This window comes from Monodon monoceros, unplaced genomic scaffold, assembly GCF_005190385.1.
Source record: "Monodon monoceros isolate NGI ecotype Baffin Bay Population unplaced genomic scaffold, NGI_Narwhal_1 Super_Scaffold_22, whole genome shotgun sequence".
NCBI lineage: Eukaryota > Metazoa > Chordata > Mammalia > Artiodactyla > Monodontidae > Monodon > Monodon monoceros.
In genome coordinates this window covers 29,831,193-29,975,371 of record NW_021703779.1, presented here as the reverse complement: position 1 = coordinate 29,975,371, position 144,179 = coordinate 29,831,193, and positions in this window count along the sequence as shown.

The window sequence follows — 144,179 nt, the reverse complement described above, 5'->3', positions numbered from 1 at the left end:
ATTATGGATTATCCTTATCTACAGACATCGTGCTTAAGAGCATTCTAGGTATTAGGGCTCTTTATCATAGCAAATTCCATTAGCCTTTTTAAAGTAGGCCTGGTTATCAGCAGATTTACAAGGAAAATAAACCATGTCACCTGCCTTCTTTTTCTAGAAGCATTCCCTTAGTAAAAGGAGGGGATGGGTAGTAGTCCAGCTGGTTTAGTTCCTTCTCTGGTAACTGAGCCTGCAAAATCACATGGTAGGTTATTTGTTGGTTTATTCAAGGGCTCATAAATACCATAAAGGGCCAAGATTTCACATTCTTTGTAATCCCTCCTCCCTCTCTTCCTCCTTCCTCTTCTTTCTGAAATCCTTTTAGTATTTTTTGTCTCTAGGCTTGTTTTCCATATTTACAAAATTGTTGCCTCAGATCCAAGCATCATATCCTCGCACAAGAGCGTAGAGGTCAGAATGCGAAGGAGACCATTCTCAGAAGTTCCCCCACGAGATAGCCTTTACTGTTTCATTTGTTGTAAGTGTATCCCATGCCTAAGTATATCCCATTTCCCTAAATTAATAACACAGAAGGGGAATGTAATTATCTTAATCAGAATGGAATAAAAGATTCACTCCTGATGTTAAGGAGAGGCATCGATTGTCCTTCATAATAAGTCGATGATACCTGAACAAATTCTGGTTCTCATTAAGGAAGAAATAGTGGTGGGGGGATGAATGTAGTTTCTGAGTAGTCTGCCAGGAATGTCTGTCATAGTCTTGTAACTTCCTGATACCTACAGATATGACAGTAGAATCTAGCTCTGAAACTATATCTGCAATGGCTAAAAAGCAGATTTTCTAAATGGTTGCTAAGAGTTTGAAGTTTGGCCTCTAATAGAGTGACTTTTTAATGTTACTGACATTTTTATTTCTGTCATCTCTACTATAAGAGGTTATTTAATGCAGAAATACATTTCTTTTAAACAGTGCTTCAAAAATCAAAATATGATAGTGTACTTTCTGACATAGCTTTTGCATATGACGGCCCTCTGTGATAGTAGTGGAGGAAGAGTTTATTTCTCTAATTTAGTGACTCTAATATTGGAATGCATAAAAATCGCCACAAATACTTGGTTAAGTAGTATTTTCTGGGCCCAACTTTAGAAACTGACAGTTTGGCCTACGAACCTGCATTTAGAAGGCACCAGTGACAATGTTGGAGCATACATGTTCTTTATACCACTTTTGAGAAACACTGTTAATATGCTTCGGGTGAGGAAATCAATCTTCCAGGCCTGAGTGCTGCTTGAAATATTGATTCCTCTTACCCAAGAGCCTTTGCTTCTGAAGTTGTTTTTCTTCCACTACAAATATTATCTTTGAACACATCAATCCCTAAGTCATTCCTCATCAACAGGATCATTGTAGGAGTACATTTATTTATTTATTTTAAATTTTATTTATTTATTTTTGGCTGCATTGGGTCTTCGTTGCTGCACGCCGGCTTTCTCTAGTTGTGAGCGGGGTCCACTCTTTGTTGCAGTGCACGGGCTTCTCATTGCAGTGGCTTCTCTTGTTGCGGAGCACGGGCTCTAGGCGCGCAGACTCAGTAGTTGTGGATCGTGGGCTCTAGAGTACAGGCTCAGTAGTTGTGGCGCACAGGCTTAGTTGCTCCGCGGCATGTGGCATCTTCGTGGATCAGGGATCAAACCTGTGTCCCCTGCATTGGCAGGCATATCCTTAACCACTGCTCCACCAGGGAAGTCCCTGTAGGAGTACATTTAAAATGAAATGTGCAATGCATGTGGGGTTCTACAGAGATAGTCACATGGACATTATAGTTATTTCCCAAGACTTTTAAATAAGGGAGGGGGGGGTCTCTCCCCTTCCTTATCATGCAGCTCACTTTTTAAAAACTTTATTGAAGTATAGTTGATTTACAGTGTTGTTAATTTCTTCTTTACAGCAAAGTGACTCAGTTATACATATATATATATTCAGTTATACATATATATTATATATATATATGTATTCTTTTTCATATTCTTTTCCATTACAGTTTGTCAAAGGATATGGAATGTAGTTCCCTGTGCTATATAGTAGGACCTTGTTGTTTATCCTTCATACATATAATAGCTTGCCTCTGCTAATCCCAAATTCCCATTCCTTCCCTCCCCTGCAGCTCACTTCTTGATTGAGGAAGAATATGATAAGGAAATAGTTGCTAGACATCCACCAAATTTTGTCTTCAGTATACTTCTTGGCTCTTCTTGTTAGACCATAACTAGAATCAAATGCAGTCACCCTTCATGTAGACAGAGTATGTGACTACCAATAACTTGATCTTACAGAGGCATCAGAATACTCTTGTCCATCTTCCTCATTTCTGAGCTCAAACCTTTAAAAAGTCAAGTCCCCTATGATCAATTTAGTAGATGCACACTCCCAGTACATGTTCTGTGATGTTCATTCTTCTCTTTCCCCACCATCTTCCTGACACACCCATATCTCTTATTATACTTAGTGAGTGTATCATTATTTTGACATCTATTAAATTAGAATTCTCCAGGAGGTAATATGTGTGTTTCTATACACTGTGCCTAAAACATTGCCTTAGAAAACATTTAAGTGAAATGAGAAATGAATATGACCATACCTACCTCCCTTACCTAACATGCATCACTAATGAAAAGCCTAATACGTTCCTGACATCAAGCCATACGTTACCTAGAAGAATCTAAAAAACTGAGAATCTCTATGCATACCAATGAGTTACATATCCACTGATTAAATTATACCTGAAATTTATAGTACATATTTATATATGTGTATATATTATAAATATAGTACGTGTATATATCAGTATACACATATATATACTATATGCACGCATACCATGTGATGTCACACATATTGTACATATGTGTATACATAACGTTTGACATGTATACATACATACACTATATTTTTAATGAAATATAGTTGATTTATAATGTTGTGTTAGTTTCTGGTGTACACCAGAGTGATTCATATATTCATATATATATATATATATATATATATCCTTATTCTTTCCCATTATGGTTTATTACAGGATATTGAATATTGAATATAGTTCCCTGTGCTATACAGTAGGACCTTGTTTATCTATTTTATGTATAGCAGTTTGTATCTGCTAATCCCAAACTCCTAATTTATCCCTCCCTCATCCCCTTTTCCCTTTGGCAACCATAAGTTTGTTTTCTATGTTTGTGAGTCAGTTTCTGTTTCATAAATAAGTTCATTTGTATCATATTTTAGATTCCACATATAAGTGATATCATAGTATTTGTCTTTGTCTGGCTTACTTAGTATGATTATCTCTAGGTCCATCCATGTTGCTGCAAATGGCATTATTTCATTCTTTTTTATGGCTGAGTAATATTCCATCGTGTACGTATAACCACTTCTTTATCTATTCTGCTGTCAGTGGATATTTAGGTTACTTCCATGCCTTGGCTATTGTAAATAATGCTACTATGAGCATAGGGGTGCATGTATCTTTTCGAATTATGGTTTTCTCAGGGTATATGCCCAGGATTGGGATTGCAGGATCATATGGTAGCTCTATTTTTAGTTTATTAAGGAAGCTCCCTACTGTTTTCCATAGTGGCTGCACCAACTTACATTCCCACCAACAGCGTAGGAGGGTTCCTTTTTCTCCGCACCCTCTCCAGCATTTATCATCTGTAGACTTTTTAATAATGGCCATTCTGACTGGTGTGAGGTGATACCTCATTGTAGTTTTGATTTGCATTTCTCTAATAATAAGCGAAGTTGAGCATCTTTTCAAGTGCCTATGGCCCATCTGTATGTCTTCTTTGCAGAAATGTCTATTTAGGTCTTCTGCCCTTTTTTTTTTTTAACATCTTTATTGGAGTATAATTGCTTTACAGTGGTGTGTTAGTTTCTGCTTTATAACAAAGTGAATCAGTTATACATATACATATGTTCCCATATCTCTTCCCTCTTGTGTCTCCCTCCCTCCCACCCTCCCTATCCCACCCCTCTAGGTGGTCACAAACCACCTAGCTGATCTCCCTGTGCTATGTGGCTGCTTCCCACTAGCTATCTATTTTACGTTTGGTAGTGTATATATGTCCATGCCACTCTCTCACTTTGTCACAGCTTACCCTTAAACCCTCCCCATATCCTCAAGTCCGTGCTCTAGTAGGTCTGTGTCTTTATTCCCATCTTACCCCTAAGTACTTCATGACCTTTTTTTTTTTTTTCTTAGATTCCATATATATGTGTTAGCATACGGTATTTGTTTTTCTCTTTCTGGCTTAACTTCACTCTCTATGACAGACTCTAGGTCCATCCACCTCACTACAGATAACTCAATTTCGTTTCTTTTTATGGCTGAGTAATATTGACTTGTTTGATTTTTTTTTTTGTTCTTTAGTTATATGAGCTGCTTGTATATTTTGGGAATTAAGCCCTTGTTATCACATTATTTGCAAATGTTTTCTCCCAGTCTGTAGGCATAAGGTAGGTTTTTATTTGAGGTTTTTCTTGCTTTTTGAGGAAGGCCTGTATCGTTATGAACTTCCCTCTAAGAAGTCCGTTTGTTCCTTCCCATAGAGTTTGTATGTATGGTTGTGTTTTCATTGTCATTTCTCTCAAGGTATTTTTAATTTTCTCTTGAATTTCATCATTGACCCATTGCTTTTTTAGTAACATGTTGTTTAGTCTCTATGTAGTCATTTTTTTCATGTTTCTTTTTCTGTGGCTGATGTCCAGTTTCATGCTGCTGTTGTCAGAAAAGATGGTTGAAATAATTTCTATCCTCGTAAACTTGTTGAGGCTTGTTTTTTGTCCTAGTATGTGGTCAAGCGTAGAGATTGTTCCATGTTCACTTGAAAAGAATGTGTATTCTGGGGATATTGGATATAATGTCCTGAAAATATCAATTAAGTCTAACTGTTCTATTATATCATTTAGGGTCTCTGTTGCCTTATTGATTTTCTGTGTGGAAGATCTGTCCATTGATGTCAGTGGAGGGTTAAAGTTGCCTTCTATAATTGTATTCCCATCGTTTTCTCCTGTTATGTCTGTTAGTATTTGTCTTATGTATTTGGGTACTTGTATATTGGGTGCATATATGGTAACGAGTATAATATCCTCTTCTTGTATTGATGCTTTTATCATTATATAGTGTTCTTTTTTATCTTTTTTTCATGGCCTTTGTTTTAAAGTCTGTTTTGTCAATATGAGTATTGCTACCCCTGCTTTCTTGTCATTTCTGTTTGCATGAAATATCTTTTTCCATCCCCTCACTTTCAATCTATGTGTGTCCTTAGCCCTAAAGTGGGTGTCTTGTAGGCAGCATATTGTAGGCTCTTGTTTTGTCCAGTCTGCCATTCTGTATTTTGACTGGACCATTTAGTCCATTGACAAGGTAATTATTGATATGTAATTTATTATTATTGCCATTTTAAGCCTTTTTTCCAGTCAGTTTTGTAGTAGTTCTTCATTTCTTTTTTTGTTTTTCCTTCTGTGGTTTCATGGTTTTATTTTGTATTTTGCTTGTGTTCTCTTCTTTTTGGCTGTTGTGAATCTATCGTATGCTTTTGATTTGTGGTTTTCCTGGTTTTCCAGTATGTTAACTCATTACTATATCTACTTGCTTTAGACTGGTAGTCATATAGGCTCAAACACATTCTAAAAAAAAAAATTAAACATTTTCTTACTCTCCTCCCCCCATATATTATTTTGATGTCTTCCTTTACATCTTCATGTTTATCTTTTTGCTGTCCATTGTAGTTACCATTGCTTTCACAAAATTTTTAATTTTTTAAAATCTGTGTATTGGCTTAAATGATTTACTTTCCAATTGATTTTTCTCTTTCCTGTAGATTCTTGTTTCTTTCTTATTTAGAGAAGACCTTTAAATATTTCTTTTAGGATAGGTTTAGTATTGTTGTATTAGTTTGTGCTTGTCTGAGAAATTCTTTCTCTACTTCTATTCTCAGTGTTAATCTTGCTGGGTAGAGTATTGCTGGGTAGAGTATCCTAAGTTGCAGGATTTTGCCCTTCAGGGCTTTGAATATATCTTGCCACTCCCTTCTGGCCTGCAACTTTTCTGTAGAGAAATCAACTGATAGCCTTATGGGGCTTCCCTTATAATTGACTCTTTGTTTTTTCTTGCTGCCTTTGGAATCCTCTCTTTAACTTATTCCATTTTAATTATAATGTCATGCTGTAGGTTTGTTTGGGTTCATCTTGATTGAGACCCTCTGTGCTTCCTGTACCCAAATATCTGTTTCCTTCTTTAGGTTTGGAAAGTTTTCAGCCATAATTTCTTCAAATACATTTTAAATCACCTTTTCTTTCTTCTCCTTCTGGGATCCCTATTAAGTATAGATTGGGATGCTTTATATTATCCCATAGGTCTCATATATTGCTTTCTTTTTTCTTTTCTTTTTCATTTTTCTTTCTGCTGTTCTGATTGGGTGATTCCCATTATTCTGTCTTCCAGTTCACTTATTCATTCTTCTGCATTATCCAGTTTGCTATTAATTGCCTTTAGCTCAGCTTTTGTCCCAGAAAATGAGTTTTCTAATTTTAATTGGCTCCTCTTTATAGTCTCCAGTTCCTTATTACAGTAATCTCCATTTCTTTCGATAGCCTTTCTTAATTCCTTCAGTATTTTCATTACGTCCTCTTTGAACTCGGGGTCTAGTAGACTGGAGAGGTCTGTTTCATTGTTTATTCTTTCAGGGGATTTCTCAGTCTTTTAGTTGGGAGTGTTTCTTGTGCTTCTTCGTTTTACCTATATTTCTCTGACTCTGAGTGTAGGAGAAACAGTTATCGACTGTGGTTCTGAAGGGCTGTTTTTGTTTGGCAGTGTCCCTATGTAGCCACCATGAGTCTGATATTTTTGGTGTGAGAGCTTTTTTTAATATGGATGCCTGCCTTGTCTTTCCTCAGTGTGTGCTGGCCATTATCACCTTGATAGGGGGTGTGACTGGTGTTGTGGTGACCAGAGCCTGTGCTCGATATTGAGTGGGAACTCCTCTTTGTTCTGGTGTTGTCACAACCCTGCTAGGGGCAGGGTCTGCTCCCCAGTTGTTGTAGATGCCCCCAGATCACTTTCTGAACTGCAGTATGAGGTAGGCAGGACTGGAGCGCTCCTGCTGGGAGAGGAGACACTGAGTATTTTGTCTGCAGGAGCTGTCCACTGGGAATTGCACTCTGTGGTGTAGCCTGTCACCCACTGTGTGGGCTCACAAAGTGCACTGTTTTTGTCACTGCCTTTGGCCCCGCCTCAGCTGTGGGAATTGAGGCAATCTGCCCGGGTATCCCTCAGGTGCTGTGCTCACAGAGCCACTAGTGGAGGTCCATTGGTGCAGAAGCACTGAAGTGAGGCATGGGAAGTGCCATAGTTGTGCACCTGGATCTGCCATGTGAGCTACTGGGTCAGCCCAGACCCTGGCTCTGCCTCTGTGTGCGTGGGCCCATGGAGCCTGCAGCCACTATCACTGGATCCACCTCAGCTAGGGGAGCATCAGTAATCCACTTGGATATTCCACAGTCTCTGAGTTTACAAAGCTGCAGGTGGTGCTGCTGGAACAGGGCTCAGATTTCAGCCCTGCTTCCTAAGTTGTGAGGCCCTTGGAGATTGGCTTGGATTTGAACCCCACCTCTGTATGTGGGCAACCTGTGAGTGCTTGCATGCTCCCCGAACTTGTAGAGGCAGAGCTGTGCCCAATGTGATCATTCAGAAAATGAGGCTGCTATGGCAGGCCCTGCCCCTCCCTTTGAGCGCTCATGTTAACAATGGGGCTTCAGTGGTGGACCCAAACTCCTTCGTGTGCACGCCCCTGGTTGCAGTTTGGAGCACACTCCAGCACCTTCAGGCTGTCTCCAAGCAGCCAACCCCAGCCCTCTTCCTGGGTCTGTTGGCTGCAGGCCAAGTTTCAGCACCCAACCTCCGCACACACCAACAGACACGTGTCTTGGTCTAGGAAGTGCAGGGAGGTGGCACCGACCCTCTCTGCTCTTCTCTCCCTGTTCTGCCTGCCGCAGGGCAGCTGCTGCACTCTTCTTTGATCCTCTGGAACTCGCTTTCTGTCTCAGGTGATCTCCCCACCTGTGAAGGATCTTCCCAGGGTAAGGGAACATTTCCTCTTTCGCAGGTCCCATCCCAATGCCTTTTTTTTTTCTCACCTCCTCCCATAGACATACCAAATCTACACCTACATATAGGATAGTTCCTCCTGAAGAAAACCTGGGGGCTGATGTAATGGCTACCACACATAGGAGGACCACATAGAGACAGATAAGAAAGAGAGACTTGATATTCATGGTGACCCCACCCCTGACAACTTGTAGTCAGGAGAAATATTGCTGAGGGGCCAAGTGCAGACTTGTCTGCCCTGGGTCACAGTGAAAAAACAGCATTATAAAGGGCACATAGACTATGTAGGAAGGAAATCCATTTATTAACCCTAGAGCTTCTGCCAAATGAGCAGGGAACTGCTGGAGTCCTCTCTGGGGTCAGTGGAAATAGCGAGTACCATGGTTGGAGTCCCCCTGGCCTGTACCCACTCTAGCTGCCCCACCAAGGTCCCCTAGGCCCAGAGACTGCCCCTGGCCTGGGCCCACTCCAGCCCCAGCCACCCTGCCAAAGCATCCTTGGGCACAGTGCTCCCCAGGGACTTCCCAAGGCCCGTGCCTGCTCCAGCCAGCCTGCCAAAACCACCAGGTGCAAGCAGTCTACAAAGGGGATGCTTCCACAGAAGGTCACTCCTTCAAGATCAGGTAGAGGTAGCTGTTGTACCTAATTCACAGAAACAAAAAAAACAAAAGTCAATGAAAATGAAAATGAAACAGAGGAATATGTTCTAAAATTGAACCCAAGAAAGAAAAAATATAATTCAAGGAAAAAGAAACCTTAATGAAATGGAGATAAGTAATTTACCTGATAAAGAAAGAAATGGTCATAAGGGTGCTTACTGATCTTAGGAGAAGAATGGAGGAACTCAGGGATAACTTCAGTGGAGACTTAGAAAATATAAGAAAGAACCAATCAGAACTGAGTAGTACAATAACTGAAATAAAAAAAACACTAGGGAGAATCAACAAAGATTAGATGATACAGAAGAACAAAAAAGTGATTGGGTGATTTCCACTATTCTGTCTTCCCAATAAGAACAGCAAAAAGAAGGAAAATAAAGGAGGACAGTTTAAGACACTTCTGGGACAACATCAAGCACAGTAATATTCACATTAAAGGGGTACCAGAAAGACAAGAGAGAGATAATGGGACAGAAAACATATTTGAAAAAATTGTGGCTGAAAACTGCCCTAAGTTGTTTTGCTTGGGAAGGACATCTAGGTACAGGAAGCACAGAGAGTCCCAAACAGGATGAACTCGAAGACATATCATAGTTAAAATGGCAGAAGTTAAAGAGAGAACCTTATAGGTAGCAGGAGAAAAACAGATAATCACATACAAGGGAAACCCCATGAAACCATAAGCTGATTCTTCAGAAACTTTACAGGCCAGAAGGGAGTTGGAGGGTATATTCAAAGTGTCAAAAGGAAAAAAAAAAAACAAACTTATAACCTAGAATGCTCTATCCTGCAAGGTTATCATTTAGAATTGAAAGAGAAATTTCTCCAACAAGCACAAACTAAAGGATTTCATCAATAACTCTTTTAAAAGAAATGTTAATGAGTCTTTTTGAAATGGAAAAGAAAAATCCACAGATAGAAATAAAATCCATGAAAGGAAAAATCTCACTGGTTAAGAGCAAGTATATGTTAAAGGCAGTGGATCAGCTATTTGAAAAGGTAGTATGAAGGTTAAAAGACAAGTAGTACAATCAACTATAATCACAGTAAGTAGATAAGGGTAAACAAAATTTTAAAATGTTAAATACGACATCAAAATGCAAAACCTTGAGGGGAGATGAAAAATGTAGTGCTTTTACAGTGCCTTTTAACTTAAATGACTATCAGCCTAAAATATATGTCTGTATATATGTAGGTTGATAAATATGAACCTCGTGTTAACTGCAAACTAAAAACCTACAAAGGGTACACAAAACATAAAGGGAAAGGAATCCAAACATAACACTAAAGGAATCTATCAAACCGCAAAATAAGAAACCAAGAGGAAAAAGAAGAGAGAAGAATTATGAAAACAACCAGAAAACGAGTAACAAAATAGCAATCATTATATACCTGTCTGTAATCACTTTAAATGTTGGTGGACTAAATTCTCCAGTCAAAAGACGTAGCGTGGCTGAATGAATTAAAAAAAAACAAACAAACCCATTTCTTTGCTGCCTGCAAGAGATTCACTTCAGGTTTAAAGACAGAGTAAAAGTGAAGGGATGGAAAAAGATACTCCATGAAAATGGAAATGAGAAGAAAGCTGAGGTAGCAGTACTCATGTCAATCAAAATAGATTTTAAAACAAAGACTGGGCTTCCCTGGTGATGCAGTGGTTGAGAGTCTGCCTGCCGATGCAGGGGACACGGGTTCGTGCCCCGGTCCTGGAAGATCCCACATGCCGCGGAGCGGCTAGGCCCATGAGCCGTGGCCGCTGAGCCTGCACGTCCGGAGCCTGTGCTCCGCAATGGGAGAGGCCAGTGAGAGGCCCGCGTACTGCAAAAAAACAAACAAACAAAAACCCCAAAGACTAACAAAAGACATGGAAGGACATTATGTAATGATAAAGAGGTCAATCCAAGAAGAGGATATAACATTTTTAAACATTTATGCACCCAAGATAAGAGCACCTAAATATGGAAAGCAAGTAGTTTAGACATAAAGGGAGAAATAGCAGTACAATGATATAAGTGGGTTATTTAAGTCTCCTACTATCAGTGGATAGATCATCCAGAGAAAATCAATAAGGAAACACTGACATTAAACAACACATTAGACCAGATGGACTTAATAGATACATAAGAGATCTTTATACCCCAAAGCATCAGAATAAACATTCTTTTCAAGAGCACATAGAACATTCTCCAGGATAGATCCTGTGCTAGGCCCCAAAACAAGTCTTTGTAAATTAAAGAAGATTGAAATCACATCAAGTATCTTTTCTGACCACAACAGCATGTAACTAGAAATCGACAACTAGAAGAAAATAGGAAATAGTACAAACACGTGAAGACTAAACAACATGCTACTGAATCAGTGGGTCACTGAAGAAACTATGCAACGAAACCAATGGGTCTTTGAAGAAATCAATGAGAAAATTAAAAAATGCCTTGTGCTTCAATTTTCATTTGTCTCAACTGTTCAAAATGTATAAGATAACAGCAAAAGTAGGTTTTTGAGGGAATTTCATAGCAAAAGTGCTATTACTAAGAAGTGTCAGTTCTTGTAAAACATCACTGAGTTAGTATCACTTTTTGTAATCATGCATATACTGTAATAAAGGGCTATTAAAAGTATAATTTATATTAGAGGTTTTAAAATATTAACATTAAAAAAATGTTGTGGTATTTTACAATAGAAACTACTGGTTCCTAGTATACATCATTGTCCCTGAAAATTTTTCATTAGATTCTATGTGTTATGTACTTCCGTTCTTTCTTCCTATATGTCATTATATACAGCTTAAATGGTGGATATTGCCTCTGAGAAAAGGGGTATGGGACACAAGGATTAAGAAGACAGAGTAGGAGTAGTGCAACAGTAGACATTCCTGTGGGCCAAAGAAGAAAAGGTTTCAGATAATGGATGGATGCCTGCATGCATGGATGCATGTATATGCATGTGTGTGTGTGTGTGTGTGTGTGTGTGTATGGTATGCATGTAGTTTTTTTTTCATCTTCCTTCTGCCTTAGTCTTTGCCTCCAGTTGGCCTATAGACACGTTTTGCTAGTTCTCAACATAAATTGTGTTACTTGCCAACATTTAAAAACTGTATGTGTTTTCATAAAACTTAGATTTCTGGCTCTCCTTGAAAAGTTGAAAGAGCTGGCAACATTGGGCCCACCTTCTCACACTGTTAGACTTTAATGGAGCTATTTCCCTGCAGCTCTTTTCAAAGCAGGGAAATGTGGCTTCATCCTTCACAGTTTCTACCACTCCCTGTATTCTCTACATGCTAAAATAGAATGTCCATCATTCACCATTGCCTTTGAGCTCTTCTCTGTGTTACACCTAAGCTGTTCCAATCTTTTTGTAACTTACACATATAGGTCCTAATTTCTGGATTGTGGGAAAGCAGATGTAGTGAGTTGCACATGGGCTATATTGCCTGAACAGTATATACTATTAACAACATGAGCTTTGGATGTATACTTGATTTAGCTTTAGGTTCCAGCTCTGCCACTTACTAGCACTGTGATCTATATCTTTAAAAGCTACATACAAAAATTGAGTTTGCAGCAGTAGTTAAGTTTATTAGTAGGTTTTCCCAATAGAGTGGATGGGTGTGTGGGTGTGAATATACAGAGAAGGCGAGGGGAGGGAGTGGAGGAGGGAGGGGAAGAAGGGAAGGGAGGGGAGGGAGAGAACATATGAGAATGTAAGGAATTGCCTTATAGGGTTATGTATACTGACAACTCCCAAGATCTGCAGTCAGCAGGCTAGAGACCCAGGAGAGCTGATGGTACAGTTCCAGTTTGAAAGCTGATAGGCTCCAGATCCCCCAAAAATCTGTGTCTCAGTTTGAGTCCAAAGACCAGGAAAGACCAAGGTCCAGTTCATCTAGTTAGGCAGGAGGAGTTTCCTCTTACTCAGCTTTTTGTTCTGTTCAGGTCTTCACTTGATTGGATGGGGCCCACCCACATTGAGGAGGCCAATCTTTTTTGCTCACTTTCCTGATTCAGGTGTTAATCTCATCCACAAAAACCCTCACAGACTCAACCAAAGTAAAGTTTGGTGAAATGTCTAGGTACCCTCGGCCCAGTCAAGTTTATAAACAAATTAACCATCATATTAACTTACGGTTTTTGAAAGGATAAATGAGATAATGCCTGCAAAGCACTTTAGTACAATGCCTAACTCATAGTATAATTTACGTAAATATTACTTAGGATTACTAATATCATACTTTTTCCTAGTATTTTAACTCTTTCTTGTCTGGATGTAGTTTCTGATTTCCTTATACAGTGGACCCCCCACCCAAGACACACACACACTAGAAAATCCATGGGTAACTTTACAGTCAGCCCTCCGTATTTGGGTTTCCACATCTGTGGATTCAACCAACCACGGATCGTGCGGTACTGTAGTATGTATTTATCCAAAAAATATGCATAAAAGTGAACCCTTGCAGTTCAAACCTGTGTTGTTCAACGGTACTTTGCTTGAAATTTCATCAAAGGAGAAGACAGACCTTTAGGTATGGGTGTGGATGAGAAAGGAAAGGGAAGAAAACTAGCCTGTGCTGAGCCCCTTCCTATTGTATTATGGGTAATATTTATCTGTTTGCACTCAACATTTTTCTGAAGTGAGCATCATTCCTCACATACATTTCACAAGTAAATATACTCAATCCCAAGTAACTTACCAATTCAAGCACCAAACTGGTGGATAAAATGGTTTTCCAACATAGGTATTTCCAACTCTAAAACCCCTATTTGTTCCCTTCTAGGGAAGTGCCTCTTGATTCTTTGCCACATATACTCTGGAATCTGAGCATATGTATAATAATATCTCAGAACCACCAAGGAGTTATCAAAGCTGAGATTCCCAGTTTATACTTACACAGATTTTGTATCAAGTATGCCACATGTACATTCTAAGAGGGAAATTATTTAGTTGAATTTTCTCTGAGCTAACCCTAAGTTTATTTGAAGAGCCAGGAGGATAGCTTTATTTCCAGAACTCAGTACTCGTCCCCAATCACAGGCAAACATAGAGCTACCACTATAGAGAATATTGAAACACAGGATGAGAGCAAAGAAAAGATTCCCAGGGATACCCACAACTTCACATTAAATGCTTCTCATAAACATTGCCTTAAATTTTTAATGAAAGCCAAATAAAATGATTCATTTGTTGTAAAGAGGGGTAGTTTATATATTCATTGGTAGTATTTCAGTCAACAATGCAGAACAATAGCAATGACAAAAAGAATGTTGTCTTTAAGGGTAAATATAAACTGTTTAACATGATTTGTAAATGTATGTTCATATTTTGATGGTGGTAGGAATCTAAGCCAATGTAAAATTTCAGTTTTTGCTTAATGTTTTTTAAATTTATTTTTCAATCATAATTTTAGAGAGAATATAGGATACTACCTAGTGGAATGCAAAGGTAGTTATATACATATAGGGACACTAATAGTACTAAAATTAGAATAATTAGACCTGAGAACCAAAATTGCAAATTTTCTATCTGTTGCAGAAATAATATGCTGTCAAATCCCAGGAAGTACACTAAAATGGGATGAGCTATTCCTGAATAACCTAGAGCATAGGTTGTAACTTCTCTGCAACTCATTTTTCTTTCTTATAAAATGGGAGAATGGTGTTATATATTTCATAGCATTTGTGACAATTGAGTATTAAATAAGTTAATAATTAAAGTTGATATTGAACAAGGAGTTTTGGCCATCAGTCATTTCACATAATCCTATGCAAGAAAGGTTAAATAACTTGTGCAACTTCATATGGTTAAGAAGCATGAAGCAGGAATCTAACCTGAGCAGTCTGATTCAAGAATATATACTTCTGACCAGTGTCTTGCACTTCTGGCTATGACTGATCAGTAAATGGATGAAAAAAGTATTTAGTACATAAATGTTGTTGAAGGTTGTTATAAAAATCTTTTAAAATATATTTTCTTGGAATAAAAATCTTTCTTTAAAGCAATAGAAAAATATATTGTAGATTCCCTTTGATTCACTTATCTCTATCCATATCAAAAAAGGAAGGCCAATTTCCCTTGATTTGTTCTTAGTGAATCAACTGCTCCCTTCTCTAAATTCACACAAAGCATTTACTCCAAATAGTACTCTATGTTGAACTAAATTGTCCTGCCACATTTCTTTCTACTGTAAAAGTTGAAAAACTTCTTTGGCTCTAGAATTAATGCTTCATGAAAGATTCATAATTTCATATAGATTACCAATAATGAGTTTACAGTAATGTTCGGTAGTTCTTCTATGCCATGAAATTGGATTAATGAAGACCTGGACCTCTGGTCTTCTTGAAAGAAGATGAGTATTCCTTTGATAACTTTTTATCTGTCTCCACTTAATTTTGTGTGTTCTGGGCTCTAGAATTTGATGATTGTTCTCCCTAGGTGACAATAGGTAAGTCAGATAAGGACTGACTCATTATCTCTGCTGTTAAATAGAATCTAACTCTTTTGGACATTTGATCTAGGACTTCCATATTCATTTCCTTGCTTGATACCTAACTTTCTCTGCTGTCATGTCACTGTGGGTTGCCCAACCACTTTGTATGGTTACATTTCTTGGTGCTTATTTCCATAGTGTATTTACCCTATTCTTATTTACATTTGTTTTAGGTCATTTTCGCCACCTCCTTTTGGCTGTCACTTAAAATTTTAGCTAATAAATAATCTAAGAATAGCTATATTGTTTTCTACAGATTATTCTTTTTTCTCTATGGGATCTTGTTTCAGTATGCCACTAGAAATGAACTCAGCATTTTGTTCTGGAGATAGATTTCTTTTTTCCCGGAGTCCTTATTCTTGGTACTACACTGCCTATCCATGCTTTCAAATCTGTGTTTTATCTGACTTTCTGTTGAATGTGCTTTCCTAATATTTATAGCATATATCTACTCCTAGCATTTCATTCCTTTTTAACACAGTTTTACAAGCTTCCTACAGCTTTCATGCTATCAGCTTTTGTTTGAATCAGAATTAATTTGAAAGTAGACATTCTCCCTGTTAATTCCCTTAGCTTCTAAGTTGGAACTGTAGCATACTAGGCAAGACTTCATCAAATGCTCTCATTTCAGATGAATGAGGTTTCTATTATATGTAGATGAACATTAAAGTCCCTAACTTTAGTAGGTACCGAGATTAAGGTGTACTGTGTGCTGTGTAACACTGTTCAAGAGCCCTGTAATAATTACAGTAGTATATTGCATATGGCTGTTTCTTACTGTAAAAGTTCATGATGAAATACAGTGAAATGAATTCTGTGTTTTATGTGCACACTCCCCCTCCCCCACCATGTTGTCATGATCCAAGGCTAAACTTCAAAATATTTAGAGTAGCCGTACTCAAAACAAATTTTTGGAATATTAATTATGAAGATATTTCTTGAGAAACAGTCTTTACAAACTGGTGGAAAACTCCTAGTTGAGACTATCTCAGCACTGGTTCTATTTTCTCCTGATGGATGATGGGGCCTTTTCTGAGTTGATTTGAAATACTATGGAACCAGTATACACTGAATCAGCAGAACATATACTGTAGATATCAATTCTAGAGCTACAGTATAAGGCCTGAGTCTAAAAGCTTCAGAAGCTTCTCAGATCAAGTGAAAGTCCCCCATGGGTAATGTTCCTTCACTAGAGACCTTTGGCTCAAGGAAGCCAGGCGTACATCTAGTGCTGATCTGAATAGCTACCCAATTTCTGCTGAGGTCCTCTATCTATGGCCAAATAAATTGGAAACAGTCTCATCATGCATATTCATGTACATGTATGGTTTTGTCCTGCTACTCTGAAACCCTCCCTATGTGAAGCACATATTAAATCAGTGTTAAAAGAAAAAAGCATTCATGGGCCAATAGGTTTAAGAAATAGTATGTTTATAAACATCTGGCTATCAAGCATTCCATTTAGGATTTCTCTCTTTGCTTTATTCATTTCAATAATTTGCTAGGAAGTCCTTGTTACCATATTTTGTTATTATTCACAAAGCATATTCTTGAAACTTTTTTATTTTAAATTAGTCTTTTTTACTCAGATTCAACTTCAGTCTTAAGATGGTAAATAACTTTTTTTTTTTTTTTTTTGCGGTACGTGGGCCTCTCACTGCTGTGGCCTCTCCCGTTGCAGAGCACAGGCTCTGGATGCGCAGGCTCAGCGGCCATGGCTCACGGGCCTAGCCACTCCGTGGCATGTGGGATCTTCCCGGACCGGGGCACGAACCCGTGTCCCCTGCATCGGCAGGCGGACTCTCAACCACTGCGCCACCAGGAAAGCCCAGTAAATAACTTTTAAAGAGACACACAAAAACTGATGGTATTTATATTTCAGAAAAAAAACTGACAGACTGAATAGTTGATTTCTTTTTCCCTCTAACTGAAGCAGATTCTTTTGAAATTTTTGAAAAGTACATTGTTTCTAATTTAAACATTTAAAAATTGGACCCTAAGTTTTTTGGCTCCTGACAATATCATCGAAGAAAATTTTCAACATCTATTAAGACACCTCTAAAATCTTACTAAGTTTGTGCTCCACACTCTTTTGTGACATACTTTCAAACCATGTAAAAGTATGTTATGTGAATATGTTTTCTCAAATATTATTCAATAGTAACATTGTAATTCTTAGTTTCATATTATTTCCAGCTGTTAGCATTTTAATGAAATTCATATTGGTTTCCCTAAAGACTAAAATGAAAATCTGGCTTGTAATTTTTAATTGAATTTGATCAATGTCATAATTCTTTAATGCTTATCTGATCATCCGCAGGTTTATAAGACCATGATCTCTCATCTATTGGAGAATTATGCTCATATATCCTAAAACTGTTCCTAGAGTTTAGCAGTAAGCACTGGAACCTGAAATGATTTTCTCAGGTTTGTGCAGTCAGTCAGTTGTGGAACAAGGTCTCAAACCCCGTGTCTCTTGCTGCCTGCTCTAGTCGACCAGCTATTATACTATTTAACCTTGTTAAGATTGAAGGCTTAATATTTGTTAGGTTAAAATTTATGGAATAAAAACTGCATTTTAGTAAGTCAGATGAGGTAGCAACTTTATTTGACATCTTATATGGATGGATTAGTTTTCAGTTTTCATTTTGTTCCTGAAATCATTTTATAGGGAAAGCAGAATTGGTGATAAACACTAGCCCCTTCTGAGTATTTTGATGAGTTGTGCTTGCTTTTCATCCTTCCTTGTGAAATCACAATGGTAATATTCTACAAATGTTTGTCTTAACCATGTGACCTTCTAAAGGACCTATTAATATATTATGCATAATACATTGTACATATATTATGCATTAATACAATATATGTGCTCTTCATGATTACGTTTAAACAAAATGTCATACCTTGACTCATAAATAAATTAATCATAATTAGATTACTTACTACTAGTCTACAATGAGGCTAAATGCTCTTTTTAAGTTCTAGATCATTTAATACTCAAGATAGTATATGTCCTTTTCTCAAAGAAATCGAGCCACATAGTGGCAATTAACATTCCCAAGGGCATACCATTTGTAAGTGGTGAGCCTTGACTATCAACCCAGACAGTCTGTGTCCAGAGCCTGCACACCTAATTATTGCAGTATACTGTCATCATTTGTGTTGGTACTGGATATTTTACACAGGTAAAACTATGGTGATTATATCATTCCCTACTAAATATTCCTAGTTGACATTTTAGTTCGTGAATACATTCTTCTCATTTTCTTTAGTCTTTTAATAGGCCACCTCACACACAAAAAATTACAATGTGGCTGGCATCAGAGTCCATGGTAATAAATACATGTTATAAACTGGATTAAATGACTATAGAATTTACAAAACCAGCATTCTGTTTTTTTTTTCCTTTCTGAGTAGGTCTTTTAAAAATAATATTCTCCATGGATTACTCAATTGGAGAAGCTTCATGGAATAATCTGTCCTACTTAGATGACAATTCATGGTGAAGGGGGTAAATGGTAGAGAGGATTAGGAGAAGCAGGGCAAACTGTATCAAACCCATGGTCCAGTTTGTCATAACTTAGGATTCTAATGCTTCTTTTGTTTGTACAAAACACTATAAGTGAAAGTGCTAAAAGGTAGTTTCAGAAACGAAGCTTATGTTTCTTAATGAATCCTTAAAATCTGTGAGTGATACTACACAAAACAGAGGCTTTTGCTGTGAGACAAATGTACCTTTCGTGTCAAGCCTTTTGTCCATAAGTTTATGAATCAAAAATGAATAGTTTTCAAGGGAATTTCATTAATATGAGAGCAATCAGGATAACAGAAAGTCAATCCTGTAACAACCAGTAGGATCTAAATATAATAGTGTCATAGATATAAAATTTGCTTTAACCAAACTTAAAATTTGAAGAGAAGTTGACAAAACATAACCACTGTATTGTGTTATAATGCTACAGTGAATATTTTGTAAAGGGTAAATAGCTTGGTAAATTGAAGAAAATGTTTTACACAATCTTTTTTTTTAATACAGTTTTCAATTTTTTTTTTTCTTCTCTCTCTAAGGAACAACAAATTGATGTATATATTTGGGAGGAGTTGATGCCACTCTTTGTAACCAACATTGGTACCAATTTTTAAAAAAACAAATGCTTTGAAAAAATATCAAAGTCCTTTTCATTTTTAACTTTTTGTTTACTTTGCAATTGAGTTATAGGAGTTCTTTATATATTTCGAATATTAATGCTTTATCAGATATATGGTTTGCGAATATTTTCTCCTCTTTAGATTGCCTTTTCATTCTGTTTCTTTTGCTGTGCAGGAGCTTTTTAGTTTGATGTAGTCCCACTTTTCAATTTTTGTTTTTGTTTCCTTTGTTTTTATTGTTATATCCAAGAAATGATTGTAAAGTTTGTTAAGTAGTTTTTTCTCCTGTGTTTTCTTCTAGGAGTTTTACAGTTTCAGGTCTTACATTTCACTCTTTTGTCCATTTTGAGTTGATTTTTGTGTATCCAATTTTATTTTATATGCATGTGGATATCCAGTTTTCCCCAGGCCATTAGTTGAAGAGACTGTCCTTTCCCATTGTGTGTTCTTCACTCTTGAAGATCAGTTGACTGTATATGTATGGGTTTATTTCTGGACTCTGTATTCTGTTCCACTGATCTTTATGTCTGTCCTTATGCCAGTATTATACTGTTTGGATTATGTAGCTTTTTAATATATTTTGAAGTCAGGAAGTGAGATGCCTTTGTTGTTCTTTCTCAAGATTGATTTTGGCTATTTATGGTATTTTGTGGTTCTGTATGAATTTTAGGATTGTGTTTCTGTTTCTGTAAAAATGCCATTGGGATTTTGGTGGAGATAGCATTGAATTCAATGTTGGACATACAAATATACATACAATAGGTATATGAAAAGATGTTCAGCATCATTCATCATCTGGGAAATGTGAATAAAAACTATAATGAGGTATCACCTAACACCTGTTAGGTTGGCTATTATCCTAAAAGAAATAAAATAAAGATAATAAGTGTGGATTAGAATGTGTAGAAATTGGAATGCTTCTACACAGTTGGTGGGAATGTAAAATGGTGCAGCCACTATGTACAACAGTATGGAACTTCCTCAAAAAAATTAAAATGGCACTACATAATCCAGCAATCCCAGTTATGGGTATATAGCCAAAAGAACTGAAATCAGGATCTGAAAGGGATATCTGCACTCCCATGTCAATTGTAGCATTATTATTCACAATAGCCAAGACATGGAAACAACCTAAGTGTCTATTGACAGATGAATAGTTTTTTTTAATGTGGTAAATACATACAATGGAATATTATTCAGCCATTAAAAAAAAGGAAATACTGCCATTTGTGACAATATGGATGAACCTGGTGGACATTATGCTAAGTGAAATAAACCAGTTGTAGAAGGATAAATACTGAATGATTCCACTTAGGAAGAATCTAAAGTAGTGAAACTCAAAGAAACAAAGAGTAAAATGATGGTTGCCAGAGGGTGGGGATAAGGGGGAATTGGAGTATTGGCCGTTCAACAATTATAAAGTTGCAGGTATACAAAATGAACAAGTTCTAGAGATCTCCTGTACAACACAGTGCCTATAGCTAACAAGTCAGTTTTGTACATCTCTAAATTGGTTGGAAGTAGATGTCATGTTTAAATGTTTTACCACAAAAACAAAACAGTGGGGCAGCAGGAAACCTTTCAAGGTGATGAATATATTTATCATCTTGATTTTGGTGATGGTTTTACATATGTATGCATATCTCCAAACTCACCAAATTGTATACTTTAATCATGTCCAGGTTTTTTGTATGTCAGTTATACTTCAATAAAGCTGTTAAAAAAAAGCTGAACTTATTTGCATGTTTTGTTTATGAATTAATGATGTACATTTCATCCTAAAAAATGATGTATATAGAAGAAAACATGTTGTTGGGGGTATATACTTGTGATTTTCACCTTTTTCCCATTCTCCTTTAAATATAATGCAAGTTCATTTTTTAGAGATAAAAAGTATTTCTATAACAGTAAATTATTAATTACATCTGTAGATTTAACCATATTGACCTTATTAGACAATTTAAATGAACATTTTTATTAGGGTAGCGTCTCAGAATAAGTCCACATGTTCCATGTTTTTAATGTATTTTTTGATGAATACCAACTGCTTAAGTTGTGGCATTTCTTTATACTTATATAATTTAATTACTAGCTTCAGGGTTCAAAGAGTACTGCTTTGGACATAATTTTAATAACTTGCTATAAAGACTGAGTTTATCAACAGTCCTGTGCTCTTCAGTTGTGTATTAATTGTATAATAGTAAAAGTATATCTGGAAAAGGGAAAAAGCATATAATATACTAAATAATTTCTAAGTAAATGTTTTTCTAAGTTAATTAGTAGCCTGACTGTAAGTTAGTCATTAAGTTGTATTGGCTGTAAGGTTTCGAAGTCATAGTCTGAGGCCTAAATATTCCCTTGCCAAAGATCATCAAAATCATCAAGTGACTTAAAGACAGTAGGTTGCCAATTTGTTAAAGGTCAAGAAGTTGGAAGAATTGGTTGAGCTTTAGATTGTATTTATTGGGAACTAAGTTTTCCAACTAATACCACAAAAAATGAGAATGATAGACTCAGGTTGGCAGGGTTTCAGCCACCAGCTGCCTCTTAATGACTTTCCCAGCTGTGATAGTTGTAGGACTGAGTTTTAGGCTGTATCCTTAATTTGGGGTTGTTCATTTATTTATGTAAAGGTAAATATTTTACCTAAGGCTTTTTTTCCTTTAGTGTATGGGCAACAAATTGGAGTGAATTTCAGAACTACTTTAGTTGGTAAAACTTCCTTTCAAGTCTACTCACTTCTTTTATAAAAATTGAGTATTTTCTAAATGTCTTAGATTGAAATGGAATGCTCTATATAGTTAATTATAAACTTCCCCTTTTCTGTTGACAGCCTACTTGGCAGAGAAATAATAGAAAAGGGCTACTACTGCTCATAGATTCAAAGTGGCTCTTGAATCTGGTTGTAACAGGAAAGGATAATAGGAGAAAACATGCTAGCCAGGTCCCGGACGTCCCACTTTTCATCCACCCCAGTGCAGACATGGCCCTGCAGAGAGGTCATGGGCAAATTCTCTGAAAAACACCAATAGTGAGAAGTGATGGGTGGAAACTGAGCCCAGATTATACCTCCAGAGTTATTTCATCTTGTGATATATTTTCAGACCTATTCCATAAACTCATCAATAGAGACATAAACTTCATAATAGCTTTAGTCCTTATTACTGGATGTAAATTATAAACCAGGTTTTGGATACAATAGGAGGAATATCAGCCCATTTAGGAAAACAAGACATGTCAGGTGTCCAAGCATTATAAAAGAAAACAAAGAAGACTATTATACTAGACAAACATATTTAGTGGAGCAAATAGAAAAAGAATGTAAAATAAGTGTGATGAATTTGTTCAACAAGATGAGAGAAGATGGTGATAACATGAAACAGAAAAACCAAACAAAAGAAAAACAATTATTAAAAGAAATGAACCAATTAGAAATATTGGGAATACATGGTAGTCAGAATAAGAAATATGAAATAAGAAATATGGGAATACATGGTAGTCAGAATAAGAACTCACTAGGTGGATGAGTTGAAGAGCCAGATGAAAGCTTCTGGAAGACTAGTTATCTGGAAGACAGAGAACTTTCCGTGGACTTGCATCAAATGGGGAGGCACAAGTAGAATTATTCAATATAAATTTAAATTATATATGGGTTCTAATCTGACATGTATAGGGTGATATCTCATTGTGGTTTTGATTTGTATCTCTGAGAATTAATGGCACTGAGCATTTATTCATATACCTGTTGGCCATTTGTATAACTTCTTTAGATAAATGCCTAATTCCTTAAACCATTTTTAAATCAGATTGTTAGTTTTTGTTTTGTTTTTTCAATGTTGAATTGTAGGAGTTCCTTACATATTTTGGAGATACTCTTTTTAAGATATATGGTTTGCAAATATCTTCTTCCATATGTTGACTTTTCATTTCGTTTGTTTTCCGTATTATGCAGAAGTGTTTAGTTTGATGTAATCTGTTGTATATTTTTGCCTTTTTTGCCTATGCTTTCAGTGTCATATCCATGAAACCATTACCAAGACCAGTGTTATAAAGCTTTTCCCTCATGTTTCCTTCTAGGTTTTAGAGTCTCAGGTATAAAATTTAAGTCTTTAACCCATTTTGAGTTGATTTCTGTGTCTGGTGTAAGATACCGATTGAATTTCATTATTCTACTTGTGGATATCCAATGTTCCCAGGGCTTTTTGTTGAAGAGATTTATCTTTTTTGTGTGTTCAAGAACCCTTATCAAAGACATGTTGACCATATATGTGCAGATTTATTTCTGGGGTCTCTATTCTTTTCCATTGGTCTATACGTCTGTCTTTATGCTAGTACCATATTGCTTTGATTGCATAACACTGTAATATGTTTTGAGACCAGGTAACACTTCCATGAGGCTCATTATAAAGTGTTATAAAATACATTAATTTGATAGGATGCTTGTCTTATACCCTTGTGTGCCTTCTTCCAAAGGCTTTCAGTTTGGATACTAGATTCCAATTATCCAAAATAAGTAGAAGGATATGTGAGGTACTTAAACTATTAAGGTAAGAACTTAGGGTGATCAGAAACAAGATTGCTAGAATCTTCACCCTTATAAAGGACTACAGTATTTTCAATTGAATTAATGAACTTCTTTTATTACCATAGAAAAAAATAGGCACATTTTGTAGACGTTCTCTAAAATAGATGCTAACATTTATTATTCATGATTTTATGCTTAAATTTCTCTATTTTTTTGTTCATCTAATCATAACCTCTTAATAATTAAGAACATCTTATAGAATGTAAGGCTATTCATCATTGTTGACAGTGTCAAGAAAGGATCTATGATTTATATTGTAATGTACCTATTAGTATACACATTTCATTATCCTGTTTTGCTAAAAGTTCATTATTTGAAATAAAAACTAAAAATGAGACATGTAAATAACTGAAAATAATAGGAAAATTCTGAGGTATTAGGAGTGTTAAAAAAAGAGTATTTCTGGTGGTAGAAAATAAAATTTTGTGAATACAAGATAGGAATGATCATTTACACTAATACTTCCCACATGTTTTATAGTTGAGTACTACAAGTAAACTTAATGCCTAATGGGACCTTTCTTCCTAGGAGGCTATAGTTCTAAGATTGAGACTCTATATTTTTAGACATAAACTTTGAATGCTATTACTTCCTACTTCCTCATAAAACTTGCTTCTCCAATTGTCCTATTTCCTAACTTTCTTAGAAGAGCAGTGTATGTTGGCTTTTGCTTTTATTCACAAGCATCAGTGAAAAATATCTGTCCAAGTTTACAAATTTCTTTGTTGCTAAATGTCTCTCTTCATCTTTTATTTTTGTTAGTATTTGACACTCTTATACAGCCCCTTATATACTATAGAACACTTCTTTTTAAAGTAACAAAACAGGAAACAAAACAAAGAACAGCTCAGACACCTACTTACACAAAAGTGGAATTCATTGATTCCTATAATATAAGCAGCAGTGTCAGGGCAGGTTATAGGGTATCTTTGCCCTGCTTCCCTCCTTTTTGTCTCAGTTTGGTGGTTTTCAGAAACAGTATGGTCTCTACTTATGGTTACAAAATCACAGCAGTACCCTGTGTTGGAGAATTCTCAGATAAAGACTCATTATCATTGGATTTAACTGTGTCACATGATCATTCATGAATCAAGAACTGAAAGGAGGATTAGGTGTGTCCAATAGACATAAGCAAATCAGGCACATACCCAGAAACTAGAGCTATATTGATAAATGGCAAGACGGTCCAAAAATTTGGCCTGAGAGTAAAAGGTAGTAGTTTCCCAAATGAAATTGTGTGCTTTTATCCAAAGACTAGAGCTGAATGCATGCTGGGTGGCAAAATCACCATGTGTTTCCTACACAGCTCTCTTTGAAAATGTTTCATCTCTTGACTCCTATGAAAAATCACTCTTCCTTGGTTTTCTTCCATCTTCTTGGCGGTTCTCACTTTGACTTATGTCTTAACTATGATTCCTTTGTCTCACCTTAAAATATTGGTTATTCTTAAGGCTCTATTCTAATCACCTTTAGCACTCTACATAGGCTTTATCATTCACTTCTGTGTCAGTTACCAACTTTACATTGATGGTCTTGAACTCTATGAATCCATTCTGCTTTATCTTTTGCCTCACAAGCTCCAGAACTGGGATGTCCCACTGAATATTTCTAACTGAATGATCTCAGACCTCAAAAATGCTATACTTTATAAATAGTACTCTCATCAACTCAGCCCCTTCTGCAAACCTGTCTTCTCATATTTTCATCAAACAGCAGTATTACTCACTTAGATGACCATTCAAGACAACAAGGAATCTTGTTTATTTCCTACTCTATTTCAACTCTAAGGAATTTACTGAAGAGTTTTAGCTTATTTTCTCTGGCATTTCTTGGATCTGTCCTACTACCCTCCTTTTTTTCTTTTCTTTTTTAATCTTATCTTATTATAGGTCTTCATCAAGCACTCTTTCCATTCTTGCTCTCTTTATATCATACTTCCACTAGGTTTTCACTTCTAAAACAGATACATGGTCCTGTCACTGTTGTTGATCCCAAGTTCATTTGGCCAACACACAGTGAGGCCAAACAAACAGAAACATTGGAGTTTGGAGCAGAGAAAGGTTTGTTGCAAGGGCCAAGCAGGGGAAACAGGCAGCTTGTGTTCAGAAGACCCGAACTCCCCAATGGGTTTTCAGGGAAGAGTTATTCAAGGCAAACTTGGGGTGAGGGCTGCAGGGTATGTGACTTGCTTCTGATTGGCTGGTGGTTTAAGGAAGCAGGATGGTGTTCCAGGAATATCAATCTTCAGGCTTCTGATTCCAACCAGTCTGGGGTCCAGTGAAGTTACCATCCTCCACCTGGGTGGGGGCCTTAGTTCCTATGGAAGAACTCAGAGAGATGCATCAGATTGTTATGTATATCCCTTGAGAAGGAGCTAGGACTCTGTTTTATCACTGCAGCGTTGTTTTTTTGACCACTTTTCCTTTGTTTCTGCATTCCCTCACTTCCCTAATTAGTAACTGAAGCTGCCTTTGGGAACCGAGGGAAGGTCTAGGAGGCTGAAGCCTTTTTCCTACAAACAAGAAACGGGGGGACATGGTCCTGCTCAGTTTCATCACCTTGCTGTTGAAGGTGTTTTTTAGCTCCCCAGTGACATGTGGATAATGTCTAAACTACTTAGCATTGTATATGATCTGGACATGACTGCTTCAGTCTCATGTTTCAGCATTATCCATTTCAAATCATATGCTTTCTATATCATGCTGCTTGAAGTCCTTTGAATATACCCATCTTATTTCATGCTCCCCTGAGTTATCCATGACCGCCTGTTCTAACTCTCCAGGTTGCCCTTCACCTGTTTGTTTTTTTCCCCCTCAGATAATGCTTACTTACCCTTTAAGACTCAGTTCAACTTTCATACCTTCCAAGAAACCTTGCCAAACGCCCGTTTCCACCATGTCTGGGTTAGATGCCTCTTGACAGTTTTCATACCATCATGGGAAAAGCTCTGACTTCATCACTCTTGCCTCTAATCATCCCTTTATTCATTCATCCTCCTTTACAAGATATTTTTTTGGAATAAGGAAGGCTAGTGCGTAGCACATTTCATAAATATTAATGAATAAAGTAATTCAGTGTTGTTTTGGGGTTTTTTACAAGCTGTCACAACATAGAAAAATATTTAAGAGTTTCCTTTTTGGTGGATTTTTATAGTTCTATGGCTTAAAATTCTGTATTAGTAACTATTCAAAATGTTGCTATTTATTTATCATGTGTTGATACAGAATATTTGATATTTCTGAAGCATATAATACCATGCCCATTTGTACATTGTTTCCAATATTGACATTATCAGAATGAAGCACTTTTTCATTTTATACATTTACACTGAAAATGACATTTTAAGTTAAATGTTTTTTGGCATTATACATATCTTAGGTATTCACCTTTTCCTCATCCTTTCAAAAAATCCTCTTGTGCCTTATGCTCAATATCATGAACAATATATTTAGTTCTGTTCTCTATGTGGTGCAATAAAGCCCTTGACATCATTTTAAAAATCATTTTGTCTCTACTAGTTTTCTCATTTCATATCTTTTTGGTATAGTGTAAGGAAGACTAGATTTGACTGAGACTTAAGAAATCTAAATTTATGTCCTGAATATAATCCTAATTCTGTTTTGGGGCCAATACCTTTGTGCCTCAATTTCCTTCTTTCCAGTGCTATGTTTTGATGATTATGTATTCTGTACATTTATGATACGATACTTTTTTTCATTTTTCTGGGCACAGTATATATAACATCGAACCAGAGTAAAAGTTCCCACTCTCACATGGCTTACATTCAAAGAGAGAGGAAATAAATAAATATATACTATGTCATAGGTGATAAATGCAGTTGTGCCCTATAGGTGCATCCAGCATTGGGTTAGGCAAGTATTATTTAGTCAACGAACATCAATTTTTCTCTAGGACTGAGTGAAATAACTTTCTTGACTTTCTTAAGACTTATATCCTGACCCAAAGGACAGAATTACCTTCAGTCTGGCAATTACTTGTGTGACAGTACACACAACTCTTAAGTTTACTCATCAAGTGTATAGTCTCCCTTTGTACTTGGGGTGCCTCCAACCATTGTATTCCAGCAAAATTTAGGAGCTTCTCACTAAGCTGAAAAAATAATTCCCTATTTTCCTGTGGTTTCCTTGATCTTTCAATTATTGTCTTATATATTTCCTGCTGCATTTGTTGATCGGTAAATAATTATACTAATCCATCGTATTTTGTGTCTATAATAGCTGAGGCTTCTTAAAATTAAAATCTCAAAAAAAATAAAATATTACATTAATTTAATGCACTGTGCTAAAAATGTTGTTAATCTTTAATTACCCTATATTTTAAAAATTATACCTATCTACCCTTTAGATTCAGAGAAAAAGATAGTTATTGGGAGGAAAAGATGTAACTGAAACACTTTTTCCTTTTAGAAAGAATCTTATAAGAGTAAAGAAACAAATGTGGCATGATAGATCTGCAGGTAGTGATTAAAGTAATGTGTGAAGAATTCAAGAAATCTAAGTGACGTGATCGACACTATCATCAGTCTGTGAATTACAGGAAGTAGGTAGATCCATACATGACTTGCATCCCCCTGATCAGAGCGTTCCCGTGGTCTACCTAATGCTTATTTGTCTGTCTGTGCTTGCAGAATGCAAGCTCTATTTAACATGAAGCATAGTGAGACAAATATTAAGGAAAATATCTTGCGTCAACACAGAATTTGTATAAAAATTGTTGAAGTGGCATTACTCTGTTTTTGGTATGTTTTGTCTTCGAATATGCAGAGTTGATGGTGTTAATTGTAAAGTAAATGTTACTTGCTTTGCAGATGACAGTTTTACTTGTTAATGCTTTTTAAAATTTATATGAGTTACTCAGAATCTATACTAATGATATTTTCCAACAGGTTAGGGATTAATAGTGGAGCTGTAGAGGTAAGATATCCCAGCTTTATATTCCAGCTCGGACATTTTTCTGCTGTGTGATCTTAAACAATCCTCTGCAATCTTTAGTTTTCTTCATGTATTAGTCAGCCATTGCAACAATAATGCTGCAGAATCATAACCAATAATCTCAGTGGTTGACAGCAACAAACATTGCTTTCTCATTCATTGGTTTGTGTATAGGCTAGGTCTCAGCTGAACTTGGTTGGGTTTGACTCCAGACTGTGAGTGCTCATCTCTGTTCTCCAGGGCACCTCTTTCTGAAAACAGGAGCTATTCGGGCAGTGCTCTTCCCAAAGCAAATGAGAGAATTACAAGGTACACAGCCAAACCCTGCAAGACATTTCAAGTTTGTATTAATATTCCATTGGCCAGAACAAGTCACATGGCCAAGCCTGATACCAAAGAGGCAAGGGAATATAATTCTCCCATAGAGAGGAAAAGGAGATTTTTTTTCTTTTAGGAAATAAACAAAAAAACCCCACCATACTTATCTATAAATTTGAATTTATTGTACCTCTTATATGAGTTTTTATACAGTGTAAGTGAAATAAAATATTTAGACTACATTTATATTTTGCAAAATAATGGTAGTTTATGTTTTATTAGAGACCCCAAAATGATGGAAACCAAGAGTCTATTTAGAAATGAGTGTATTTACATAGGCAAAGTTATACAAACCAATTACTACAGAAGTGTGAAAAGTTCTGGGAGAATACCATGGATAAGGCTCAGTGTCCTCACAGGGAAGAAAGCCCTTCATTCTCCTAGGACAAATCACAGAGGACTTCCTAGAAGAGGTGAGTCTTGAAGTATGAGTAGGGTACTACAAAATAAATAAGGGAGGGGAGAATATAGTGAGAAAGTAGAATTGCCTATGCAGAAAAAGCACAGAAGCGAAAAATAAATGGAATCTGCAGATGTTTTGATTTGGCTGTATTTGAAGCCATGTGGTTAGATTTTTATTCTCTAGCTGGGAGAACATTGAATAGTTTCAGCATGAAAATGGCCTTAATTGGATTTTGAAATATATAAAATACATTTTTCTATGCCTGTGTGGCCCATGCTGAGAGAGTATGATTTAATTATTTTGATGTGATGGAGACATCAAGATTCTTACAGAGTTTTCCCGGGTAATTTTAATATTCATTCAAGTTAGATAGTCAATGAGCTGAAAGGAGAACGTGATTTAAAGATAAGTGGTGTATGGAGTTACAGGATGAAAGTTTTGAGGTACACGTGTTCTAACTAATCACAAGGTTGACTGAAAAGTAGGTTAGGTAAAGGAAAGTGGATTGAAGATTATCAGTAATTTAAAGGCTACTTGAGTTTTTAAAATTATTTGTGAACATTGAAATCTAAAATTTTGCCTAGTTCTGCTAAGTTCTGAGATTATAAGGATGACTGGAATTCAGGTACCAGTAACTTACGAAAGTTGAAGGAAGGGACTAGAATGGGTAAAGTAGAACGGCATGTTGACGTAACTCTCAAAGGAAGATGAAGTGTGGCATGAGTGGGATCTAAATGTAGCAGAGGAGAATCACCAGAAGGATACCCTGCAGTTATGTCTCTGTATACTGAGGAAGTCAGTAGACGAAAATTAGAATTGTCTTCAGGAATGAGTGAGGCATGTTTAAGTTATGTTTCAAAGAGTATCATGCTATAGGTTGAAACTATCGGAGAGGTTACAGGAGAATGAAGATAACAGTGACATTTTTGGGAAGGGATTTCTGAGGGAAGAAACCTAGCTCAGATAGGGATGAGGGTAGAGTAGAAGAGAGGTGAGTGGTGGAGTCTCTCACTGTATGGAAAAACAGCTAACGTTGCAGTTACATTAGTATTCTATTACTGGGTAAGGAATTACCACAAATTTGGAAGCTTAAAACAACCTTAATTTATTATCTCATAGTTTTTATGGGTCAACAATCCGAGTGTAGTTTAGCTGAACCCTCTGCTCAGGGTTTCACAGATGTGTAATTAAGGGATCAGATGGCACAAGTTCAAATCTGGAACTCAGCATCATCTTAGGAAGTCCATGGCTGTTGGAAGAATTTGGTTCCTTGTAGTTGTAGGACCGAGGTCCCCTTTCTTACAGGTTGGTGGCTGGAGGTCACTCTCAGCTATTAGAGGTCCCTGCAGTTCCTTGCTAAATGGCCATCTCACAAAATCACAGCTTTCTTTTCCAAAGCCATTACGATACTCTCTCTCGCTTCCCTCTGCTCAAAGAAAGTGTTACACAGTTTAATTTAATCGAAGGAATGACTACCCCATCACCCTTGCCATATTCTATTGGTTAGAAGCAAGTCATAGGTTCTTCCTGCCCTGAAGAAGTAGAGATTATACAAGAGCGCGATTCCTCATTTGGGGTCATCTTATTATTCTGCCTACCACAGTAGTGATGAGATTACATTTTCCCAGACTTGGCAATGTCAGCAAAACAGGATGTAGGGCACAGGGTGTATATTTATTTTGCATTCAGAGAGGTTGTGTATGCTTCTCTAAAATTTGAAGAGGTACAGAATGATCGTTTTCTAACTTAGAGGTACATAAACATGATAAGTGTGTTCTAGTTGAGGCAGGAAAACTAGAGGGCTTGCTTAAGGATATAAAGTAGAGAGAGTACCATAAAAATCATTGTCAGCAAAGGCCTTGGTATTTAGAGACCTGGGGCTGAAGTAGCCAGAGACAAACATTTTTCTGGGTAGGATATGTTTAATTTTTTCTACAGTGTTTAGGTGGACAACTCTGAGACAGAACTTTAACTCAAATTACAGTCTCCTTGTCTGTGGCCTCCATCATTAAACCATACCCCCACTCCCTCCTGTCTCTGTTGCTCTCCAGAGACCTACTCTGAGTGCTTATTGCCCTTTTGAAAATAGGAATCTCTACCCTAGACCATACACTACTAGAAAAATTTGGGAAAGTTATTGACTAGGACTTAATTGGCCCTCTAGGCGAGTATTATTTTTATTTAATTTTTGAGTTAAAATTGACATATATCATATTTTCAGGTATATAACATAATGATTTGATATTTGTATATATTGTGAAATCACCACAATAAGTCTAGTTAATATCCATCACCACACTTACATTTTTTTTCTTGTGATGAGAACATCTAGTATCTACTCTCTTAGCAACTTTCAAATATCCAGTACAGTACAGTATTATTAATTATGGTCACCATGCTGTACATTAGATCCCATGGCTTACTTACTCTATAACTGGGAGTTTGTACCTTTTGACCACCCTTATCCATTTCACCCACCCCCTGCCTCTGGCAACCACCAATCTGTACTCCCTATCTGAGTTTTCTGGGGTTTGTTTGTTTATAGGTTCCACATATAAGGGAGATCATACAGTATTTGTCTTTCTCTGTCTGACTTACTTCACTTGGCATAATGTCCTCAAGTTCCAGCCATGTTGTTGCAAATGACAAGATTTCCTCCTTTTTATGGCTGAGTAATATTTCATTTTATGTATATAACATAGTTTATTTATCCATTCACTCATCAATGGGCACTTAGGTTGTTTCCATGTCTTAGCTATTGTTAAATAATGCTGTTATAAACATGGGGGTGCAGATATGTTTTCAGGTTAGTGTTTTAATCTTTTTTTTTTGATAAATACCCAGAAGTGGGATTGCTGGATCATGTGGTAGTTGTGGTTTTAATTTTTTGAGGAACCTCCATACTGTTTTCCATCATGGCTGCACCAATTTAAATTTCTACCAACAGTGCACAAGGGTTCCCTCTACTCCACATCCTCACCAACACTTGATAGTTTTTGTCTTTTTGATAATAGCCATTCTAACAGATGTGAAGTGATACCTCACTGTGGTTTTGATTTGCACTTCCCTGATTATGATGTTGAACACCTTTTCATGTACCTGTTGGGTATCTGTATGTCTTCTTTGGAAAAATGACTATTCCGATCCTCTACACATTTTTAATCGATTTGTTTGTTTTTTCACTATTGATGTATGAGTTCTTTATGTATTTTGAATATTAACCCGTTATCAGATATTATACCCTTATTAAAAAATTTCATATAGTCAGAAAGGGTTTAATACTGCCAACTTTATAATACTCAAACAATACATTTCCATGTGACTTTCAGGGTTTTGAATTTGTTATTCCTCCCTAAATGGGTACAAGCTACAGTTCTATGTCACTGAATTACCATAGAGAGACCCCACACCTGTTTCATTCCAGTCAGAAATATTTTTCCCTATAATTAGAAGTTATGATAAAGATTCATGACCTGTTGGAATACTTCTTTTGTGTGAATTTTATTATAAGGAAAAAATAGGAAATACTGGAAGTCCGTATTGCCATATTTAGATATGTGTATATGTAAGAAGGCACATGTTATATACATGAATATAGATGTATGTGTGTGCATTTAAATGTACGTATATTTGGTTTTAATCAAAAGGTTTATGTAATGTCTGTCCAGTGGATGTTCATAACAGTCATCCTGGAACAAAGATATATTTAGAAAGAATGCATCAAAGAATATTTTAATAATATGTTCTCCTCTTGAAAAGAAGCCTGTAGATGTGAATGAAGAAAATTTAGTGTAATGACTTTATGTTGAGTTTATAATCAATAGAAGAAATGTTTCCTTGAAGGATTTACTGTTGGCTGCCACAAAAGATTAAAGTGGATTACATTAAATTGTTAAAAAATAAAATCGGGAAAACCAAGTCACTTTTAATATTTGCAGATTCGTGCCCATGGATAATGGCATGGGTTATTAAACAAATTTGTTGTGATCTATCAATTAGAAGTAGGTAAAAACCCGCTGTGAAAATTTATAGCTAAATAAGCAAACCAGCATGAACTTTAAACTCTTTGCAGCAAGTCTATTTAAAAAACTCAGGGTACAAGTATGTTCATTTTTGGCCTTTCAGGATTAAAAGGGGTTGTCCCTAATGTACGTTAAGAAAAGTTTGGAAACTTGAAAACGCATCTTTTAGTGTGTTACTTCAGTTGTACACACGTTTTGGTTTTCTTTTCCTTTTTGGAATAGTACTATATATCTTTTTTGTAATAAGGTTAAAATTTATAGATGGCAAAAGAGTTGGAGGACTATGATAGTACAGTTCCTACTTAGTTTCCAGTAGTTGAATATGTATATGAATATGTGAAGGGTTTCTATAAATTTTATTTTGCCAAAAACTTAGGATCCAGGACTGGTAAATAGAATTTTAATTAATTCGTGAGCATTATTCCTTAGGCCTCTAACCTAATTGATATATTTTTCTTGATTTTAAGCTATTAAGAGATGCATTATTTTCATTTATCTTTTAATTATCTATATTCTAAGCTGTCTTAGTGTGTAACAGTTGTTATCCTCTTAGAGTAAGTGTTATAAACTTTAAGTAAGTCATGTTGCTATAAGGAATGTGAATGAAAATTTTGAATTTCTTGGGGTTTCATTACCATAGCTTACTCATGGTAAGATCATATTTCTCATCTGCATTTTCCTCCTCTATTTTTGTCATTATATTTAAACCTTTAGTACGCACACTTATCTCAAAAGAGAAATTGCCTGAGTGTCTAGTACTTGATGAATTCTATAGCTCATCATCTAGCCCTTAATTATTTACTAATTACATTATTATCCAGTTGATTCATACTCTACATTATCTTAACACAGGAGGATTTTAAGTACTTTAAGGAATGGGCCAGATCTTGTCTTTCTTTTAAAGTGTCCTATCTATACTGACTAGTCTCTGTGCTACCCATTTTTACTTGCGCAATACCATTTGATTCTCACCATCATTATGTATAGATGAGGAAACCGAGTTAGTAGCAGAGATAGTATTTAAATGAAGATTTGTTTGCTGTTGGTTTGTACCTTGGTAGACCAAGAGATGGTGAGTTATTGTCTTACCTACTTGCACCAACTTTCCCAGGCAGAGGCTTGCCAGAATAGGCTAACATATTACAGTAGGGTTTTGGAAGTAAAATTAGGATAATCCTGTCACTTTTCATACTTAAAGCTTTGCATCCTTAGATAATGACATGGGTAAACAAGCTTGAGGTGCTCAACCAGTGCATAATAGTTAGAAAGAAATATCATTTCCAAAATCATGGCTGAATAGACCAACAAACCTGAATCATAATATCTTTGAATGTAAGTGCACCCAGGTGTGGCTCTGAGATTAGACATCCCAACTAGTTTTTGAGGTAAAGATGCTAAGGCACATCCTGCAATAAATAATTTCTAGAAGTCTAGATGGACAGTAGAACCATTTCCAGAATGGAGAGTAAAACGTGTTAAGAAGAGGGAACCAGATAGATCTTTATAAAAGAGTAGAAGGGGAGCATCCTTTCGGACAGGTAAAGCGTGATGGTGGGGAATTTAGGAATCTGCTAGTAGTAACTGATATCAGGACATCAAACTCAGTCATGGTATTCAAATCCCTGTTTAAGGAGAAGTTCCAAGGCAAAGCCACAGGTTTACATGAACCAGAGTATCAGGCAAACTTGCAAGACCACAGGGAAATGAGTCAAGTGTTCTATTATAGGAGTCAAAATTCAAGGCAAAGACGTGATTTCCTGTACCTCTTCTGCCCATCCCCCCCACCATATACTGGATCAGATTTGATTTTCTCACATATTATGTCTATGACATGATTTTGGTGTATGCCATGTTGTGATGAGACATATGTTAATATTTACAAAGGTTCTCAGAGAAGTCATTATTTTCCCTTACTTTTTAGTTAAAGAAATAGGCACTCAGATATTAAATAATCCAAGGTCTCAAAGCTAGTCAGTTTCAAAAGTAAGTTTATAACTTAGATTTTTCTGTTTCTCTAACACTACAGCCATTCTACTTTTTTAAACATTTTACGTCTGACATTACTTAACATGAGGAGTCTTTCCACAAGTCATTTATAAACAAATCTACATTTGTGGATATCTCTCATTCCTTTTATGATGTATGTAGGTGATGTATCTCTCATTGTGTGTAGGTGATGTAATAGGTGATGCATCTCTCATTCCTTTTATATTGAGAAAACTTCCTTTAGTTTCAAGGGACATTTTACGGCTTTATCCCCGTTTTCTGGTGAAGGACTTTATGTGAGACCACATGTCTCTTACTGTGTGAAATTAAAATGGGCATACATGCTATTCTTATAGGCTTTCATTGACATTGAGATGAATATTATGAGTAATATGTGTTTTATTGGGAATTTTCTATTCAGGATTGCACAGAGTAACTTTGGACACGGATGATTTACTTACTAACATAAATTACTTTGACTTCATAAAATTAAAATGCACTGCTGTCTATGTGGAAAGTGATGGTTAAAGATGTATTCTTTCAGTTTGCAGATAACATATTCTTTTTGATTCTGACTCTAAAACTTTCGTTTCTAAAGAATACATTACGGTACTTTATTTTTAGGGCCTATGCTTAGAGAATATTAATGAATGTTTGCCCTCTTATAGTTTAAATATTTTTTAATGCCTTATTTAAAAACAAGACATATGTCTAAAATTATCACTATATATAATGCATTATAATAATGATTCAGACAATACTTTTCAAGCTATGTGAGCAGCAATATAATCTCCTATAGTTCAGTTCAAAATAAAGTATGCATCTAATGAAATATATTCATATATGGATATAGTGAATTGGGGTGTGGGATTTGGTACCCAACATCAAAAGCTGCAGTGATTGGTAACCTAGTAATTTTCTGTGCACTGTAAGGGTAAATTTTAGATAAATGGGTGATGTATCTGTGTGGGTTTCAATTAAAGTGATGTCTTCCACTTGTAAGGTAAAACGGTATGCGTTTTCACAAGGGCATGTGGTAACTTAAACAGCTGGGTTTTTCTATTAAGGGGTGGGGGCAATATTTACCCTACTCAGGAAGTACCAGCAAAGTTTCGACTGAGCGGTAATTTAAGAAGACTATGCCTCCATCACTTCTGCCTTGCTTCAAGCCCATGACCAGGAAGTAGAGGATGTATTATTTATAAAAGGGCGGCTAATCCCCAAAGTTTAAAAACTACTGTGAAGTAAGACAGAGAAAGGCAAATATCATATGATATCGCTTATATGTGGAATCTAAAAAAAAGAAAAGGGTACAAATGAACTTAATACAAAACAGAAGTAACTTACGGTTACCAAGGGGGAAAGCAGGGGGGATAAACTGGGGGATTAGGATTGACATATACACACTACTATATATAAAATAGATAACTAATAAGAACCTATATAGCACAGTGAACGCTACTCAATACTCCATAGTGACCTATATGGGAATAGGATCTAAAAAAGAGTGGATATATATATATATATATATATATATATATATATAAAACTGATTCACTTTGCTGTACTGCAGAAACTAACACAACATTGTAAATCAACTCTACTCCAATAAAAATTAATTTAAAAAAAGCTACTGACCTATAGGACCCTTTAAGCTTAATCTACTTACTAGTAATGAAAATGTACAATGCAAAGTATATTAAGCTATGTATGTAGTGCTTTATTAAAATGCTTAAATTAACAAATGATATACTTTAACTTTCTCTTAGTAATTCTCATAAAAGTTCATGATGTTAGAAAAGTAGTTGAGGCCACAGTGAGCCCAAAATTGAAAGCTAAGTACACTGGAGTTTTTCCTTTAGATAGTGCAGTATATGTACATGGTAAATGGAAGGTTGTTTACCATTTTATTTTTCATTTCTTTCTTAAGATTAGGGAGTACTGAGGCCAGGGAGTTTAGTTCATTCAGACGGAAAAGCTTACACACGTGGAATGGGTTAATTTGTTATTAAGATACAGTTCATAAGGCTTCCCTGGTGGCGCAGTGGTTGAGAGTCCGCCTGCCGATGCAGGGGACATGGGTTCATGCCCCGGTCCGGGAGGATTGCACATGCCGCAGAGCGGCTGGGCCCGTGAGCCATGGCTGCTGGGCCTGCGCGTCCGGAGCCTGTGCTCCGCAACGGGAGAGGCCACAGCAGTGAGAGGCCCGCGTACTGCAAAAAAAAAAAAAAAAAAAAAAAAGATACAGTTCATAAAGATAATTGTGTAAGCAGTATATCAAAAATCAAGTCTGACAATTATTTTGGGCTTCTTCTAATTGTGAGAAAGAGGCCTAAAACGTGGAGCATAGAGCCAAAACACTGGAATTTTACAGATATATTTAGATTCTCTTGGTATAATGGGACAAAAGTTTTTTGTAAAAGATACTTCCCACAAATCCATTTAGCTCATATTTCAGTTTAGAACAAAATGTTGAGAATAGAAAAACCTAAGCGGGACACCAAACCAACAGTGAAGTGATTAAGAAGGGGCTGTGTGCTTCTTTTAGTCTTCTCAGGTTTCTCTGTTTTGGTTGTTTTTCTGTACTCAGCACTCAGTTGCAGTCTAATGAAGAAGTCCTACACACTCCTGTATTAATCTTTTCTGTAGGTTATGACGTGTAATAAGCAACTCCAAAATCTCAGCCTGTAACAACAGATATTTATCCCTCTCCTGTTAACATGCTTGTTGCTCAACTTATTTCACACTGTAGGCTGGGATCAAGTTGGCTTCGCATGTGGTTTCATTCCAGGCTCTAGACTGAAGGGCGAGCTGCAATTTGGAATTTTCTCATTTCATGTAGAGGACCGAGGGGAAGAAGAAGATAGGTGGAAGCTTGTAATGCCTCTAAACATTTCTGTTTTGGATGTTTCAGACATTGTGTTCGCTTATGATCCATTGGCCAAAATAAGTCATGTTGGCTAAAAAAAAAGGCCAATTTTAACTCCACCTACATGGGAGGAGAAGGTGAATAATTAACAAAAATAATGATCTATACCATATCCTTGTGGTTTCCAGAGTTGGTTGGTTTCTGTTTACTATGATGGTTCTTAAAATTTGCCATGCATTGATTTCTTCCTTGACCTATCCTCATTTGAGTGGTAATAATCATAATAAATTAAGTATGCAAAAATGATCAATAAGAAAAATGTAAACATTGATAATAAAATCATTTCACTTACATGGACCTAAACCTCACATACCATCTCTTTTCCAGGTGTGCAGAACCAGTAGGTAAACAAATAGATAGCCTGGGCTGCCCAAAATATACGCCACCAAGCTTATTTCCTACACATAGTGGATTTTATTCATAAGGAAACACCTACACAGCCTCTGCTGAGAACCTGTCTATCCTTACTTTACATATATTTTAGCAATTTATTTCCCCTGCCTAAATCTTATAATAAGTACATTGAAAACCATGACAGCGATGCCGATATGAATTGACAGCTGATAGTCTGAAATGAGGGAGAAGAGTTGTGATAGCTTACATTATTGGTCCTAATGTTTCACCCTTTCTTACTTCATACAATTTTCATGTAACTTTATTGTTCCTCCCTGAAGCAGATTATATTTCTTTGCACTTGGCCATGTGACTTGTATTAGAAATAGAATGAAGCAATTTTGAAAGTGTGTCAGTTCCAATCCTAGGCTTTAATATACCTTACGTGTTACTGTTTGCTCCCTCGTGCCTCTTTCATCAATGTGAAAAGAATTTGCCTCTTATAACCCATTAGTCTAAGGAGGATTAAAGACACATGGAGCACAGCTGACTTTTCTAATCGGCCAAGATCAGCCCACTCAGCTCACCCACATATGGTGATTATTTTATGCCACTAAGTATTGGGGTATACTTCTATTTTTACATTTTTAGCAATAATTAATAGTCTTAAGAATGTGACAATTGTAAAAAAAAAAAACAACATACTCTTCTAGACTAGAATTCCCCAGTGTTTTATAAAAGGATAATAGCTATTTGATAAAAAGGGGTATCTGAGATCAAATGTTAGAGAAGTTATAGGTTAAGTAAAATTACATATTATTGGGTATTGAGAGACTTTAATAGGCTCTGTTAAATGTCCAAGACTTGGACAGAGTTATCTTCATTTTTCAAATTGATTTGGCAATGGAAAACTAACATACGGAAATGACTAGTAACACCTCTTTAAACACAATTTAAGAAATAAGGGTTATTCTTAGGTCATTTAGCAGAGTAATCAATAATCTCATTGCCCTTGAAACCTTCATTGTTGGATCCCTGCACAGCAGGCACTATTCATGCTGGAAATAATGCTGTGCCATTGAGAAAAATTAAGAAAACTCAACAAGCCTCAAATTTTATAGTAATGTGAGTTTTTATATACACTTTTATCATCATCCCATTAGTGACAAACCCATGGATCCAGGTGAAAATAGGACATGATGAGATGTGCTTCACACAAAACTGGGAATGAAAGGGAAACTGTAGAATATTTGCTAAGATACGTGCTGTTGCTATCACTGAATACCTACTGTTGCCTACAACCATGAGCTCTGCAGCTACATGTGTCAGGCTATTTTACACACTTCCCAGGAGCTACAGCATCTTGGTTTAGATAAAAACTGATGTAATTAATAAAGTCTAAAAGTATGCCAGAATAATTTTACATAAAACTATTTAGCAACTCATATTTTCCAATAAATCATAGAATTTTCAACAATGATATACTTATCAATAGATTTAGTGTTTGGAATCAGATTATTGGGGAAAGTAATTAGTAATCACTTTATTCTAAGACTAAAAGTTCTTTATTGCCATTTCTTTAAGTACCTAAAATACATTTTGAGCAGATGCTCAAGGGCTAATAATGAATTGCTTCCATTTCTATCTTTTTAACTATTGCAAAGGTAAGAATACCAAGATTATTACAATAAGAAAAATTAATTTTATAACAATGGGAATGCATAAATATGTGGACAACTGAAATTTATTCTATGTTAGAAACTTTGATTTACACAAAAGTGCTAGGTGATGAGTATATTACAATCAGATTTTATTCCAATTTGAAAAGGTAAATATCATATATATCTATCCTTTGAGTCATTAGAGCTCATGACATAGCCATATAACTTCAATCATTTTTACCTCCTTGTGCTAATACTGAAAACAATTTTCTAATCATTACTTAAAATCAGTGTTTTATATATTTAGTACTAAATGACATATTTTAGAAATTCTTAACGTTACATGAATTACCAGCTTGATTTAAAAATATGTAGAATTTCCTTTCTCTTTGTTTACTTTGGTTAAACTTTGTTGTATTGGTAATTAATATAGTTATCTCCATTCACATGAGTTTACTCAGATGATGGAAGATGTTGTGGCCAGCCTATGGTATCCATGGATACCAGACAGATGAGGGATTCTAAGCTGAGTAACTTTAGAATTGAAAGTCAACATATCTTATCCAAACCATCATCACTGAAGTGTCTGTATAGACATACCAATGTTAACTTAGCAGATTTAGCCTAAAGTGGAGGCAATAAAGTTCAAAAACTAATTTAGCTGAATAAAATGCTTTCTAAGAAGTTGGTACTTTCTCACTTCTGGACAAGTAATTTCATAACAACCTGGAGAAAGGAAATTAGATTTGTCATTATACATATATTTGACAGGATTGCATTGACAATCTGTCTTATAAAGTGCAATCTTGAAATAAAAATTTAGTTCTAAAAATTGCAAGATGATGTAAAGAAATTTTCTATTTAAAGAGACAGATATATATAACTTAATCCTCACAATAACATATGAGATAGCCTAGTGCCTCCGATGGTTATAAAATACCATTGCTGTATTTGCTTTCCTTTCCTTGCATGCTTTGGTAAATAAACAAATTTCCAAACCAAACAAAAAATTCTAATTATTATTTAAACCATAAAACTCTGTGTGTATATACACATATATATTTGTATGTAAATCTCTATTATAACACTTAAATAAATATCTCCTAGAAATACAGTGCTTGTCTGAGTCTTGAAGCAGGAAGAATTTGACTTAGTGAGATACTCTCCTTGCGCTTTTGAACCTAATTTTCAGAACTCTGTTGTGGTATTTGGGGCAAAAACAAGTATCTAGGGAAGGCATTTACATTTTCTCACACACAGCAATCAAGTAAGAATGAGGCTGAAAATTAATGAAAGGCAGGTATAGGCTGAAGATAAGTTGGGAATATTTAAATTAAAATATATAATAGCCTATACATAAGGCACCTTAAGATTTCTCACACTGGCTTAATCACCTCTGAGAATTATTATGGTATTTTGTCCCAATTGTCTACATTTTTTTTCCATTTAGCTGCAATTTGTAATGACAAAAGCAAGTTAGTTTTTCTCCTATTACGGAGGCTAAAATATTGCTTCATGGGATCATTATGCATAATAGCCCAGCACTGGAAACAGCCAAAATATCTATTAGCAGTAGAATAGATATGTAAATAGTGCTATATCCACAGAGTGGAATACTGTACAACAATGAAAGTAAATGGACTACAGCTATATGTACTGACATGGATGAACTTTACAAACAGCACAGACAACAATAATCTAGCCATAGCAAAGTATAGCCTGTGTGATTCAATTTACATAAATTTTAAACAAGGCAACTATGGTTTTTCATTATGATAAAATATATATAACAAAATTTATCAATTTAATTATTTTTAAGTGTACACTTCTGTGGCATTAAGTTGTGCAACAATCACTACTATCCATTTTCAGAACTTTTTGTCATCCCAAACAGAAGCTCGGTACCCAGTGAACAATAAATCCCCATAACCCCATAACCCATCCACTCAGCCCCTAGTAACTTCTATTCTACTTTGTCTATATGAATTTACCTATTCTAGGTGACTCATATAAGTGGAACCATATAATATTTGATGTTTTATGTCTGGCTTATTTCACTTAGCATGATGTTTTCAGGATTTATCCATGTTGTAGAACGTATCAGAACTTCATTCTTTTTTTATTGAAGTATAGTTGACTTACAATGTCGTGTTAGTTTCAGGTGTACATGACAGTGATTCAGTTATATGTGTTTGTGTGTATATATATATGATTCAGTCAAATGTGTATATGTGTGTATATATATATTTTTTCAGATTCTTTTTCCTTGTAGGTTATTATAAATTATTGAGTATAGTTTCCTGTGCTATACAGTAGGCCCTTGTTGGTTATCTTTTTTATATATAGTAGTGTGTATATGTTAATCCCAATCTCCTAATTTATCCTTCCCCCCAACCCCCTTTCCCCTTTGGTAACTGTAAATTCAATTTCTTCATTTCTTCATTCATTTTATGGCTGCATAATATTTCATTGTGTGTAAATATATGTACATATAATCATTTTATTTACAAAATTGCAAGCTGATAGTGTAAGCCCTCCAACTTTGTTTCTGTGGAGGAATGGGAGCCCAGAGCTTACTAGTCCACCATTCTGCTGTCAGTCTCCAAGGCGAACACAGTTTTAAATATCAGCCTCCTGGCTACCATTGCAGAGGAGGATGGTTGTTGAGCTTGACATGCCATATACCACTAGGAGTTCTCTTCTGCTGGTAACTGGCTGCTTTTCTTGCCCTAAGTGATGTTTACGAAGGTGACGTTTACAAAGGTGATCTGTCGCCTTCGTATTAAATCATAGAGTTGCACACATTTGTGCAATTTTTTATTTACTTCAATAAAACGTAAAATAAAATTACGCAGCAATAAAAAGGAACAAACTGATGCTTATAGTGACATAAATCTCAAAAGCATTATGTTAGTGAAAGGATCTAGATATAAAAAAGTTCTATACTGTATGATTAAATTTCTGTAACATTCTGGAGAAGGCAAACGTAAAGGAACAGAAACCAGATTGGTGGTTTCTAAGAGCTAGAAGTAGGGCTGAATAATTAGCACTGAGGGATACAAGAGAACATTTTGGGGTGATGAAAAGAGTCTATATTTTGAATTATGTAGAGATTATGGGACTGAATATATTTTGTTGAAACTTGAACTGTACACCTAAAAAGCATGAATTTTATTGTAAAGTACACTCTAATAAGCATTGTGTTGAGAATAAAAATGTAAGTAACCTAGCCAAAGTTCCCTTTCCATCAGGACAATTAGGAGACAGTATGAAGAGAATAATGATGTTAGATGCGTGACTTTCAAGTAAGATTCTATTAGCTAGTGATATATTTCCCTTTTCAAAATGCTGTACAGGATACTTGACACCTCCATTGTGCTCAGAGATGGACCAATGTGACAGAAATCCTGGTAAATTATTGTGCATTTCACATAGTGTGAATACTGTCTTTTCTACATGCTGGAGTTACCTGTTAATAGGTAATCTCTAGAAATCTGAATTCTTATTTAAGCAGCCTTACTTACTGTATCAGTTACTGTTTGCTGTGTAAAGAACCACCCTGACATTTAGTGGTTTAGAATAAATGGCAAGCACTTACTGCTTCTTGACGTTATGTTAGTTGGCTGTGTGATTATTTACCTATGGCCTGTCTCAGTTGGGGCTGAATGATCTATGATAGCTTGACTCTGATGTCATCTGGGATAATGGTCTTATCCCCCAGCACTGTGGCCTGGACTCATTCACATGGTGGTCTCAGAGTTCCCAGCAGTGACTTAGGGCAATTCTAAATGTGGAAGAACTCTTCAAAGCATCTGGGTGTGTCACGTTTGTTATTGTCTTGTTGACCAAAGCAAATCACATGGTGAAGCCCAGAACCAAAGGGTGGAGAAATTCCATCGCTTGATTGGAAGAGTGGCAAACTCGCATTGCTAAAAGATGTACCTTAAGTGATGGGAGGAATTATAAATGGTATTTTTTTGCAGTTTTATTGGTGTATAATTTATATACCATGAAGTTAATGTCCTTTGAGTGTGTAGTTCAATGAATTATTATAACTATAAAGACATGATTCAACTACCACAATGATTTAAAAAATTTTATCACCCTCCAAATTTCCGTCAGTCTCCACTTCGAGCCACAGCTAATAGCTGATCATCTTTCTGTCACTACTGATTTTCTGTTTTTAGAATATAATTTAAAGGAAATCATATAGTATGTCATGTTCTGTATCTGGTTTCTTTCATTTAACATGTTTTTGAGATTTATTCCATAATTATTCCATTATATTGATACACTTTTATCCATTTATAAGCTGAGAGACATTTGGGATATTTCATATTTTGGGCTATTATAATAATACTTCTGTAAATACTATCATGTAGGATGTTTTTGTGGACATATGTATTCCCTTACCTTGATACATACTTTAAAGCTGAATTTCTAGATCTTATTTTAACTATGTTTAATATTATTTCCATAAGGTCAGTACTGTCTGATCTCATTCCTGATTGTAGCATCTTGGATCTATTTTTTTGTTCAGGATAGCTGAAGTTTTGTTAATTTTGTTCTTTTCAAAGAACCAACTATTGGCTTTGTTAATCATCTCTATTATCTTTTAATCTGTTTTATTCATATGTTCTCTAATCATTATCTCCTTCTTGTTGCTTTGGGTTTAGTTCGTCTTCTGGTTTCTTAAGGTGGAAAGTTCAGTGTTGATTTGGAATCTTTCTTTTAAATATAAGCACTTGTAGCTATGATTTTCCCCTTGAGCACTGCTTTAGCTACATGCTAAAAGTTGTGATATGATCTGTGTTGGATTTCATTGTCCTCAAAGTATTTTCTAATTTCCTTTGTGATTCATTTTTTGGCCCATTAATATTTAGGATTGGGTTGTTTGAATTTCTTCATATATTTCCTTTTGGTATTGATTTCTAATTTCCTTCCATTGTGATCATAGAACATACTTTATATGATTTCATTTTTTTTAAAATTTTTGACACTTGTTTTACAACCTAACATATGGTCTGTTTTAGAGAATGTTTCAGTTGCACTTAAGTATGTATATCCTCCTCACTTAGAGTTGAGTGATCTATGGCTGTCTATTATGAGTTGTTGCTATACAGTGTTCAAGTCTTCTGTTTCTGTGATGATCTTCTGCCTAGTTGTTCTATACGCTGTTTAATGCGGAGTATTTAAGTGTTCAACAACCTTAGTTGAGCTATTTCTCTTTTCAATTCCATCAGTTTCTGCTTCATATATTCAGGGCTCTATTAAGTGCATAAGGGTTATTATACCTTCTTGATAAATTATTACTCTCTTCATTACTCACTGGCTCTAGTAAAAATTTCTGCCTTAAAGTCTTTTCTTTCTGATATTTGTATAGCCATTACAGTTCTCTGATTTACTAAATATTGCTCAGCATAGAATATGATTTTCTATATATTTACTTTAAAACTGTATATGTGTATCTAAAGTGAGTCTTCTGTAGACAGCATTTGGTTTCATCATTTTTAAATCAGTTTTGCCTATTTTAAGGTTGCTTTTAGTTAATTTTATCCATATATATTTAATGAAATTACATTTCATTAAAGGAGGATTTGTCAAATATGTCAGTGTCAAATAGCATTTGTGCTATTTGTTTTCTATGTCTTGTATCTTTTTGTTCCTCATTCCCACCATTATTGCCTTCTTTTGTTATAGATATAATGTAGTATACCACTTTGATTCCCTTCGTGTTTCTTTTACTATAATTTTTAAACTGATTTCCTTAGCAGTTGCCCAGGTGATGCCAATCATATTATTAGTTAGTAATAATCTAGTTTGCATTAATACCAGCCCATTTTCAATAGCATAGCAAACTTTACTCTGGTGTAACTCTGTCCCCCCACCTTATGTTGTTCTTGGCAGAAATTACATTTTTATACATTGTAAACATTTTATACATTGTATGCATTGCTTTACACATTGTTGATGTATTTAATTATTTTATATACTGTATTTTAAATAATGTAAGAGTAAAAGAGGAGTTACAGTCAAAAGTACATTAATACTGACTTTTGCATTCTCATACGTGGGCACCGTCATTGATGTTCTTTCTTCATGTTGATTCAAGTTACTGCCCATTGTCCTTTCATTTCAGCCTGATGCATTTCCTTTAGCATTTCGTGCAGGGTAGCACTGCTAGCAATAAACTCTGTTTTTGTTTATTTTTGGATGTCTTAATTCTCCTTTTTCTTTTTCCTTTTATCTATTGAATAAATCTGACTTGGAACATTGTGTAAGTTTAATGTGTTACTTTGATATATTTATATTATTACCAATGTGGTAATATTTATCACATAACAGTTATAGGACAGTATTGTCTGTATTCATTGTATTGTGCATTAGATCTATATGGCTTCTTTACTACTTGTTAGAAGTTTCTGTTCTTAAACGCCATCACTCTTACCCATCTCATCCCCCGGCAACCACCATTTTACTGTTTTTTTTTTTTTTTTTAACAGGTTTAACCTTTTTAGATTCCACATGTTAGTGGTATTATACAGTACTTGTCTCTTCTGTCTGACTTCTCTCGGCATAATGTGCTTAAGGCTCATCCATGTTGCCACAAATGAGAGAATATCATTCTTTCTGGTGGCTGAATAATATTCCATTGTGTATATGTACATCTTTTTTATCCATTCATTCCATTGATGGGCACTTGGGTTATTTCCCTATCTTGGCTATCTCCTTCATTTTCAAAATAAAGTTTTTATGGATATAAAATTCTTGAAGGACAGGATTTTTCTTTCAGCACTTGGAATATGTCATCCTATTGCCTTTGAAATTTCATGGTTTCCGATAGAAATAGACTATTAATTTTATTGAGAATCCCTAGTACATGATGAGTCACTTCCCTCTTGCTGCTTTTATGACTCTCTTTTCTTGACTTTTCAGAGTTGTTTTCTAATGTATTTCAATGTGAATGTCACTGAGCATAGTCACTTTGGGTTTCGTCAAGCTACTTGGATGTGTTCATTAATGATTTTCTTCTAATGTGGGAGATTACTGCCATTATTTCTTCACATATTCTTTCTGAATCTTTATCTCTCTCCCCTCTTCTTCTGAGACCCCCCATTATATGTATGTTGTTATATTTGGTGGTGCCTCACAGGTTTCTTAGGCTCTGTTCATTTTCGTTCATTCTTTTCTTTCTGTTGTTCAAATTGGATCATTTCAAATGATCTTTCTTTACATTCACGGATGCTTTCTTCTGCTTACTAAAATCAGATTTTGAGCTCCTCTAGTGAATTTTTTAATTCAATTACTATATTTTTCAACTCCAAAATGTGATTCCCTTTTTATAATTTCTATTTATTATTTTCTCAGTTTGCTGAGATGACATTCTCATGCTTCCTTTGTTTCTCTAGTTTCCTTTAGCTCACTGAACATATTTAAGAAAGCTGTTCAAAGTTTTTGTCTATAAAGTCCAGCATTTGGACTTTCTCACTCACAGCTTACGTTGATTTATTTCTTTTCCTGTGTTTTATGGCTATACTACTTGTTCTTTGAATGCCTCATAATTTTTGTTAAAAACAGGACCTTTTATTATAATGTAGCAACTTTGCAAATCAAATTCTCTATTCTCCCTAGGATTTGTTGTTGTTGCTGCTTATTTTCATTGCTGTTTTAGTGACTTTTTGAAACAATTCTGTAAAGTCTATATTCTTTATCATTTGTGGCCCCTGAGGTCTCTGTTCTCTTAGCTTAGTGATCAGCTCATGTTTGGACAGAGATTTCCTTCAACATCAGATCCACTTGCAGAGGGTCTCTGTGTGTGTATTGGAGCATGCTTTCAACACTTAGCCCAGGCAGTTTGCAGTCCTGCTTTAGCCTTAATTTCTGGCTTCTGTAGATCTTCAAGGTCAGCAGTAGGTTAGAGCTATGGCCTTCTCAGGTCCTTCATGAGTGCACACACACATCTGAGCATGTACATGGACTTCTAGATTTCCAGGAATTGACTAGAGGTTTTCAAGTCCTTATAGAATTGTTGTCCCCTAGCCCTTCCTACCCAGATTTTTGTTTCATCTATTGTTTGCTCCAACTTTATCTTAGGTTGATGCTAAGACATTAGACTGTAAATATTTTTGACCAATGACTCTTGGGATATGTAACATTAATACTAGGCTAGTTCAGAGTTAATAAAAATAAAGCCAAGCCAAGCCTTTGAGCTGGTCTTCTAAAGAGCTACCAGCCAGGTCACAATAGACCATTAGGTCCAGGTATTTGCATATGAGGTCTGTTTTCTGCTGTCTTCGGTGCCAGGTTGTGCACCAAGTCTACTGCCAAGCTGGGAAGTGTGTGATGGAACTAGGGTAAGTTAAAACACCACAAAATTTGTTGTTCTTAGCAAAAATCAGTCCCCGTGTTTGGAATAAGCATTCCCCTAGTTACTGAAATAGTATAGTTAATTTCCAGAGTTGGAAAAAGCTGAGTCTGACAGTTAATGTGTAGGTTTTTTTTTTTCTTTCTTTTATGGGGAAGCAGGGGGTAGGCTTTTTGTTTCCTTCCTCTGCGATTTTCACTAATGCTCCCTTTCAATTTTAGTGATGATGTCTTTTGACAAGCAAAAGTATCTAATTTTGACCAAGTCCAGTCTGTCATTTTTTAATTGTCTGTGTTTTCATTGTCTTATATCTAAGGAATCTTTGCCTAGCTGTTGGTCATACAAATTTTCTCATATTTTTATTTTTTTCAAATTTATGGTTCGTGATTCTTTTGAATTAAGTTTTGCTTTTGGTCTGAGGAAAGAGTCAACATTAATTTTTTTCCGCATGGATATCTAGTTATTCCAGTACAAATTACTGAAAAGATTTTTCTTTCTCCATTGAGTTAACTTGGTACATCTTTTGAAAATCAGTTGACTATATGTGTGTGGATCTGTTTCTCGACTTGTTGTTTTCTATTGACCTATATCTTTATTTTTTGCTAATGCTATTTTGCGTTGATCACAGTCACTTTACAATAAATCTTAAAAACCAGATAGCATACATCCTCCTAATTTATTCTTTTTCAAAATTCCTTCAGCTACTCTAGGTCCGTTGCCTTTCTATATAAATTTTAGAATGAGCTTGCCCATTTTTACAAAAAAAAAATGCCTGCTAGGATTTTGATTGGAAATGCACTGAATGTTTTGATCAACTTGGGGAGAATGGTCATCTTTACTTTATTGTCTTGCGATCCTTGAATATGGTAGAGGCTGTTTGAGTAGCACTGACATATATACACTACCAAATGTAAAATAGATAGCTAGTGGGAAGCAGCCGCATAGCACAGGGAGATCAGCTCAGTGCTTTGTGACCACCTAGTGGGGTGGGATAGGGAGGGTGGGAGGGAGACACAAGAGGGAGGGGTTATGGGGATGTATTTATACATATAGCTGATTCACTTTGTTGTACAACAGAAACTAACATAACATTGTAAAGCAGTATACTCCAGTAAAGATGTAAAAAATAAATAAATAAAAGAGACCACACTTTTCTATACTACAGAGATGAATAATCTAGAAAATCCCTGAAATCTATATGCATTAAATGCTCCGTGTTTTCAAGTGACATATCACCCATAATCACTATCAAATGTAAGAGTTTCCAGGGAGTCAAAGGACCAATATTAAGGAAAATGCTGAACCCTTGCCTTTGACAAGTTTTCTGTGTACTTTCTCTCCATACGTTGATTAGTCCTCTTCTCCACATAGTAACCTCCTACTCATCCTTTATGACACAGCTCTCTGTTTTCCTCCTGTATGGAGCTCTTTCATATCAGGTTCCTGAGTCAGTCAGTATCCTTATGCCAGGATCTTAATCTCTGTGCCTAATATTTTTTACCTCTGGGAACCCTAAAATTTATGTTCTTCAACATGTAACAAGCCAAAAAAAAAAATAGGGGATTAATACTCTGAGCAACTCAACCAATGGTTCTTGGGAGTTTCCTAACAATTCCAGTGCAAACATTGATAGGTAAACTTTACACCTTTTTCAGAGTTTCACGCAGGATTAATTTCCATTCAACTGCTGTGACATTTTGCTTATTATCACATCCTTCCTTAGCTTCCTTCCCTTTTCTGTATCCATTGGCCAGCTGGCATTGCCTATACTTTCCAAATAAACTTCATACACTCAGATTCTTGTTGCAGGTCTTCTCAAACTAAGATAGCACTTACTACTCATCTCCTGTCATTCCCATGTTCTTAGAGTTAGCATGAATGAAACAGTGTGTTTTGTGTAGACATACATTCATCATATGAACGTTAAGTCTCTTGTTTCCTACTTATTTCCCCTTCTAAGCACAAGTAACCATTTGCATATAATGGGCACATTATTTTAAAAAGTCTTGTCACTTAATCTTACGCACCTGAAACAGTTTTCTGTTCGTCTGTTTTTTAAGAGCCATATTGCTTTATGGAGAGAAAAGTTTATGCTTACAAAAATCCAGATGCAAAAGAAGCAAGCATGTTTAAAAGAACACACAGAATCTAGGAAGAAGGATAGTAAACAGAAAGAGGATATTGATCCTGAAGATTAATTTCAACCTGAATTTAGATTTCTAGGAATTTAGAAATGTGGTTTCAGATACCTGCATCATACCAGTCCCTGAACTGGAGTTTTGATGTTGCTTTAGTATAAATGGGTAGCAGCTACATAAAATGGTTTAGTTATCAGGCATCATCCAGATAGATGCTTCCTCTCAGGGAGAAGTATTTAGTACTCGTAACACACTTCTGTGAGTTGCACGCTTCTGTGTGTCTACAGTTTGCAAGAAACTGAACAATTATAAATAAATACAAAGTTAAGGCAGAATAATGATGCCATTTAAAGTCTTCTATTTTTTTCTTTCACTGAGAACAAGGAGAAAATGAACATTTCTTTTAACAAGGTTTACATAGTGCAATTCACTTTATTTGAATGAAATTATGCCAGACATACAAGAGATAAAATATTGAGAGATTTGATGAGAGAAGATTGGTGAAATAAGCCCTGAAATGAGGAGGGGGGGGTCATTTTCTAGGATTCAGCTGTTTAATTCTGAGAAAATCAGTGAGTATTGGGCAAGTCTGTCAATACAGGCCTGGGCTGAAATCTATACTCAGCTAATCTGTCCTGTACTTCACTTTTCTTTAATTGGACCCTGATTTTAGAGCTATTAAAATAAATGGGGTAGATGTCTTTTGTGTCACTTGTAGATATGATATACAACTATTTTGGGGTTCTTATATTTATTAACTGAGTAGGCATATGGAAATTTTAAAAATGCATAGAGACGCATTTAATTTTTATAATACTTAAGAGCTAAATTAAATATTGCTTGCTCAAGCAGTAGAATTGATATTCCTATAAATGGTTTTCTATTAAATACAATTTCAAATAAAAATTCAACTTTATGATTGACCATTTCTATTCAGTCTCAGTACAATCCTCTGTCCCCACCACACACACATACATGTAGGAGCATATAAAATACTTTAGATACTGTGTCCTGATGTGTGTTCTTTGTTGGAACATAGAGAAGTTGATCTGTGTTCAAATATGTTTGGGAACATTGTGTTTAAATTTTGTTTAAAATTGTCCTGTATAATTTTCTGCTCTTCTAGTAGGCTACATCAGGGGATGGCGAACTGTGGCCAGGATGGGTCAAATCCAGCCACCTCTGTGTTTATAAATAAAGGTTTATTGGAACATAACAATGCCTATTCATTTATGTATTGTCTGTGGCTGCTTTCATGTTATAGTGACAGAGCTGAATAATGGTGACACAGACCATATGGCCTGCAAAGCTAAAAATGTTTCCTATCTGGCCTTTACATAAAAAAAGTATCTGACCCCTGGGCTAAGAGAGACCTAATATACAATGTTACTCCCATAATTATTTGAGCATAGAAGTCATTTCCCACACATCTTATAACTTTAGTGTCCTATGGAGTACCACATTGAATACAGTATTTTAGTGTTTGCTCAACTCTGTTTCCCCATTTATTTTAAAATGAGATTTGAACATCCATAACCACAAAGTTCTTACATTAATTTGAACAACTGGGAGGAATATAATGCAGGGCCTGAACACAGAAAATCCCCTTGGCGATTTCACTGGCTTTTCAACAGTAATATGACAAAATAATTGCTGGTGGTAATTTCTTAGAAATGAACTCATCGTAAGTATCTTATATAAATCCACTTCACATATTAAATTTATTTGGTTTTCTTTTGGGTTTGCATTGTGGTCCTTAGTGGACTGAGCAAAGATTACCCTTGTTGTACAGAGGAAGATAGTAGTTGCTCTCAATGTATTTCAATTATTATTTTTATGTTAAACAAAAGATACCCTGGTAGAAAACATGCTGTATTTTCACATTCTGTATATTTAACTTTATATTGTATTTTTATGTCAGCTGTTATGCAAATTAGAACATGGATTACACAAATAGAAGTCAAAATCTAACTGTTTTACTATTGTTTTATCTAATATTCGAATGCATTGTTTTTAAGGAATAACTTATTAAGAATGGATTTGCCCTTGTGTTGAAAATAGAAAAGAAATACATTCTGTTAAGAATTTTTAATATTTTCCTTACTGGAAAAGTATATTGTTGAAAAAAGTAACAAATTTAGGTAATTAAAAAGAAAAAGAAAACCAGAGCATTACAAATTGATACATATACATATTTTTAAATGAAATGTTTGTCAGTTTTATAATGCTTTTTTTGCATATTAGAGCATAAATATCTTTCCAGGTCGCAAAACATTCTTCTTCAATAGTATTTTAGTAATATTATTTCATAGTGCTGATTATGCATCAAACACTGTGCTATATGGTTTATACACATTGACTTATTTAATCCTTTAAATAAGCCTGTGCATTAAATTCTAGTATTTCTATTTCATGTATCAGACTACTAAAGGTGAAAAATTAAGAAAAGTGTATTAAGGACCCACAGGTACCTAGTGACACAGATGAGTATCAGACATAAGTCTGACTCTCATCCACAATGTTGTACTGACTCTATTAATATTCCACTGGGTGGATACGTCATAATCTTTTTAATGAACCTCCTAATGTTGGACAGTTTAGTTTAAAATACTCTGTAATATAAATATCAGTGTGATAAAGCTTTGTGATCTTTGAGCTCATGCTTAAGATAAATTTCTGTATCTGGAATTCATAGAAAATACATAGTTTTAAGACTTAACAAGTACTACCAAATTGCACTCCAAGCACTGTTTCTATGTATTCTTTCTGCATACTATATCTGTCATCAGATACTGTGATTCCTTTATATCTTAGCAAGTTTGACAGGTGAAAAAAGGCATCTCATTACATTTGTATACTCTTTGATAACTATTTAGAGTGAACATACTTTATATTACCATTTATAATTTTTAAAAATTCTCAGTGCTTTTTATTTTCTACCAAGAGTATTTTTTAAATTGATTTGTGTGAGGTCTTTGTATGATAAAATTGTTATCACATATGTGTATGTATTTACATAGTCTTAATCTTTCTTTCCATATGATGCTCTTGTTTTTGACACATATATGTTTTATATAGTTGTGTCTATCATTTGTCTTGTTGAATTCCCTTTTGGAGTAATTGTCATGAAATATTTTCCTATTGTAAAATTTAAAAAAAAAACACTCATTCAAACTTTACTGTAATATTTTCATGGATTTATTACTTACAATAAAATCTTTAATATGTGCTTTATTGAAACCAATGGCTTATGTAGGGCTATTTTTCCCCCAAATGGGTAATATTTATTAAATAATTCCTATGTTCCCTACTGATATGAAACATCATATTTATCATGCACTAACTTACCTTGTTAGCCTGGAAAAAATATATATATATTCAAAATTGAATCTTTACTTATTTTCTATTCATTTAGCAAACATTATACTTGATTTCTGAGGTATTGTAATAGGACTAGGAGACCTGAAAGAAAAGGAGGCAGGTGATTACAATGGAGCATGGTATTATCTAGTGCAGTAGACAAAAGACTTCAGAAGAGTGAGTATTAATGCTCTGATAGAAGTAAGCACAGATAACCATATGAATGGCAGTGCTTAAAGAGTTCTGAAAAGGACTTACTAGGAATATTGATGAGGCACAGAAATAAATTTTCTAACAGGGACAGGGGGAACGGCATTTCTGGAAGAAGGAACAGCATATGTGAAGACATGGTTGTTTGAAATATCGGTCTTTACTCATGGAGCTACAAATAAGTATATCTGGAGCAATATGTATGTGAGTTTGGAATGTTTAGGGGAGAGTTATGGTAGATGAGGCAGAACAGGGGCAGGGTAGTGAATAACTTTGCTGAACCTTTATCCTGAAATTCTCAGGAAGCCATTGAATATTAAAAAAATATTTATAGATTTTTTTTTAATTTACTTTTTTTTTTTTTTTTGCGGTACTCGGGCCTCTCACTGTTTTGGCCTCTCCCGTTGCGGAGCACAGGCTCCGGATGAGCATACTCAGCAGCCATGGCTCACGGGCCCAGCCGCTCCGCGGCATGTGGGATCTTCCCGGACCGGGGCACGAACCCGTGTCCCCTGCATCGGCAGGTGGACTCTCAACCACTGCACCACCAGGGAAGCCCTAATATACTTTTTAGAAAGGTTCACATGGCAGGAGAATGGATTGTAAGGGTCCAGTCTGCATGTACTGAATATTAGGAAGTATATCGATTAGGATTCACCAGAGAAACAGAACCAATAACATATTTCTTTTATGTATGTATATCTCAGTGCTTCACACTTGGGACACTTCCTTTGTTGCTTGCTTGCTTTCTTATTGCCCTCCTTCATTTCTATGAAGAGTTTATACTTAGTGTTGACTGTAGAGCACAAGCACTGGTCTGGATCTTGGGGATACAGCAGTAAATAACAACATAAACAAATATCCATGTTTTTATGAATTTTAGATTCATATAGAATAAGGCAGACAGGCTAAATAATAGAGATGATATCTCAAGTATTTATAAGTACTATAGAGGAAAATAAAGCAGGAGGGGTGGGTAAGGGGTCCCAGGGATGATTAGGGTAATATAAATTTTATAAAACCTGTTTCAGGAAAGGTTTATTAAGATGCTGACTTCTGAGCACATACCTGAGTACTGTGAAGGGGAGGCAGTCATGCAGACATCTGAGGGAAGAGTTCTCTATATAGAGAGGATGGTAAGGGAAATGACCTTAAGGCAGAAACAAGCTTAGTGGGTACAAGGAGCAACAAGGAAGGGCCATATGTTTGTAGAAGAGGGAGGCAAGGGGAAAGGAGAAGAGACAAGATCAAGAGATAATAGGAGATCCTCTGGTTTTGGACTTTGGGTGGACATTGTAAAGATTTTTGCTTTTATTCTGATTGAATGGGGAAATCATTGGAGAGTTTCAAGTTAGAGCGTGACATGATCAGGCTTACATTTTTCTAGAATAACCCTGGATGTGGTGTTAAAAAGAGATAAAAAGGGACAAGGGATGAATCAGGAAGGCCAGGTAGATGGCCATTTTAGAAACTAGACAATCACTGATGCTTAGAAGAGGGTGGTAATAATGGAGCTGCGGAAACTTTTTCAGAGTTCAGACATACTTGTCTAGTATGCAGCTTTTCATATAGAAGCCAGCCTCTGTTTGAAAACATCACTTTGGTGTTTGGTAGGTTTTTTGCTGATTTTCTAGGTTCATGAATATATGTATTCTCAATTGTTTAGGATGCTGGATGTCTTCAAACTGAATGAGTTGTGATAAATTGAGTCCTAGTAAACGTGTATTTTCAGAACACCTCAGAACTTTGAAGTTAAACAGATAACTGGAGAATGTACAAAAAGCTATATCTGGCTTGTATTTGCTAAATGGTTCAACAACAAATGTTTAGCTCTTCATAGAATAGAGTTGCTCTAATTAAAGGATTGAACTCAGAGAGTTCCCTTTCTTGTTTTACCTCCTGGGTAGGAATCGTTGAAGAATAAGGAGCTCCTAGGACAGGAAAGCACTCATGACCCAATTAAGACCTCTCACTTTCAGTGGGACCCAGTGTGTTGCCTGCACCTCTCCAATTGTACAGATATACTATTGATCTTTCAAGGAGGCTTGTCTCAACACTGTTCTCTAGACCTTTTTCCCCCTGGCTTTACTCAGATATAATTGACATACAACATAGTGCATTGTGTATAAAGTTTAAGGTAGAGAGTGTGTTGATTTGATACACTTATGTATTGCAAGGGCCATCCTGGTTATATCCTTTTTTACTGAAAATATTCCCCTGCCTGCATTACGTTCAGTCCCTATGCGTCCTTTGAGTTACACAAGTTTTATTTCCTTAGACCCACGAGCAACATGGGGTTAGGGGCGCTGACCCTTTGTGCAGTTGAAAATGTGCCTATAACTTACTGTCCACCCTTAGTATACACAGTTCAGTTCTTCCATGCCTGTGATTTTGCATGTGTATTCAACCACGGACCAGGTAGTACTGTGGTATTTACTGTTGAAAAAAAAAATCAATGTATAAGTGAACCCACACCCATGGTTCAAACCCATGTTGTTCAAGTATCAACTGTAATTATTATGTGTCAGATGTGGAAGATACCTCGAGAACAGTGATATTTCCTTCCCTTTTGGTGTTTTTGAAGTGTGTTAGAGATACATGCAAGGAAATGTACTGCATGTATATGATAAATACAATGATGGAGGTGTGCAGAGGCCTCTAAAGGAAAATCAAGGGCAGACACCTAGTCAACTTGAGAAGGAATGAGGGAGCATCAGATTGTTGCTGGGAGAATTACAGTCTAATCAGTTAGAAGGGTTAAAGTGGAGGTAGTCACGTTATGGTTGAAATGATTGTGACATGAATCCCTTTGGCAGTCTGGTAACAGCTAGGAATCCCTTCTGAGAAAAATGCTTTTAAATCCATAAAATAAAATACAAAGGCTTATAAAAGAAATTATATAGTAATACAATTAGAACATTAAAATTTTGTAATATAATATACACACATTTTTGGTATTATATAACTAGATCTAGCCACTCATAGATTTATTAACTGCCATAGCTTCATAATATGTATCATATATGGGATGTCTATACAGATCAAATTGCAGGTATTGCTCTTTGTCTACATTTGTAATTGAAGAAAATGATAGAGGTTAATGTAAATAAAGATGTAAATTTTATTCCCATCTAAGTTTACATATTTCCCTCCCCTCTAAATTTGATTCTGCTTTACACAGACTTTGTAGAATGTATTTAAGGTATTTAATGTATTTAAATGTATTTAAGGGCTGCAGGTGAGCAGAGAGAAAATAATCTATAGTTAGTCCTACAGAGTGATGAGAAAGGGCTAAAGGTTTTCCAACATACCATGTTCTTTCCTGTCACCAAGTTTTTTTCTTTAACTTGCCCTGCAGGATTTAATATTTACATCATAATGGAATCTAATTTTTTTCTAAATTTTAAGCTTTGCTTTTTCGGTATGGTAGTAACCTAGATCCTTTCAACTCAAAGTGTAGTCTTATGGACTGGTAGCCTTGACATCTCCAGGGAGTTTATCAGATGCACAGAATCTCAGGCTTTGCCCCAAATCCACTGAATCAGAATATGAAATTTGATTGCCAGATGATTTTTATGAACAGTAAGTATTTAGAGCACTGGTCTAAAGGACAGGGATTCTTGATTGGAGTCCATTTGCTTTCTTGTAAGTCTCTTGGAAAATTTAGTCATATAAATTTTCAGTACATACTTAGTTTGACAATTAACCAAAATCATAACCAATTAGTTTGGAAAGTGAAACTTTACTCTCAAATTTAGAAATGGTGTGTAACTCACATTGATGATCCTAATGTGATTTTTAAAGCAATGGGTGATTTTTCTTGGTCAGTGTATCACTTTGAGCAAAGAGACTTATCATAAGTGGCCTGTTATTTGAATGGACATCTTGAAACAATACATCTATCACCTAGCATGAAATGTTGCTGCAAATGTGTGTATCCCACGAACATTATGATAACAGATCATAAATTGAGAGTGTGCTGTTTCTCATTTCTTTATGGTTGTCAGGCATTGTTCACATGAACTTTTAATCGTTCAAGAAAATGAGTGGCTGGAGAAAGCATACACAGTACTTCCTCGTGGCATTCAATCCTTGGTAGTGATGGGATTCTTTTGAAATATTTTTTTAGATGTCTAAGTTAGGGGGAAATAAAGAGAAACTATGGAATTGTGGCTTCTAAAAGTCACTGAATATTTCTAATAATATGTTCCATGAAGTATGTGATTGATTTCTAAAGTGTAAGGCAAAATATTGTGAACTAAGTTGTGGACAAAATATCGCCATTTAATGTTACCTACTATATCTAAAAGTCACTGGGGTTGAATTAGACTGTGGCTTTGAGGGGAAAAAAAGAGGAAGAATTGGAATGGTGAAATCATGAGAACTACAGTCTGTTTATATAGGATAACTTTCTGTTAAAGAGAATCTTTAGTTTTAGTTATCCATTTATGGCAGTCATTTAGCAATGACTTTTCAGTAAATGGTTTGGGTAAATTTTGAGAATAATGTTTAGAAATATTAAGTTCAGTGCTCTTCCTGTATGTCCAAGTTGAAACAAAATTATAAGGAATAGAGAATATCTTGTACTGTCACCATTGTTCTAGGTTAGAGTTTGTTGGTATTGACTGGACAGATAAAGGATTAAGTCTCTTCCTCATTTATCGAATGCTTACCATGTATCAGGCAATGTGCACAGTATTTTTTTCTTAACATCTTTATTGGAGTATAATTGCTTTACAATGGTGTGTTAGTTTCTGCTGTATAACAAAGTGAATCAGCTATACGTATATATATATCCCCATATCCCCTCCCTCTTGCGTCTCCCTCCCACCCTCCCTATCACACCCCTCTAGGTGGTCACAAAGCACAGAGCTGATCTCCCTGTGCTATGCAGCTGCTTCCACTAGCTCTCTGTTTTACATTTGGTAGTGTATATATGTCCGTGTCACTCTCTCACTTTGTCCCAGCTTACCCTTCCCCCTCCCCATATCTTCGGGTCCATTCTCTAGTAGGTCTGTATCTGTATTCCCATATTGCCCCTAGGTTCTTCATGACCATTTTTTTCCTTAGATTCCATATATATATGTTAGCATACAGTATTTGTGTTTCTCTTTCTGACTTACTTCACTCTGTATGACAGACTCTAGGTCCATCCACCTCACTACAAATAACTGAATTTCATTTCTTTTTATGGCTGAGTAATATTCCATTGTATATATGTGTGCACAGTATTTAACGTGTTAATTCATTTACTCCATACTCTAACTCTGTTAATCCATTTTACTGATGACCTGGCATTCAAAGACGGTAAGAACTTGTCCAGGGTCATACAATCAAGAAGTATATCATTTAAATACTTTATTTAATTTGACCTATCAAGGCTAACATCAACTTGATATTCTCAGCTACTCTGTTACTGATTGTTTTTTGATTTTATTGCTTAAATTTTTTTTTTTAAAATTCAAAGATTCATTAGTATGAAAGAATAAAGAGCAGAGGCTCAAAGATAAATTAGGATTCAGCCTAATACTGCATTTAGAGCACAGTGACTCCCTTGTCAAATGTGGCCTTCTTGATCTCCAAGTTGTATAGAATTACCATTTTAAAGATAAAGTTCTCTTGATATTGATTCCCTAAGATTTTGGTTGAATTTGAAATTTTCTTTTGTTTAAAAGTATTGAGACACTATCTGATAAACCTTCAGATGCTTTCAGTTGTTAATATTTCTTTGGTTAAGAAAAATTCCAGAAATTCAGGTGGGAAAACATAAGTGTGTTCTTAGGAAAATATACCCAAAGACAACTGCGTTCAGCTTCTCCTGATAAGGAAAATCAAATAATAGGAATAGTGAAAAATCTATACATTACATTTTCAGGTTCTAAAAACCGTATATATGAAAAGCTTGTGGTTGTACTACATTACAAATACTCTGTGTTACAACCTGATTTAAAATGCAAAAAAATAGTTTTCAGATTAGCTATTTTAATGTATGTGAAGAATTTTATTGAACACAAATCACATGGATTTTTTTTTCATTTCAAGAATAAGGAAAACTGTTTCTTTCAGCTGCTTGATTGCTTAAAAAATGTTGCATTCTAAATATTCCTTAGTAATCATGGATGAATGTATTATTATAAAACAATATCTGTTTTCCTAGTTTTATAATACCTTGTGACCTGTTTCTGTCTTAGAAAAGGGTGCAATTTGATGCATTTATAATGGGGCAAAGTAGCTGTCAGTTTCCAGTGTATTTGAACAAAATCACATGGAACTAACTTTGCTAAAAAGCTTTCTTAGAGCAATAATCATCTCAGAACATTATATAAATAGCGTAATTGAAGATACTCTGTGTTTAGAAGATATTCCATTTGTGAATACTTAAATACTTTATAAAGAGGGGGGCATCATATTTTTTTCAGACAAAGAAATCAAAGAACAAAAAGAGATTAATCCAGGGTAATACGGTCAGCTGTGCTGAAAATGAAATGTGTATCTTCTGATGGTAGAAGCATATTGACAAGTGAGCGCTTCTAAAATAGTTATCACAGCTCTCAAATAGTTACTAGAATAATAGTACTAATAATGTCAAAAGCATTTCTGGTACAGAATGAATGTATATGTAGAAAGAAGTTTTATGTAACAAAGATACTAGCTCATGAGCTGATGCTGGTCAGAACCTTCATTTTGACTAAGTACAGTGGTGCTCACTAGTTATTTAACAACTTTATTGAAGTGTAACTTACATGCCATAAAATTCATTCATGTGTACAATTCACTGATTTTTAATAAGTTTACCAAGTTGCACAACCATCACTACAGTACAGTTTTAGAACATTTTAGGATCCCACATGCCCATTTATAGTTAATCCCTGTTTTCATCTCCAGCCCTAGGAATCTACTAATCTACTTTATATATCTTGAGAGTTGCCATTTTTGAACATGTCAGTTAAATGGAATAATAAAATAAGTGGACTTTGTGGCTGACTTTTTTCAGTTTGCATGAAGTTTTCAGTTTTCATCATGTTTTGCAGGTACTTGGTCCTTTTATGCCGAATACTATCTCACCATCTGGAGATAGCTCAATATGTGTAGCCATTCACCAGTTGATGGATATTTGTGTTATTTCAAGTTCTTGGCTGTTCTGAAGAATGCGGCGATTACTGGTGTTTAGATAGATACAGCCATGGTAGTGACTCTTGGCAGAAGCTGAGAGCAATTATTTGAGGTGTGACTGAGTGTAGAGAGGGAGGAAGCACTTGGATTGGCATTAAGAGGTGTGGAAATTGAGGACAGGGTAATGTGAATAGAAGATAAAAATCCATGTGGTCAATAGCAGTTAGAAAAGGTTTTCTCTTGCGAAGTACAAATCAGTAATTCGTAAATTCTTTCAATAAATATTGATTAGGTATCTACTCTGTGCTAGGTATCAAGCTAAGAAATTATGGTGGATACAATATGGAGGGAAATGATCGAACTAGCAAAAAAAAAATACTGTGAATGCATAATATAGGGGACCATAAGATATTTTTCAAAAGGGAAACATTGCTGACAATTTAAAAAATTAATGGAAGCGAATAACTCATATCCTACATGCAAGATATAAGCTTCTGATAGCTTTTCTACTCTTTCAGAAAATGTAAAATACTATTTGGTATTTGAGTGAATATGTACTTGAGATCCTCTAGGGAGGTGCGTTTACAGGAATGGTTCATGTAGATCCTGTAACACAGTTGTCAATTCTGTTATTTACAATAAAGCAATCCCAAAATGTGCTCTAATGCTTGCTTAATTAAGTTATCAGGCAGCCTGTGTTACCTTGTAGGTTTTAAATATGACTCTTTCTTGTTCCTAATATGAAAAAAGCCAAATGACTATCCCAGTAAGAGAAAGTGATAATGTACTTTACTGATAATTTGATTTTCAGATGATTCATTAAGCACTCTGGTTACTTTGTTGCTAAGCAACAGGGCCTATGGAAAGACACTTGATTTACCCAAGAGAGCAATAAGAATGCCTGCCGTGATAATTACTATATTGTAAAATTATATAATTCCCTTTCTACAATGGTTTCCCAAAGTGCATCCTGTAGAACACTAGGTCCATTAAATGTCCTTGAAGAAATAAAAGATCCTTATTAAGTAAGTTTGGAATATGTTGCATAGTATATCCCTCTATTGGAAGTTAACAGTTTATATTAAACGTTCTGGGAAATATTATTGGGATGAGGCATGCTGAAGTGGTTATATCTCAGTAATTTCCAAGCTTGTTTTATAACAGCTCTATTTTTACATATACTAATAAGTAGCCTATGGAAGTGCTCATCTGTGGAAGAGCCATGGTTACCATTTAATGCTGGTCTAGTTAATGAGATGTTAGAGGAACATAATACAGCCTAAATGTTATTTTTGTGTCTGTTACTAGACCTGTGGAGGTTCAGGGAGGAGAAATGTGAAGAGCCATATCCCTTCTTCATATCTTTGGACAAGCAAGGAGAGCCAGGGCAGGAGGGTCTCCTATGTAACCAATTGTGAGCATTTGGGATATGCTTAATTTCTTACCTTTATATGTACCCGTTTTGGGAAAGATTCTCCATCTACCAGAATATTAACCTCTTAGTGTTGGCATTGTGTTCCATGATTTTAAATCCTGACTCCCCAATCGTCAACTTGTGGGACTTTGAGCAAGTTACGTGATCATATAGTTCTTTACTCATCTGTAATATGAGCTGTTGTAAGAATCCAATGAGATAATGATTTGCTAAGAACAGTGCCTGGCACATACTGAGCCCTGAAATATTTATAGCTGTCACTATCGTTATGCACTCTCAGAAAAATGGCCACAACATTCTATTTACGATAAGAACAATTAATTGTGGCACCTGTGATGGTCGTTGAAGTCATGTAAGAACTGTCCTGCTTTTCAAACATAACAAAACCAAACAAAAACAAACTATTATAAATTCAAATTCATTAACATGACATAGATAACCCTTTCCCTGTGTAAATGAAATAGATATTTCTTATCTCCACTCTTGTCACACTCTATACTTTTATTTTTTTTCTGTCTTCCTGCCTAGGTGGTGAGCCCTTTCTGTACTGGGAACATGCCTTAAGCATCTTTGAAACAAGATGTAACATAATACTTGGTACATAAAAGGGGCTCACCATATATCTTTCATAAATCAAGTGGGGGGAAGATAGTATGTGCTACTCTGCTATTTGGCTTTGTTTTTAAACCTGTATTCTTATCAACAGTTGCCCCCAAAATGAGATTACCTCACCTCTTTGGGACTTTTTTTTTTTTTTCTAAAGTAGTATATATTACTCTGAAATCAGTGTAGCTGTAACACATAGGATCCCACCTCTATGCTGCCATCTCATCAGAGTAAGATAATTTCGGAAGAGACACTGACAAAGTGCTTAGTGATACAAACTGAGAAGCTAATGAACCATTAGTGGCTTTTCTGCTGTTTTCTTGAAGTATAAAATTGGAGATCATGTACTGTACAGCCTGTGATGTTAATATTCATAGTGATTTTCCTGGATACAAGCTATCCATAATTGTTCTTCTATGTAATAATAGCAATAAGAGTGATATTAACTAAATTGTGATTTATTGTAGTGAAGATGGAATACCTGGTGGGCCACTTGAGAACATAACAATCTTATAAAGGATATTGGTGCCTTGAGTAACAATACTTTTAGGTATTGTTTTAGGACTAAGTAACTCTTCCTTTTCAGCAAGTCTATTAGTGTCCTTCCAAAGAGACAAGATTTACGCTAGAAGACTCGCATAAGAATGATAATAAATAGATTATGAGAAGTCCTTCCTATATACCAACAACTCGCCAAGTGCTTTATATGTGTTGCTCTAATCAATGCCAAAATACCTTAAAAGGCAAATGTTATTCCATTTTTCAGATTATGTAATTGAAGTTTAGAGAAGTAACTCCTCCAAAATCATCTGGATAGTTAAGTGGCAGAGCTAGAATCCGAACCCATACATATCTGCCTAAACAAGTACCAATGATAAACTCTACTGTATTTCAGTTACTATTAAAACAGGCAAAATTTTAAAACCATAAGAATGTTGAATAGAACAGGATACCGAAATCATAGGGTCTCCACCTGGATTTGTAACTTACTGTCTTTGTAACCTTACATTAGTATCTTAGGTACTCTGAGCTTCAATTTCCATACCTAAAAATTGGAGCTAATACAATCCATATTATATATCAAATAGGGCTGTTGGAAAAGAAGTTAATAATTCTATGTTTATGAAAGTTCATTTTATAGTATGAAGTTGTGTCAAAATTTGTTTTTTAAAACATCTTTTACTGCTGTAACTCTCCTCTCTGCCAAATGAAGGACATTTCAAGGAAGAATGATACTAGTGGTAATAAATGGCTAATATTCACGGATCGATTAGTATGTTCCTGGCAATGTTGTAATCATCTCAACAGCCCATGAAGGTTGATCTAATTAACAGATGAGAAGAGTGAGACACTGAGAGAAAAAGTAACAAACCCAAAGTTACGTGCTAGTAGTGATATGATAGTAACCCAGGTAATACAGTCCAGTACTTAACCAAGATACTGTAGCGCCTATCTCGGTAAGATAGGCTGTGAATTGGGTTGGAGCAATGTTTGTAATTAAGGAACTTTACATATGACATACCATATAGATTCTCCAGTTGTTGATCTCCATGGAAAATGAAAGTTTCTTGGGCAGGATAAGGTTTTATCCTTCATATGTGCTCACTTTAAAAGCTATTTATTGAAATTAGTTATAGGAAGGGATATATTTATTGAATAAAAATAAGTGTTATCCAATATGTAGGCACACAAATAGGGGTGAGAAAAATTGAAATGTATATCAAATAAACAAGCCTTATGGCTAAGTCTCATACGGAAACTGTGATCTTCTTTATTTCTATTGTTATAACCAACTATTTTTTTTCCTCTCCCATCATCTTTTTTAATTCAGTAAACTCCATGAGGGATTGACACTCATGCTGGAATAGGCACTGCTAACTGTGCAGACCCAAGAAAGCAGGTTTCTTTCTTTGTCTTTTTTTTAAACATCTTTATTGGAGTATAATTGCTTTACAATGGGTGTTAGTTTCTGCTTTATAACAAAGTGAATCAGCTATACATATACATATACATATACCCCCATATTCCCTCTCTCTTGCGTCTCCCTCCCACCCTCCCTATCCCACCCCTCTAGGTGGTCACAAAGCACCGAGCTGATCTCCCTGTGCTATGCGGCTGCTTCCCACTAGCTATCTACCTTACGTTTGGTAGTGTATATATGTCCATGCCACTCTCTCACTTTGTCCCAGCTTACCCTTCCCCCTCCCCGTATCCTTAAGTCCATGCTCTAGTAGGTCTGTGTCTTTATTCTTGTCCTGCCCCTAGGTTCTTCATGACATTTTTTTCCCCTTAGATTCAATATATATGTGTTAGCATACGGTATTTGCTTTTCTCTTTCTGACTTACTTCACTCTGTATGACAGACTCTAGGTCCATCCACTTCACTACAAATAACTCAATTTCGTTTCTTTTTGTGGCTGAGTAATATTCCATTGTATATATGTGCCACATCTTCTTTATCTCTTCATCTGTTGATGGACACTTAGGTTGCTTCCATGTCCTGGCTATTGTAAATAGAGCTGCAATAAACACTGTGATACATGACTTTTTGAATTATCATTTTCTCAGGGTATATGCTCAGTAGTGGGATTTCTGGGTCGTATGGTAGTTCTGTTTTTAGTTTTCTAAGGAACCTCCATACTGTTCTCCCTAGTGGCTATATCAATTTACATTCCCACCAACAGTGCAAGAGGGTTCCCTTTTCTCCACACCGTCTCCAGCATTTATTTGTAGATTTTTTGATGATGGCCATTCGGACTGGTGTGAGGTGATACCTCATTGTAGTTTTGATTTGCGTTTCTCTAATGATTAGTGATGTTGAGCATATTTGTATTCTTTTTGATGATAGCCTTTCTGACAGGTGTGAGGTGATATCTCATTGTGATTTTGATCTGCATTTGCCTGATGATTAGCAGTGTTGAGCATCTTTTCATGTGACTGTTGGTCATCTACATGTCCTCTTTGGAGAAGGGTAACTTTAGATTTACAGAAAACTTTCATAGAAGAGAGTTGCCATACACCTCACATTCATTTTCCCTCATTAACATCTTATATTAGTATGGTACATTTGTCACAAATAATGAACCAAGATTGATACATTTTTATTAAATAAAGTTCATACTTTATTGATATTTACTTAGTTTTTCCTGACTGCCCTTTTCCTTTTTTTTTTTTTTTTTTTTTGCAGTATGCGGGCCTCTCCCTGCTGCGGCCTCTCCCGTTGCGGAGCACAGGCTCCGGACGCGCAGGCTCAGTGGCCATGGCCCACGGGCCCAGCCGCTCCGTGGCATGTGGGATCTCCCCGGACCGGGGCACGAACCCGTGTCGCCTGCATCAGCAGGCGGACTCTCAACCACTGCGCCACCATGGAAGCCCCTGACTGCCCTTTTTCTGATCCAGGGTTCCATACAAGATATTACATTATATTTAGTTGTTATGTCTCCATAGATTCCTCTTGATTGTGGCATTTTCTCAGACTCTTTATTTTTTATTATCTTGACCGTTTTGAGAAGCACTGGTCAGGTATTTTGTAGAATGTTCCTCAACTGGAATTAGTCAGACGTTTTTCTCAAAATTAGACTGGAGGTTATGGGTTTGGTTGGGGGGATGTATATCACAGTTAATGTGCCATTCTCATCCCACGATATCAAGGGTACATGCTATCAACATGATTTGAGTTGCCCTTGATCACCTTGGTGAAGTAGTGCTTGTTAGGTTTCTCCACTGTAAGTTTACTCTTTTACGCTTTGCATATTGTCCTCCTTGGAAAGAAGTAACTGTGAGTAGCCCGTACTTAAGGAGTGAATAACTATGTTTCACTTCCTTGAAGATGAGGTATCTACATAAATTATTTTGAATTCTTCTGCATGGGGTGTTTGTCTCCTTTCCCTCATTTATTGATTGTGTTATTGACACCTTTTACTTTTAACATTTATGTTTATAACCCAATACATCTTTTTAATTTTGTTGCCCCAAATTTTCAACCTTTGGTCATTGGAAGCTTTTTTAATTGGCCTCTGTGTCCCTTTGACATACCCATATGTAGGGGGGAACACTTCTTTACTTTTTGTTTCCAGGCTTATCTTAGACATTCAGCAGCAGAATCGTACGTAGAATAAGAGGCCCCGATTTGTTCTATTGGAGAATGGTAATAGAAATCAAGATCTGGGTACTGGGACCCAGTATTATATTTATGTTTCTTTTATATAGCCCACATCAAGTTATGTTTTATTTTTCTCTCCCGTTGAATCAAAGGCCTCCAATTGTCATATTCTCTTGTACAAGAATATGTAGCCTTGAGTTCTTCTTTAGTTACTTGATGGATTTATAGTATTTCTCTGTACAACTAGATTGTAAAGTCATTGTGTTGAAATATTTCATACATGCCTTACTGGCCCCTGCATTAGTCAAATATTTTTTATGATTCTGGGGCTGAATTCTGTGCTTTTACCTTTCTGAAATTCTTCTCTTTTTTTCATCAAAATTTACCTGTTCCATATTTACCTATTGTAATCATGGATATTAGAGATTGAAATGGAAGCTTTGATGCTGTAGCTGGGCACATAATATACTGTCAACTGGTTATTATGTAAAGAATAGAGAATAGGACCTCAGTTCACTTTAATGAAAACCATTTCTAACTAGCTCATGAAAAGAAGGGGATGTACTAGTTCAAAAAAGTGAAAACAGAATTCAGTCAAGGCTTGATACAATATTTAAAGTGACATCATTAAAATTATTTCTATGTATCCTTCATCTTTACTCACATTATCTTTCCTTGTACATTGTCATTTCTCTTCCTGCCTCCCATTTTATTCTGTAACTCAGACCATATTCTCTCTTGTACTACGGCCATATTTGTACTAATATTATTAAATGACCAAATAGCTTTCTGAAGCCATATTTTGTATCTCTGATTTACTGGTGCATCTTCTTCAAAGTGGCAAAAATCACCTTTAGCATGTGTATATTTTCCATTTTCTTGTACCCTCAAAGATAAAAAGTAACTTTCAAAAAAAATTCTGTATGACCATTGTTTAGGTTATCCACCCATCCACAAATCAGCGTATCCGAGGTGTTGTAGTACCCAGTTCAGAATGGGTCATTTGGATAGCCCTGTAGTTGAATATGCCTGAGCCTTACTGTTTTATACAGCACTGGCAAACCACAATCTGATGGAAATTTTTGGATTGGTCTGGCATTTTAGTTATTGCATCCATGTTGTTCTCTAAGATAAATTGTCTAAATAAAGTTTTTATTTAAAATCTTTAACCATTTTTTATTGAAGTAGAGTTTGTCATCATCACATTCTTATAGTTTTCAGAGTACAGGTCTTTTGCCTCCTTAGGTAGGTTATTCTTTGGTATTTTATTCTTTTTGATGCAATGGTAAATGGGATTGTTTCCTTAGTTTCTCTTCCTGATATATCATTGTTAATGTATAGAAATGGAACAGATTTCTGTGTACTAATTTCATATCCTGAAAGTTTACTGAATTCATTAATGAGCTGTGGTAGTTTTCTGGTAGAGTCTTTAGGATTTTCTATGTATAGTGTCATATCACATGCATACAGTGACTGTTTTACTACTTCTTTTCCTATTTACTACTTCTTTTCCTATTTGGATTTCTTTTATTTCTTTTTCTTTCTGATTGCTGTGGCTAGGACTTGTAAAATTATGGTGAATAAAAGTGGCAGTGAGAGTGGGCATCCTTGACTTGTTCTTGATCTTAGAGGAAATGCTTTCAGTGTTACACTGTTGAGTATGTTAGATGTGGGTTTGTCATATATGGCCATTATTATGTTGAGGTATGTTCCCTTTTTGCCCACTTTCTGAAGAGTTTTTTTTTTTCATATGTTTTGTGAGCACAGGCTACTTACAACATATACTAAACTATTACCTGTGGCTTTGTTACCATCCCCAAACTGGGTGGCTTCAAGCAAACTTTTTTTTTTCCCATTTGCGTACAGGGTTTAGCTCTTCTAAGTTGGGGCCAGTTGGGCAGCTCTGTTGTTTTTGATAGGGCTTCTTTGAAAATCTGAAGGTCAACTGGCTATCATTTTAACTAGGCTGGCCTTGATGATTTAAATGACCTAGCTTTGCTCCACATGCCTCTTTTCCTCCAGTAAGGAAGACTAGTCATGTTTTCGAGTCAGTGGTAGAGATACAAAAGAAAGCAACCCCCATGTGTAAATTTGTTTTAAGCTTCGGTTTATACCACATCTGATAATATCCAGTTGGTCAAAGCAAGTCTCTTGTAGTTGAGCTTGTTACCCTGCTGGTGACTGGAGAGAAATGCAAAGTTACAAAGTAAAGGGTGTGGGTACAGGGAAGAGGAAATGAATCATGGCTATTGGTGGAGTCTACCATAATAGTCATGATAGAAAAATGCAATGAAGAATCAGATCCATGACATACTTTCAGGAAGCTGATTGTTCTGTAGGGGGATAACCAAATTAATATTACAAAAAAGAATTTGATGTGTCATTAAAGTTATGAAGTAAAATTGGAGGGAAAATGAGAGAAATCATACCTAATTGGACATTAAGACTTCTGGAGAAAATTACATTTGAACTTATTTATAGTCATACAATTAAAGTTAGGTGAATAATATAAAAATATGTCCACTTTTAGAATTGTTAAAACCGCAAAACTTGGCTATTTGGCTTGACATATTTTACTTAAATATCTTTAAAAAGTGAGTTAAGTAAGCTTATTAAGCTGCTAGTAGAACTTCTTTAGTAAATAAAACATTCTTAGAAAATTAACCTTTAGATGTACCATTTTGTGGTTTGTTTTTATCTATTAGGCAACATTAATAAGAAATTAAGAGTACTTATATTCAGTGGCTCATTATTCAATAAGAATTCTGACAGATTTCTAATTTGAAAAAAGTATGTATGTGTACATTTTAGACTTAAATTTATTTGCTTTTTTCCAACAAGAAACCTCTATTTTACAGTTTCATAGAACTTTAAAGCTTTTTCTGCACATTTTGTGAGCATTTATTGTGCCTCCTTTTGGTGCTCAGCATCCTAGTAGAAATCAAATGGACATATATACACTACCAAACGTAGAATAGATAGCTAGTGGGAAGCAGCCGCATAGCACAGGGAGATCAGCTCGGTGCTTTGTGACCACCTAGAGGGGTGGGATAGGGAGGGTGGGAGGGAGGGAGACGCAAGAGGGAAGAGATATGGGAACATGTGTATATGTATAGCTGATTCACTTTGTTATAAAGCAGAAACTAACACACCATTGTAAAGCAATTATACTCCAATAAAGATGCTAATAAATAAATACATAAATAACAAAGAAGTAGGAAGTATGTTTACATTCTTTTAAGTGTGAGTGCCTTTAGTTGAAGGAGTTAAGAGAAAAACACCCATTAAAATGTCCACAAAAGTAAGTAATATTTCACTCTTAGCTCTCCCTGTCAACATTTTTTTTCTGGTGTTTGATTTTTTATCCTATTTCCAAATATCTAGAGGACTGAGATGTGCCCTTAGTGGAGACAAATTCCTCATTTTTCCCCCCTGAATATAGTTTATTTCTTAAATTAGGTGAGCATGTTTCTAGACAGAGATTTGTGTCTTCAGCCTGAAGGTGGAATTTCATGTGTGTCTTCAAAAAATACATATCAAGAGACATCTTAAGATGAATGAGTGAAGTAGCATAGTCCCATAGGCATAAACCTTTCTTAAATGGAGTCATCCCTGGATGGAATCCACAGAGGAAGTAGTGTTGCCATATATCTCATACAGTACCATTATGGAGGTATCATAAATGAAATATTTCTCAAAAGGAGTGGCCAAATAGCAGGATAGGAATGTATCCTGATATTGTATATACCTTATGAAACTTTGTATTTTTAATGTTGCTTAATTTATGGAAAAATGGTAAAATAAGTCAGGAATCATCAGCTAGAGTATCGATTGTGTACTTCAAAAGATGTAGAAAATAACATAGCATGGAAGGTGAACCCTTTCCCCAATTTAAAAATCACAGTTCACTTTGAGAAGAATAGCCATAACAGGAAAATAGAGGTGGTTAAATATTTTTCCTGTAAATTATTTCTTATTTGAGCAGTGTTAAATTAGGTGTTTTAAATAGGACATAATCCTCTCATATACACAGGTGACATCTTTAATAAGAATTTTTCTCTAAACAATATCTTAGGTGTTCAAAAGAACAACTGAGATTTGGAGAAGATTTTACTGATTACTACCTTTAAAATGAATAACAGATGCATCTTTTATAATTTCTTCTTACCTCATTTTCTTACATATGATTTAAGGAAAACTGAAGGTGAACCTAAACAGAGTAAAGTGTGAAGATAATAAGCATCTTATATCTTTTCTTTTCATTGCAGAAGATAGTTTTTCATTACTTTAGAAATATTTCTACTGTACTCTCCATCTCTTTGATTTCTGACTAGAGATAGCACAATTTCAAGAAAATCTGAAGGCATAGAAAATATCCTCCCTACTTTTGTGGGAGGAACAAACACCAGAAAGTATATAACAGAGATATGCTGAGGAAAAAACCAAAACTTTAACAATGTGTTTTGCTTCTTCATTGATCAAAACTACTTTGTTTTTCAGAGCACAAAAATAAATGCTTATGATTTGGTTTTCTCCTTATATTACTATGGTAAACATCTTAAATACGAAGTCATTATGAATTTAGTTGTTTTAGGAATGTTGTTACAGACATAGTTGATCTTCAAGCAATCCACAGTTTAATTTGTCGTCAATTTAAGAAAAGCAGACTAGGACTGAAAGTGAAGAACCCATCAGTATTATTGCAAAACAAGGGAAGTTGCTTGTTTCCTGGACTTACTATCCTTAACAATGCAGAATGCCCCTTTTCAGACTAAGGCATTATAGAGTGGTAGATGGACCAAACTCATCTCATGTGAATTTTATACATGGAAATATATCTAATTGTTTGCCTTTTCTATTTCTGCTGCTTCTCATGTTTTTATTTTTAATCATCTTTCACAGACTTTTGAAAACTAAGCATTGAGACAAACTTCATCTGTTCATAGTGTCCTCCCCTCTCTCATGAAATTAGTATACCTTCTAATGCAAAAATGTATTTTTACATTGCAAGGGCTTGTTGTTGAACAGAGCAAAACACTTTTTGTTTAATATGAAATATTTCTTTTTGGAAAGACTGTATTAGTCAGGATTGTTAGTTGTCTGCAACAGACACCATGCTAGTTCATTGAAATGGAAAATGGATTGGCAAAAAGACATTATATATTTCCTAGTTAGTTCCTGAGAGGAAGTTTTGAAGGTGAGAGGAACAGGGCAAAGAGTCAGGCTTGAAGGATATGCATTGTGGAACAGTATCCAAATTAAGATATTGTGCTTCTATTTCACTGGTGAACTTTCTGCATCCGGAGTAGAACCCAGTTTCTTCTGCTTATGTACAGATGGTGCCTCCTCCTTGCGCATCTACCAGTTCTGTTTCTAAAAGCACCACCCTGACCAGAAACTGTCACCTGCTCCCTTAACCTTACTCTCTTAAGAATAAGACTCGTGCACATTGCATCTGAATGGGGATATGCTAACACATTGCTGTCCATGCTCTAGCTTCAAAGGAGGCTGCAAAGTATATTGCTTCAATTTGGGAGGGATAGGATGCATGTGTGAAGTTTTCCAAAGTCAGTATGTTGGCTTAAGAGATGATGGACAGATTACCATTGTGACAAATCACCACGAAAAGACAAAAAGCAAGCAAACTATAGATAATAGTAAGAAACACGATAGGAGTCCAAGAGCAGGGCTTGCAACACATGGCATTCTAAAAACACATAGTTCCTCACAGAAAATACTATTAACAGAGACACAAAGATCTCTGAGAAGAGTGCATACCGGCGTGTATAGTGTTTTATATGGCTAAACTGGTTAAATCAGAGCTGAGACTACTCATATACCCTCAGACCACTCAGTTACTTAAAGTGTGGTCCATGCAAATGTAACATCATCGTCACCAAGGAGCTTGTTAGAAATGCAGAATTCTGACCTCAGTTAGATGTACAAATCAGAATCTGCATTTTAAAACGCTTACTAGGTAGATTTTGAGCAGCACAGCTCTATGAGATACTGTTTTTTAATAGAACCTTTTCATCAAATTGTACATATAAGTCAAATACTTAAACTATAAAAGTGGAACATCTCCTATATACTCAAGGTCATAGTCATTCATTCATTCTTCTTTACATGAATATGTATTAAGGAACTTTTCTGTATTAGGTGCTGTTCATGGCAATGACCAGATAGTCTTTTTGTTCCATAGAACCTCCTGGATCCAATCTCTTTTGTCCCATTTATTTTCAGATTTACTAACTTAATTCATATCCAGTTTCTTCGTTGTTTTTTTCCCCAAAATACAATATTCTATAAGTGGGAAAAAAAAGTGGAGCATCTCTGCTGGAAGTGGAGGCAGGATTGCCAGGCCCACACTAATCAAGGCCCCTGCTTCTTCCTTGGAGTGGCCCAGAGTATCGCAAACTGCTCCAGATCCACAGTGCACAGCATGAAAACAACATATACTGGTCTTGGGGAGAACTGTCAGGACACGTCCACCTCCAGCCCACAAAATCATGGTGCTACACCGCTGACTGAGACCCTAACTGGGCTAGGAGATGTGTACATCCACCTACATTTCAGCTTTCAATTTAGGACAGGATTATATCAACGTCCTGTGGGACAGTGAGTGGCTCCAAGGGCAATCCAAAGATTGGTAAAGAGTATGTCTGGACATATTCCATTGTTCTGTAGGGAAGGATGAATAGAGGAAAGAAAGAAAGCAGTCTGGTGCCTATGGAAAAGTCTCAAAAGCTTTAGAACAGTAATGTCTTAAAAATTCAAAAATAAAACTTAGGAAAAAAATGTATTTTCTATGTATTTTCAAATGACATAAACCTGAATTCCATGAATAAATTTCAAAATGTCATATAGAGATACTAGATTTAAAATACAAAACTGTAAAATGTAAGTGGAGAGTAAAAGAAAGTTCAATAAAATTAAGTAAAAACTGTAAGGAAGCTAACAAAACAGTGGAATTAAGAATTTCATCAGGATGCTTTTAACAAAAATAACGCCAAAGAAAATTGAATCTATAGAGGGTGCAATTGAGGAACTAATCCTTTTGCAAAGCAGACAAAAAAAGGAATATAAACCTGAAAGTAATGTGGGGGAAAAAAAAAGAATGTTTCATTGTACAGCTGTGCTTGCCAAAGACAAAACCACAGCCAACTGAAGAGAGGAAAATTAAATTGAGCTGTAAAAAAAAAAAAAAGTTTCATAATTTTTTGAAGACTTATTCTGATATTTTAAAAATTTCAATTACAGACATCTAAGTAAAATAAGTTAATAAAAGATGTGTACTTAAGAATAAAAATCAAGTAGTTTTAGACTTCTCTGTAACAGTAACACTAGAAAACTTTGAATCAGTGTCTAAATTTTAATTGGAAAAGAATCATAAGTTAATCAATTTGTTATTTGTTTATAAAGGTCACAGACTTACTTGAATATTCAGTGACTCAGGAAAAACAGAATCAATCCAGAAAAATCACAATATGTTGTGGATAATTGTAAGATAAATAAAAATGTGTCCTTTATTTATCTGCAATGTAAAAATAATACAAACTATGCTTTAATAACATAATACCATAAATCAGTCTGAAAGTAAAATATTCCTCAATAGTAATACTGAGAAAGCTAATCAGTAAAATATTAGACCTTTTCTATATAGACCTTTATTTTGTACTACCAAAATCAATTTCAAATGGATTGAAGGCGGAAACATTTTTGCTATATAAAACTGGGGTGATAGTGTAGAATAAACATTGAGGAAGATGAATAAAACTTATTTCAAGTAAATGGTTTAAAACGTCAAAGAGTGACTGAATTTTGAGAATCTAATTCTTAAATGCATAAAGCACCTGGTGTGTATATTTATTTGTAATAGGTATAACCAGTAAGAAAATCAATGTCTAACAAAGCAATCAGAGATCAATTTTCTGTTATAAAATAGTGTTAACAGGTGCAGCCTTTATGTAAAAAAAAATGAAGGTGTCAAATGCCCAGGAATTGAAATCACAGCAATGAGAGTTAGACACCAACGTGTTCATTATTGCTTCATTAGCATATGTGAAAAGTAGAAACAATTCAAATATCTTACAGAGGGGGATGTCTTAGTACCATGATTTCCAAAATGTCTTACCATTTCTTAAACTCTTCGTTATAAAAAATAAGTTAGACTTAAACTAATTTCATTGGCTTGTCTTTCCTGAATCTAAAGAGACATTTTTTCTGTTACTTCATTTACTGTAAAATGCTTTAATGTTTATAAATTATTATCCTAAGCATATCATTTTAGTCTTAAACTTGCCCTGTAAACCAGGCAACCCAGGGAATTATTATTTCTACTATTCCTCGAATAATAGAATTATTAGGCAAGTATTTTCTTTTTCTTTTTTTGCTTGCCTGTCCAATTTTACTCTATACCTTTCTCTACCCTGCTTACTTAATAACAGGGAGACTAATCTTTATGGGTTCTGTCAACCAGTGTCTCTAACTCTGGCTTCTGGATGTGTGACCCAAATGGAAATTACTGTCAAGAGAGGACAGTATTGGAGGAACAAGAGGTATTTATTGCCTTGCCTCACTCCCTGCTAACCTACAAGGTAACAGTGGCTGAATTTTCTCTCCACAGCTACAACTGCTGTTGGAAATCTCTCTTCCAAAGCTCAGTTCTCGCAGGGCTCTACTATTAACATTCCTTCCCATTATCCCTTCAGACCTATGGGGGATAAGGGCTTTCTACTATTACTAGTCCCTGCGTGCTTCACGGTTCTTACTGGTTAATATAACCCTGCCCACCTCACTTCACTTATCCCATTGTGTGGTGTGACATCTGATAGTGTCAGGGCCATGATCAATAGAGATACCCAGGGAGTTAATGGATTTTTCAATTATTTCCTAGAAGAATATGTCACAGTCAGGTTAGAAACTCTAACATTTCTATTCTTTCTACTATATCAAGCTGTATTTAAGGAGAAAGTTTTGCTTTAAACACTAAAAGGAGGATATCTTATTGTGAGACAGAAATACGGTTTTCGCTACTTAAAATGTATCTGTGGATGGACAAGGTTTGTTATGTACAATGACTAGCACAGAGGTTCTTTTTACCAAGTAGGCTATTCAAATCTGTTCTCATGTCACTGGTCTTGCTGTTGCCAGTCCTTTTATAATGAAATATTAGGTCAGTTGAGTGCAGTGTGAAGTCTTTGTGGATATGGGCAACACAATATGTATAAAAATGAACCCATCTATAGAAAAGTGCCCAGAACAAAACAGAAGCCCTTACTGACATAATTCTCGGGAAAGAAAAAAATTGGCTGTTTCATCTGACATGAGGGAAATCTTCGAGCAAATCCAGTGGAAGGTGTTACATGTGACTAATACTTATTGTTTCTTTCTGAATTTAGTACATTTTGTTGATACTGTGACATTATGTTGAAGTGGAAAGATTTTGGGGTAAATACTATTAAATAAATTGGCTTTTAATAAAGCTGCTAAGTTGACAAACCCACTGGGTTGCTAAATAAAATTTTTGTACCATAATCACAGATATTATTAAATCAGAATTCAGAGTTTAACATTTGTTTTACTAAGGAGGAACCAACATGAAAGTATTTGGTAGAGGTGGCGAGGGTAAAGTGGGGAGAGGTCTGGACTTGAGAGCTACTCCCTTTCATTTGACAAATCACTCTCTTCCAGGATTTCCCAGGTTCCAAATCATGACCTGCAAAGCATAGTTTTAAATTGTACACACCACAAGCTCTGGTACTTCGTAAGTGTTCAATTAAAAAAAAAATTGTGGAGTAAATAACATAAGTCATCCAGCAAATCAAAGCAGAAAGAAAACATAACTCATAGACAAAAGTATCATATGTTCAGAGTTGGTCACAAGCAAAGCAAAGGGAGTTTCAGTCATATATGCCTTAATTATTAAAGATATTAGGGTATTAAAGATATTCTAGTCATAAAGGGCACGGGAGACTTTTCTTCCAAACCTTGTACATAAGGCTTCAAGTAGGAGTAATGTAGACAGGTAAACGCCTCAACAGTCTCCCTCTGGCAAACTGAATAGGGTATTTCCTAAGGATGTACCTTGTATTTTATTAAACCAATGGCAGGATTTAACACCTAAATGCCACTTGTTAAGTCCAATTGTGTAGAAGAATGAGATTTTTTTAAAAATGTGATCCACTTGGTATTTATACATGAATCTGTGGCTCGCAACTGTGTTCACAGAAATTGAGGTCTGTTGCAGAGTGGCTCAGAACCACCATCAGGGATGGAGGGGCAGTATAGCCAGCAGAATCAAGTGTCCTGTCCCCAGCATGAGAGTGTGATTTTTAAATTTTGTAAATAGGTCATTGAGATAGGAGAATAAATGCACAGTACTTCAAAAATATAACTATCAACGGGACTGAGCAACCAATTTGAGTCTGTGTTGTTAGGTTCTTCCCCTTTAGGATACTGGTGAATAAGGGGACCAGATAGGCTGGTGGGGAAATTAGCATTACTGTGTGTGAAAATTAAGAAGAATATTTCAAGAATCTATCTTGCATTGATGGACTTCTTGCCTGTACACAGATGAACTGTGGAAGTCCCTAAATGCAAAGACAAAAAACATTTGATCAAAAAATATCAGGAGAGAAAATAGTCCTGGAGAGGACTATTTTCTGAGCAAGAAAATGGGGAATAGATAGAATTAGGAATTGTGGTGAAAAGAAATTACTACTATAAGAGATTGAGACCCAGAATGCAAGTAATTTTCATCTTGCCTGCCAGCAGGAATGTGATGTGGATTTGGGAGCAGGAAGTTGTGAAAAATACTGAGTTTCCAGAAACTTTGTCATGATTTGCTGATGGTGCAAGCTCTGGGCATGTAGGATGTGAGTGCAGGCAAATGTGCAGTAGCTCTTCCTATGGCTGACTTCTTACCTTTCAAGTTTCAGCTCAAATGCTTCCCTTGTCACTTCCTCTGTGAGAGCATTTAAAATATACCTGCCTCCTGTTTGGTTTTGTTTTTTTTAGAATATGACTGATAATTTTATTATTAGCATTTACTGAAATCACTAAATGTGTTAAAATTATTTTGTCTGCTTGTTGCTTGCTTCCTTGTTTATTGCCTACCCCTCTCCCTGAGGAAAGGTACCATATCAGTCCTTTGCTCTTACATATTTGACACAACTGGATAGCAGGTGCTTAACAATATTTCCTGAATGAAAGTACAAATGGACAAATGAACAAATTAATGAATATCGTATATTTACCAGCTCTGTTTCAAGCGCTACCATGGTGTCCCTTATCATTTTGACCAATTCTGTTTTTTTCTTGTGAAGATCGAATGAAATCTTGGCAGGTCAGGTGTATTATCTTATAAGATGTCATTACTCAAAGTAGTGACTGAAAGTCAGAGGGAGCTTTCCCCTAAAGAAGTTCTCTCACCTCTAGAAAGCTCTCAACCTCTTTATTGTTGCTTCTAATGCCCTTTGACTTCTTGGCATGATTCAGATTACCATGAATGACTTCTGCATCATTAATGTAGTGGACCCATTCACCTCTGTTTTCTGCTTTTCTCCATGACTGGCATTAAATTTCTTTATGATTATAAAGGGATGCTGTTTAACTTTGGAATAACTTATAGTAGTGTTTTAAGCAGAGCTTAATTTATAACCTGAGAATTCTTTACATAAAAAGACACAGAAAATTCCCATTTTAAAGTCCAAACATCAAATCTTATTATTCTTAAAGCTGTCCTATAGTTGATTTGGAATGAAAGTCAAAATAAAAGCAATACTAAAATATGAATCCTTAAGGTTTTAACCAGGTTAAAGTCCTGTAATGTATCTTTGATCAACTAAAGTTCTTATTAATGTATTAGTTATAGATCTGAAAAATGTTGGGAGCAGAGACATGATTTTAAAAACTAAGCCCCAATCATAATTCTGATTTCTTATAATAGACATTATACTATACTAGCAATCTAAATAGCAGTAGGTTAACTGTTAATAAGACTGAAGATTTATGTTGGTTATAAAAATGCGTGGTAATATCAGTGATAGAACCCATCCATATGTTAGGCAGTACTCTTAACGTAGGCAGAAAATACGTAACTAATACTTTTGTAGCATTTCCTATTCCCAGGGTCTCTTCCAAGGACTTAAACCACATAACATATAAAATCCTTGTAAGAGTTATTCGAAGACAGTGTTAATGTTACCTTAACAGAGGAGGAAACTGAGGTACAGGTCAAAGAAGAGCCATGCCCAGAGTCACAGCTACTAAGTGGCACATCTGGATTTCAAACCTAGGTAATCTGTCAACAATGTATATTCTCTTTAACCCTGGAATATACATGTAGATGGGGCTTATTTGAATATTTTAATATTACTGACTTGATTTCCAGTCAACAAAGGTTATAATGAATATGACAACTTTAGAACTTGTCAAAAATCACTGTAATTGTTTAATTCCATGCACCTGCTAGGGTTGACGGGGAGAACTTCATTAACTTGGGCAAGTGTTTTTTTCTGTTTGTTTTTTTTAAACATCTTTATTGGAGTATAATTGCTTTACAATGGTGTGTTAGTTTCTGCTTTATAACAAAGTGAATCAGTTATACATATACATATGTTCCCATATCTCTTCCCTCTTGCATCTCCCTCCCTCCCACCCTCCCTATCCCACCCCTCTAGGTGGTCACAAACCACCGAGCGGATCTCCCTGTGCTATGCGGCTGCTTCCCACTAGCTATTTATTTTATGTTTGGTAGTGTATATATGTCCATGCCACTCTCTCACTTTCTCACAGCTCACCGTTCCCCCTCCCCATATCCTCAAGTCCATTCCCTAGTAGGTCTGTGTCTTTATTCCCGTCTTACCACTAGGTTCTTCATGACCCTTTTTTTCCCTTAGATTCCATATATATATGTTAGCATATATATGGAATAGTATTTGTTTTTCTCTTTCTGACTTACTTCACTCTGTATGACAGACTCTAGGTCTATCCACCTCATTACAAATAGCTCAATTTCGTTTCTTTTTATGGCTGAGTAATATTCCATTGTATATATGTGCCACATCTTCTTTATCCATTCATCTGATGATGGACACTTAGGTTGCTTCCATGTCCTGGCTATTGTAAATAGAGCTGCAGCGAACATTGTGGTACATGACTCTTTGAATTATGGTTTTCTCAGGTATATGACCAGGAGTGGGATTGCTGGGCCGTATGGCAGTTCTATTTTTACTTTTTTAAGGAACCTCCATACTGTTCTCCATAGTGGCTGTATCAATTTACATTCCCACCAACAGTGCAAGAGGGTTCCCTTTTCTCCACACCCTCTCTAGCATATATTGTTATATATATAAAAATAACACACGGTTATTTTTAGTAAGGCCTGCCCTGAGGGGAAACTAACCAGAGACTAACTGACCTAAGGGAAGGGAAATACCCAATCCAGTCAGCACTAGACTTCCACATGGGAGAAGGGAGATACTCGACTCCAGCCCCTAGAGCCATCGTATCTCGCCCAAGGCAGGCTACATATGGTATGCTTTCAACTATATGCTGTTCTGGAAATGACAAAACTATGGGACTAGTAAAATGTTCAGTAGTTAGCAGGGGTTAGCGTGGGGACAGGGAATGATTGGGAAGAGCACAGAGCATTTTTAGAGCAGTGAATATATTCTTTATGATGGATGTATGATGGTGGATACATATCATTATACGTTTGTCCAAACCCGTAGAATGTACACCAGCGGGAGAGAACATTAAGGTAAACAGTGGACTTAGGGTGGTTGTGATGTGCCAGTGTAGATTCAGCAGTTGTCACAAGTGTACCACTCTGGTGGGGGATGTTGACAAGTGGGAGTGTCTATGCATGTGTCTGGGCATATTGGAAATAACTATACTTTCCACTCAGTTTTCCTATGAACCTAAAATTGCTCTTGAAAAACGTCTTAAAATATTAACTATAGAGGTTCAACAAGTTATTTGAGTGGGCAGAAGAAATTATCAGCCAACCTGAAGATAGATCAATTGAGATTATCCAGTCTGAGCAACAGAAAGAAGAAAGAATGAAAAAATAAACTGAGCATCAGAAACCTGTGAGACACCCTCAAATGTATTAACATATTCATAATGGATATTCCAGAAGAAGAAGAAATAGAGAAAAGGTCAAAATGACTATTTGAAGAGATAATGGCTGAAAATGTTTTCAAATTTGATGAAAACATTAATTTACACACCCGAAAAGTTCAACAACCTCCAAGTAAGATAAACTCAAAGAGATCCATTTATGTACACATCTTGAAAGCAGCTAGAGAGAAGGTATTCGTCACGTACAAAGCGTCCTCAGTCTGATTAACAGCTGTTCTATGATCAAAAATCCTGGAGGTCAAAGGACAGTGGTATAACATATTCAAAAATGGTGATAGAAGAAAAAATCAACCAAGAATTATATATCCAACAAAACCATCCTTCAAAAAAAGATGGAGAAATTAAAACATTCCCAAATAAACGCCAATAGTTCATGGCTAATAGATCAGCCATACAAAATATAGGAAGTCCTCCAGAATGAAATGAAAGGAAATTAGACCATTACTTGAATCTTCATGAAGAAAGAGCAAGCACTGGTCAACACACCTAAATAAATAGGTAAATATAAATGACAGTATAAGGATTTTTCAAAAAATCCTACGCAAAATACTAGAAAATTGAAGGCAGAAGCATATAAAAAAGAATTTGTAGACCATGATCAAGTGGAATGCAAAGTTTGTTCAACATAGGAACGAATTATGTAATTCATTTTATTAAGAGATTAAAGGATCAAAAACATTGAATACATGATTATCTCAACATATGCCAAAAATGCATGTGACAAAATCAAACATCCTTTCATGAGTAAAAGAAAAAACACTCAACAAACTAGAAATAAAAAGTATATTTTCTATAGCTGCTGGAACAAATTACCATAACATTAGGGACTTATACAACACATTTTTTTCTTACTTCACAGTTTTATAGTATAGAAGTTCAAACTGGGCCTCACTGGAATAACGTTAAGGTATCAGTTGGCCTTTGTTCCTTTTTGAAGACACTGGGGGGAATCCCCTTTCTGGATGTAAAGAATTTGTCCATGAACATGAATTGGAAGACTTAATCTTTTTAAGATTGTAAAATTCCTAAAATTGATCTACTGATTCAGCACATGCTGTGTCAAAATTCTAGCTCTTTTTTTTTTTTTTTTGCAGAAATGTACAGGCTGATCCTAAATTTCATATGGAAATACAGGTGATGCAGTCTAACCAAAACAATGTTGAAAAGAATAGCAAAATTGGAAGACTGACTTCCCAATTTCAAATATCGCCACAAAGTTGCAGTAATCAAGATTGTGTTATACCGTCATAAGGATAGACATACAGATTAATGGAATAGAATTTAGAGTCCAGAATTAAATCCATAAATTCCTGATCAATTGATTTTTTAAAAAAAATCAGAGTCCTGAGATTTCATGGGGGAAGAATAATCTTTACAACAAATGGTGGTGGGACAGTTAGATATAAGCTGCAATGCTCTCTCTCACTATTTACAAAAATTAAGTCAATATGTATAAAAAACTTAAATGTAAAGATTAAAATGATAATATTTTTCGGAGAAATCAAACACAATTATTCCTTACCTTGAACTAAGCAAAGATTTCTTAGATATAACACTGAAACCACAAACAGCAAAAGAAAAATAGACTATAGTGAAATAGAAAATACTTTTGATTCAAAGTAAGATATCAAGAAGGTGAACACACAAACCACAGAATGGGAAAAAATATTAGTAAGTCATATATTTGAAAAGAGTCTAGGATTTAGAATACATAAAGAGCTCCTACAACTCAATAATACAAAGAAAATGAACCCAGTTAAAAATGGGAAAATGCTTCAAATAAGTATTTCTCTGAAGAGAATGTAAAAATAGCCTATAAACACATGCAAAGATCCTCAATATCATTAGCCATTAGGAAAATGCAAATCAAAATAAAAATTAGATACCACTTAACACCCACAAGAATGACTAGAATGAAAAAATATGCACATTAGCAAATTTGGTGTGGTTAGGGAGAAATTGGAATCCTCATAGATTGCTGGTGAGGATGTAAAATGATGCAGCTGCTGTGGAAAACAGCTTGGTAGCTCCTCAAGAAGTTCAACATAGGGTTACAATATGGCCCAATAATTCCACTTCTAGGTACTCAGGACAATTGAAAGCACAAAAGAAATGATTTATGAATGTTCATAGGAGCTTTGTTCATAATAGTCAAAAAGTGGAAAATGTCTAAATGTTCATCAGTTGAACAGTGGTTAAACAAAATGTGATGTATTCATATAACGGAATATTCAACCATAAAAAGTAAAGAAGTAGTACTGACACATGCTGCATCATGGATGAACATTTAGAACATGTTAAGTGAAAGAAGCCAGACACAAAAGTCCACATATTGTATAATCCCAATTATAAAATGTCTAGAATAGCCAAATTTATAGACAGAAGTTAGATTAATGGTTTCCAGGGCCCATGGGTGGGCATGGGAAGTGAATACCAAGTGAGCATGTGGTTCCTTTTTGGAGTGATCAAAATGTTCTGGAATTACATAGTGATGATGCTTGTACAAGTTTGATAATATACTAAAAATCACTGAATGGTACACTTGATTTTTTTTTATTGGAGTATAGTTGATTTACAATGTTGTTACTTTCAGGTGTACAGCAAAGTGATTCAGTTATACATATACATATATCCATTCTTTTTCAGATTCTTTTCCCATAAAGGTTATGACAGAATATTGAGTAAAGTTCCCTGTGCTGTACAGTAGGTCCTTGTTGGTTATTTTATATATAGTAGTGTGTGGATGCTAATCCCAAGCTCCTGATTGATCCCTCCCCCCGCACCTTTCCCCTTTGGTAACCATAAGTTTGTTTTCAAAATCTGTGAATCTGTTTGTTTTGTAAACAAGTTCATTTATATCACTTTTTCAAAAATTAGATTCCACATATGTGATATCATATGATATTTGTCTTTCTCTGATTTAGTTCACTTAGTATGATAATCTCTAGGTCTATCCATGTTGCTGTAAATGACATTATTTCACTCTTTTTTACAGATGAGTAATATTTCATTGCGTGTGTGTGTATATATATGTGTATATATATGTATATATATTTACATGTATATATATGTACATGTGTATATGTATATATATGTACATATACCATATCTTTTTTATCTATTCTGTCGGTGGACATTTAGGTTGCTTCCACGACCTGGCTGTTGTTAATAGTGCTGCGGTGAACATTGGGGTGCATGTATCTTTTGTAATTATGGCTTTCTCTGGATATATGCCCAGGAGTGGGATTGCTGGATCATATGATAGCTCTATTTTTTGTTTTTAAGGAACCTCCATACTGTTATCCATGATGGTTGTACCAATTTATATTCCCACTGACAGTGTAAGAGGATTCCCTTTTCTCCACACCCTCTCAAGCAGTTATTGCTTGTAGACTTTTTGATGATGGTATATTTTAAAAGGGTGAGTTAAATGGTATGGGAATTACATTTTAATAAAAATTAAATGTATATTATGCATTAATAGTGAATATTGAGAAAGTGAAATTTTTAAGAAAAATGCCATTTACAGTAACATCAGAACCATCAGGTACCTAGTAGAGAGTCTAAGAAAAGAGATACACAAACATCACAGAGGAAATAATAAAATTTTAGAGAGAGATTAAAGAATAAAAAAAGGACAAACCTCCCTTGTTCATGAATTGAAATGCTCAGTATTAAAAAGACAAAAATTCCCTGAAAACTGATTGTAAAACAATCACAATAAGAATCACAACAGGTGTTTTGTTTTATATTTTGCTTTGCCGTTCAGCTAGCCAATTCTAAAATTTATAGCAAGTTGTAAGTGTCCTAGGAAAGCAAAGGCATTCTTGAATAAAAACAAACAGGAAGAGCCTCTCTAATACAAAATGGCATATAAAACTGTGGTAAACAAGAAAATGTGTTATTCACAAAAGGGTAGACAAGTAGACCAATGGAGGAAAATAGAGAACATCTAAACAGATCTTGGCATAAGCGATACTAGAAGGGAAGAAATGAGCTTTTAACACAGTACGGTTTAGGGCTTATTCTATATATGTCAGAAAACAATTAGTGTCGGTAAGAATGTGTAGAAATTGGAACCCTTGCACTTTGTTGGTGGGATTGCAAAATGGTGCAGCTGCTATGGAAAACAATATGAAGATTCTGCAAAAACTTAAGACAAGAATTAGCATACGATCTAGCAATCCCCCTTCTGGGTATTTATCTGAAAGAATTAAAATCAGGATCTCAGAGAGCATTTGGCACTCCTGTGTTCATCACAGCACTATTCACAGTAGCCAAGATGTGGAAACAATCTAAATGTCCATTGATGGGTGAATGGATAAAGAAAATGTGGTATATACAGCAATGGAATACTATTCAGTCTCAAAAATGAAAGAAATTCTGCCATATGGGACAGCATGCATGAACTTTGAGGACATTATGCTAAGTAGCAAAATAAGCTAGTTACAGGAAGAGAAATACTGCATGGTTCTACTTACATGAGGTATGTATAATTGTCAAATTCATAAAATCAAGTAGAATGGTGATTTCCAGGGCCTGGGGGAGGATGAAATGGAGAGTTACTGATTAACAGGCATAAAATTTCAGTCAAGCAAGATGAATAACCTCTAGAGATTGACTTAAAACATTTTACTCTTGGTCAACAATAATGCATTGTACACTTAAAAATGTATAAAGAGAGTATATCACATGTTAAGTGTTCTTACCACAATAAGATTAAATTTTTAAAAAAGACACCTGTACGTTAAATGTTTCCATTTATTGTTGTGTAGTATTGATAGTAGGATTAAAAAATTACTACATTAGATGGACAGAAACGTAAACATAATTCATTTTCTGTTAGTCACTCACTTTATAACTATGTTTTCCTGAAGCCCAGAGCATCAATGGATTTCTGCATAAACTTATACCACATGTATATAATAGATAACTACATTTTTTATGAAATTATAATTTTCTCTGTCAGATCAATATAGACCGTCAGAAGTTATTAGTTTCACAGTACACTCAGTACTGGTATCACATAACATAGGTGTTCCTAAAAATCATTGCACTGTGCAATATTATGTAATAAAGACCACAGGGCTTATGGAAAATGGAGTTAAAGGAAAAACACTAAAAAATACTTTGTCAGTGTTACATAAAAATACACAGGGACTTAATGAAAATGGTATTATTGTTTTATACATGTTAGATAGTTAACACAACCTGACACTTGATTGTGGAAATGGGTGTGGGAAGAGTTTGCATTTGTTACTTAGCCCACTTCTATCATTTCACACTATGTGAAGTCAGAAGTGAAGTTTTAACACCAGATGTGTGGATGGAGGTAAACCAAAGTAGCTGGTATATGTTTGAGGTGTATGCTTTATGTATTCCTACATCATTCCATTTGATGAGATGCATTTTTCTGAGTTTACGTAGTAGTTCTCGTGGATGACATTGCACAAAGGCAACGTATAATTTGTGTTATTCTTACGTTGTTCCCTAATATATCAATCACACTGAAACAAATTCACATTCTCAGAACAAGTGTTATAGCAGAACTGAATGAAAATCCCTTTTTTGCCTCCCTCCGCCCCCAGTATTGACAGATTCCAAATGCAGTTCACTGAGTGGGTATGCTTTACTTATATTTCTAGTGGAGTACTATGTGTAAACTTGTATGAAATTCAAACAACATCAAATTTAATACATCTACCGTATTGGAAATATCTCTACAGAATCCCTATGAGCTATTGCACTTTATGTTGTTTATAGTATCTTCCTATTAACCAAATATGGCAACCTCCAAATGCACTAGTAAGAGTAAATATACGTATTAAATAGTAAGTTCATTCTTTTTTAGGTAGTAAGGTTCTTAAAGTGAAATATAGAGTATGTATACTATATCCCACAAAGATAATAAAATTAAAAATTCCTAAAATGCATTTACAGACAGTTACAGAGTCCATCTTTAGGTATAATTTTTCCCTTGCCTATATGAACACAGCTCTTTATAAAATCAAGTCACTGGGCACAGCACGTGCATCCAGGAGCAGAATATAGTCGTAACGCTGGTAAGAGGTTTAATGTTCTGAGGATCAATACGGTACCTAAGTGCATTCTTAAGATGCTGGTTGTGCAGTATTTATTGCTTTTGATTGATTACCAAAATATGAAATACTGCATTTCCATAAGTAGTTATTTTTCTCATAAAGTATAGACATCAGTGGGGAAAGTCAGGTTCTCAGAGAAGACTTGTGACTTCTTCCTCTGCAGGAAATTATTACAAAGTAAGTAAAACACAGAAACAAAAACTAAGTACAAACACTTAATTTAGAAATACTAAAAGCCAACATGCTGTCAATGTGCCAAATGCCATATACACTGTATAATTAAGATAATGCAGACATAACTATTACAAATATTTACTATAATGTATTTTCTAATATTTAAAATCAAAAGTTGGTAACAGTATATGTAATATTTGCTTGGCTTTTAATCTGATTGTGATATGTTTTTAGGGCATTTCAGTTTAAAAATACCTTTCAGTTCTCCAAATTTCTGGCACATTTTGAGAACTAGAGCCCTTAAATAGTTAAGGGCTACTTACTAGCACATATTGAAAATGAATCTATTTTTTATTTACTAAAACTATATCAGAATTAATAGTTCTTTGTCTTTATAATATTCTATATTTAAATCTGTTTACATTAATCTCATTTGAACTGCCCAATAATCCTGGGAGTTTGACCCAGAATTTTAAAAGTAGAAATGATTTCAGAATTAAGCTTATTTGATCAGTATGGAACTAGAGGCCTGTGGGTGAGAAAATGAAATTTTATCACAGTAAGGTTTAAAACCAATTCTATGTTAATTTTTTCTTCCTTTTTGTTTCTTAATAAATTGCTGTCCTTTGCTAGTGGTGGCATCAGAGAAATAAGCAAAAAAACAAAACTCAATATGTTCTTTTTAGAAATTGATGGTTTCATTATTTTTAAAAACTCTCCATGTTCTTGGGATCATGATTAAGAACAGTAGAAAATTCCTCTGATTAATCAAAATCTAAGTGATGAGCGATTACTCACATAAAATAAAGTAATAACAAAGTAAATTTAATCAACCAAAATGGAAGGCACAGGTTGAGGGTGAGACCTCATGGTATATATGGAAAGAGCACCCCTTTAGGGTCAAAGAGTTCTTGGTTCATGTCACAGCTCCTCTGCACTAGTGACTTTTGTCCTTGAGTAAGTTACTTGGCCTAAATTTTCATGCTTGTAATGTGAGAATAGTCATCCTTATATTTCGCTGTTTTAAAGGTTGAATAAAATAGTATATAAGCACATTTGTCTCTAACTGAAACAGAGATTCTTAATAAAAGTGGAATTTATCATTGTCATATGAGATAATAGGGAAATATTGTGAAACAATTAGGGAATATATGACTTACTTTGGTTATAGTAGAGTAAGTAGATGGGAAATTATTTTTTGTTGTTGTCGTTTTTGTTTTTGTATTTTTGTTTTTGCGGTACGCAGGCCCCTCACCACCGCGGCCCCTTCCGCCGCGGAGCACAGGCTCCGGACGCTCAGGCCCAGCGGCCATGGCCCACGGGCCCAGCCACTCCGTGGCATGTGGGATCCTCCCGGACCGGGGCACGAACCCATGTCCCCTGCATCGGCAGGCGGACTCTCAACCACTGCGCCACCAGGGAAGCCCGATGGGAAATTATTGATGGGGGAGCATTCAGGATCAAAGAGATGGGATAAGCACGTTTCAAAGGTGCAAGAAATAAACTGATATTTTTTGGTGGTGAATAGGAGAGCTGAACCACTACATATATAGAAGTAGTGATATATAAGGTTAAAAGTAAAGTTAGGATCAGATTGTGAAAAGCAAAATGCCAGAAGGCATAGTGAACCCATGAGTAGTGGAGAACATAAAAGTTATTAAGTAATAGAGGTAGATGGACTAGATTTACAGGATTCAAGGATTGGAAGTCAGGAAAAGAAATACAAATTTGTAAGAGACCCTATAAATTTAGGGTCTACGTATTTTATAATCTTGTAACTAATTGAATTTTGTATTTTATGAAGCCAAATTTAAATAGGTTGAAATCATAAACCTCAGATTAAACGCTTACCTTGGTAAATTATTTAAAAATTTACATACTTTGCCAATTTAGGTTTAGGTTGGAGGATATAAACGAATATAAACCCATTTCTGTGACTCTGGAGTTAGGTAAAACATACACTTAATAAATAAAAAGTTTACGGTTACCGGGGGGAAAGGGGGGAAAGGATAAATTGGGAGATTGAGATTGACATATACACACTGTCCTCCTCATTTTTGAGCACACATACTAGAGAAAGCTGAGCAAGAGATGTGAATCTGCTCTTTGCTCAGAATACTTAATTTCCATGTGCATCTCACAATGGGAGTACGTACTTCACTTTGCTGCATGTAAGTCATACACAGCATGGCCCCTAAGACCAAACCAGTTGATTATTTCTTCTGGTACCCCACTGAATAAACAGCTATTTGTAGCCATCGTGAAGGAAAATGTTGTCTGGTGGAACTTCATGTGAAATGTTGGTCCCCAATATAGTGCCTTCATTGAGCGATACTGGTTCCCAATATGATACATTCTTGAGGAATTTTTAATGGTAATTTTTAGTGTGTATATATTTTTCTTGTAATATCAGAAGCAAATTTTTAATATCTAGCTGCATTTTCCTAGTAAAAATAGCATAGTTTTCATTGATCTATCTAGTGTAAAATGAGATTGTAACTAAAAATTACGTTTGATAATCAGCTTGGTTTCCTTTGACCCAAATACCTTATACTTTGTTTTTCAAATGGCATTATGCACCTCTTGGGTTATATCAGAGATCATTTTTTTGATAGATAACATACTTTAACTGAAGAAGTGTTCAAGGAAGAAATGTTAAAGCACTGAAGTCTGGTAGACTAGGAGGAGAAAAAAATAATTTCTAACTTTCGTCTTCTTTACTATTCTACCGAAATCACAGCTATACACTCAGGTATTATCACTGAGACCCTTAATCTCAGGAGATCATCCTTTTAAAAGTTGGTGTCAGTGTATACAGCAAAATATGTGGTTTCCATGTTGTATCCCAGAACCCTTCATGTAACCTTTATGAAAACTGTATCTTGTCTGAAGTGTAAATCCTATTCTGAATACGAAAGGAGTCTGAAGACAGATAAATTTCTTAGGGCTTGGGAGAATAGTTTGAGTGGATGCATTCAACTAAATCACAACTATTATATCCATGATTAATATATTGATAACACACCCAGGAATGCAACTCCAGAATGCTGCCTCCTATGTGATGAGTTAAAGATAGACTGCTAAAGTTGTTCTTTTTTTTTTTTTAAGTTGTTCTTAACACAACACAATCTTTTGGTTTAAGCCATTTGAGTTTTTATTAATATTTTTATGGACATTAGCTGATAGCTTCTGTTTTGAATTAAAAGAACAGAAGATATATAAAGGAATAATTCCCTTGAAGTATAATATCAATCTTTTGTTCAGTGGTTAAAAGTTTAAAAACATTAAACGCTGGCAAGACCAGCTACTAATTTTAGTAGCCCAAACTTAATCTCTGTATCCAGTCATGTAGAAAATAAGTTTTAGCTTATTACTTTTAAATCAGATTAAACTAAGGAATATGCAGGAATTAAGTATAATATTTTACCTTTATCAACCTGAGCACTTCTATAGGTCTTCTTTCAAGTAGTGGTAGAGTAATTTGAAAGGGGGAAACGCTGTTAAACTTCAGATTTTTTTTACATCTAATATCTCAATTATAGAAACGCTTAGCTTCTTGAAAAGTAGTTAAAGCTGAGTTCAATTGGCTTCTTTCTTTTTTGTGTATTTAATAATGTATATTTTCCTTAGTATTTGAAAGCTTTTAAAATAAATATTTAGATGGATTTTTTCATGCTTTCATCTTTCCATGAAATATCTTTTCAGATTATGCTATGAAATAACTTCATTGGCCAATATTTATCATTTAAAATATTTATTAAGTACCCACTGAAACCCAGCACTATGCTTGGCATAGGCATAAAATGGTGATTAAAAACATATGTCAGTATTTTCATGAACTTAATGGTTTGGTAGTTATACCCCAATCCAATAGACACTAGTGTGTCTAGAGACGTTATGGTTGTCAGAACTTGGAGGGGAGGCAGTGTGCTTCTAGAATCTGGTGGATAGAGGCCAGGTATGCTGCTAAACATCCTACATTGCACAGAATGGCCACCCACCACAAAGAATTATTCAGCCTCAAATGCCAATGATGTCACAGTTGAAAAACTTTGCTAGTATTTAAAACAGGCATTGCTTAAACAATTCCGCTGTTAAATGCATGAATAACATCCAAGATAAGCTCTTTGAAAGAAAGGAAACATGGTTTTACAAGAGCCCATAGCAAAGAAATTTGACCTAAACTGGGGTCCTTGTAGTCTTCTCTGAGGAATTGATCTGAAGTTTATCTTAAGATTAAGTGTTTTGTGCACAGAATGGGGGGAAGAGGGTTCCAGACAGAAGGGCTCATGGTTTGAGGAAAAAGGAATTAATAGCAATAGGACAGAAGCTGAGAGGGAGCTTTACGGTAGACTGGTGGAGTAGGTAAAACCATATATGGTTGTGTGGATCCTTTGAGGGAGGCAAAGCTATTGAAATAGTTGAAGCAAGGTGGGACTTGACTTCATCAGATCCGCAGGTTTGAATATATCACTCTGGGTGCAGTACAGAGAGAAAGATTAGAAAAGGACAGTCGATGAAAGGAAACTAAGAGATGCTCTGGAGGGCACTGTTGCTATAAATTGTAATCTAGATCAACAGTAAAAATAACTTTGACAAGATCCATGTTTGTTTAGCTCACAAATGAGAAAAGAAGGTCTTTGAAATCATGACTCATAAAATAGGTATTTAATTTTCAGTTTGTTTTGTTTTGTTTTGTTTTTTGCGGTACGCGGGCCTCTCACTGTTGTGGCCTCTTCCGTTGCGGAGCACAGGCTCCGAACGCGCAGGCTCAGCGGCCATGGCTCACGGGCCCAGCCGCTCCGCGGCATGTGGGATCTTCCCGGACCCGGGCACGAACCCGTGTCCCCTGCATCGGCAGGCGGACTCTCAACCACTGCGCCACCAGGGAAGCCCTAATTTTCAGTTTTAATCCTAAGTATGCTTGTAGCTTGCCAAAAGTATATGTAAGCAAAGAGTTATGCCCCTCTTTTTAAAATTTATTGCTGTTCTTACCAAAAACATTGAAACACAAGGTGCATTGAATTAGCAAAGGAAAATAATGTGAAAAACAACAGAGTTCTCTGTCCAGTGCACAATACAGGGAGTGCTGTGCTTAAGAACCTGATTCAGGATTAAAGCCAAGGAAGGGCCACCAAATGGTTAATGTTTTGGTAAAGTGGGGTTGTAATTTGACTTTATCCAGAGTCTATAATGTTTGAATAAGCATTTCTGCCTTAGAGCAGAGGGAGGAGATTAAATGGTTCGCCTTCCCTGAGCATTCTGTATTGTTCACAGGTACTGATGAAATATTGGAATTTCTGGTGAAGTGAATGACTAGAGGCAAAGGTACTTCTTTTTGTTTTAGAAGCTATTATTTTTCTACCTTTCTCAATAAAGAGGGAATTACTAAATCCTGATTTAGAGACTGTTAGCTTTTCTAAAGTGTTGGTGAGGGAAGTCGGAGACGGTAGTGAAGAAACTTAAGTATCATGAATCGTAATGAAACTTTAGTTCAAACTAAATTATTTTCTAACCTTAAAAGAAAACCTTTTACAAAAAATCTCTGGAAAATGTTCAGTTTGTTATGCCTGTTTTGTTTAAAGTTGATAGGAAGTAGAGTAGTAAATCGCTGTTGATTCGTATGTAGTGTTGAAACAATCTCTGTTAATGACGTTAAAGTCATTTAGAGAAGCAAATTCTTCCACAGTAAGCTTTGCAGATGCTGACTAGCCTCTGTTTGAACAACCTCAGAGAGATGGAATTTGGGAGGTAATAAGACAACCAACCCATGGCATTGTGCAAGGCAATGCTCTCTGTGAAAGAATTATTTTTTATATGAACTGTATCCCCCTCCTACCCTTAAAGTTGTCCTCATGATCCTTTTTCTACATTTAGAAGCAACATATAACCACCCTTCCAGTGTTGGAGATTTTCCTATCTTTTCAAGTGTTCATATGCTAGGCTATTCATCACTCTATCCATACTTATAAAATGGCAGCCAAAATAAATCTGAAGATAACTTTTCTAGATAAGGGCTGATTGGTTCTGGGAATGAGAGGGCTGCAGTTTCTTGTGATTTAGGCATTATATTTCTTATAGTAAGTGAATTATGACGTTGTTAGTAGTTGGGGTCTATAATGGTTTTACTAATAAGGGTCAGCATTTAACTGTTTTTCCTTTTGATAGACTTAGTAATCAGTTAATTAAGAAATGATGTAGACTTAACATTAGGTAAATCTAATTTTTACAGTGCTTTGCTAAATCTTTCTATGTTTCATGGTTGGAAGATGTTATGTTTCACCAAGCTTACAACTCACAGAATAATTGTACTGAAAGAATACTGAGGTTTGAAGAGTTCAGTTTTGGATATGTTGATTTCTGTATCTCCATGATCCCTGCAAATGGAGATACCCTTTTGAAAAGTTAGTTATATGTGCCTGAGGCTCAAAAATTAGTGAAGACTATTATTATATTTTAGCAACAGTAAGCATAAAGATGATCGCTGCAGTCTTGGGTATGAATTCAAACAAAAAAGGAAGATAAATTGAGTAAAGATGAGATCTGAAGATGGAATGGAATACTTGGGCGTTCTGATTTACAAGGAACAAAGTCAACCAAAAATGAGAAGATGCGTTCATAGGGAAAAGGGTGATATCAGAAGAGTGATGTCTCAGAATCTTACATGGCAGAGTTTCAAGAAGCCAGCAGTGGCCTGCAATATAAATGGCACAGAGAGGTCGAATAAGGCAATAACTAAAGCATGGATATTAGATTAAGCAATCAGTTTGGATTTGATGACCCTAGCCATAATGCAGTGGAGTAACAGATTTTCATGGATTGAGGACTAAATGAGAGTTGAGAACGTGTGTACAGTAAATATAAATTGAAATTCTCTATTTTGATGGAAGGATTTGGAGTTGCTGGGAAGGCTACAGTTTAGGATCCCAAATCCTAGATGAAGATGGAATAACAAGGATTTCAAAGATGAAAATAAGGCAAATGAGTCATGAACAGTGTTGTGTGGTGTGCCAAAGTTCTCAAAAATATTTTATATAAGCGTGAAAGAATAATAATCTCGAATAGACATTGACAAGTTTAATAATAGGAGAACCACAAACCTGTGGGGGGCGAGGTGTATGGGAGAGGCAGCCTTTATTTTCGAGGAACACTTGGAAAAGTAGAATCTTTTGGGAAAACTGGAGTCAAGGAGCATTCTGAAAAATAGAGTATGTAAGAATCATTTTTTTCTTTTTTTTTTTTTTTGGCTATGCAATAGGTATTTAAGGACTGTGGAGATAGGATACAGAAGGCAAATCTGATGAAAATTTATGGAGGCAATAGCCATGAGTAGTAAAGAGAGCTGAAGGTATTTGTTGTTTCAAGAATTATAAGGGTGTAAAGTATGTGAGAATATAGGATCTGAAGGGAACTTGGTAAACTTGATTGAGTCCATGCATGCCTTCTGCCAGGGCCCTAACTATGTTGGCTGTCGTTCTGCTTGTGCTCAGACTATTAAATAGAAGATTGATGAAATTTTTGAAAAGGGTGAAAACAGTGACTGGCATCAGAGAGGCTATTATATTCATTCAAAATAATATATTTTAATTACCCATCTCTGACACATGGATTCCTACAGCTTATTTTACAGTTTTGAAGTCAGCCTTCCACGCACCATCCCCTTAACAAATTGCTTCCTTTTGAAATTCCCAATCTTCCCTAACTTCAGTGTTTCTTCTGTGGGCTCGCAGAGTTTTTGATGAAATTCATGTAGGAAATGGTGTCGTGATCCTGCTATCAAAAGGTGGTCTTGTTGCTTTTGGCAAAAGCGCCTAAAATAAAAAGTTGAGTAGAAAGGAAGAAGAAACTTAAAGATTTTAAAAAATTTAATCAATTGATGAAGGTAAGAGGAAACTCATTTTACTGGGTAGATGCAGTTTGGATTTGATGACCTTAGCCATCAAAGGTAAGAGGAACATCATTTTAGTAGCCTCCACCCACTAAAATGAGTTTCCTCTTACTTTCTATCCATGAAACATTTTATTGTTCTCTTAATTGTGTCTTTTATCAGTGGAAATTTTCATGCTGGAGGGGTTAAATAGCTCAGAAGTAAGTCCTTTCTCACGTTGGCCTGATGTCACTACTGCAGACAAACTAATTTATTATTGATGACTTGTGATGCTTTTTTATCTGTCTCCACTTCAGCACTTCTGATATGTTGGGTAAAGCCTATTGATTCACCCAGGTTTGGCTTTTATGGTAATTTACTGAAAGGGAGCCTTGAAGAAAGCTTGCAGAAGAGGTGGACATTTTTCAGATCTTACCCAAGTGGAATAAAAGAAACGTAAAAGGTCTGTTTTTCTCCAGTTGAGTAAATGATTCTGCTAGGGTTTAACTTGTGGGTGCGTCAGGGTTGATGGAGAAAGGATATCATTAGATGTGGAATGAGACTTAAGATAATTGAGTATTGGATCTCAATGATGGGCCATGCCCTTTAAAAATACAGGAGTTCAACATTAAAGGCATGATTCAATTTAGTTTTTCAAAACCTGCAAAATTTCCTCCTTGAGAAGCCTTCGTATGTTACAGTAAGAGTTTGTTAAATGGATTATATTTTGAAGTATATTATGACTAATATTCCTGTTATCCTGAATCAGAAGTATCTGAAAACTAAAAGTAAATATCCCATTTTATCTACCATGCCTTTTCGTGTAAATGTACAATTTGTCTTGATTGGATCTAAATTGTTGAGCAGAGAGAATGAATGCATCTACTTTTCCTAGCTCTCATGCGACTGCAAATTGAATCCTCCTGCGTATTGTTCTGGCTTGACTACATTTGTCTGTTTTTTATCTCTGCTATGCAAAAAGATTAGAGTTTTATCTTCCCAATGGGAAACTGAAAAACAATATTCTCCCCTTTATTGATAGGCTTCTTCCAGAAAAAATGCAGCTAAATAAGTTAGTTTTAAGCAACAGATAAGATAATCCTGAACACTGAATAAAATTGAAGCTCAGGAGAGAGCATTTGAAAGCTGGATAGATTACCGAGATGCAGCCGATCACGGATTAGAGAAAAAAATATTGTCGTCTGATGAGACAACTGAACAAAGAGGGAGCACAAAGCTTTCAATTTTATCAGTATATACAAGTTCTATCAGTCTTATTACTATAAAACTAGCCTTTAGCTTCTGTGCAGAGAAAAAGCAAATCACTAGAGTTACAGAGCTGTTCTACTTAGATAATGTATTGGAACAAATTATAGTATGCTTTAACTGTCCCTAGGACAGTTCTGAACTTTTACATTTGCCTTTGGTTAGAGAAGGTGAGAAGAACTGAAAAATAAGTAGGGGTAAGGAAAGGAGAAAAGGAATAAAACGTTACATAGGTACTTCCTCTTTGGTGGATATTGAAGATAGTGAACCAAATATTTAGAACAGGCTTACTTTCTCATTATTTTATTTAGAAATAATTTCAAACATAGTGGATCCATTAAAATTTTAAGTAGATATTTTACATTTGCAATGGCTTCATTTAATAACTTTCTTATCAATATGTGTAGGTACATGTATGTGTTGGGAGCCATTAGGTGCAGTATACTTCGTTATTCACAGAGAATATAAGGAAATAAGAATGATCTTTGTTCTTATGTCTCTTGTATCTAGTTGCTGAGAGATTTCATATATTGAATTTTACTTACATTTTTTGTACATAATTATCAACTTAGTGACTGGATCAGGAAAATAATATGGACAATTCTTTACGGTTTGGATGAGAGAAAATGGTCAGAGAAAGGTATATGTTAGAAGGGAAGCCTTCTAGGAGGAGATGAGATTTGAGTTGACTCTTGAAATTTTTAGAAATCTAAACAGCAATGATGTAAAATAGTGTGGTCAGAGGTAGAGTATGGTAACAAGCTAGGTGTTATCATGATAGTGTATAGCATTTGGGATTTTGAAATTTGAGAACATTGTTTTATTTTAGATTGTAGAAACATGCACTTCCCATTGAAAGAAATTTGGACATTATCTGATATTCTCTCTCTGGTATAACTAAAAGAGTTAGAGAATCACAGAAAATAGGAACAGCATTCTTTACAGCTGTAGGAACAATAGGATCTAAATTAGTGGAAAGGTTTATTAAATAGCTTTTACGCTTGCTGTCTGATTGCCAGAGTTCTGTCTACAGAGTTTAAAGTCCTAGATGTAAGAATGTTCCTCAGCATAAAGTGTTTAAAGAAAATCGAGGCTTAGAAAATATGAGAGAGTTGTTTTAGGCTAATGGGCTTGTAAGATGTGGCCAAAGGGACAGCATATTGGAGAAAATAATAATAGAAAATTAACTAATAAGTTACAGGACTGGTAGTAAATAGCTAATTGATAAAGAAGAAAACACAAGTTATTAAAACAATATCTTCTTGTATGATCATATACGTATGAAGATGTTAGAAGATATATAGGAATTAGCAGACGAATGACTGAGTCAGAAATTTATGATTACAGCTAAATTTAAACTGTTGTTAAATTTGTATCAGTGTAGAAGGTTAGGACTGTGAGTTAGGGATACCGACCTCTTCAGCGTTCTAATTAGAGGCTTAAAAGATTCCTACTGGGGTAAAAATGCCACAGTACCATCCTCATGAAGCCCAGATTCAAGTTAGGGTATGCTAATCACTTTTTCAGATTTGCTGAATAAGTGATATGATTTGGGGGTACCATGAGCAATGTGTTCCCAAAGATTGAGCAAAGCAAAATGCATTTAATGAAAGAATGCAGCTATTTGCCAGATAATGCATTTTTGCTATCCACCAAAAAGGGTCAGGGACATGGCAGACAAAGATTGGACTACGATGAGAGAAAAAACTCTACTTGTGTAAACACATTCATGAGTTGTTGTTCTGTAAGGGACATTGATCATCTCTTCCAGATCTTGATTGTGGGACGCATTTTCCTACTTCTTTCCATGCCTTGATTTGTTTTAAAAATTGTGTGTGTGTGTAATGGACATGGTGAGTGAAATGTTGTGAAGAGGCATCATCTTTTAAAGTGTACTGAGCTTTACTCAGGCAGTTAGTTAAATTACTGATGGTTCCTTTTGGGTGTATTAGATATAGTTTTATTCTTTTAAAAAAATATATTTACTTGTTTATTTGGTTGCACTGGGTCTTTGTTGTGGCATGCGTGTGGGGTCTAGTTCCCTGACCAGGGATCGAACCCTGGCTCCCTGCACTGGGAGCACGGAGTCTTAACCACTGCACCACCAGGGAAGTCCCTAGTTTTATTCTTTATTAACTTGATACTAGCTTGGTCTTGAATTTAGTCAATTTTTGGTGGATTTATTACCAACTACAGATATCCATACAGTTGGACATATTCAGAGGGAGGGAATAACATTTCATAGGTATTTGTGTGTGTTGCTTTTTTTCTTGTTACTAAATAATAGCAGATTACTGTATAAAATTTTGAAAATGCAGATAAGCATGGGAAATGAAGATTACCTGTAATTTCACCACCATAAGGAATTTCTATTGAAGTTTTACGTTTTCTACTATGTTATATATTCTCTTTATGTGTTATATTTTGCATGTTGCTTTATAAAATTTTTACATTTAACTATTATGATTTGGGGACTTCCTTGGCAGTCCAGTGGTTAAGACTTCGCCTTCCAACGCAGGGGGTGTGGTTTGATCCCTGATCGGGGACCTAAGATCCCATATGCCTCGTGGCCAAAAAAAACTGAAAACGTAAAACAAAAGCAATATTGTAACAAATTCAATAAAGAGTTTAAGAAAAAAAACACTGAATATTATGATTTTAAGACTATGCCAATAACTAGTATTTTTAAATTTCAGCATTCAAGAAAAACACATTGATTACTTTGGTACTAAAATTAAGTATTGTGGTCATAAATAATTGTGACTATGTTTACAAATCATTTTTTAGTTTTTTTTTTTAAAAACTCACAAAAATTGTTCTTTTTGGATAGTTTCATCTACAGGGTCTTTGTAGTTTGTAGTGATAAATGATACTCTGCCATAAATGGACTCTTTAGAAACTTTCTTTTAGTAATATCATGGAATATGTTGTTTATTCATAGCTATTTCCTTTTCACAAAGCTTTATTTAATGTATCAACTCTCAAAAGTCAGAATGCATTGTAAACCTTTTGCTTCCCATGTTCGGTTCCAAGGGTTGAAAAGACATTTCAGTTCTAGGTTGTAAATTCGGATGTGATTCTGGTTGATATTTGACAGCTGTATCACAGCCTGCGCTCTAAAAGCTGTTGCACGCAGTCTACTATCCAGTGTTAACGTGACACAAAATCTCATTTGACATTGATGAAGGAAGCCACTCCATAGAATGGATGAGAGACTGAGTTATCATGTGCTTTTTCTAGTCAGACTCCAAATTGCTCAATCTCTCTCTTTTTCAAGAATATGTATATACACACACATATAATGTGTACGTATGTGCACATTGACATATGTACTACACATACATACATACATGTAGTTAAAGGTGATGTTTTCTGGACAGTTTTGTTTTCCTGGGGTGTCAGGAAAGTTTAGGGATGTATACATAAACTGGATGCTTATATCTTCTTCACTTATATTTAGCGGAAGACACATAGAACAAGGACTTTGAGATATAGGACGTGTGAGAGAATTTCATGTTTTGGTAGAGTTAGTACACGTCTGGAAGCCAAATGACTTATTAAAAATAGCTGTGTCAAAATTGAAGCAGGCATTTGGATAAATCTCATCTATTCCTATTATAAATTTTTTCTCCAGAGTGTTATTTTACTTCTTATATTGTTTTAAAATATGATGTCTCAGGTATTGGCATTTGTACCACTGGGCATAAATCCCAGTCTTTTTTTTCTTTTATCCAAAAGACTACCTTGGATGACAAAGTATATGCATTGCATTTGTGATTTAATCCTTTTCCCAATCCTAACTAGGAAAGAATAGAGGTCAGTGGCTAAGTAAACTGATATTTTTTCCTTTAAAGTATTTTGAAAAATCCTTGGAATCATCTATTCTACTTCATGATTTTTTAATACAGTAGATAAGTTACATAGCACAGTTAGTACTATCTAGTCACACCTAAACTAGGTCAAAGAGGCACCTTTTACTGTTTTGTAATTAAGATTCCTCTTTCACTTCTATTAGGTGCTTGTGATTTTAGTTGAAATTTGGAAGTAGACATTTGTAGTATTATCTTTCACTATTTACCTCCATGATATTTTTAGATAGGAGCATATTACTGAAACATTGTATGTTTCACTTATTGTATTTTTTTTTACTGTTTTTTTATTTTTTTTAATTGGTTACTATAGAATAATTTTGTATTCCAAAACTAGCTTTTTTAAAATGTACTTTTGAGGGAAAACATTATATAAAATCATCATGATTCAAATAAATTAATTTCAGACCACTGGTATATTTCCGTTCAAACCAGTACACCAAACTGTTACACATGATCACTAAGAATGTAGTTATGATTTAAGAAGATGTGTAGCTGGTATATAAATTGAGTATGTACTTAATGTCCTAGTGATAAATTACTAGAGCTTGATATATAATGGCTCATATTTGTAGGACCACATAATCTTGACATTGGAGTTACTTAAGGGAGAACTATTTCTATCTTCATTTTATAGTGATACTCTCTAAAGGAATTGTTGCAAGCCGGGGGAAATGGGTGGCATAATTTTAGCGAATAAATTAAGGTAGCTTGAAGGATCTACTGTGTTTCTTGAATCTTTTGTACTAATGCTCCATCTGGAGGCCCATCACTGGTACTTATGATCGTAGAAGAAAATTTCTGCTTGTAGCTACCAGTATTACAGGGATAATGAGAAGGTAATTTCTCAAGCCTTCAATTTGTTTTTTTTTGTCAAATGAATACAAACTGGGTTTTGTTAGTGACTTGAATAAGAAAGTATATGAACAAAATACTTCAAGAAAATCATTATTATCTAATAAAAATTAATGACTTATAGTTTTTAATATTTTTGTGCTTGTTCTTCTTTAAGTCACTTATTCTCATTGAGAGTTGTACTTCCTTAAGAGGTATCTGGGAAATTGTGGGGTAAATAAGTGGGCAAGTCAGGTATGCTAGGCATCTTGTAATGCACCTTATAATTACTTTTCCTGCACAGTAGAGAGCTGTCCCTTCGTTCCATACAACTTTACAATGCCCTACAGCCAGATATCCGTGTAAGTGAGAAAGCTGTTTATATATGTCTGAACGCAGGCACTAACTTTATTTTATATACCAACATAAAGCCCTTTTACACTCTTAATATTACCTGAATTTTCCAGTAATTCAGTGATTGTATATAGAGAAGCTTGTACTTAGTTCAGATATTTACCAGGAATTTAGGATTTTGAAAATGCCACTGATGGTGATAGCATAGGTTATAATATTTGAATCACCAAAATGATGTCTTCATTTGGGTATCAAGTGTAGATGATTATCCTTTAATTTTTCCACGATATTTATTCTCCTTATAATATACTATAATAGTACAGTTGAGGCTTTATATGTACTATATATATATGTACAGTTGAGGCTTTATATATACTATATATATACACTATACATATATAATATATACTATAATAGTACAGTTGAGGCTTTATGTAGTGGGTTTTCTTAAAAATTTTACATATAGGCAGGTATTTTATACAAGAATTTCATGATAATACCAAAAAGTGTTACAAAATATTTGTTTAAAGAGTAAAAGGAATGCCACTGCCTTAGGAGATAAATTTTCAAGAATTTAGAAGTAAAAAAAAAAGAAAGAAAAAAAAAGAATTTCGAAGTAAATGATCCTGACGTCTTTGACTCTTAAATGATTTAGCAATATTAATCGTGTGTGTATGCATGTGTGTGTGAATGTGTATATTGAGTAAGGAGAGGGATATGATACAAATTTGGCAAAATGTTAACGATTGATGAAGCTAGTTTTATGGGATACATGAGTTCGTTGTACTATTTTTACACCTCCAAATAAAATTCTCAATATATCCCATATTATTTAAGCTGCTGAATTCAGAAATCCCTTTCTGAATTTGGAGGATCTGATCATTTGGCAGATTCAGTGCATTGTCTTTGAATCATTCGTGTTGATGAAATAGCTTCTAGACGCCTGCTGGAGACTGTTCCCTGTGGTGAATGTTCATTCTGGCAAATGTCTGTGTGGGAGTTCAAGCCAGAGATGACAGGAAAGAATCTTTCTGTCAGAAAAGGAGATGCAACTACTTTGGGGCTCACTTATAAGGTAATTACTATATAGTATCATGTCAAATTACCCAAATGTCAGGTGCATTGAGGAAGCCAGAGTGACATTGCCATGGGCTTTATTTCTTAGTAATACCTCAGAAATAAAAGAGCAAATTTCCCAACTGAAGCAAGTTTTTGAATACATAATGATGAGCACGAGTTTACAAGTTTATGCAGATGAATGTTTAGGAAAAGTGTTCCCTATGAAGGTGGCCACAATTACTAAACAAAAAATGCCAGCAGTGACAAAAGAATATGGAGAGTTAGTTGAACTACAATAGATTTTATACATCAGAAAGATGAAAATTATGGAAAAAAAGAACCTATTAAGATCCTATGATTAAATTGTGGTTGCTTCCTTACTTTCAAAATCCAAAGACAATTCTTACTTGATTTTTTGCATTTTATTTAGAATATCCAGATATTAAATCATTTTTGTTAGATTGATGTCATTATGATTAGTAATTGAAAGATAGTTGTAGATTAATTTTCTTTAGCATCTCAATACATGCTGAGCATTGCTTTAAACACTTTTTATGTAGTTTGCACAATAGCCCTATGAGACAGAGGAGTTTTTTTTTCTCTTTGTTTTATTTATTTTTTCTTCCAGTATTATTGAGATATAATTGACATATGGAACTGTATAATTTTAAGGTGTACAGCATAATGATTTGACTTAAATACGTCAGTGCACGAAGATTCCCTTTTCCTCACGTCCTCCCCAGCACTCGTTATTTGTTGTCTTTTTGATGATAGCCGTTCTGAAAGGTGTGAGGTGATATGTCATTGTGGTTTTGATTTGCATTTCCCTGATGATTAGTGATGTTGAACATCTTTTCATGTGTCTGTTGGCCAACTGTGTGTGTTTGTAAAATGTCTGTTCAGGTCCTTTGCCAATTTTTTTTCTGGTTTCTTTTTTTTCTTCCAGTTTTATTCAGATAAAATTGACATACAGCGCTGTATCCTAGGGCTGGTGCCAAGTGGCTGGTGGTTGGGGCCTCATCCCAGTACTAACAGTTAAGAGGGAGGATGCCAATATGGCTCCCCAAAATGGCTGCTGCCAGTGTCTTTGTCCCCAGGGGCATCCCAGTAACCTCTCACCTCTCTGGAAGTCGTCTCCAAGATCAGCAAGTGGGTCTGACCTCGGATCCTTTTAGATTACTGCCTCTGCACTGGGCGTCGGAGCATGTGAGATTTTGTGTGCACCATTTAAGAGCGAAATCTTTCCTACAGGCCTCTGGCTCTCCTATACGCAAGCCCCACTGGCCTTCAAAACCAGATGTTCTGGGGGCTTGTCTTCCCGGTGCAGGACACCCAGGCTGAGGAGTCTGATGTGGGGCTTGGACCCCCTCACTCCTGGGGAAGAACCTCTGAAATGATGATCATGCTCCTGCTTATGGGTGGCCTACCTAGGGACGTGGGTCTTGATTATATGACATCTCCGTTTCTCCTAACCATACCGTTGTGATTCCTTCTTTATATCTTTAGTTGTGGAAATTTTTTCTGCTAGTCTACAGGTCATTCTCAGAGATAGTTGCTCTGCAAATAGGTGTAACTTTGGTGTGCTGATTAAAGGAGGTGAGCTCAGGGTCTTCCTGCTCTACTATCTTGGCCACTCCGAGACATAGGCAATATTACTTTACAACATTTTTTACATAATAGGTTCCCACAGAGGTAGATACTGAGGGAAGGACTGAAGTATATGTACTTTATTCTGTGTGTGTGTTGTGTGTGTGTGTGTGGGTGATCCTAGAAATCACCAGTAGGGGAAGTGTGGAGAGTAGAGACAGGAACGGAAATAAAGAGAATACATAATATTTTAATAAGCAGGTTGCTACTCAGAAGTTTGTGTTTTACCAAGTCCTTCAGGCAGTTCCACTGAACTCTCAAATTTGAAAACCATTAGTCCAAGTCTTGTGCTCTGATACCTTACATTATAGAATATTAATGCTATAAGTAGAACCTTGTCAGGTTTCATTTGTTTCCCTCTTTTATACATGGTAGAGAATGAATGTTAACCAGTTGCCATTTGTATATATGAATCTTTGTCTCTGTCACACATCTCAGTATACATCTCTGTGTCTGTACATTTTTACTTAGTCTGGACAGTTTACTCCTGACAACATGATTGGCAATGTTTCCTCTTGATAACAGAGTAGGTCCTTTTAGGGCCTGAAGAGTTGTATCTCTTTTCTGGCACTGCTTTTTTCTTTAGCCGCCTGATGCAATTTCATTTCCACAGTCCGGATTGCCTAAAGTTGTGAACCTGCATGTACTCCTAGCCATCCTTGGTGTCACCACACAGCATTTACTTATTTGCATGTCCAGGACCACAGAGAGCACTCAGATCAAACAGGGCCTCTGAGCAGGAAAGCTGTCAAAGTTCAGAGTCTCCTGGCAAATAATTCCTTTTTACTATGTAATGAAAAATGGTGATGTTAGTAAAATTGCTTCATGTAATGTATTTAGCTGGTTTTCACACAAATTCAGTGCAGCATACAGACTGTGTCTTTGATCTGCTGCTCTACTAAGTGTTCGTTTCCCTTCTCGACCTGGCAAATCCTATTCATTCTTTGAGGGTCAAGTGAAATCTTCTTATTTTTAGAACCTTTTCTAAATCTCCAGTTAACCACCTGGAGGACTTGGTAAAACACAAACTTCTGGGGCGCACCCCCAGTATCTACTTTAGTAGGTCTGGGTTGGGACCCAAGAACGTTTTATTTTTTTTAAAGTTCTCAGGAAATTTTGATGCTGCTTGGATTTTAATCCTGAATTAGAATCTTGACTGTAACACTTACAGTTGTTAAACTTTGGGAAAGTTAATCAACTTCTCTCCGCCTCAATCTCCTCATTTGTAAGCTAAAGATACAGCATAGTGTTGAGGCTCAATCCCCACCCACTTTTTCTCTGTCCCCTAGAACACCGTTCATCACCATGTTATAGTGCTCATTGCATTCTCTTACAATTACCTGGTCTCCTATACATCCAAAACTATAAACCCTAGAAGAAGGGAACTAGGTCTTAGGCAACCTTGAATACACAGAATCTGTAGCATGCCTATAAACTTTAACCAGTGAGGATGTTAAACATGAATCTCTAAGAAGATCAAGGCCATTTCATCTATTCTTTGATTCTAGTTTAGATTATATCTGAAATAATTCAAAGAGTTTATAGATTTTCTTGAGGATATCTAGACGTCAACCTGTTTTAGAAGGGTGTCAGGAGCTTACTCTGCCTTACAACTGCTTATTCTGTAAATTCTCTCTAACTCAGTAGGACATAGTGGTTAAATGATTATTTTGTCCTCTTGAAAGCTGAGAACCATCAACCACAACCTTCTCAAACAGCTGGCTAAGCTTCATATCACACTGGAAGGTCTATATTGATAGGTTTCAGTGCTATATCAGATACTATCAACCTCATGCCCTGTAGGTGAAAGGTAATATGAAACAGACCTGAAATGCTGAACAGTCAAGTTGAAACACATACTTGGTCATGTTTTAGCAATTTGACAAGACATTTTGGGATTAGAAGAGATTTTTCAGGTAGATAATAATTCACCTTGTCATCCTTATTTTTTTTTCAATCTTTGGTGTTTATAACAAATTGTTTTTTTTTATAATAATTTGCCATGGCTCCATTAAGAGGTACAGTTTATATCCCCTTCCGTTGAAATTGTATGGACCTTTGTGACTATCTTAACTAATACACTATGGTGGAAGTGGCACCATATAACTTTGCAGGCTAGGTCATAATAGGTGATACAGCCTCCAGCTGGCTCTCTCTTTTGGTAGCCTTGATCTTAGAACTCATTCATCATGCTGTAAGGAATTATAGAACATATGGAGAGGCCTGAGTGAAGAGGATCCAAAGGTTTCAACCTAGCTCAGCACCATATAATAGCCAGCATAAACTTGCTAGCCATGTGAATGGACCATTTTGAAGCACTGGCTCTGTTCTCCCACACCTTGGTTCAGTCACCCTTAGCTGATGCCACATGGAACAGATGTCAGCCTTCCCCATTCAGCTCCGCTTAAATTGTAGGGGTCCTGAGCTAATTAATGACTGTTGTTTTAAGCCACTAGATTTTGGTGTGGTTTGTTGTACATCAATAGATAAATGTATCCATGTTCACATAGAGCATGCTCAAAATAAGACTGTCACAGACAGTGCACTCTGTTTGAATGCTATTCTATTGAGTGTTTGTCTCTTTTCTGTACCTGGAAAAATCTATTAGTTCTTTTAACTTTTTCTTTTTTAGAGTGCTTTCTAAATTCCCTGTCAGAGTTCACCATCTTTTTCTGTCCTCACTTTATGGTCAACTCTGTTATGGGGCTTACCATTGTCTCTTGAAATTCTTGTTTTTTAACCCTCCCCAAATCATATACATTTTGCACTTGGGACACAAATAATATAGTCTTAAGTAAAAGTCAGGGAGTGATTATATTCATCCTGATTTTGTGCAGTTTGTTAGAGAATTTTTACTCTTCTGTCTCATAATGCTGCCTTCTTAAACATGGACTCCAAGGCAGCTGCTGAAGAGAAAGCATAGGGAAAGCTCCAGCTCCCTTTTGTTCAAGAGGGATACACACCATGGTACTAACATTTAACAAGGCAAAATAAGACATATGCCCCACCGTAGCCTAAGGGGATGAGAATTCTAACCCCTTGTTTGGCAGCCTTTTCCCAGCAATGGTCATACCTTGTGGAAGGGGGAGCGTGAATATGGGTGGTTATGTGGCTATCTCTGCTGAGAGTCAAAATCAGGAAGGTAGAATGGAATGAGGGTTAGAAGCTGGAATAACTTACCTCAACTGTTGCTGGCATTTATTAGCTATTAGATCATGGACAACTCTCAACATGTATGAGGCTGTTTCCTCATCTAGAAAGTAGTCAATAATAATAATAAAACTTACTTCATGTTGGAAGAGAGGATCAGAAGTAGTCTACTTTGGCAAAGCAGTTTGCACATATCTGGCATTCATTGTGAGCAGGGACTTTTATTCTTCACGTATTATCTTCAGTACCTCGTGTATAGTAGGTGGTAAGTAAATTCAGAGTAGGTGAATATTGTTTCTGTCATACATACAGATTATAGACAAAAATAGAGATGTAAAAATATAACCACAAAATAAATAGTAATAAAACAGCTACTGTTGATTGATACTTACTAGGTACTACTTTACATGAATTACATTTTTTAATGCAATAAATAATCCTGACAGATAATATTATGGTATACATTTTAGAGTGGAGAGATTGCAGAATAGAGAATTAAAGTAATTTGCCTCAGTTCACTTAGCCAGTAAGTCACAAAAGTTGCATTCAAACTTGTTCAGTCTGAAACTAGAGCCTGATAATTTACAAGAGGTGCAGGTTGCCAACGTTGTTACGCACCTGGGGAGCATATTAAATTAGTGATATTCTGCTCCTCCCCTCCACTGAGTTGTTGGTGCAATTCAATAAACTTTGGAAAAGTGAGGTAGGGCTAAGAATCTTTGAAATTATTCTGATTGTGTATTTTCTCAGTTGTGTTACCTGTGTCTGAATGTGTGCAGATCATATTTTTCAAAATCTGAATTTAAGTTATAGTGCCATTTCATTGCAGCCAGATACCCTGACAAGAGAATTGAGGACCCCTTGGGGGCAGATAAGGGTTAGGATTTATCTACATAATCCACATATAGGTAATTGCCATTCAGCAGTGTATGTGTGCAAATCTACAGCTATCTTCACAGCAGAGAGGAACTCTTTGAGGGAGAATTTATGTAACAAGGAATCTCAAAACGAAAGAGGGTTCTTGTGGTTCTAGTTAACTTGCCTTAGGAGTGCATAAAAATTCATATGAAATCATAAATCTACCCAATCAGTTTTCACAGTTTTCAGGAACTTTTTATTCTATTGCTGAATTATTCTTGTACATATTGGAGTTGTATAGGATGCTTTTCTTTTTTTTTTAACATCTTTATTGGGGTATAATTGCTTTACAATGGTGTGTTAGTTTCTGCTTTATAACAAAGTGAATCAGTTATACATATACATATGTTCCCATATCTCTTCCCTCTTGCGTCTCCCTCCCTCCCACCCTCCCTATCCCACCCCTCCAGGCGGCCACAAAGCACCGAGCCGATATCCCTGTGCCATGCGGCTGCTTCCCACTAGCTATCTACCTTACGTTTATTAGTGTGTATATGTCCATGACTCTCTCAGGATGCTTTTCTTTTTCAGTGTAGGTTGTGATAAAGGCAAAGCATAGAAAGGAAGTTTAGTATTCCACAAGGTGTGGTGCCTGGGCTAACCTTTATATGTGTAATATTGAAGACTCCACGGCAGATTTCTGTTTTGGGAGCCTTAAGCTTTACATTGTGACAAATCTTACAGAGTTCTACAAACTTAGTATCATCCCCACAGCTCATGAGTAGAATATTTTGAACTCAAGGGTCCCTCTCTGCTTCTTGGTGATACTTTCAGGTGATTTGCTCTTGCATTCCATACCCGTGTATTCACAGAATGCACATTTTCACAGTGACTGTAAAAATGACGCCGTAAAGACACATCATATCAGTTTGTAAAGGTTATATGTTTTATAGTGTCTGGTCTTACATTTAAGTCTTTAATCCTTTTGGAGTTTATTTTTGTGTATGGTGTTAGGGAGTGTTCTAATTTCACTCTTTTACATGTAGATGTCCAGTTTTCCCAGCACCACTTATTGAAGAGGTTGTTTTTTCTCCACTACTGGGCATATACCCTAAGAAAACCAGTGTCAATAAGTAGCTGGTTGTTGGAAACTTCCCCCCAGGGAAAAAGGGTAGCTGGAGGACCCCAGTAGCCCTTGCTCATGCTGCTTACCACAAATGGCTTTTTTTCCACAGTAGTACTTATTTAATGTGATTAAGAATATGAAACAGGGCTTCCCTGGTGGCGCAGTGGTTGAGAGTCCGCCTGCCGATGCAGGGGACATGGGTTCGTGCCCCGGTCCGGGAAGATCCCACATGCCGCAGAGCGGCTGGGCCCGTGAGCCGTGGCCGCTGAGCCTGCGCGTCCGGAGCCTGTGCTCCGCGACGGGAGAGACCACAACAGTGAGAGGCCCGCGTACTGCAAAAAACAAAAAAAAAAGGCTGTGAAACAGCCTTTGGGTTTTCATTTCCTATGTACACTTGATTATGGAGGAACATCTGTTATGCTATTTCTTAGATTAAGAGAAGTTTGTAGAAAGCATCATTGTTCAAGTATTGGTCCCTTCTTAAAAGAATCATCATATATTTGCTGCCATTATAACTTTTTGAAAAAGCATAGGTCAGGTAAATTTGAGGCATAATTGCTCTCTGTGCTCTCTGTTTTATTTATATATAATATATAATGTATAATAATGTATGATATGTGATATATACATATACACAGTTGGCCCTTGAGCACGGTGGTTAATCCGTGTATAAGTTATAGTTGGCCCTTCATATCATCAGTTCCTCCACATTCCTGGATTCAACCAACCACAGACTTCAGTGCTGTAATATTTAGTATTGAAAAATATCTGCATATAAGTGGACCTGCGAAGTTCAGACTCGCATTGTTCAAGGGTCAACTGTATGTATACATGTGTACATATATATATACACACTTATGTATACACATGCACATATGTATAATATATGTATAAATGTATGTGTATGTATATAGTGATACATTCAATTTAAGGACCATGTGGGTTATTTTTTAATAGATCTTTATTGGAGTATAATTGCTTCTAATACTGTGTTAGTTTCTGTTGCACAACAAAGCGAATCAGCCACATGCACACATATGTCCCCATATCCCCTCCCTCTTGAGTCTCCCTCCCACCCTCCCTATCCCACCCCTCTAGGTCATCACAAAGCACGGAGCCGATCTCCCTGTGCTATGCTGCTGCTTCCCACCAGCCAACAGTTTTACATTCGGTAGTGTGTGTATACATGTCGATGCTACTCTCACTTCCCCCCAGCTTCGCCCTCCCACCCCATGTCCTCAAGTCCATTCTCTATGTCTACGTCTTTATTCCTGCCCTGCAACTAGTTTCATCAGTACCATTTTTTTTTTTTAGATTCCATATGTATGCGTTAGCATACGGTATTTGTTTTTCTCTTTCTGACTTACTTCACTCTGTATGACAGACTCTAGGTCCATCCACCTCACTACAGATAACTCAATTCTGTTTCTTTTTATGGCTGAGTAATATTCCATTGTATACATGTGCCACATCTTCTTTATCCATTCATCTGTCGATGGACATTTAGGTTGGTTCCATGTCCTGGCTATTGTAAATAGAGCTGCAATGAACACTGTGGTACCTGTCTCCTTTTGAATTATGGCTTTCTTAGGGTATATGCCCAGTAGTGGAGAAAAAACCACCTCTTCAATAAGTGGTGCTGGGAAAACTGGACATCTACATGTAAAAGAGTGAAATTAGAACACTCCCTAACACCATACACAAAAATAAACTCCAAAAGGATTAAAGACTTAAATGTAAGACCAGACACTATAAAACTCTTAGAGGAAAACAGGAAAAACACACTTTCACATAAACCACAGCAAGATGTTTTTTGACCCACCTCCTAGAGTAACAGAAATAAAAACAAAAATAAACAAATGGGACTTAGTAAACTTAAAAGCTTTTGCACAGCAAAGGAAACCATAAACAAGACAAAAAGACAACCCTCAGAATGGAAGAAAATATTTGCAAATGAAACAACAGACAAAGGTTTGATGTCCAAAATACACAAACAGCTCATGGAGCTCAGTCTCATAAAAAGAAACAATCCAGTTCAAAAATGGGCGAAGACCTAAATAGACATTTCACCAGGGAAGACATACAGGTGGCCAAGAGGCACATGAAAAGATGAACCTGTGGTTTTGAGTGATATTTCCTTTTACAGATATCTAGTACCTTTACTTTTTAAAATTTATTCTTTCACTGAAGTATATAGTTGGTTTACAATGGTGTGTTAATATACCTATATTTTTATATGCATTTCTTAACTTGTTCCCAATCCTTTTTTATGTCTGAGACATTTAAAAATGAGAACACATATTCATTTTTTTCACCAAGAAAATATTTCACATTTTATTTCCATACTCAGTAATTTTCCATAGTGTAAAGTGCTTTGTATTTTTAAAATCTCTACTTACTAAAGCATATTTCTAGGGATTAATATCTTATTTCTTTTGAGTTACATGGTGTTAGAATTTTTTGTTTTGTTTTGTTTTTTGTCTTTTTTTTTTTGCGGTACGCGGGCCTCTCACTGCTGTGGCCTCTTCCGTCGCGGAGCCCAGGCTCCGGACGCACAGGCCCAGCGGCCATGGCCCACGGGCGCAGCCACTCCACGGCACGTGGGACCCTCCCGGACCGGGGCACGAACCTGCGTCCCCTGCATCAGCAGGCGGACTCTCAACCACTGCGTCACTAGGGAAGCCCGGTGTTAAGAATTTTGACATAATGGAGGCAATTTTATTTGCACAAAAACATGAATTGCTTAAGACATCTTCAAAATACAGAGGATCACAAATAGTACCTTTAATTCAGGTTTGCCTAACAGGTTAAATAGAACTACATATTATAAATTTTACTATTTTTAAATTAAAAAGTAAGTAATAACGCACAAGGCAAGAAATCCAGTATGCTGTCCTCTTCCCAACTCCCCCAACTGTCTCCACATATGAGAATCTGACACTTTAAACTGTTTTAACAGTTTGTTTTCTGTTTTCTCATCAGTAACTCTCGAACTCTAAAAAGGGGATTTTTTAATACAACTTTTTTTCTGTTAACGTAGGCAATACCTATTGTGTCTGTGCCACAAAGATAAATCTCATATTTCACTTCTCATTCTACCTTGTATACTTTGTATTGTTGATTGATTTTTGTTTACTTTTGTAATCGGAAAAAAACATAATTTTTTTAAAAAAATTTCTTTGACTTTTGCCAGGATTTCCAATGCTACTCCATGGGTGATAGAATAGCAAACATACCCTTTCATCTACTTCTTGTATCCTCTCTGTTTTGTAGTTTTTCTCGCACATATCATTACGTCTAATTATCAGGGTTAATAGCATTTACTTTTATTTCTGTAATCATATACTATAAATGGTCCATGTATTATTTTTTGTGCTGATTTTTAAAAATTAAAACAAGTAATTAGTTAAGTGAATTTTATTTTGTAACTGTGGCTCAATATGCAATGCAGTAATGTGCTAAGACTGTTTTTTATCTGCATATATCCAGTATCATAACCGATGTGTCACTTGACAGAAAATACTTCCTCTGGGTCCAATGGATTCTTTTTCAGTTAAGTCAATCCTGACACATTTTAGTTTGCTCCACGATTAAACCGTGACTTTCTTGCTCATCATGCTACTCCCCACCCCTGAATCCACTGGATTTCTTTTTCTTCATTAAGATTAGGGGGAAAAGCATGTTTCACAGCATCATTCATAACTTACATTTTCTTATTCACACTGTGTTACAGAATCCAGTCCAGTCATCATCTTGAATAAATTATTCTTAGAGACATTTGACTGTTTAATTTGTAATTATTACATTTTTATTTAAGGAGGTCATGAAGTTTATTGTAGAGATTGTTCTCTGAAGGTAGCTATAGCTTGGAAGTAAAGATAACACCCTCTCCTAAAAAAAAATAAAAAGAAGGAAAACAGTTTATTACTAAATTAATTTTGGATTGGGATAGATTGGACACTTAATTAAAGGACTGGAGAGATCTGTAATTCTTTCTCATATGGAGTGAAAATGGCATAAACAAGTAACATGGAAGAGCAGTGAGGTTCAGATTGCTGATTGCTGTTTAATTGAATTGTATGGATTAGTCTAGAAGTCAACTCAGGTGTGGTGGTGTACATCAGAGAAAACAAATCCTTATAAAGATTTACTTTACATCTCTGTATCAGAAGATTGCTTGAAATTTGTTTTGATTAAAGGAAATCTTCCCTGTACATTGTAAACACTGCCAGACTCTGAGTGGGATAATGTGGCTTCTATCAATATATCAAAAGTCTATGGCTTTCTTGGTTTTATGTATCTGTTAACTCCATTGCAATCTTTTTCTGGGGGTGGGGGAGATAGGGGCTGTTATTAACATTCCAAACTTACTTTAGAGATGGTACCTTGGAAAATTTTTTTTCATCAGAAAGGATGCTTGAGGTGTAACTTAATTCAGTTTTTGAATTTCTGAAAATGCCATAACTTTGTCCTCAAACTTGTTAGGTAGGTTATATGCATCTAAAATCCAGTTTCAAAGTCACTGTCACAAGAGCTTTGAAAGCAACAGTGTAATGCTGGTAGATAGAAGACTGATTACAGGCTGGTTCTTATTCCTTTTTTGGTTTTCTGTACCTCTAGGTTTTGTGTCTTTGACAATTTTTAGAATCTTTCCTTTATCTTTGGCCTTCTCAAAATTCACGATTCTATCTTGAGATTTGGATTTCAATTACTTTGAATAAATACCCACATGTCGGATTCCTGGGTCATGCTACAGTACTATTTTTAGTACTTCGAGGAACCTCCATACTATCTTCAGTGGTAGCCATACCAATTTATATTCCCCTCAACAGTGTACCAAGGGTACATTGGAAAACAGTATCAAGGTTTTCTCATAAATTAGATCTAGACCTACCACGTGATTCAGCAATCCAGCTTCTGAGTATATATCCAAAAGAACTGAAATCAAGGTCTCAAGAGAGATAGCTGAACCCTCATTTCATTACAGCATTATTCACAATAGCCAGGAAATAGAAACAATACAAATGTCCCTTAAGTAAGTGCATAAAGTATGGTATATACATACACTGGAATATTATTCAGCCTTAAAAAGGAGGAAACCATGCCATTTGCAACAACATAGATGATCCTAGAAGACATTCTGCTATGTGTAATAAGCCAGTCATAGAAGGACAAAAAGTACATGAGTCCACTTACATGAGGTATCTCAAATAGTCAGTCATGGAAGCAGAGAATAGAACGGTGCTGCAAGAATCACCAGGGCCTGGGAGGAGGGGGAAATAGGGAATTGTAGCTCAGTGGGTATAAAGTTATACTTATGCAAGATGAATAAGTTCTCGATATTTGCTAAATAACATAGTACTTATAGTTAGCAAAATGGTATGGTGCATTGAAAACACATTAAGAATATAGACCTCATGTTAAGTGTTCTTACCCCTCAGTTGTTGAAAAAAAAAACAAACATGCACACATAATAACACAAGGAAATCTTTGGAAGTGATGGGTATGTTCAGTACCTTGATTGAGGTGATGGTATCACAAGTGTATACATATGTCCAAACTCATCAAAATGTATACAATAAATGTGTGCAGTTTTTTGTATGTCATTTATACCTCACTAAAGCTTAGAAAATAAAATTTCAGGAGAATATCAATCGAAATTAAAATTCTCATACAAAAAGGAATAATAGAAAAGTGTTTGGACCTTCAGTTCTGGGATATCATATTACTTGGTTCAGCTAGAAGATGGGGCATAGCTTTTGACTTCTAGCAGCTTCCAGTATCAGCTCCAACCTGACATGATTAAACTGCCAAATAAAAAAAAAAAAGGTTCAAGCAGATATGTGTTCTGTGCGGTAAAGCTACAAGCTTTGACTACAGTGTCTAACAGAAATCTCACATAGATGCATTTAGTCTTATGTCACTCCAAGCTGACATGTTCATAATGCATCCCAGAGTATTTGCATGTGCTTTTTGTAATTTGTTTTAAAGTATTAAGGCACTCTCCAATGAGATTGCAGATAACATCATCTCTCTTACTACTTTCGTACGAAATATAGTATCAAACTCATGATAGCTGCTTTTACATCTAGGTTGAGGAAGTGAATTTCTGTAGGTGGATGGGCTGTGTTCTAAGAGTGCATTCCACATCCTGGTCAGCACTTAAAAATGAAAGATGTTGTTTCAAGCCAAGTTGAATTTTTAAAAAATACACAAATGAATACATTTCCACCATTAAAGAAAAAAAATCCCAAAGAATTAACCTCATATTAGGTATGAATGATGGAGCATTAAATAAAGGTTTGAGGAACAGTCATCAAGCAAGATTATTAAGACCTACTGGGGCCAGGACCACTTAGAGATGTGGGGGAGATGAAAGAAGTCTGGAGGGCTCAGACCTGGTACTTAAGGAATTAGTGTAATTTTTAAAAGAGACAAGCATATATAAAATTGTATGGCAATATATAATCATGATAGATTATGTCACAGGAAAAAGAGCTATAGAAATTCAGAAGACACATCCTGAAATTGATAGAATACATTTCTTTGTATGGAACTGTGATAGTAACATAATCAACATCGCTATCTGGTAGGTAAGTGGTACTTACTAAATTATTGTAAGGGCAAATCTTTTCAACCAGTGTGTCACAGCACAGAGAACCATGAATGGGTGATTGGCCTGATACAAGATGTTCATCCCCTCAGTCGTGAAGACAGCTGAATGGCTGGAATCACCTCCAGCTGTGAGTAACCTTCTACATGGCAGCTTGAAGGGTGCCTGAGTAGAGCAGAGTCAAAGGAAGTGTGCCAGGGCCCCTTAGTTGTTGAAAAAAATTAAGCAACACACAACTCTTATTGTTTTAACTTTGAGAAAGTGAGCATGGCCAAGGATGTGTTCCTATGAACTGGGTGTCATCTTCTTCAGCAGGAGTTGTAGAGCATTCCTTTATCCGTTGCTGACAAAGGGTCATCGGTTATAAGACATTAGTTGTTAAACTCTTGAACTCATAGATTGACAGTCTTGGTTCGAATATCACTTCTACTATTAATACACTCAATGACGGAAGTCAAATTAATTAACCTCTTTTAGATTTAATTTCCTAATCTGTAAAATGGGATTGATAAAAGTACATACCTTATAAAGTTATGATGTGGGGCAAGAATATGTGTATGTGTTTAGTACAGTGTCTGACACAGCAAAATTTCAGTACATGTGAGCTTTCCTGTAATCACTGTCATTGTCGTCATTGTCATCATCATCATTTGGCAGCATTAATCCTTTCTGGTCTAGTGGGGTGAACACTAAAAGTGAAAATTTAGGAATTGCTGGAAACCCTTATAAAGCCACATTACTTGTGTCTTATTTTCACGTTACCATGTTGTCAATGAGAAACAGAAAATCATTTTCTACTGCAGCAGTTTATTAATAGCAACAAAGTAGAAAAAAACATTGGTTAAAAGCAGAGGTAGTAAAATAGTCATGTGAAGTAGGAACTGTGTGTTTAGCATCCTTATTGCATATTTTTATAAGATAAACTCTTCCTGGCAATAGGATTAATGACTTTTTATTGTTAGGAAATTAATAAATTTACAAACATGTGAAAGATATCACATCTTTACAAATATTTATTGCTCCCATCAAATAAAAAGAACTTTATTTTCTAAAATTAGATGAGCATTGCCTGATTTAGATTGTGTTAACTTCCATACTCGCTTTTGGAAAATAAATTCAAATATGTGTTCAAGAGAAAACTATAATTTTTCTTCTCATATTTCTGTTTAACCTTTGTTACCATAATTTACCTCCAAACATTTGTGATTTGAAAGTAAAACTTGAATGTTATGCAAATAGGTGAAAGGAAACTTGATTGCTTTGGGGGAAATAAGGGAATTGGTAATATTTTCTACTTTTTGAAAAATAATCTAGATGTTTCTTAAACACTGGCGATATGTAGAAAATGAGGGTTGTTTCAGAACAATATACCTCTCCTGCCAAGAAATCAGCTTTTTAAATAAAAGGGTTCTATAAATATTAAATTTAACAAAATCTACAAAATAAAATTATTTAAAAACTTTTTTCCAGGTCACTTCCCCAGTATGTTGAATAGAAATCTTACACATGTAGGCTAACCATACGTTCTTAAAGCACTCATTGTGTATATAGCTTCCATTTATATGATATTCAACTTTTCACTTATTATGATAGTAATAACAACAAAGATGCTTGGTAATTTAATACAACGCTTACAGTTATCACTCCCTGCATTAAACACGTCATCTGTGTTACCTTTACTTGACCATCACAACTACCTCATCATGGAAGTTACTGCTATTTTGCACATTGATAGATGAGAAAACTGAATGGTAGAGAGATTAAGTAATTTATCAAGCTAACGCAGCTAGCTAGAGTTAGAGATAAGATATTTTTAGACTGCGTGATTCTGAGGATGTGCAATTGACCACTAAGACATACTGCCTCTAGATACTACCACCTCTTTAAAAAACAAACTCACACACAACCTTCAAACCCAGAGAGAGAACTGGAAAGGCTCACTGTGAAGTGATGGGGTGAGGGTGGGGATATAGGGACTATCATGTGAGTATACATTCTTGAATAAAGAACTTGGTATTCTGGAAGGCAATGGCTTAAATCTAACATTTGCTTAACTTATCTAAAATTAGTAAGAGTAGGAATGAAGATACAGTAAGTCCCTTACATACAAACGAATTCTGTTCCAAGAGCATGTTCGTCAAGTCCAATTTGTTCGTAAGTCCAACAAAGTTAGCCTAGGTACCCAACTAACACAGTCAGCTGTATAGTTCTGTACTGTAATAGGTTTTATAATACTTTTCACACAAATAATACATAAAAAGCAAGCAAACACAAAAAATAAACCTTTTTAATCTTACAGTACAGCACCTTGAAAGGTAGAGTAGTACAGTACCACAGCTGGGGTACAGGGGCACATTCGCATCTTTGAAAGTTCTCATGTAGGGGATTTACTGTATCTGGTCCGCATGATGCTAGAACTAAGGGATGCTTTTTCAGCTTGAAAGAGGGATTATATACTCCCTAAACTCCAACAGAGTTTTACATCCTTGATGAATAGATGAAGAAGACATTTCAAGTGTTAGGTCAATCAAATGCAAGTATCTTTTCTAAATGTTCTGCTGTGTGGTGTGTTCAATAAAAATGATAAACGTCATTCTTTGTGTTCTAATAGATATGGTATTTGAATGTGTTGGTTATATTAATACATTAAAACTAAACATTGGTTAATCAGCATCATATTATTGTAGAGGATGACACGTTAGAAAGATAAATGTTGGTGTTTATTATGAATATTTAACTTTATGTAAGAGAGTGGATGTTTTTTAATCAAAGGTAGTCATGCAAGTTTCATTCTTAGTGTCTTACATCCTTATTTTAGAAAAGAAAGCTAGTCTTAAGGTGACTAAGGTCAATTAATAGTTCATATACAGAAGATGAATGTTTTAGGGTTTTTTTTGTCATGAAGGTCTTGAATATCAGTTGATGTATAAAAACTATAGCATAAAAATGCAGCTCCTCTTCCCTTGGTAGCACTCTCTTTTCATCCTTTGTTTCAAACATTTGTTTACATAGACCTATTTAAAACATTTGTGATTCATTCATAGTTGATGTACATGTGTAATATTGCTATTAATGCTAATCAAGACAAGAGTATTCCCTGTTGTCAGACCCACAGAGAAAACCTAAATTGCTCTGACAGCATAAGAGAGACCAGCTGCAAATTTTATATTTGCTGAAATCGTAACAGGAAAGCAAATAAAAAGGAAAAAGCCCAGTTTCCCTTCCCTTGAAACAGATCTACACAGTTTTTACTGTTCACAATGAAACCTAGAGATGGATTTTTTCCATATTTCCAGGCTACTGTTGTCTTTTTTTATAGCAAATATTTTTAAGTAAAAGTTTTCTGTAGAAAAATTCTGCACAGGCAATGAGAGAAAAAATAAATTGAACATAAAATTAAAAATTTTGTGTGTTAAAGGGCATTATCAAGAAAGTAAAAAGACAACCCACAGGGTGGAAGAAAATACTTATGAATCATATATCCAATCAGGAATTAATATCCAGAGTATTAAAGATCTCCTACAACCTAAGAAGAAAAAAATAAATAAGCCATCCAAAAAAATGGGCAAAGGACTTAAACAGACATTTCTTCCAAGACAGATGGCCAAAAGGCACATGAAAAAAACGTTCACCATCAGTAATCGTTAAGGAAATGCAAATGAAAACTACAGTGAGGTAGTACTTGACACTCATTAGTTGGCTAGTATGAAAAAAACAGAAAATACCAAGTGTTGGTGAGGATGTGGAGAAATTGGAACTCTTGTACATTCCCTCTGTGAATGTAAAATGGTGCAGCTACTGTAGAAAATGGTTTGACAGTTCCTCAAAAAATTAAAAAGAATTACCATATGATTTAGTAATTCCACTTCTAGGTATATATCCAAATGAATTTAAATGCAGGGACTCAATCAGATACTTGTACAGCAATGTGCATAGCAATGTTATTCACAATAGCTAAATGGTGGAAGTACCCCAAATGTTCATCAACAGATGAATTTATAAACAAATGTGGTATATACATACAATGAAATATTATTCATCCTTAAAAAGGATTGGAGTTTTGATACATGCTACAATATGGATGAACCTTGAAAACATTATGCTAAGTGAAATAAGCCAGACAAAAAGGACAACTATTGTATGATTCCACTTATATGAAGTACCTAGAATAGGCAAATTCACAGAGACAGAAAGGAGAATAGTGATTATTAGGGGCTGGGGGAGGGGAGAACGGGGAGTTATTATCTACTTGGTAAGTTTTAGAAATGGATAGTGGTGTTGGTTGTACAACATTGTGAATGTACTTAATGCCACTGAATTTTACAATTAAAAATGCTTAAACTCAGTGCTTTGTGTCCACCTAGAGGGGTGGGATAGGGAGGATGGGAGGGAGATGCAAGAGGGAGGAGATATGAAGATATATGTATATGTATAGCTGATCACTTTGTTATACAGCAGAAACTAACACACCATTGTAAAGCAATTACACTCCAATAAAAATGGTAAAAAATATGGAAAAGTAAGCCTGTAACAATAATCCAAGTAAATATCCATATATAAGCAAAAAAAAGCTTAAAATGGTAAATTTTGTTATGTATGTTTTATCACAGTAAAAAATCCTAAAAAAAAGAAAACTATAGAGTCCAGAAAGAAGTGGCACAGCATCTTTCAAGCATTGAAAGAAAAGAACTGTCAATCCAGACTTTTATATTGAGCAAAAATATCCTCCAAGAATGAAGGGTAAATCAAGATATTCTCAGATGAAAGAAAACTAAGAAATTTTGCCAGCAAATCTACCCTAAAAGAGCCGCTAGAGGAAGTTCTCTAAACAGAAAGGAAATGATAAAAGAAGGAACAGTAGAACATCCAGAAGGAAGAAAGAACATAGTAAGCAAAAATATGGGTAAATAGAATATAATGTAGACTTTCCTTCGAGTTTTCTAAATTGTGGCTGATGATTGAAGCAAAAATTATAACACTGTCGGATAATAGTTTGTAGGGGATATATATATATATATATATATATATATGAGACTATTATAGTATACACAAGGGAGAGTAAAGTCATATAAAGAAAGGTAAGGTTTCTAAACTTCAATTGAACTGGTAAAATGATGACACCAGTAGACTGTAATAAGTTAAGTATATATAATGTAATACCTAGACAAATCACTAGGAAGCTATATGAGAGATACACTCAAAAACCGTCTATGAAATGAAATTATAAAGATATTCAAGGAACCTACAGGAAGAGAGGAACAAGAAAAAATAAGTGAGAAACAGACAACAAACAGAAAACAAGAATTAAAACGGCAGGCTTAAGCTCCAACGTAATGATAGTTACCTTAAATGTAAAGGATCTAAGTTCACCAATTAAAAGACAGATTAGAGTGAGCTTAAAAATACATGCTGCAACTAACAACAGGGTCCTACTGTATAGCACAGGGAACTATATTCAATGGCCTGTGATAAACCAAAATGGAAAAAATATGAAAAAGGATATATATATGTACGTATAACTGAGTTATTTTGCTGTACGGCAGTAATAACACAACATTGTAATTCAGCTGTACTTCAATTTTAAAAAAATCCTGTTCTTTATCCTTTCCACTGAACCCTCATTAGCACAATAAATTATATCACAACCTGATTCTCAAAAAAAAAAAAAATTCTTCTGTACTTACCCAGATTTCTTCAGAGGTACTAGAATCCAAGGAGTAAGTTATCTATGAACCATTGCCCTTTTTAATGGGATTTGACATCCAATTCCTACTTTCATGAAACTTCCAATCTATTGGCAAAGAGAATATTTATATACAAATGGCTACTACACAGGGAAGGGTATGGAAAGTGCCTGCAGATTAGGTGTAAGCACAACATCAAGCCAGGTGTTAAAAAGGGAGCCATATTTCAGTAGTAAGGAGGAGCCACTAATGAATTTCATCATATCCTCCTGTTAAAAATGGCATCACATGCCAGATATAATGCTTGATTTCTAAAATCCTTGGCTTTAATGTTCTTTCATGCTACCTGTATAGGGAGGAGTATCTGGTGGCAGCAAATTCCAGCATTTCTCATCAACACAAATTCCTATAACTGCCAAACACTGAGTGGTAAGAAAGAGTGGGCAATGATGCAGGCATTTTTCTGTCTCCATTCTTATGATTCCTAAGCTTACTCTACTTGTTTTTTTTCCAGATATGAAACATGTAAGATAGACATCATTTTCACAATTGTTACAAATTTTTCTGAGAAAATATCTTAGAGTTAGAAAAATACCTCATCAAACATTTTTAAGTTATCCTTCTTGTCCACTGTGGTTTTGCACCTATGACTGACTTCTTTTAAATGGCAACTCTTGAGATGTCCCCTTCCAATGAACCCATTATTTCACTTGTACTTACTACTTATCATAGAATTATTTCTTCATGAAATATATAATTTACCACCATTGTGCATTATCTGTCTTCATCACTAACCTGTATGTTGCATGGAAACAGGATTTTGCTTATATTTCATCACTCTACACTCGGTATATAGGAGAATGCTCAGAACCTAAAGTTTAATCAGTACACATTTGTTGAATGAGAATTTTCAGGATATTATAATTGAGGTCTACTATTTTTTAAAGAAATAATTTGTTTCTTTTTTATAAGTGCTTCATGCAGTATGTTGGGCAGAGAGAGGAATAGGATGATGAACACATCATATCCACAAGAAACTTAGACATGAATTTCACTGAATCACTGTAGAAAGTGGTATAGTACTGTAATAGGTATATGGGAATCCCTGGTTCAGTCTTTCTAGTAAAATTCTATAAGATATATTGAATAATTTCTTCACTATTAAAATTATTAATAGGACTATAGTGGGCATTTTTCCCATGAGCCAAAACTTTCTCATTCTCTTATCCCTTATTCTTTTTTTTTTTTTTTTTCCTCGGTACGCGGGCCTCCCACTGTTGTGGCCTCTCTTGCTGTGGAGCACAGGCTCCGGACGCACAGGCTCAGCGGCCATGGCTCACGGGCCCAGCCGCTCCGTGGCATGTGGGATCCTCCCGGACCGGGGCACGGACCCATGTCCCCTGCATCAGCAGGCGGACTCTCAACCACTGCGCCACCGGGGAAGCCCCAGCCTTTATTATTAACAATGTGAATTTGGACTCGTTCTTTGCAGAATTTTTATATTCTTGGTAATACCTAATGCTTTCTCACAACGTGTACCTGGATACCTAATTGGCACTTAATAAATAGTTAAATGTATCCCATAACTAACAGACGCTGCCAACAAGATTTTGGCAAGCCCTGAGTTCTGTCAGTTTATGGTTGAAATCCTTGACAGAAGCCCAAAGCACCGATTATCTGTGGTGTTGACTGAAAAGAGAACGATGCGTGAGGCAGAAATGGCATTCTGTTTGAAAATGTAAGGTATCTGACACACATTTTTCCTCAGATGCAGAACTGCTCTGCTTCCCTTGGGAAGTGGATTGGAGGGGCTCCTGTGAGAAGTAATTACTTGATTGATGTATAGCCAGACACAGTCAGTTAGTTAGGACCTAGGCCCTCTAAAGGAGTAAGATATGTTCGCTGTTGTTGGAAGCTTTGAAGTAGCAACAGTATTCTGCTCAATGTCAGTACTTTCTGTGTTACATAGTAAGAAGCTTTTTCCATATGGTTCTCATGTAAGGTGTCGTCATACGTTCAGGCAACTATAACAAAATGCCATAGACAGGGTGGCTTATAAACAACAGAAATTTATCTCACAGTTCAGGAGTCTGGGAAGTCCAAGATCAAGGTGCCAGCAGATTCACTCCCTGGTGAGACTCCTCTTCATGATTCATAGATGGTTGTCCTATTGTGTGTTCATACAGAGGAAGAGGCAAGGGAGCCATTTGTATTTTCTTTTTAAAAAGGCACTAATAGGGGCTTCCCTGGTGGCGCAGTGGTTGAGAGTCCGCCTGCCGATGCAGGGGACGTGGGTTCGTGCCCCGGTCCGGGAAGATCCCCCATGCCGCGGAGCGGCTGGGCCGTGAGCCATGGCCGCTGAGCCTGCGCGTCCGGAGCCTGTGCCCCGCAACAGGAGAGGCCACAACAGTGAGAGGCCTGCATACAGCAACAAAACAAAACAAAACAGGGCACTAATATCTTACAAGATGGCTTCACCTTCATAATCTAATCACCCCCAAAGGACCACCTCCAACACCATCATATTGAGAATTAGGTTTCAATATATCTTTTTTCTTTTATTAGAGTGTAGTTGCTTTACAATGTTGTGGTAGTTTCTGCTGTACAACCAAGTGAATCAGCCACATGTATACGTATAGCCCCTCTTGGATTTCCTTTCCATATAGGTCACCACAGAGCATTGAGTAGTGTTCCCTCTGCTATACAGTCTGTTCTCATAAATAGTTATCTATTTTATACATAGTGTCAATAGTGTATATCCCAATCTCGCACTCCAGCCCACCACCCCTTCCCCCTTTGGTATCCGTACATTTGTTCTCTACATCTGTATCTCTATTTCTGCTTTGCAAATAAGTTCATCTATACCATTTTTCTGGATTCCACGTATATGCGTTAATATACGATATTTGTTTTCTCTTCCTGGCTTACTTCACTCTGTATAGCAGTCTCTAGGTCCATCCACATCTCTACAAATGACCCAATTTTGCTCCTTTTTATGGCTGAGTAATATTCCTTTGTATATATGTACTACATCTTCTTTATGCATTCTTCTGTCAATGGGCATTTAGGTTCCTTCCATGTCCTGGCTATTGTAAGCAGTGCTGCAATGAACATTGGGGTACATGACTCTTTTTGAATTATGGTATAAATTTTGGGGAGACACACGGTCTGTAGTATAAGGTCATGTACCAGCCTTGTGCCTCTGTATTTGTCAGTTCTCTCTTCTCATCAAACCATGTGGAAGTGTTTATGTGCTAAAGTCCATCGGTCTCCTTCTCACTGTCTAACTTGCAGTTGGAATTTGCTAAATAGCAACTGTTTTAAGGCCAGATCCTAATTTTCCCTTCCATTTTGCCACACACCCATGAGGTATGATCGTCTGAGTGGTTTAGACTAGTGTTTAGACTAACTCATTTCCCTTCAATCCGTCCAAGTTCAGTTTAAATTTGGTATTATTGACAACATTAAAATAAATATCACAGTTTAATTTCCTTACATAGAATATTCCAGATATGCTACAGTTTGACTACTTATTAGTTCTGGAGAAAATTGATCTTAACAATGGAAGTTTTATTCTAATCCATTCTGAGAGTTGTACATTTGAGTATTTTTCTTAAAATAAAGCCTAATTCTTAGTTATGTTAGGTTCACAGTCCCTTTTTCAAATTATAGGGATTCTTAAAAAAGTAAATAATGGAAAATCATGAAATGGGTAAAAATGTGCATCCTTGGGATTTATGGTTAGGACCGGGGGAGCAAGAGAGAGTAAGAGAATGGAGCAACTTTATATAATATATACATTACAATGCATTGTTTGAAATTTTACAATGAGGATAATACGTTCTAAAGTTAAAAATCATAGGAACAATATTGAAAATTTGCAATACCTCATCACCTCATTCATTAATTCATTCAACCAGTACCTATAGGGTACTAAATAAGTTCCAGCTCTGGAGGATAAAAGGAAAAGTAAAACATAATCCCTGTTCTTTAAATATTTAAAATCCAGAGAGCAAACATATGAACACACCAGTGATTCTAGCACGGTGTCATAAAATATAAGAATCATTGCACTACAGTGGCTGATGGGGCCTCCATTATTACATGGATTTGAACCCTGACTTTATTATTTCCTAGCTGTATATTGGGAATGTGACTAAAACTCTACGTACCCCATTTGCACCATCTGTAAAGTGAGAAGAATTAAAGTACCTATCTCATTGTGCTGTTGGGGATATAAAATGGCTTAATATCTGTAGAGGGCTTAGGATGTGCTTGGCAGAGAGCAAATAGTTAATAATTATTAGGTATTTATTCTGGAAGCATAAACAAAGGGCATCCAAATCACCTTTTTTTGGTAGGGAGGAAATTACAAAAGGCTCCCTTAGAATTGATAACTAAGTTAAATACTAAAGAATACTTAAGGACTTGGAAATATGTTTTTTAAAAAAAGTGTTTTGCTGGGCTAGAGGTCTGGAATCCAGATTGCTGAAAAGTTTCATTTGATTTGTTTGATGTTTTAAGTTTGTAAATATTATCTTCAAATATTGATTATCATGCAATTTCACATAAGAATCAGATATTGAAAAGTCATAACTATTAAACCTGTGTCCAGATAGCAGCGTTTGGTCAGAGCTATAGGAGAGCTGCATAAGATACTTGGATGAGGTAGGTCTTCACTTTCTTTTTAACCAGCACACCTGTGAACTCCTGATCCTGGAGACTAATAAAATGCTCTTGTGCTGCTGTTTTTCTTTCATGCCGCCTCCTTTATACACACCCTAAAGCATTTTAATTGTTGACCCATGATAAAAAGGGATCCTAAGGGAAGTAACTGAAATAGACAATAAAGAGCTAAGCCAGGCAAGAGGGAGGAGGTATGGGAATATATGTATATGTATAGCTGATTCACTTTGTTATAAAGGAGAAACTAACACACCATTGTAAAGCAATTATACTCCAATAAAGATGTTAAAAAGATAAATAAAAGAAACAAAAAAGAGCTAAGCCAAGGTCAAACTCATAAAATGCTTACGCTTTATGTTTGGAGGAATAGAGATTGTACCCTGAAAGATTCAGGGAGCCACTGATGCTTATAAGAAGGGGAATTAAGTGATGAGAGGAGCTCTTTTTGAAAGACCATACTAGCATCACTTGGGGAGATAAACTGAGGATGGTTTGAGACTGCTTTCAATTTCTTTTAATGCTGAGTTTGAAATATCCAAGAGACATATACAAGCTAAAGTCATTATGTGAATTCTATGGCGTAGATATGACAACTTCAGTAGCTGAAGTCCTGGAATTGATGAGGTTACCAAGATGGGGAAGGGGCAAAGCTTGGAACTGAAAAATCTAAAGTATCCACAATACTAAGACTAGGGCATAAAAAATCTAGGACTACTAACAAAAGTACTTTGAGACTTCAAAACACTTTCTAGTTTTACTGAAGTATAGTTTATATACAGTAGAATTCCCCCATTTTGAGTGTTCAGTTTCATGAATTTTAGAAATTGTGCATAGGATACAACCACCACCACAATTCAAGTGTAGAATATTTTCATCACACTAAATTTTTTTCCTTCTGCCCTTTGATTCCCTCCAGCACCCACTGGCACAGGCAACCGTTTATCTTTTTTAAGTCACTATAGATTTTCTAGAAATTCATATAAGTGGCGTCATATACATAGTATTTTGGTTTTTTAGTTCTCGCTAAATCATCCATGTTCTTACATGTATTAATAGGTCATTTCTTTCTGTCACTGTATAATATTCCATAGTGTGGATGTACAATGATTCTGTTTACCAGATGATGTATATTTTGGTGGTTTCCACTTTTTGGCTGTTTGAATAATGGATGAATAATATGTCTGTATATATTTTTATTTCCTTTAGTTAAACAGATAGGAGTAGAATTTTTGGGTCTTTGGTAGGTATTTCAATTACTTTCTAAGATACTGCCTTACTGCTTTTTAAAGTGGCTAAACACTTTACAGTCTCACCAGCCATGTAAGGGATTTCCACTTTCTTTACATCCTCAGTAGCACTAGGTGTCATCAGTAGTTTTCACTTTAATCATACTGTTGAAAATGTGTAGTGTTATTATATCATGGACAATTTTTATTTCCATGATGACTAGGGATTTTTGTCTTTTCATGCACTTACTGTCTATTTGCATACATTTTGTTAAGTGTCTATTTAAAACCTTTGAGCATTTTTCAAATTGAGTTGTTTGTCATCTTATTGAGTTGTATGCCAACAGAGCATTACTTGGATAAACCATGTTTAGACATGATGTATTATCTTTATGTATTGTTGGATTTAATTTGCTAAAATTGTATTGAGATATTTTGCATCTATATTCATTAGGGCTATCCATTTATATTTTTCATGGGATATCTTTGTCTAGTTTTGGTATCTGGCTTGATAAAATTAGTTGGGAGGTCTTTCTTCCTCCTTTATTGCTAGAAAGAATTTGTTTAGCATAGGTATTTTTCTTCCTTAAATGTATTATGGAAACCAGCTGTCAATTCATCTGGGTCCAGAGTGTTTTTTGGCTGTTGGTTGGTTTGTTTTTATGGAAATTGCAATGTCAGTATTCTGCATAAGGGTAATTAAGTTTTCTGTTTACTTTTGGATCATTTGGTCATTTGTGTATTTCAAGGACTTGTTCATTTCATCCACATTGTCAGATTTATGGGCATAATGTTATCCATTATATTCTCTTATTCCCTGTTTAATTTCTGTAGGATCTGCAGTGATGTACTATCTTTAATCCCTGATATTGGTATTTTCTAATATATCTTTGATTTGTTATTTCTAGGTATAAGCGTATAAATTTTCAAAGAACCAGCTTTTGGTTTTACTTACTTTCTGTGTTCTTCTCTTTCAATTGTATTGATTTCTGCTCTTAGCTTTATTAATGCCTTCCCTCTACTTATTTGAATTTAATTTGTTTTTCTTTTCCTGATTTCTTAAACTCAGATAATTGATTTTAAATTCCCTTCTTTTCTAATATTAATATTTAAAGGTATAAATTTCCCTTTAAGCACTGCTTAAGCTGAATCTCCCATATTTCATGTGGTTTATTATCATTTAGTTCAATATATTTTCTCATTTCCTTTTTGAATTCTTCTCTGACCAGTCTGTCATTTATATATATATTATTTGATTTCCAAATATTTCTAGTTCTTATTTATACTGATCTTTAATTATGTGCTAAAAGAACATACTCTAGATTAGTTCATTCTTTAAAAAGTAAAAATATTTTGGGACTTGATTTCTGGCTCAGCATATTGTCTGTCACAGTAACATACCAGGTATACATGAAAATAATTTTTATTCTGATGTTATTGTGTTTGAGACCTATCAAATTGGAATATTATTTTGTTTTCTATGATTTTTTGCACAGTTCTTTTAAAATTATTTTAAAGAATTTTAAACCTATTTTTGACAAAAATTGTACATATTTAAGGTATGCACCATGATGTTTTGATATATGTATACACTGTGAAATGATTACCACAATCAAACTAACTAATATACCCATTGTCTTCCAAGATTACCTTTTTCATGTGTCTGTTGAGGACCCTTGAGATCTACTCTCTAAGTAAATTTCAAATATGCAATATGTTATTAGTATCTATAATCACCATGCTGTACATTAGGTTTATTCATCTTATAATTGAAAAGTTTTACCCCTTGATCAATATTGCCCTTTTATTCCATCCCCCAGCCTCTGGTATCCACAGTTCTACTCTCTGTTGCTATGAATACAACTTTATTTATTTATTTACCACATGTAAGGGAGATTATGTGATAATTCTCTTTCTACGTCTGGTTTATTTCACTTAGCATAGTTCTATCAACTGCTGAGAGAAGGATGTTAAAATCTGCAGTTCTGATTTGGGATTTTGATTTATTCCTTTAATTATGTCAATCTTTGCTTCTTACATTTTGAAACTCTTATTAAATGCTTACACATTTCTGATTATGTTTTCCTGTATAATTGATGCTTATCATTATAAAATATTCCTCATTTTCTTTGGTAGTATTTTGTATCTTGGTATTTATTTTGATCTGCTATTAATTTAGATACTTAAGCCTTTTCATGTGTACTTTTTTTTATGGTATATATTTTTTCTATCCATTTACTTTCTGCCTATTTGTAACTTTGTATTTAAAGTGCATCTCTTGTAGACAGCAAGTTAGGTCTCTTTTTTCTTTAACCCATTCTTAAAATCTTTGCCTTTTGACTGCAACCTAGTACCATTCAGTGTAATTATTTATGTGGTTTTGTCTCTACCATTTTATTATTTGTTCCCTCTTTGTTTTCCATTCCTCCTTTCCTCACCCCCACTTTGGGAGATTATTTTACATATTTTTAGAATTTTAATATTCCTACTGGCTTTTTTGCCATATCTTTGCATTTTTTAGTGGTTATTCTGAGAATTAAAATAAATATCTTTTACTGTTTACAGTTACAGTAGTTTACCACTTCACATAAATTATAGAATCTTTGAAACCCTATAGGTCCATATATCACTCATCGTTTTTGCCAGAGTTGACAAACAATGACCCACAGTTCAACTGACTGTTTTGTAAATAAATTTTATTGGAACACAGCCATAACTGTCCGCTGATGGATTATGGCTGCTTTTGAGCCACAGTGGCAGAGTTGAGTAGTTATAACAGAGCCCTTACAGCCTGCAAAACCTAAAATACTTGCTATCTGACCCTTTATGATTATTATATGTGTTATATTTTTATACATTACGAACCCTACAAAATAATTTCATAACATTTGCTTTAATCAATTATATATTTAAATTGAGAGAAAACAGCAAATGGTCATTTGCATATCCCCAGATATTTATGATTTCCGAAGTTTTTCATTCCTTTTTGAGCACCTGAGTTTCTGTCTGTTACTGCTCCACTTCAGACTATAGAGCTTTCTTTAGCGTTGCTTATCTTATAGATCTGCAGACAACAAATTATTTTATTGATTTATTTGTTCATTTTCTTGTTTATTTGATTAATCTGAAAATGTCTTTATTTTGCTGTGACTTCTGAAGGATACTTTATAGAATATTCTGTGTATAGTATTCTGGGTGGACAGTTTTATTTGTTTGTTTTAGCACTTTAGTAGTGTTATTCCCTCTCTCTTCTGCCCTCTATAGTGGCTGGTAAAAAAGTCAATTATTAATTGAATTGGTGTTTCCCTGTAGGTAATAGGTTGTTTTTCCTCTTCCTACATTCAATGTTTGTTATTTTCTCTACCTTTCAACAGTTTGACGGTGTTCTTTTCATGTTCTGTTTATAATTTTCTACCTTTAATCAAATTTGATAAAATTTTGGACATTATTCCTTCAGATTTTTTCTGCCTTATTTTTTCATTCCACTTCTTCTTGGATTCCAATTACATATACGCCAAACTGTTTAATATTACCTCAGAGGTCTTTGAGGCTCTGGTCTTTTAGTTTCAGTCTTCTTTTTTTACCTGTTTTCTACACAATTAGGTAATTTCTGTTGATCTTTCTTCATGTTCACTTAGTCTTTCCTCTGTCATTTCCATTTGTCCAGTAAATCAATCAAGTTGTTTATTTTTTTACTTCAGATTATTTTTTAGTTCTGAATCTCTACTTTATTATTTTTCTGATGGCATTCTTTTTTTTTCATTCATTGTGACCATATTATACTTTACTTCATTGAGGATTGTTACAGTAGCCACTTTAAAATCCTTGTTTGCTACTTCCAAAATCTGAGTCACCTTAGAGTTGGTCTTTGCTTAATTGGATTTCTTTTTGTGCATTTTCCTAGCTGCCCGTTACTTCTGCCTAATTTTGTATTTTGGACATACAGATATTAATTTTTAGGGATTTTGGATTCTATTTTTTTTATCACATGAGTGCTGTTCTTTACTTTTAACTATTATTTTAATTGGACTGAAATAGAAAGCTTTTGTTTTTTGAGTGGCAGCTCTGGCCTAAGTTCAGATCTTTGTCTTTAAGTAAGCTGTTTTATTCTTTTGTGTGCATGGCTATGTCATGGGTTAGGCAGAAATGTGGGTAGAAAGAATCAGCACTTCCCCATTCTGGATTCCCTCACAGTGTTCTTTAGCAAGTTTCCTCATCTTCAGTTTTCTGGCTCTCCAGGCTGGAAATGCTGCAGTTTTCCAATACCTTGCCACCTCATTCACTGAATGACTGAGCCTGACTCCAGGCTAACATTCATAAAAGAGGACATTCACTTCATATACCACCCCCACTCCTTTGAATCTGTACTCACCATTACATTCTGAAAGCTTCTGTTCACTTTCCAGTGCTTACTTTTGGTATAATGTCCAGTTTTTAATTTGTTTTCTGCAGGGATGCCATTCTGCTAAAGTCTTACTTTGTCATTACTAATGAGAGCCTCAACTTTCAATAGATTTGTTTTTTAAAGTTACAGTTGTTTCAAGGCTGGCTGACATTTCTACAGTAATGTTTTTGTGACAGTTTCTATTCTCTTTGTGATTTCAAGTGACTTCTTACGTAGGATTTGCCTATCACTGATGTATTACAAGAATGAGTTGTGCATTTTCTCCTTCCTTGTAATGATTCTTTTTGTAATTTGTCTGTCGTCTAAAGTAAAATATTATTTTTATGAAACTTAAATGTAGAAAACTGACAAACCTCATGGTGAATATGTGTTGCAACGATAAATCATGTAGATATTTGTGAGACTATTAAATTTACATCAAGACTTCATTGTCATAATCAGAGCATGAAAATGTAATTTATTCTTATATAACTAGGCTTGATTTGTTACATCTTTTTCGTATCCCATCAATTGAAAATCACGTTTGCTTTTAGGTAAAGGTTTTAAATAAATATTTCTAGCATTATGAATTACTATGTCTTGGTGTAAGTTCTCTCATTAGTAGATATCATCTTGACTGATAGAGGCCACATGGAATATCTGTGTGGTGAGGCTTAGCATCATTTAAACACACATATTTTTCCTTGAAACGTGTTAGGAACTGATAAACACTTCACTGCACAAACATCACTTTTACTTCTTTTCAGTACTTATAAAAAGCTAGTGGATCATTAGAGTAATCCCCTGAGTGAGTTTAAACAGTTATTTCAGAAACAGAGAAAAGAAAAATCAGTGCGGCAGAGGCTTATTTTTAATACTCTGACTTCAAGGTCAGAATCAATTTTTCTTTTGGGCATAATGGAGATAGGAAGGTGTAGGCTAAGAATCAAAATCTATAAGCTTTTTTCTAAACATAGTTTATGAAATATGAGTATTTTTAAGAGAAACTTTTGTGAAAAGATAGAATTGATTTCTGAGAAAATTTCATTGTTGTATAGGGTGTCATAAAGATACATATCATATAACTTAGTGGCCATTCTTTCAGTTTCCTCATCACACATGTTATTAACTTCATAAGGCTTGTACAATTTTCAAAAGTTTGAAAAGTCATAATTGTCACTTGTGAATACTTGAAACTATGGACTTTTTTTAAACATGTTTATTGGAGTATAATTGCTTTACAGTGGTGTGTTTCTGCTTTATAACAAAGTGAATCAGCTATACATATACATACATCCCCATATCTCCTCTCTCTTGCATCTCCCTCCCACCCTCCCTCTCCCACCCTCCCTCTCCCACCCCTCTAGGTGGTCACAAAGCACTGAGCTGATCTCCCTGTGCGATGCAGCTGCTTCCCACTAGCTATCTATTTTACACTTGGTAGTGTATATATGCACAGACGGAGAGTGACATGGACATATGTAACTATGGACTTTTGATCATGAGATTCTCAGTTGGTAAAAGTTCATAGTAACAATTTGTGACTCTGTCTCTGATTATTACAAAATTTTTAATTTTGAAACCTAATCTCATAACTAACGTTTAATATAAAAAATATTTTGGTATATCCACAAAAGTAAATACCCTCACATAAGCAAGAAAAGTTATTTAAGAGAGGACAGAAATGTGAAGATCATCGGAAAGAGTGTTGCTTTACTGGAAATAGGCCATTGTCTTAAATCTTTGTTTATTAATCTCACACTGAATATTTTGAGGCCTTGGAAAACATAGCACTTTTTTTTTATTAATATTATTTTTTGTGGTACGCGGGCCTCTCACTGCTGTGGCCTCTCCCGTTGCAGAGCACAGGCTGTGGACGTGCAGCCTCAGCAGCCATGGCTCACGGGCCCAGCCGCTCCGCGGCATGTGGGATCCCCCCGGACCGGGGCACGAACCCGTGTCCCCCACGTCAGCAAGCAGACTCTCAGTCACTGCGCCACCAGGGAAGCCCACATAGCACTTTTCAAGGGTATTATTTGTAATTTGTGGGCATTTATTGACATGGTTACACATCGGCTGAGGGTTATGGCTCAACCAGAAATTCAATTCCTTGTCTAGGTTTAAATATGGAATTGGAGAGTGGGGAGAAACTTTAAAGTTCCTTGGGGAAGACTCTATATTTTACAAATCCATAGAGAGGAGAAACGAACTACCCAAATTTACTTAGCTAGTTATTTGAGAGAATGTGATTACAATTTTGGTGTTTTGAATTATAAGACACTGTACATTCAATTATACTACCTAGACATGGAGGGGAATATATACAATTTCAGAAAGATTCATTTTCCCATTTGTCCCTGCTACCACAACATGCATCCCATCATGCCCCACTCCATTACACTTTGTGTCTTTTATGGATATAAATGTGTAAAGATTTTTAAGTTGTGTGACTGATTGATCCTTTTCAAATTTTAACACATTTATTAGGGTATAATTGGTATACAGTCAACTGTTCATATTTAATTAGTACATTTTGGTAAATTTTAACAAGTATGTATTTCTGTGAAACTCCCATCACAATCACAATCATAAAAGCACTCATCACTTCTGTTCTTCTCCTGCCCCTTTTTTATCCCTTCCAACTTACCCTTCATTTCACCCCATCTCAGGTAGCTACATATCTGTTTTCTGTCACTGTACATTTGCATCTTCTAAAAGTTTATATTAATAGAATCATACAGTATGTACTCTTATTATCTGGCTCTTTCAGCATAATTATTTTGAGATCCATCAGTGTTGTTGCCTATAAATACTTGTGTTTTATTGTTATTGTTGCTGAGTAATAGTCCATTATATAGATATATCAAAATTACTTTATCCATTTGCCTGTTGAGGGACATATTTGGATTTGGGGTTGATGTTGGTTTTTTTCCCTCTTATACATAAAGCTGCTATGAACGTTTGTGTTCAAGTGGTTTTGTAGACGTATGAGTTTACTACTCTTGGATAAATAACTAGGAAAGAATTGCAGGTATGTGCTTTGAACTTCTTTTGAAAATGATTGTACCATTTTGGATTCTGACCAGCATTAGATGTGAGTTCTAGTGATTCCACATTCTTGCCAACACTTGATAGAGGTAGTTGTTTTGTTTCTTTGTTGTTGTTGTTTTTTTTCTTATAATTTTTAGTTTTTCTCATTCTTTGGTATGTCATAGTATATCAGTGTGATTTCAATTTGCATTGTAGACCATCTTTTTTGTTTGCTTATTTGCCATTCACATGTGTTAGCAAAGACCGACATTTTATTATATGGGTTTCCTCTTTTTCTGTTATATATTTCCTGATTTCTACTGTGTTGTTATTATTAGCTCCATTTTTCTGTGTAATTTGCACTTAGCTTGCTCTTTTGTTTGTTTCTTAAGGTAAAAACTGAGGATGTTGTTTGACACATTGCTTTATTGCTAACATAGGCATTTTACGCTTTTAAAAAAGTGCCCTCTAATCATTTTCTTAGCTGCATCCCATATATCTGGATGTTTTGATTTTCTTACAGTTAAAATAATCTTAATTTTCTTTCTGATTTCTTCTTTGTTGCATAGGCTATTTTAAAATAATATGCGGGGATACGTTTCTAAAGTTGACTTCTTAATTGGATTCCATTGTGGTCACAAAACATACTTGGAATGACTTGAATTCTTTCAAATTTGGTAATACGTTTTTTTGGACCACAGTGAGTTCTATTTCAGTGCATCTTCTTTGTTCAATTGAAAAGAAGACACATTATTGTGTCATGACATGGAATGTTCTACAAATGTCACTTAGGTTAATTTGGTCATTGTGTTCATCAAAACTTTTATATCATTTCTGATTTCCTGTATACCTGTTCTGTGAAGCAGAGTGAGAGGGGTGTGGAAATCTCTGTCTATAGTTTTGGATTTGTCTATTTCTCCTTGCAATTCAAATGCTTTTTTATCACTTATTTACAAACTCTGTTCTAAGTTTCATAAATGTTTATCATTATTAAGTCTTCTTGCTGAATTGGCTTATATATCATTGAGAAATGGCCCTTTTGCATCCCTAGTAACATTCTTTGCCATAAAATTTATTCTGTCTGATATTAATATAGGTGTTCCAGTTTTTCTATGATTAGTGTTAGCATGTTATTTCCATCCTTGTAACCTATTTTTGTTTTTATATGCATAATGGATTTCTTTTTGGCAGAATATAGTTAGGTCTTGTTATTTTATCCAATTTGATGGTCTCTTCTTTTTTACTGGGTTGTTTAGACCATTTATATTTTATATGATTATTGATAGGGTTGGGTTAAGTTTACATCCTGGATTTATTTTCTATTTGCCCCATTTGTTAATTTTTTTCTCTTTCCACTTTTTCTTCCTTATTCTTGATTGATTTATTATTTTGATGATTTAATTTTATTTACTTGCTTTGTTCGTTATAATTATTTCTCAGGTTATTTCAGCGTGTGCTTTATGTCTTACAGTATACATCTTTAAATTATAACACTTTGAAGTGATATTATATCACTTCATGTATAATATAAGAAACTTAGGGAGAAAAAAGGTACTTAGAACACTCTCTTTCCATTTTTCTCCTCCCAGTCTTTTGCTATTATTGTCATACATTTGTATGTATATTATGTACTCTACAACTCATTTTTGCTTTAAAGAATCAACTATGTATTAAAGATATTTACATAATTAGAAATATTTACACTTAGCCACATAATGACCATTTCCAGAGTTTTTCTTTTTTTGAAAATAGATCATGATTTTCTCTGTTAATATTTTTCTTTTGCCAGGAAGTACTTCCTTTAAGATTTCTTGTAGTGCATATCTACTTGTTGATTTGTAAAGGTTGTGTATATCTCAAAGGGCTTTATTTCACCTTTATTTTTCAAAAAATACTTTCATTGGTTATAGAACTTCAAATAACAGCTATTTTCTTTCAATACTTAAAAGATACTGCTCCACTGCCTTCTTTTTTTTTTTTTTGCAGTACGCAGGCCTCTCACTGTTGTGGCCTCTCCCATTGCAGAGCACAGGCTCTGGACACGCAGGCTCAGCGGCCATGGCTCACGGGCCCAGCCACTCCGCGGCATGTGGGATCTTCCTGGACCGGGACATGAACCCGTGTCCCCTGCATCAGCAGGCAGACCCTCGACCACTGCGCCACCAGGGAAGCCCTCCACCGCCTTCTTGTTAGCATTGTTTCTGACCAAAAAATCTGCTGTCATACTTATCTTAGTTCCTTTACTTGTAATGCATCTTCTGTTTTCTGGCTGATTTAAGTTTCTCTCTTTATCACTGATTACGATGTTCCTTGGTTCAGTTGTTTTCAGGTTTTTTTGTGTTGACCTGTGAATTTGGGGGTTTATGATATTCATCATTTTTTAAAAATTGGGTTGTTATGTTTTCAAATGTTTTGTTTTCTTCACTCTTAATCTCATTTGGGGGTTTAAAATACACATGTATTAACTTGTTTTAAGATGTCTTAAAGCTCAGTGGTATATTCTTTTTTTAGATCTTTTTCCAATTTTTTCTCTTTCTGTGTTTCATCTTAGATAGTCTTTTTTGGTATATCTTCATGTTCATTAATCATTTCTTCTGTCTACTATGCCTTTAACCTCAATATTTTTTTCATCTAATCCTTTGTAGTTTTCATTAGTGAAACTTTGTTTAGGTTTTTTTTTTTTTTTTTTTTTTTTTTTACTGTTTTTGATGTTTCTAATGTTACCTATGTTTAGCTTCTTGAACACATTGGCTACTAATCTTTCAGCTGTGTCATGTCTGGTTGTTTTGATAGATTAACTTTTCCTTTCATTATGTGTTATATTGCTTGCTTCTTTGAACATCTGATAATTTTTTGATTTGTTCCCAAGCACAGAGATTTTTAACCTTTGTGGGTGTTAGGTATGTTCATATAAACATTCTTGAGCTGTTTCAGGACCCTTTTTGGTATTAATTTTAGTATTTGTTTTCAAATACTAAAGCAGTCTTTTCTCAATGGTTAATTTTGCCTCACTACTGACAAAAAATCTACTGAGTACTCTGCTTGATGCCCCATGACATGTTAGGTTTTCTACTCTTCCTGGAGGGAACATGAATGATTACTAGCCCTGTGTGAGTTTTGGTTTTTATTTCCTTTAATCCTATTGGGTTGTTTTTCCCATGCCTTTATTATTTTTCTTAATTTTATGTACTGATAAATACTCACCTGAACATTCAAAGAGGACTCTGCACATCTCCAGAGCTCTCTCTTGGTACAGACTCTTTTCTTGCAAATATTGTGCTCTGCCAATTCTAGTCAGGATGGCTTCTCCAGAATCATAGCTCCTTTTAAAAATTTATTTATTCTTTTTGAAATGTTTTTACGTCTTTATTGGATTATAATTGCTTTACAATGTTGTGTTAGTTTCTGCTGTACAACAAAGTGAATCAGCTATATGTATACATATATCCCCTCACCGTTGAGCTTCCCTCCCACCCTCCCCATCCCACCCCTCTAGGTCATCACAAAGCACTGAGCTGAGCTCCCTGTGCTGTACAGCAGCTTCCCACTAGCTATCTGTTTTACACATGGTGGTGCATATATGTCAATGCTACTCTCTCAGTTCGTCCCAACCTCCCCTCTCCCACCCCCGTGTCCACAAGTCCGTTCCCTATGTCTGTGTCTCTATTTCTGCCCTGCCACTAGGTTCATGAGTACCAGTTTTCTAGATACCATATATATGCGTTAATATACAGTATTTGTTTTTCTCTTTCTGACTTACTTCACTCTGTATGACAGACTCTAGGTCCATCCACATCACTACAAATGACTCAATTTCATTCCTTTTTATGGCTAAGATTCCATTGTATATATGTACCACATCTTCTTTATCCATTCATCTGTCGATGTACATTTAGGTTGCTTCCATATCCTGGCTATTGTAAATAGTGCTACTATGAACATTGCTCCATTTTCTCATGTTGACAAGACTGACAGAGTGCTGTTGCTGTCCTCAACCTTATGCCACAACTTGGAAACTCTCCAGGCACTAAGCTGGGGCAAATCATAGGCTAACTTTGTTAGTTTTCCTATTCTCACAGATCACTGACCTTTGTCCAGTGCCTTTAAAACCATTGTTTGGCATATCTTGTCCAATGTTGTTTCGGGTGAGAGGGTCACTTCAGTTCCTGTTACTTTATCTTGGCCAAGAAGAGAAGTCTTTGATTTAAAAAAAAATGCTGTATATTCTGGAATGGGATTGACACTTTAAACTTCTCTATATCAAGAGAAGTTTATATCAAGTTGTATCAAGTTGATATGATATACAACTCATCAAGTTGTATTACTGGATTTATTGTACTATAATTTCTCTCTCCAACAAGACTGTATGAACTAGAATTTGAGGATCAGTCTTCATGTGTAGCTACCATTTATTAAATTGTCTAAACCCAAGGAAGGCAATATGAATAAGTATAAATAAGTTATTCACATATTATAAATGAACAAGTAAAAGTACAGAATGATTCCAAGCTAATATTTTAGAGGGATTGGCACAATAAATGTTAGGAATGATGTTCTTTTGATGAAGATGATAACTGTTGAGCTAGAGTGGGCTTTTTCATTGATAAGGACTGACCCCATATCTACATGTGTTTTAGGGATAGAGCCTATATTTATGAAAGTGAGAGAAAGAGATTGCTAAATGCTTTGACAAAAGTTAGAAAGTTTTTGAGTATTCACAGTAAGCTAGAGAAAGTGAGATTAAAAAAAAAAACTAGAAACAAAGAGGGAGTAGGTGTGAGGAGAAGAACTTCAGTAATCTCACATAATTTATATGTTTACCTAGAGAGATGAAGAGTGTGGAATTATCTGGGTGGACTGCTGATATGAAAAAAAACACCTTTTTTTTGTGAATTCACATTTCTTTGCAGGTTGCCATGTATTCCTTTCTGGACATAATTCAGATTTTAGGATATAGACTTCTAAAGTGACAAATTTGAATGTGAGCGGGAGGACAGTATGTGTGTTCTGTTAAGTTTTTTAATTCTTAAGGATTTTTTGTTGTGATTTTTAGAATGCATCACATAATTTTATAGTGGAACATTGTGTTCTTTTTAAAAATATATTTTATTTTAAAAATAACTTTTCTTTAAACCTTATATCTACTTTAAATAAATAACCAATACCCTGGAGTTACGAAACTATTACTAAAATTTAAAATCAGTTAAATAGGTTCAAGAGGACTGTCTTGAACTTATTTTAGGGGGACTGTCCTGCTTTCAGTGGGTTTATGGAAGGGTTTGTATTGTAGGTCTACCTCACAGATTTGTTGGGATTTCTGAGGTGTTTTGACACCTGAAATGTGAGTTGCAAAACCACAACCTGACAAATACAGTGCAGAAAAGTTGAGGATTCTTACCTAACCCAATGACAGATTTCCTCTAACCAAGGTTGACATTAAAAACTACAGGAAGTCATATATCTCCTAAGAAGGATGCTTCTTATAACATTCCAGTTTAACATATTCATATTTTTATATATAGTCATTCTTACAGAAATTGAGTATGAAAAAGTACGGAACTAGGAAACAAGGGAGATATAGATTGCTATTAGAGAATCAGGAAAGTTATCATTTCTATAGCATTTTCACTCCCTGCTCAGTGTTTCTTATGTTGACAGCCATTGAATTATGCTTTTCTTTCTCAATTTGAATGGGCTCTTCACAGTGGTATTCAAAGAGAATTTTGAAAATTGTCATATTCCTAGGTAATTCATAATAATTATATTTTGGCATCCCTTGAGTCACATAATTTGATTTTATTTAACCCGCACTTTAAAGTAATTTCCACTCTTTACCCATATGCAGATATAGCTAACTTGGCACAGATATCCTAAAGCATATATTTTTTTTCTCATTAGTAAAGCTACATAGTCAAAGAAAGAAGAAATTGTGAGCTGGAACTGTACTCCAAATAATGATCTAAAATCTACACTCTTTAAAAAAAGAAACGTAGATGTGTCACTGCTTGGTTTGCTAGCAAACTCACTAACAGCATAGCTCCCAGCTCTTGATTCACTTCAAAGGAGAAACGTAATGTCAGCATAAAAAATACACTCTACATATGAGAAGTTTCCTTGTAGAAAATATATGCATAGAATTTTAAACAATTTCAACTATTATTGTTTAAAAATTAACAAAGACCATTTTGATTATATACTGCCTGATTTAAATTGACATCTGCAGTAATTTGAAATGTTAGAAAAATATGTTACTAAAGTTGAATACATTAGTTATTTTCTGCAAAGATGGAGTTCATTCACATTTAATAGGCAGTTAAAATCTGTGTTTTCCCCTTTAAAGTGGTGGGCAGATACATATAGGAAATTCTGTTTGCAGACTTTGAAAGCTATAAAATAGAAAAATGGAGAAGGAAATACATGAGAGTCATATCAAGAAAGACTTGCTTTTTTTTTCCTGAGGGAGAAGGACTATCACTATGCCCTTTGTTATAATGGATGAGGCAAGTGGATAGAGAATAAAGAATGATAAGTATTCTGAGGAATCTGGCACTTCATATGATTGATCCCATAGGCAATCCAGAGAAAGTTGTTTAAAATAAGATTATAAATATCTTTTGGTTTGACTTTCTTTATCCTAGAAAAGATGTTCAAAGAAACCTAGTGATGATATGTAATTTCCAAAAGATGTGAATACAGCTATTTAAAAAAATATATTGGATTTTCCTTTCTTCATAAAGATTTACAGCATTGACTCATACAACAGTGACAGTAGACAAAAGAAAAAAAATAGTAGAAGTAGAAGTAAAATTAGAAGTAAAAAATAGAAGTAAATCCGATAGTATGTTCTGATTATCTATCACTAGATAAGAAACCACCCCAAAATTAAAACCATAAGATGGTATCTCTAATAGTTCCGTGGGTTGACTGGGCTCACCCAGGTGGTTCTGACTGGGGTGGCTTTTGCAGTTGCACTCAATAGTGGCTGAGTAGAATTTCTGGTATGCTGGTAATAAAAGGAGCTCAGAGAACACTCTCCCCTGGACGGACATCGATTAAACTGGTAACAATCAACAAAGTCAATCACTCAGAGGCTCTGGAGATTCATTAAAGGGCTAACAACAAATTGAGAAAAATTATTTTAAAAAATCCATGGAGACGGGGTAAGAACAATGGGAGGCCCGGGCTTTAGTTATTAGTTAAGTGCAGTTAGTGACTGCAATTATATCCCCACTGCTCTGCCTTACAGAATTGCTGTTCCAGCAAGTTCGGTTGCCAAGTGGCAATTCTAGTCTCCCTCAGCATCCTGGGGTGGAAGAGATTTTTGGAATGATTTTGGTAGCTAGCAAACATCAGCAGATGTCATTTTCACTTCTCTGTGCTATGGAAAGTTTATATCATGTGGCTGGCAGTGGCTGTGTGGCTTCCAGTTCCCTACCTGTGACTGTTGCTAGGTAGAATGGATCTAGGGAGGAAGCAGGTGAAGTGAGAAGATCCATTTCCCACACAGTTCAGTGTTTCAGAAAAGCTGCTCCAGAGGGCTTGGTAGGTATGTGGTAGCTTCCATCACCTCCAGATCCCTGTGATTAAAGAATGATTTCAGGTAGATTTAGCAGCTGGTCACCTTTGGCAGATACCTGTGACTCTGGGGTATAGAAGCTTCACACTGGGTGGTAGCAACAACTGAGAGAGCAACACCAGTCCCCCAACTCCCTGCTTGCATGCACGTGTGCACATATGCCACACGCACACACACACACACAGACACACACACACACACACATTTGCACACATTCACAAAGCTCCTGCTACAAAGTTCAGAAATTTCCCCCGGGAGGGTTGAGAAATCCTTAAAGATTGGCAACACCCTGCCCCTGTCAAGGAGTTGGGATTCAGTGTAGAACAATGTATGCCTGAGGATATTCTTGAAAACTGTAGAGCAACCAGCTGGCAATTAGTGGGGGCTAATATCTCAGTAGGATAACAGCCAGAAGCTTAATTTGGAGATAAAGGAAAAAGGGATTCATAGAGGGCAGAGCTAAAACCTGACTCATCCTTGAGTGTCAGCAAGACAG